This window comes from Myxocyprinus asiaticus, chromosome 4, assembly GCF_019703515.2.
Source record: "Myxocyprinus asiaticus isolate MX2 ecotype Aquarium Trade chromosome 4, UBuf_Myxa_2, whole genome shotgun sequence".
In the NCBI taxonomy this organism is placed as follows: Eukaryota; Metazoa; Chordata; class Actinopteri; order Cypriniformes; family Catostomidae; genus Myxocyprinus; species Myxocyprinus asiaticus.
Genome location: NC_059347.1, coordinates 40,588,121 through 40,707,984, shown reverse-complemented (window position 1 = coordinate 40,707,984; position 119,864 = coordinate 40,588,121). Strand labels below are relative to the sequence as shown.

Sequence of the window (119,864 nt, the reverse complement as noted above, 5' to 3'; positions counted from 1 at the left end):
AGGGCTTACCTTCTTCTGAAAGGCGATGTTTGGAAAGGATAAATCATCAAAACCATATCCATTACTCAGGAGCACCTGCATAAAGACGGAGACTGCACAGTAGTCCTTCAAACGGTTCTCCTGATCCAGATCCTTATTTTGCATCTAGGAGATTGAGAGTGAAACAGAAATCTGAGTGGAAGAGGTCGAGAGTTCTTTAAAAGGAATAGTGAAATGAAAACTAATTTAATGTACCATTCATTTACCCTCATGTTATTCCAAACCCAGGCAGATTTGTTAAGCAGAATGTTAGGGAATGACATTCATTTTAATTTCATCTTTATTCCATACAATGAAAGTGAATGGTGGCAGAGGCTGTCCCTAATATTCTGCCTAATATCACTTATATAAGTCATATAGCTTTGCAACAACAGGAGAGCGAGTAAATGACAAAAGCATTTTCATTTACACAATTTATTTTATTCCTTTTCCTGGAGGAATATTTGAAACTTATTCAATTTAAAAATAGGCTAAAACAATTCCTCTGACAAATGTAAAGATCTGTTGATTCAATTTAGATTCATTTTCTAATTAGTCAAAACACTGCAGAGTGTAAGAATTAAATATCTTCTTTATAGAGAATTAAAAGCAAGTTCTCTTAATCTGAGAATCTGAAAATGTCAATCTTAGGTCCTGTGGTCGATTGCTGAGATATGGGGAAAGTAATGTCAGAATAGTAGGGCTCAAAATTAGATCAGCAGGGTGGTACCTCCTGAAAGCTCATGTTGCAGAGAGTCTTGGCAGCGTCTTCTAATTGTGCTGGGAAAGTGATGGTGATGCCTGTAGCTTTCCGAAGGAAGGAATGAGTGTAGAAGAATGCAGAAAACGCCTGTACCAGAAAGAGGGACAGGTAAATGAGATCCCGATACATAAGAGGACAAAGCCAGTGAAAGAAAGAATTCGCTTAATCATAATTATGACACATGCAAGATTGCATGAGCTTTGAGCTGTCACACTTAACTGCTTACATATCACTTCAACACCCCCTCCCACCCCCACCAGTACAAGACATTAATCAATCCTAAGGCACAAGAGATGACATAAAAAATTTCATATTGATACCACACTATATTTAATAAAAATAATTCAACGGACTTGTTACTGTCTAACTGTTCCACGTACAGTAACGCAATACAGAACTCCTACCATGAAATGTCCGGTAATGTTGGGTTGGAAGACTCCATCAAAAGAGCATTTGGAATAAGAACAGTTTTTAAAAGAGAAGAGACCAGAAACGTTTCCCAGACATTGATTGTAGTTTCCAGTGCCTTTTATTTGCAGGAGGTCATCAGACTTATAGGGCGTTTGTCTTTTGATGCATGGAGTATCAAACACACTGCCTAGTTTTATGGAGACATTGTAACCTGCAGGATAGCAGGGGTGAACTACAGAGCTGTCTGATCCCTGAGTCTGGAACACACACAAAGACAAAACATCAGCTATGGTAGTATGCTCCAAATGTTAATTTTCAAATCTTCAAATAATTCCAAATATTTAAGTTTCACTTAGTTAACACATATAAATATTTTAAGATGTACACTAGCACAGATCATACCAGTCAGTCAGATGAGAAAATCAAGTATTCATGTTTGATATTCAGGAAGCACACTTAACCATAATCAGATGTCCCAGTAGTCTGAGTAAGACCTGGTCTCTCCCATAACACAGAAAGCTCTGAGTGTAAATCTGATAGTCTTGTCCATACAGCCGAAGGTTCATCAGGTTGTCCTTGTTCTCCACTGTTTGTTTAGTCACAAAGGTGATCTGTGTGGAAGCTCCACCAAAGTCTAGTGCACCAACCGTGCCTCTGTCTGGGGACAGCCACTGACCCAAAAAACTACACTAGGAAAATGACAGAAGAAAAGAAGGGAGAGTGGATATAAAAGCGGACATAAAAGCATGCATGGTGGCAAGTAACAGATCATTAAGGCATTCAGATATAAGCTCACTGTAGCTTATTAAGATCAAAAGGCATTGCTTAAATATCTTTAAATTCTCTTTTTATAAATATTCTGTTTTAATATGTATTAAAAAAAAAAAAAAAAAAAAAAAACTCAAGCCCTTACAGTACCTTGATATATTTCTCCAGCAGGTAGTTGACTGTGACCCATCCATACGCCCCCTCCTCTTGTCCACTTAAGATCGTGGCCCCTTTGAAACTGAAGGGGTAGGTCTTCAGTTTGTCTTCCACTTCTTTCAAAACCTCATCTGACTCTTTGGGTTTGGAAATACTGCATGATATGCCATAAATGTATATTTGTTATCTGCACAATTTTTCCATGCCCATGTATCAACAACATGTGATGTAAATTTGTATTTTGACTGTAATTTTCAGCCTTTGTTTATATAGACGTCAAAATAATAGAGTATTGTGAACTCTGTTAAAAAGTGGAGTGTGTCTCGTCAAATGAGACAAGTTATAATAATCATGTCACCAGTAGTTATTAATGCAGCCAGGAGAGGCTGGGTGTTGTTACAGTAGGCGCAAAGCAGTGAGCTTTCTGACTTACTTCAGCAGTCTCATGCCTGCTGTGGCCCCAAGATACAAAGGGGTGAGTTCGTGTCTTGACTTTGGGATAACCTTCATTGCTTTTTCCATACATTCTTCAAGACTACGGGCCGCTCCTCCTCTGTTACCCGCATAACTGGAGATTCCTCCTCCTGGATAGTGAGAGATAGTGAGAGGAAGAGCGAGTGCAAGTAATCAGACAACTGAACTGAAACTTCCACTTATATCTTAAGAAATATGCCCGCAGAGAGTTCATGTAAACTACCAGTTCCTATTTCTTTCCTCAGATGGCACCTCAACTACCAGAAATGCAATCATGCATTTCTTTGGTGCCTATTCCTGGTGTTTCAGAAGAACATTACAAGTCAGCAATATTTGAGGGGCACTAGGAGTGCAGCATCGTTCTGTAATTTTCAGATCCTTAGAGATGTGTTAAACAGAGCCAAACTAAAGTGATTAGGAAACATTGTAATACAGGTGCATCTCAGTAAATTAGAATGTCGTGGAAAAGTTCATTTATTTCAGTAATTCAACTCAAATTGTGAAACTTGTGTATTAAATAAATTCAGTGCACACAGACTGAAGTAGTTTAAGTCTTTGGTTCTTTTAATTGTGATGATTTTGGCTCACATTTAACAAAAACCCACCAATTCACTATCTCAAAAAATTAGAATATGGTGACATGCCAATCAGCTAATCAACTCAAAACACCTGCAAAGGTTTCCTGAGCCTTCAAAATGGTCTCTCAGTCTGGTTCACTAGGCTACACAATCATGGGGAAGACTGCTGATCTTACAGTTGTCCAGAAGACAATCATTGACACCCTTCACAAGGAGGGTAAGCCACAAACATTCATTGCCAAAGAAGCTGGCTGTTCACAGAGTGCTGTATCCAAGCTTGTTAACAGAAAGTTGAGTGGAAGGAAAAAGTGTGGAAGAAAAAGATGCACAACCAACCAAGAGAACTGCAGCCTTATGATTGTCAAGCAAAATCGATTCAAGAATTTGGGTGAACTTCACAAGGAATGGACTGAGGCTGGGGTCAAGGCATCAAGAGCCACCACACACAGATATGTCAAGGAATTTGGCTACAGTTGTCGTATTCCTCTTGTTAAGCCACTCCTGAACCACAGACAATGTCAGACGCGTCTTAACTGGGCTAAGGAGAAGAAGAACTGGACTGTTGCCCAGTGTTCCAAAGTCCTCTTTTCAGATGAGAGCAAGTTTTGTATTTCATTTGGAGACCAAGGTCCTAGAGTCTAGAGGAAGGGTGCAGAAGCTCATAGCACAAGTTGCTTGAAGTCCAGTGTTAAGTTTCCACAGTCTGTGATGATTTGGGGTGCAATGTCATCTGCTGGTGTTGGGTCATTGTGTTTTTTGAAAACCAAAGTCACTGCACCCGTTTACCAAGAAATTTTGGAGCACTTCATGCTTCCTTCTGCTGACCAGCTTTTTAAAGAGGCTGATTTCATTTTCCAGCAGGATTTGGCACCTGCCCACACTGCCAAAAGCACCAAAAGCTGGTTAAATGACCATGGTGTTGGTGTGCTTGACTGGCCAGCAAACTCACCAGACCTGAACCCCATAGAGAATCTATGGGGTATTGTCAAGAGGAAAATGAGAAACAAGAGACCAAAAAATGCAGATGAGCTGAAAGCCACTGTCAAAGAAACCTGGGCTTCCATACCACCTCAGCAGTGCCACAAACTGATCACCTCCATGCCACACCGAATTGAGGCAGTAATTAAAGCAAAAGGAGCCCCTACCTAGTATTGAGTACATATACAGTAAATTAACATACTTTCCAGAAGGCCAACAATTCACTAAAAATGTTTTTTTTATTGGTCTTATGATGTATTCCAATTTTTTGAGATAGTGAATTGGTGGGTTTTTGTTAAATGTGAGCCAAAATCATCACAATTAAAAGAACCAAAGACTTAAACTACTTCAGTCTGTGTGCACTGAATTTATTTAATACACGAGTTTCACAATTTGAGTTGAATTACTGAAATAAATGAACTTTTCCACGACATTCTAATTTATTGAGATGCACCTGTAGGGCACCCTTAGGGCATAACCATAAAACAGGAAGTAGGTTGCAATGTGCAAAGAGTAGCATATTCAGCAGTCTTCATTTTTTCATACCTCTGTTTAAATTATCTGCACCAAAAAGACTCTTTTGGAGAAGAGTGAAACGAAAAAACAATTCATTAAATTAGGAAGTCTTTCATTTTATTTCATGTAAAACTTCTCACTTTGATGTTTGCATTTTGTAATGTCTTTTCTGTAGGTGACTTTTGAGAAGTGTGATACATATTGAAACCAGGACATGGGTGATTTGTTTCTGAAAAAAAAAAAAAACATTCAGATGAAGATAAACTTTGTCCTTTTAGCCTTATCTACTCACCCTTTACATCACACTCACTGTGATGACTGACAATGCCGGTACCGTTCTGCTTGTCTGCGGGCCATTTGTATATGTACATGGCAGTATGGGAGGATCCAGCATCCAGGACTATTCCATACTGAAAATGAACAGAACATAGTGAAAGAACTCATGAAGAAAGACCAAAAAAAAAAAAAAAAACTGTGGCTGGCTACAAGAAAATATTCGCTCCATACCAAACATGTCTTCACCCACAAGTAGTTTACCCAAAAATTACAATTTTGCTTTTATTTACTCACCCACATGTTGTTCAAAACCCTTATGACCTTCTCTACTCCATGAAATACAAAAGCAGAAATTTTGAATAATGTACTTGTTGCTCTTTTCCATTTAGTTACAATGAATGGGGACTAAAGCTGTTTTGCTTTATTATTTACACAAAAGCATAATAAAAGTATTATAAAAGTTATCCATACAACATGTGCTCTATTTTCCAAGTCTTCTGGAGTCATACGATAGCTTTGTGTGATGAACAGGCGGAAATTTAAGCTGCTATTTACCAAACATTTTTAACATCCATCCCAGCTCTCCTTGGTGTTTTCATGATAGTTCATGAGAGAAGTAGCGATATTGCAACAAGTCATGAAGAAGTCCTTCTTTTGTGTTGGGTCTTTTCAAACAGTCAGTTAATGTGGTCCACGAAACCAGTCTGAATGATTTTTTCACAAATCAGACTGATCCATTCAACTCACTGGCTCAATGATCCAGTCGCAGTGGTTGTAGTGTTAAGAGCTCACTGAAGGGGACATTTATCAGTTAATAACGAATTACATTTTGGTCTTTTTATCACACAAAGTTATCACATGCTTTCAAAATACTTGAAATATAGTACATACATTGTATGGACTACATTTATGATACATTTAAGGTGCTTCTGCCCCTATTCTTTGTAATTGCGCAGAAAGAAGCAACCAGTACATTGTGTTCCACAGAAGGAAAAAAAGAGAAGAACAACATGAGCGTTATGTTACTGATAACAGGATTTTCATATTTCATGGAACTAATCCAACTGGAAGCACAAATATTTTGCTTTATGTATGTGTTTATTTTAAATAATAAAGTTTAATAAAAAAATTACTATACAGCAATGAACATTGTGGTTTTTAGTCTTCTTTTGGTTTTCTTTAAACTTAAAACCAATTCAGTCAAAAAATGACATTCAATCATTCTTACACTCAGTGCTTTGGATCTTGTGCTTCTGAAAACAGGGTGTGTCTCTAAGCATTTACAGTACCGTATGAGTATTGCTAAGATCATAAGTAACTACTATAATAACACAAAGTTTTCATTGATGTGCTAAAACAATTCTCTGTATTTTGGTCAGTGTCTACTACTGTTCCTGTGTGATTTGGCTGATTTGGTTTGTGTTGAAATACAGAATCATAACATAACACTGATCTCTTAACATGTTAAATATAGATAATACTTCAGTTTTTTCAAATGCTAATTAGCGTTCTAGTTAACATGACTCACCTTGTGTAGCTGCCTTTGCAAATACGATTATAAATGATTTCAAAGTCAAAAACCTCTTTGATGTGGTGTCACTAGTTTGCCCTCTAGGCCTATTCCGTGAAGTGTTTAACAAACCAAAGATAGAAAAATAACAAGTGACAATACAATGGCATTTCTCTCTAAGTGTTCAACCCTTCCTTTTATCATACACACACACACACCTGCACTGTGGGCTTGATTGTGTATTATGGGCAAGACACTACCTGAACTCTGTTCATTTATGCAAACCATGATTATCTCTACCAGTTCCATGCCTTGTCTACAGAATTTGCATACAGCCCATTTGGCCTAGAATAATAGTACTGTATAGCAGCTCTTAGTCTCAAAGATTTCTGTGTTAGGCAACTCAAAACATGTTAAAGCTTGCTTTACTATGTCAACATAACTCCAATAACTCAAAGTTTGCTCCATTCATCATCACTGTCATTAGCATGTAATTTAAAGGGCTTCTATAAATTATACTACCTTGAAGATTATCTGAAATGTCAAAGTTTGATGTGAAGAATTACAACTGACATGATGGTGTGTATTAGCTAGGCAACTTGTTACAGCACTACACCAAGATGACTTTCAATCTCCAAAACCACATGACTCTCTGTCCCGCTCTATGTTGGGCGAATGAGAAGAAAGCTTCGTAACATACACACAACATAATAATAATAATGACAAATGCTGTTGGCAAAGTCAGAACAAAATAAACCATTTTTTTCTATGGGATTTAGAAATGAAAGAATATATACCATCAGCATTTTGTGGTTTCTAAGAAGGAAAAGGGATTAACGTTTTGAATCAAAACAGCTGGGAAAAACAAATATGGGACCCAGGGGGCCAATATGAACAAAAGATGTGATGTTCTTAAAACTTTGATCAGAGCATGCCAGGCAGGAGAACTAGCTAAAGCTCGCACTGTATATGATACTGCTTCATTTAAAAAATCTTTTTCAATTTCCTGTTTTTGTCATATCTCTTTAAGAGAATCTACCTATTGGATAGCCAGCTGTTTTCAAAGTTATTCATCAGTGAGCAAAACAAGCACTGTGAACCGTGCCAAGGCAACGCTCAATATTGCTCATTTCCAAACAGTTCAAGCAGAGAACGACAAATCTTTTCTGCTGGAAACCACAGAGTGATTTTAAGTGCAGAAAAGTAGCTGCAAACTTTCTCGGTCATCTAATTATTTACGTGATCAGCGAAACGTGACTTTCAAACGTTTTATTCTCAAGGCTTACTTTCAGATTTGTAGCCAGTATATTTCATGCATGAAAAAGAAATATGTTATTACCATGAACTTTGCGTGTTCTTTTATATCTTCGGTGGGAATGACGATCAGAAGAATGCCACCGATCGCCAGGAACAGAGCAGCAGTGGAGGTAATAATTCGGCATTGCTGTTGGTTACCCATGGATACCATGCGCGCGACGCTATCCACCGGAAAAGAAATGACAGCGGCGGCATTCGTAGGCAAGTCAGGTTATATTGTGACGTATGTTCCACAGGCGGCAAACCACAACAAAGTGGGCATGACACTTACTACATTGCTTCTCGTTGTGTCCGTGGTGCAATAGGTTATCAATGTCTTACTGTTATCAGACGCCTGTACTTTATACACAATATTACAAACTTAACTAATTTGTAGCTAACTGCAGAGTCAAACGTGAGCATCATGATATTTGACTGCGTTTTAAAGGGATAGTTCACCCCTAAATGAAAATGTTCTCATTTACTCACCTTCATGCTGTTCCTTCATTGTGTTATTTCTTCTGCTAAACAAACAAAGATTTTATGAAGAATATTTCAGCTCTGTAGGTCCATGTAATGCAGGTGAACGGTGGCCAAAATTTGAAGCTCCAAAAATCACATAAAGGCAGCATAGAAGTAATCAGATTCCATACGACTCTATAGCGATGGTGTGGGTGAGAAACAGATCAATATTTAAGTCCTTTTTTTACTATAAATTCTCCTCCCTGCCCAGTAGGGGGTGATATGCACAAAGACTGCGACTTGCTAAACACAAAATTATCAGAATCAGAATCAGCTTTATTGCCAAGTATGCTTACACATACAAGGAATTTGTCTTGGTGACAGGAGCTTCCAGTGTACAACCATACAAAAACAGCAGCAAGACATAGATAATAATAAAAAATTAAAATAATTATACACATACGTACAGACACACACATACATACATACACACATACACATGGGTAGTGCAAAACTAATACAATCTGTTATGTACAGTGCAATTTTTTTTCTTTTTTCAGAGGAACGAAATGAAGAAGAGGTTGGATGTGTTGGATAAATATAAAAAAGACTGTGTATTGCACATAGTTATTGCTCAGTGGGACAATTTAACTGTTCATGAGATGGCTAGCCTGAGGGAAAAAACTGTTCCTGTGCCTGACGGTTCTGGTGCTCAGACCTTTGAAACGTCGGCCAGAAGGCAACAGTTCAAAAAGGTAGTGGGCAGGGTGAGTGGGGTCCAGAGTGATTTTTCCAGCCTTTTTCCTCACTCTGGAAGTGTATAGTTCTTGAAGGGGGGGCAGGGGGCAACCAATAATCCTCTCAGCAGTCCGAACTGTCCTTTGTAGTCTTCTGATGTCTGATTGTGTAGCTGAACCAAACCAGACAGTTATTGAAGTGCAGAGGACAGACTCAATGACTGCTGAGTAGAACTGCATCAGCAGTGCCTGTGGCAGGTTGAATTTCCTCAGCTGGTGAAGGAAGTACAACCTCTGCTGGGCCTTTTTCACAATGGAGTCAATGTGGGTCTCCCACTTCAGGTCCTGTGAGATGGTAGTGCCCAGGAACCTGAATGACTCCACTGCTGCCACAGTGCTGTTTTGAATGGTGAGGGGGGTCAGTGTTGGGGTGTTCCTCCTAAAGTACACAATCATCTCCACCGTTTTGAGCGTGTTCAGCTCAAGGTTGTTTTGACTGCACCAGACAGCCAGCTGTTTAACCTCCCTTCTGTATGCAGGCTCATCGTCATCTCGGATGAGGCCGATGACATTGGTGTCATCTGCAAACTTCAGGAGCTTGACAGAGGGGTCCTTGGTGATGCAGTCATTGGTGTAGAGGGAGAAGAGTAGTGGGGAGAGCACACATCCCTGGGGGGCACCAGTGCTGATTGTACAGGTGCTAGAAGTGAGTTTCCCCTGTCTCACAAGCTGCTTCCTGTCTGTCAGAAAGCTGGTAATCCACTGACAGATAGACATGGGAACATAGAGTTGGTGTAATTTATTCTGGAGTATAGCTGGGATGATGGTGTTGAAAGCCGAACTGAAGTCCACAAAAAGGATCCTTGCATATGTCCCTGGTCTGTCCAGATGTTGCAGGATATGATGCAATCCCATGTTGACTGCATCATCAGACCTGTTTGCTCGATAAGCAAATTGTAGGGGATCTAGAAAGGGTCCAGTGATGTTCTTCAGGTGGCCAACACCAGTCTCTCAAATGATTTCATGACCACAGACGTCAGGGCGATAGGTCTGTAGTCATTAAGTCCTGTGATTTTTGGTTTCTTTGGGACAGGAATAATGATTGAGCGTTTGAAGCAGCATGGGACTTCACACTGCTCCAGTGATCTATTGAAGATCTGTGTGAAGATGTGGGCCAGCTGGTTAGCACAGGATCTAAGACATGCAGGTGAAACGCCGTCTGGGCCCTGTGCTTTCCTTATCCTTTGTTGTCCAAAGACGTGGCTCACATCATCTTCACAGATCTTAAGTGCAGGTTGAGTAGCAGTAGGGGGGAGGAGGGGGGTTGCAAGAGGTGTTGGTGTTTGTGTGAAGTGAAGGGCAGAGTGGGTGTGGGGTGTGAGATTGGGCCTTTCAAATCTACAGTAGAACACATTCAGGTCATCAGCCAGTTGTTGGTCCACCTCAGGGTTGGGGGCAGGAGTCCTGTAATTCATAAGCTGTTTCATGCCACTCCACACTGATGCAGGGTCGTTAGCTGAAATCTTGTTTTTCAGCTTCTCAGAGTATCTTCTTTTAGCCACTCTGATTCCCTTATTCAGTGTGTTCCTGGCCTGATTGTACAAGACTTTATCCCCAACTCTGTAAGCATCCTCTTTGGCCTGATGAAGCTGCCTGAGTTCCGCTGTAAACCATGGTTTGTCATTGTTGTCTGTGAGCTCATCCAGATTGGTGTCTGCAGCCTCAAAAACACTCCAGTCAGTGCAGTCAAATCAGGCTTGTAGTTCCAGCTCTGATTCGTTGGTCCATCTCTTTACAGTCCTTAATACAGGTTTAGCAGATTTTAATTTCTGTCTGTAGGTTGGAAGAAGATGAACCAGACAGTGATCAGAGAGTCCCAAAGCTGCTCTAGGGACAGAGCGATATGCATCCTTTATTGTTGTGTAGCAATGATCCAGTATATTTCTGTCTCTGGTTGGGCATGTAATGTGCTGTTTGTATTTGGGCAGTTCACGTGTGAGGTTTGCTATGTTAAAATCCCCAAGAATAATAATAACTGAGTCTGGGTTATCCGTGGCGCCATCATGATGTATATAAAAGAAGAAAGTGAAAGTGGAGCTTTATTGTAAAAAAGGGACTGAACTATTGATCTGTTTCTCACCTACATGTATCACATCGCTTCTGAAGACATGGATTTAACCACTGGAGTCTTATGGATTACTTTTATGCTGCCTTTATGTGCTTTTTGGATCTTCAAAGTTCTGGCCACCATGTTTTTTTCATTTACATTTTTTATTTTATTTTATTTTTTTTATTAAGTGCATGGTTATGGCCAAATGTTCTGAAATATTTTGTAACCCAGGCATCATGCACACAGTTTGTAACAACTAGGCTACAAGAGATTTTCTGTACGCTGTTAAAATGGACATAATCTCTAAAAGTCATATTAGTATTAGAGGTTGTACAGAGTAAAATAGGCAGCAGTTCATCATGACATTATATTGGGTTTTTTTATTGTTTGGTTAACATACTGATGTTTAACAGCCAATGTGTGAGATGGTAAAGTTCAGCAGCATATGTGTGAAAAGCTAAACACACAAACATGGCTGTTAAGTTTGTGGTAAACACAGCAGGTTGTGCAGAATCTCACAGGAAAGAGGTTTTTAGATTAGGATCTTGAGAATTCTCCAAGAAAAGGGGGTTACCAGGTTAAACTAATTTAGTTATCAAACAAAGAATTTAAAATGTGTAGCCTAGTCTATGTAACAACTTTGTGATTAGATTATATTTTTACTGTGGTGGCAGGATGTCTTAGAAGCTAAGATGAACAGATCTAGGTCATTCATCACATAACTTCCTCAACCAGTTACAATGCAAGTGACTGTGCTTGCATGGCAAATCTAGCCTACAGTCAAAAAAAAGTGATGCTTTTAGCATGTGTGCACTCAAGAATAGATTTATTTGACATTCAGCAAAACCTGAATTACCCTATATAAAATGATCACACATTCAAACCACAGCAACAACTATTAACACTAAACACCATCAGACTGAACTAATTCCAATTAACAACTATCAACATTTCCACAAGTGCTTATGTCCATCTAAGGCAAGCATATTCAAATGTATGGTGAGAAGAAACTTCTGAATTCCCCCCTTGATGATCAAAATAATATTACATTATCTTTCCAGTATTTTCCCTGACCATTTTCCACATTACATATATATATATATATATATATATATATATATATATATATATATATATATATATATATATATATATATATATATATATATATACACACAATGTATATCCTATATAAGGACAAAGATAAACACAATAGCTCACAAGTATATCTATCTCTTGATTTATTTATTTCCTCTCTCCCTCAGTCTGTTTATGCCCTTCCTTGACATTGGAACAGTAGTCTTTGTAAGCAGCTGTCACATCTTTGGTTCAGGCTGGGCCATATGAAGAAAGCCTCTGCTCATCCATGTCAAACATCACATTCTCAGAACTCTGCTCCAGGTCCTGGCACACTTTGGTGACAATGTAACACTGGTAGTTCCATATGAACAGCAGCACCATTCCACACATGGCCAGGAGTACCAGACTGACCAGCAGGAGGCGCTCTTTGTCCAGGCAGGATGCTTTCTGACAGCTCTCATCAGTGAGATGTGTGTACCTCCAGAGACATCTCTTCAGCAGAGACCACGAACACAGATGTGGATGCAGAGACACAGGGAAATCTTTTGTTTGAGCTGGGCTCTCTGCTGTACACATTATACAGGAAGCACACAGAGACTCATATGAGCTGCAGGCTGAGTGGAAAACAAGTGGTAGGGCAACAAAGGTGAGATGAATATTGCAGAGCTGTGGCTATGGCTTTTATGCTGTTTATTATATATATATATATATATATATATATATATATATATATATATATATATATATGAAAACAAAGATTCAGAATTCATATATCTTGTATTGTATAGAATGAAACATTAAAGTGTTAAAATAGACCATTAATAGAATTTTATAAGATATTATTTTATAATTAGCATGCACAGATCTTTATTGTTCCACAGCTATTGGCTTTTTCATGACTCTTGCAGTGGAGTAGGCTACAGCGCAGTCTACTAGAATCTCAGCTTAATGAAAATTCTGTCATCATTTACTCTCGTGTTGTTCCAAATCCGTTCGACTTTCTTTTGTGGAACACAAAATAAGATGCAAGGCAGTATGCTGTGCTAGTCTCGGTCACCATTCACTTTCATTGCATCTTTTTTTTTCCATACAATGCAAGTGAATGATGATTGAGGTTAACATTCTGCCAAACACCTCCTGTTGTGTTCTATGGAACTTAGAAAGTTATATGGGTTTGGAACAACATGAGGGTGAATAAGTGGACAGAATTTTTATTTTGGGCTGAACTATCCCTTTAACTACATGGACACTACCTGTTCACACAGGTGTGGTACTGGCAAAAGGTCAATGCAAATGCTGCCCAACTGTACACATTGTAACAGCAATATAGAACTACACAAATACAATATTAACTCTTTTACAGTTATAAAAAATCAAATTGCTTGAAATAAGAGAGGGGGACATCTATAGAGAGAGATTACATTTTGGAATACAATTCATTTTAATAACATTAACCTTCCCAATCATAGATAAATGTAATGAAGCCCACCTGCCCACATCACTCGAAAACCTTTTTATTAAGGGATCGAATTTACCTCTAACTAAATCTCTAAATCTGACACTACCTGTTCACACAGGTGTGGTACTGGCAAAAGGTCAATGCAAATGCTGCCCAACTGTACACATTGTAACAGCAATATAGAACTACACAAATACAATATGAACTCTTTTACAGTTATAAAAAATCAAAACTTGAAAGAAGCAGCAGTAACAAAGACTTACCTCCCTCTTACCTCTCTGCCTAGCTATATCAGTTGATGTAGAAGCTATAGGACTGCTTGCTTACAAAGACAAACCAGCATTAGGCTGTAAGATGCCCCAGGGTATGTCCATTCACTGACCTGTGCTCCTGTTAGGATTACTTCTGCTCAAAATGTCAAAACAAACAGATTCAGAGCAGCTCCTCCTCTCTTCTTTCAGCACAACACATTTAAAAAAAAAAAAAAAAAAAAAAAGGTGTGACCATGTCTGTTTAAAGAAGCATACTTTTTTGGAAATTGTACTTTTCCTGGCACTTTGAAGTATGGTCCAAATGCCATGATATTATACATTTATAGAAAGCTTAGGATGTTTGCTACATTTTTTCAGCCAATACTGGTAAAGTGGGACACTTGTATTACATAAAGATTTAAGATTTAAATATTCACTTGTTAAACAAATTCAAGATTTTATGATTAACATTTTTTATTGATTCATCTATAAACAAAATAAAAACAAGCAAACATATACAAACAGAATCAATACTTCACCCCCACTATTACTGATGCCTCATGACCTTTTCCAAAAGCAGTAATCACCACTCCCAGAGTGTCTGCCGCTTTAGGGGGGTGTATGCTACTCCCAAAAATAACACAGAGCAGGTGGCGCAGCTGTAAATACTTATAGAACTGAAATCTGGGAGTCCCAAAATGTTGAACCAAATTTTTAAAGGATGTCAACACTCCACTCTCATATAGGTTACTGAGTGTACTAACCTCCCTCACAATCCACTCTGACCAGCAGAAAGGGGACTTAATACATAATTTTGGGTTCAGCCATATGCTTGAGGCAACATTTAAATAAATGTCAAAATTAAACACTCTGGACACGTCCATACCGACTGCAAATGCGAGATAACGGAGTGTAACTTCTCCGGTTATTTTAATAGAAAGGCTTTGCAATGGCAAAATAGGGGCAAGAACTTCCTGTTCAATACAAAACCAGGGAGGGGCTCTCTCAGGTGGAAGTGACCAATGAGCCAAATGTCTGAGACCGAATGCATAATAATAAAACAAAATCTTGCGTAGGCCTAGCCCACCTTTATCAATTGGCCTATGTAATTTATTGAAATGTAATCTAGGATGTTTACCATTCCAAATGAAGGACTTCGCTATGCTATCAAATTGCTTGAAATAAGAGAGAGGGACATCTATAGAGAATACAATTTGGAATACAATTCATTTTAATAACATTAACCTTCCCAATCATAGATAAATGTAATGAAGCCCACCTGCCCACATCGCTCGAAAACCTTTTTATTAAGGGATCGAAATTACCTCTAACTAAATCTGTTGCTGGGAATAAAATGGCCAAATACTTAATGCCCTGTTTGGGCCACTGGAAGGCGCCGGATGAAAAGCCATTACCGGGCAGTATGCTGTCAAAGCCAAAGCTTCGGATTTAGACCAATTAACTCTGTATCTTGAGAACTTAGAAAAGGAATTAATAATTCTATGGAGGCAAGGCATATATCAAATAGGGTCAGAGACGAATAATAAAATATCATCTGCGTAAAGCAAAAACTTATGCGCCACAACTCCCGGCATCTTCCCTTCTTATCGCCTCATGGTGAACACATTAAATACTAATGGTTTGTATGTAAGCAGTCACAACCCGATTCTAAAAAATGTTTGCATTGTAATGCCCACACATATAGAAATATAGAATGCATTCAGTGTGAAATTTCACATATGAGCAGCCTTCATTATAGAAGAGAGCCAGATGACCTTTGCTCTTAGTCTTAGAGTGAATCCTCATATCTGATTTTCTAAATTTCTGAGATTTCTGAAACACTTGCCACTCACTTCCAGTTCTCCTTTATTAAATAAAATGATATTGATTTGCTGAAACTTGTCTTTTTTCAAAAAGCAGAGAGAGAGAGAGAGAGAGAGAGAGAGAGAGAGAGAGAATGATAAGAATATAACTAAAAACTGTGATCCAATCAAAATGTTATTTTTCCATTTTATATTTATTTTATTCGCACACTGGATTACAGCAATTATACATTTTTTTAAACATATATCTTTGTTTGAATTCAGTTCAGATTGTAGTTTTTTCACAAACAATATTGGAATAATCATTAAAAGTATATTTGGTGGTAGAAAACATGGTGAAAGCAAATTAAATTGGTCATACAACATTTTAAAGCCTTAGAAATAATATATATTTGTATACAACAGTGAACAGGACAGGTTACATTGGTTTGCTTGTCAAAGACATGCTTCCTCTTAAGCCAAGATGTGCATTCCCTTCCTATTTATTATTTATTTTGAGAAGAAAAAAATAATTCTTGACGCTGTTGTTGGTTTTCATCACACTTCGTAAACTGGACTGCATCTGTTCTTTCGAGATTCCAGTAATACAATAGTATGATTAAATATTAGCTGTACATGATGGACACAGCAGTGCAAAGGACAGAATATATTTCTATTTAGGTCATAGTCAATATTCATGAATCTACAGAGAATTTACATATTGTATGTGCTTAATGCATTACGCATTTCGTAACAACTCTTCCTTTAACATGAAATGGTTCACAGATATGTTCACAGTAAAACTGGACGTTTTGCTGAACCCAACCCAGCAAACAGAGCAATATTGGAAAGACCATCAGACCCTGCAAGATCTAACTACATTTTTCTACAAAAGATTTCCCATTTTCTTCTAAAACATATATTTTCCTCATGTTAATGTCTTCATCTTGTAAAATAGCTCCATAACTTACTGTTACAATTACAGTACGCTTAGTTCACATTCAGCATTTTTCACAATAGTTAGAAAAGCCCTCAATTTGTTTAAAACAAAGGTCCTATACAATGTTCTAATACTTTTATTAGACTGTTATTGGTCAGTATACTTTTAAAAGTCCACAGAAAAAGACGACTGACTCATATTTTAAATGATCACTTATGCAGGTAACCATTTAACTAACCCACAGAGCAAAAGCTGATGGGACAACAAACAATGAAAATAGCATCTAGTGTTATTTTTACACACATACAAAATATAATACTGCTCATATATTAGAATCATATAGTGAAATATATATAATGTGAAGAAAGGTCCCTTTGTAGTAGCAAAATGAAGCATGCCACTGTCTTCACGCAATGATACAAAAATTATTACAGGGAATTTCAAGCCAGACACGTCAAACAGAAATGAAGCTCAAAAATCCTGTAATAATATCTGCTTCATTACATCTATGCCACTCTTAAGTGGAACTGGGTTCCTTTCATTTGTTTAAAGTTTGTCGTAAAACCTTTTTGAAGGTTAGATCTGCTACATTTTATATTATCTGCTGATTTTCAGATAATTCACATCCAAAGCAAGAATTCTTTGTTGTACAAAAGATAAAAACATAAATGAATAAATAGAGAAAAAAGATTGTTGTTCAAAAATCCACAGTATTTTTTGGTCCAAAGTGACATGGACCACTTCAGGAGATTGTGTTTTGAAAATGGCAGTGAAGAGAGAGAATATGGTATTAAGAGATGCAGTTTACAGCAAAGTGCAACAATGATCAAAAATGTGCCACTTTTGTACCACCAGCTTTGAATTCTCCAACAGTATTATTTATAGTACTGCATTTTATAACATAACCTACTTTTTCAATCGTCTAATCTAAAAATACAAGTAAAAGATATGTTCTGTGTTTGTTCTAACAAACCTCTTTTCATATGGGAAAACATCAAAACACTACCAAAATCCATCTAAGGTGGAGGTAGAAAGATATGTACTGCATATGTATGTAACATAATTGTGTCTGTATAGTAAAAACGAATGCATTGTTCTATGGTCTAGAACTTTTCTTTTGATAACACTGAATAATGACCTAATGTGGGTGGAGAAACAGAACTCTGTCTATACTGTATATTTACATATTTCACAAAAACTTGCTTAGGTATGTGCAAAAAAATTGTGTGTGTGTTTGGGCCGAGTGTGAACTATGTGGCAGTGTGGGTTTGCTCCATTATGGTTGATTTTGGCACAGTGTGTCCATAAGTGTTTCAAATCCAGTGTGCATATGTCCATGTTGGGTGGGTTTGCACAAATGATGGTGTTGTTGGCTCAGGTGGGTGAAGAAGCAGCAGCAGCTTTAGATCATCAGGTCTGTTTCAGAACCAACCACCTCCTGCTCTTCCAGTCTGCAAAGTCTCTCTCTCTTTTTGCCTGTCAAATTCGCTTTCTCTCTCGTTTGTTCACTTTCACACGACTGTGCTCACAGAGGGGTCAGACAGGTTGAGCTGGCCGGTAATATCCGTGGGATATGGCTATAGATGAGGAAGAAACAAAAAAGGAGACAATATTGCCCTTTATTACTACAGAGTAAGAACTTCTATATAATTACATAATCCTAAACATGTTTGTCCATGGCTGTGTTTGACCAGTATTTAGTTAATATTGTTATGACGGAGGTAATCTCTCCACCCACTGCAGGCCGTGTGTACCTGTCATCTAGAATAATTTGGCCACATTTCAAAAACAGGCAGACACAAAGCTAAGGCCTTCCCGGACTTTGTTGTGAGATAAATAGAGTGAACGAGGTCATGGATTCATCATTTCTAAATTGCTTCACAAGGCTTTATAGCCTACTTACAGGATCATTGCTCGTGCTTAGTCTAAAATTGAATATGCTTCATTAAATGAGCACCATAGATCATGATGTGAAAATCTGTCTCCACAAGAACCCTGTAATAACACAAATGAGAGCGCTCTGTCTCCTGGCCCATGGCTAATAATTTACCTGACCTAGAAGTATTGTCACCATAGTAACTGTCCTGATAAAATCTGAGGGCCGGAGCTGATATGCAGCACAAGGTGCAGTGCATTCCAGTCCACCAGAGGTTTTGACCTTAATATCTCTCAAGGCCATTTGATGTCTCTTAATTACATTTTTTCTACAAAATAATTATACTAAAAGACTGATTTATTGTGATACTCTCTACATAGGAAAATAATATCTGTAGAAATGGCTAATATCTGATTAAATCTCCTGCTATGCTCGCTAATTTTTGACCCATTTAAGTGTTAAAAACAGAAACAAAAACCTAATCTTAATCTTGAATTTGGTCAAAATGCTTTTGGATTTTCCACAACAATGAATAAACAAATGAATATGTTATGATACTTGTTTATATTTATGAAATGTCAGGGTGTTTTGGGTGGTTATTGGGGTGTTGCTAGGTGGTTGCTAGGGCACTACTAAATGTTTGCTTACTGGCCCAACTAAAAAGAGACCATCCCCAAGTCTCTATGATATCCTGATCCCTAGATATGTGTGGGGACCTTTTTGAATGGATGTCTTTGGTTTTTGCCCATTTTTCGTCTGTCAGCCAAACGTTTATGTTTTGAAATAAAAAGCTTTTAGAATATAAATTATGATTGTGTGTTACTTTCAAACAGATACAATGAATAATTGTTCCAATTGACAGTTTTTTTCCACTCAAAATGAAGGCTTTACTGTATTATCTAATGTAAAAGAATAGCACCACCACCGACATGTAGGTGGCGCTCATCCCAGATGAAATGCTATGTATTATGGATGAAAAACAAGTTTATTTAATACTCATGTTTATAAAAGGGAGGTGTGCTGTATATCTACTGTACTCTACCGGGTCTTTTTTGACCCGAACAGGATTTTTTTTTTTTTTTTTTTTACAAAACAGAAAGGTTAAGTTGCTACATCATAGTCTGGTGGCATCTTTGAGGCTTATATTTAGGGTACATAGTTTAGGGAATATAGCCAAAAATGTGCCTTCAGTGGGTGACGTGATACACTCACTCATAACAAAGTTTTTATGGTGTTCCCAGTCAATTCTGAGTCATAACCACAGCGCCCCCTGTCTACAAACAAGTGAACAGCATGACAGAGTTCTATTCTACAACAACCAGAAGGATCATGCTGGTAGAGGAAGAGAGAGGCAGTGTAGCATGTGGTGTGGACACCGACATTTAAAACGCCATTCAAATCCATTTATAAAAAAAACACTGATAGAAAAGAAAAGGATGATTAGGACTGAGATGGGTAAACATCAGTTCAAGGACTGTTTTATTTGATCTTTAATCTGCTCCTATTCTACCTTCATCTTTTGAAAATACATTATAAAATCACATCATTGTTTTGTTTAAAAACTGCATATTTTACCAGCCCCCTCACATCTGTGTGTTGTAAGCCATATTACTGAGGGAAAACCAACTGAGAGTATAGGAAATGTGAACTACATGGATGCAAATGATTTAGGAATTCAGAATGTAATAAGATTAATGTAAACCTTTGAAAAAATGAGCTGCCAATCAGCATAATTTTGTACATGAGAGATTAGTTGTCTTACAACAAAGTCCCAGGTCAATCATTGCCATACCCCAAAACTTTCAAGTGAGCAATTAGAATTCCATCTAAAACATTGAAAGTATTGCAATTAAAAAGCCTTTGTTAAAATAGATGCTGGCAGGTATGTTTATACTGAATCCTCAGAGCACTCCTTATTGAACCTATGGGACCAAGGATAAACAGTGAGCATTAACTCATTTGGGAATATGTGGAATTCAGCTCTGACAGTTCAATACATAGTAAATGTAGACCCAAAACCCATCTGAGGACCATTTCCTGAAAATGAAAGGGAAAATGTTTTTCAATTCATAGCACTGCAAAGAAAACACTGGATGGTTAAAAATAAACATAGGGATCTTGGTGGAGCAACCCTGCTGGGGGAACAGCCCAGGTTATTTTAGCAGCACTTGTTGGTTGTCCTTGGCCATTAACGGAGATACCGTGCATTGTGGGAGGCATACAGGGTGACTTTGTGACACCAACCACATAAAATGGGATGACATAAAGAGGATGAGGTACATGGAAATAATTGGTACAGGACCAAGCAGTGAGAGGAGACACAAAAACACATAAAGAAAGGTGAAAATAAAAGGCGTAAATAGAGCAGAAAGTAAAAGTCACATCGAGGTTAGGCACAAGAGAAAGATCAGCACAGGCGCTTGAAAGGAGAATCTACCTTGCCCCCTCCAGCAAGGTCAAACCCACAACCCCTAAAATAAAAAACCCTAAACCCCCAACCTTTCGTCTGTTCCCTCTCCACACTTTCCCAGCTCCTAGCGGCTACATCCCTGATTGGGCTTTCCCAACAGATGTCTGGATGGAGTATAGATGACTGACTGACAGACATGTGGCCATGACTGTAACTCCATGTGTGAGGGTGGAGATAGTCTGAGATGAGACGTTGTTTTGAGAGGAAAGATGAGGTGACAGGAGAAAGGGAGAGAGTGAAGAAACAGGGCAGGCCAAGGAGAAAGAAAAGGAGAAGGAAAAGAAAGAGAGAGAGAGAGAAAGATAGATAAGAGCGATAGAAGTACAGGCAGGGCATCATTTCTTAATCTCCTTACCGTGTCTTTGGACGACCTACGTCTCTTGATGTTGGAGGCCAGGTTGGTACTGATGGACCTAAAAGAGGCTTTCTTTTTGGGGTCGGGCTCTGCTCTACCACTTTTCCTATCCTAAAATAAATATACAGTATATGTAGAACAATTATTTGTATTCTCTGGAGGAGTGTGTTTGGTTTAAGTCTCCAACCATCACCACCCATGACTATTACTAAATCTACTGTACAGCACTACCTTGCTAATGCTACTAGTGCTTAATTTCTGCATCCAAGTCAGTCAAGCTTATTTCTTTTCTTTTTTCTTTTTTTTTCTTTTTTTCTTAATTAACATGGTGTCTCCTGTCCACTCTCCATCTCCATCCTGGCTTGGAGACAGAATTGTGCTTTCGTGCATCCACAGCGCTCTACAAGGAAAGAGGACACTGGCATAGACGGGGTGAGAATGTGAACAGAAAGTCTTACTCTTTTACAATCCTGACACTCTAGAGAGGGGAGGAGGACTGCTGTGGACAGTGTGATCGAACGACACTCATCCACAGTTCTACGACTCCATAATTGAAAGCAAAAGCATTAGCAAAGGAATAAAAGCAAACTGAAAGTAATCGGATGGAAAAACAAGGCTCCGTTTTTAAAATGATAAGATGTTATAGTGTTTTAGGGGAAATGAACAACTCATCAATAAACAACTGAAACTTAACACAGTCCCTTGGCATTATACCCCAGTGAGAGTATAATGGTCTTACGAAAGAAGGAGGGGTGTGCAGGCTCATAAGAGGGGACGAGAGCATTGGGAGTGGGTAATGAATTCAACCAGAAGAAATGCAATACATGAAATCAAAAAGGGAATGCAAAATGAATGACATGACAGTTGACCTTGGCTGGCACCGTCACTCCTTCACTGACTAGCAGAATTGGACCTGGATTCTGGTTTCTGTTTGGCTGCTTTGTCCACATATTGTTTGATCCCTTCAGTGAGCTCGTTCAGAACTTATTCTGATAAACAGTTAACCAAAATGTGACCATCTGCACAGCACTTTATTATACAACAATCCAATGTATAAATTTACCACAAAGAGGTTAGTGAACCATGTAAGTTAAAAGGATAATTCACCCAAAAATGAAAACACTGTCATAATTTACTGTATTAATTACAACCTGTATTACTTTATTCCATGGAACACAAAAGTAGATTTTTGGCATTATGAGGGATGGGAATTGTGAGGAATTTAGCAATCCTAGCAATACCAGTTCCTTAAAGGAACAGTTCACCCAAAAATTAAAATTCTAATTTTCTCATAATTTACTCACCCTCATGCCATCCCAGATGTGTATGACTTTCTTTCTTCTGCAGAACACAAAAAACACATTTTAGAAGAATATCTCAGCTCTGTGGGTCCATACAATGCAAGTAAATTGTGTAAATACATTTTTAAGTGCTTTTTTATTATAAATCTCCACTTTCACTTTCCTAAGCGCTCTTCTCTCCTAAAAGTTCTTCTTTTTTTGTTTTGGTGATTCGCATTCATCATGCATATCACCACCTATAGGCCAGGGAGGAGAATTTATATTAAAAAAGGACTTAAATACTGATCTGTTTCTCACCCACACCTATCATATCACTTCTGAAGACATGAATTTAACCACTGGAGTCATATGATTACTTTTATGCTGCCTTTATTTGCTTTTTGGAGATTCAAAGTTCTGTCTACCATTCACTTGCATTGTGAGGACCTACAGAGCTGAAATATTCTTCTAAAAATCTTTGTTTGAGTTCTGCAGAAGAATGTCATACACATCTGCATGGCATGAGGATAAATGATGAAAGAATTTTCATTCTTGTTCCACTAATGATACTTTTAGTACTTCTAAAGGAAGAAATATTTGTAAATAAGAAATGCAATTGTTATTGAATTTACTGCTCTCAGTAAACTGGTACAACATGATGAGATCAATATTTTAACAGATTCTTGCTAATGGTATGTTTACACAGACTTTTAAATTAAGATATTTTATTATTTTAATTCTTTCATTTTGATAAAATATCACAAATTAAACAAAACTCATAATGTGTATCTTTAACTACACATTGTCATATCACCAAGCATCCAGTAATTAGCCTGATTAAAGTCTCACAAGCCTTAAGTACACATAACACAGTACCAGTTCTGCTGGTAAGAATAATATATTCAGGAGGAAGTGCTGTACATGTTTTGCCATGTATATTCAAAAGAACTGACTCATAAGAGTCATTAGTTCGAGAATCAGACTACACTGGTCGTGCTGTATATTTCGTTCTGCCGATTTAGTAGCAGTGTTTGAGCACCAATGAATGGTAGTGCAGGGAACGCTCTACCGAGTATTTTAGCACGTGATGCATCTGTAGCAACGGAAGAATTGTTAACGGAACCGAAAATATTTTAGTTTTTTTTTAATGGAACTTGGCTCCCAACCCTAGGCAGATTGTTAGTCTCAGTCGCCATTCACTTTCATTCCATCCTATTTCTGTACAATGAAAGTGAATGGTGAAGGAGGCTGTCATTGTGCCTCACATGTTCTTCTGTGTTCCACATCAGAGACAAATTTGGGTTTGGAACCACAAGAATGTAAGTAAATGATGCCACAAATTAAATTTTTAGGTGAATTATCCCTTTAACATTTCTCTCTAATATAACCTACATAGCCAGCCATACTGCTTCTGTAAAGTGCATTTTACTGTTTTAAATTCTTACAGCATTTGTAAATTATCAGTCACCAGTCGGCTCTCTCAAACAACGTTGCAAAGAAAACAAGACACAAGAAAAGCCCACAGTAAGATTTTTTCATATATTATGTTTGCATGTAATGCATTCTGTTTTCTGTAGGTCATCAGAACAACTGGGGTGCATAGACAGGGTGACCGCACAGGCTCCTTTAACCGTCAGTGCTCTCATCCATTGCATTTCAAAGCCCTGTGTTGAGGTAGTGCCTCTGGAGTGGGCAAAGTGCTCACATAACATGGGCTCCTGATCTGCTCCTGGCATGCTCTGTTTGAAATGCAAATGCATCCGGGGCAGATCTGACTGTTCATGCATTCAGGAAACAGTTGTGTGTATGGCGTGAGATCGTCAGGCTTTTGCATACATTGTATGTGCACCTGGAACGAGCTTGTCAGTTTTTATGCGTAACAATTCATTTTAGATTTTCAGGAAATAATTATTCACAAGTGCACTTGGTTGCCGTTATCACTTGTAAAATGTCCATATTTCCACATTCTTGAAATCTGATGAGGCTTACATGGACAATGGGCTCACTTGCAATTAAATTATATAAACATTATTTTTCTTTTCTCTGATAAACAGTGAAAAAGTGACAAACTGAAAAAGACCTTGTCCGGGGTCAAATATAGTTATGCATTTTTCTCAAATTATGGGCCAGCAAAAACGCCAGACCTTTAACTCAATGTGGGCAGCACGTGTGGGTGTTTTAACCACGCAACATTGTCTTGTGACTCAAGTAGGAGGTAAAGCCTTAAGGTTAAAACAATTAGCTCTTTATCACACAACTGTGTGATTTATGGAAGTCAGTCAGATATCTCTCAGCTTTGATACTGCACCGACACTTAGTCCATTGGATAGTTAATCTACTTTGCTTGTGGCTGAAATGTGCCTACTTAATAATGGGTCTAAAGTAACAAGGCCATGCTTATTGACTTGCATCCCATGCAACACACTTGGTTGCTTTTTAACACACTAACTTTCACAGCAGTTCAGAAGAATGGAGCTGTGGTTATGTGCAGGCCCAGGCAGAATCTGCAGATTTTTTCACATTTTCTGCACTGATTTTGTGGGGAAAGTCTGCACGTGTAATGGATTTAAGAGTTCTGGAGTAATGGAGTTGAGAGCACTACACTTTTACCAATAGCTGCAAGCATAATCAAATTATCCAAAATATTTAACAAACAAAAATTTAAGGGGCAGGGCATGTGTAAAACTTTAAAAGAGATGGTCATTCCAATTGTGTAGATTATTTCAAAGTTCTGGGAACAGATTCCAAGTGGGCCCGCTCATGTGTCATTTGCAAGCTAGCCTGCTCATTCTCATGAGGGTTGCCCTTGTTACTTTCCACCAACATACTGGCATCATGTTGGCCTGTGACCCAGCATGTATGGATACAGTTGGAGGCCAGCAATGGACAGACACTGATCTGTACAGGGCATAAGGACACTCTGATCCCCGCTGGAGCCCCGTAGAGACATTCAGCCGGCCTGCTCAGCATGCATCTTCCTGACTCCACAGCAGCATCGCAGGCTCCTTTAGTATGTGTGTGTGTGTGTGTGAAGATGCTCAGTAAAAGCAATGCCACTGACAGTAATGAGGCTGCAGGAGCTGCTTAATCATGCTGTGCATTTTGATTGGAGTGTTAGAGATGTGCCTTTGCATGGAGAGCCACTGTTGTTATTATTATGTGGAGTTATTTTGGACACGTGTGTGCTATTACATGGCCAAATGTCAAAATGTATGCATAGGCCTGATATTCTCTTTACCTCTAGGCAATATCTTACTACTGTGGCGTTATATTTATTTTGCGGATATATAAATCACAGTCACACTGTATTATAGCCAGAACTTAACTGTGGATCACTTGGTAGAGTTTATTTGCTTTTTTTTTTTTTTTTTTTATGTGCTAACACATGCTCTAATGTAAAGCTCACTGTGATCTTTTAACCCCTTTGTAACCAATATTTATCAGAAACTCTTCAACAAAGTTTACTTTACTGCATGCACCATTTACTGTTCTGTTCAGGGTTCCCACACCTTTTGACAAATTCCATGACATTAGAATATCCATGTCTTTTCTAGTCATGATTAATAGATAAGGATTTTAAAATAAATTTACAGTGATTGGGCTCACAACAAGCAATTTGTAGCCAATGGAATATTTTAGAGCCAAGCTTAACTAAAAAAAACTAATAATCACTATAGAATTGTCTATGACTTTCCCATAACTATTTAGGATTTTATACATTTCCATGACTTTTATAGGCCTGATATTTCCAGGCTTTCCATGACCACAGGAACCCTGTCTGTTTTGACATGCCTTATTGAGCTGTTATTTTTGAGTGCACTGTTTTGGGTGATGTGTAAATATGTGCCTCATCATGACCTCTGAGGCGCACTACAGACTGATGATAGACATGGGACTAGGAAAAACCTATGAGACATCTTCGTTCTGTGGCGGATACCAGTGGCCAGCAGCAGAGCCTGGCCTTTTATTGGCTCAATAGTTTCCTGCAAGAGTTTTGAGGCGGGAGGCGGCTGTACCTGTAGGTTCTTCCTCCAAACGTTAACTGCGGCAAAGGCCAGCTGCATCTGCTTCCTACGAGCATCCTTGTGTCGCTTGTATGCAATCTCAATGAAGATGAGGAAGATCCCGGCAACGATGCCACCAGCCACCAACATAAACACGCCTGTGTAACAAAAAATACACAGTCCAGACAGTCTTCAGAGCAACAGACACTGAATGCCGTTTTCAACAAAAAACAAAAGCATTATAATTCATTTGAGTTCATTTATTTAAAGGCATAGCTCACACAAATTTTTTTATTCTGTCATAATTTACTCACCCTCCCTTTGGAAAAATGCTTCAGTCACCACTCATTTTTATTGTATTGAAAAAAGATGCAAAAAAAAATAGAATAGTGACTGAGGCTAATATTCTGCCTAACATCTCTTTTTTTGCTCCATTAAGAAAGTGAGTCGTGTGCGTTTGGAACAACATGACGGTTAGTAAAGAATGTAAAGAATATAAAATGATATTTTCTCCCTGTAAGAGGTGGACCATACCTGCCATATTCTCGAAAGTGAGTGTAGCTGGTGCATTGCTTCTGGAGTCACACTCCTGATATCGGACCCAGGTTTTATCCAAGTCCTCCATAAAGCCATTCTCATGGGAACTATTTATTTAGAAGCCAGAGTCATCAGTCAAACAATCCGTTATTCCAGAAATAGAACAGCTGACAGATTGCACTAGCCTAGGGATTAGCTCAAAGGAACAGAAAAAAAGATAAAAACAAATGCAAGTATAGTGATGTAGATGATCAGTCTTTGATTGAGATTACCTGAGAATGGCCAATGAGACGTTTTGCTTCCATGGGCTGTCTTTACGCATGCCAATGCCAAATCCAGAGCGGAAGAACAGCTCGCCTGTGGTGACCAGGTCACATTTTTGCGAGGCCTCAAACTCCAACACTGCTGAATCCCATATAAAAGCGTGGAGTTTGCTATGGGGAAAGAACAATTATATGGAACACACAATGAGTATTGATTGTATCTAAGTCAAACTACTGGCTTAAAGATTTAGAATTTAGAACTCCACAGCAGGATGAGTACATATTTAACAAGATACTCTGGACCTTTACAAGATTTTATTTATTTATTTATTTTATTTTATTTTATTTATTTTTTTGACCAACAGTTGAAAACCCATAAGCATATTTTAAGTGGAGATAAGTAGAACTCATCACTGGAGATTTTAAAATTCAGCAAAGGAAAAACACAACTTCAATCTGCCAACTGCTCCTGTCTTACCCTTGTAGAACACAATCGCTTGTGAAGGTTCTTCTATAAAATACAACTCCCTACCCTGCTTTGTATTCAGCAGCAACACTGTACTTAATCAAGATAAGCACAAGTTTAGCCTCACTCTGCTCTTCACACACTTGCTGTGAAGAGAAGAAAGTGTTCACCCATCATACTGACTGGTAATATTTTCTGTTACCAATTTCCTGGTGAGAGCTGCATCAATATCTATGCCAGGCCTATTTGGGTAGTGTTTAAACTCGGAACATTCATTTTATATTGTGATTTTAAAACAACTACTGTTTTTTGTTTTTGCTTTTGTGTGTGTTCTCTCTTCTTCGATTTTTCCTATTTTGTACTGCATACCTCTCTACTCTTTATTGCAATAATAACAAATAAAAATAAAAACTATTATATAAAATAAAGTTAAAAACAAACAATGGGCCCAATTTTAAGTGTGCTAAGCACAGTGCTATGCGATATGTCATAAGCGGCATGTCAAAGGGCATGGCTATTAAGTTTTGGTGTTTTTGTTCAAGCATGTGCTAAGTCCAGGAAAAAGTGGGTTTGGCGAAATTGCGCGCATAAAGCGCTAATGGGCTCGGTTAAGTGCAATTTAATTCTGAGGTTTTTCTCCAGTTATTCCACCATCTGCAACCCTTCCCTGTCAAGCACCAGTGATAAACAAAGACAGCAAATTCATAAAAATTTGCTAGTGTAAATAGGCTGTATACAATGAATTAGAAGAATAGAAATATGGACTTACGTTCTTTTGTGCATTAACTGCATCCTTGCTGAATGTCTGGCATATTTCTAGAGACGTGCTCCTTTTATATGCATGAAAAATGTTTTTTTGTTGTTGTTTTTGCACGCAATTCACTTGCAAAAATTAAACACAAAATACTTAAAACAAAAATTATTTCTACATTCAAATTAGGCTACATTTCAAACTAAACTAAATATAATTAAAACAATGAAGTGGTCAAAATGATCATATATAACCACCTCCCCAAATGCAAATATTTTACTCTCTCCAACTTCTTCCACCAGCCCCTTTTGCAGTGACTTAAAAATCACTGTACGACAACAGATGAAAAAATCCCAATACAAATTAGATAATAAATTCAGTTGTAAATAGAAACATAATAATAATAGAAAAATAAACCATGACCTCTAGAGAGTACAGATTTTTGTTTCATAATATAGCTACAACAGTGATTGTCAGGGACATAATTTGATGTTCCATTATATTTCCAGAGACCTGCTGGTGGAATCTCCATACTGCAAATGCAGAAACTGAGTTTCGACTTTGCGCTGAAATACAGGTGCTTGTGAAACATCTTAGCGCAATGACCTATTTTTTGGAAAATAGCAAATTGCGCTTTGCGCCACTTCATTAACGTACAATACACCAGCGGTTTACACGCCTACAACCACAAATAGTGCAAACACTCTTACCCATGCCCACTTGCACTTTGCGCTGGCACGAAAATTGCCCTTAGAATTAGCGCTCGGTGCACATGGCGCTGCACCTAGCGCATTGATGAAAATAGAGCCCAACAGGTGTTTTTGTCAGTATTATCAATATTTACATGTCAATACACATGTTTTGGCAAACAAAACCTCAATAGTTGGTTCTAAGGGTTTTAAAGGGGTTGTAATGGTAAACTGGTTGACTGACTTGTCTCGCACGGCCTGGATGGCTTCAGCGGCGCTCTCGTAGTTGTGCTTTTCCATGTGGCGGTACATGGTGCTTAGCTCAACTTGACGCCGGAAGTAAATGTCCACAGAGCTCTGCTTCACTGTGGCGTAGATGAACTTGTCTGATGGGTTTCGCAGCTGAAATACAAGGTTACAGTGGAACTGTCTAGATGAACTGTGAGACATACATGCTGTACTGTACACAATAATTCAAGTGACAGTTTATTCCAAACACCCTAAAAAATGAAGTAAACTGATGTTGGTGTCTGCAATTTAATATTTTGGGTATGTTTGTCTCAGCAGTTCCATAAAATATTTCTGAGAAGAAAATACTATGGGAACAGATGCAAACCAAGGTAAGTATGACATAAAAAATGTGATGTCATATTGCTGTACACTCACAAAAGCAAGAATAATACAATTGTAAATCTAGACATTAATGTGTCTTTAAGGTTATCAGAAAATAGCATTCAGAATAAACGTATTATAGACTGTTGATTTGTAATACATTATTACTGTATTTATTTTAATGACCGCAACAAAATTACTTTCTCATTCGTATGTTTACATTTAGGTGAACTATTCCATTTCTAATTTTATTTGTTGACAATTTCAGCTCAGATGATGGAATTAACATAGGTTGTCACAATGAAAAAAATTTAAATACTAACTTTGAAACGAATGACCCCTAATTATGTGTTTTTGACAAGCTAAATTACCCATGGTGTGTTTCTATAGTGTGTGAAATGTGAAATATGCATGCACAGTAATTAATAATCCTGTTTGATATTCTGTTTCATAACATGCAAAGCTGCTTCATATTTTGTGCTCACCCTAGGGTCGTTGATGCCGGTAATGCGCTCCTCAGGCCGATCCAGCACTAGGAAGGCTGCCAAATTGGCAGTATAGGATGCAACTATAATCATAGCAAAACCAGCCCACACCATACCTAAAATCCTTGCTGAAAAGCTCCGTGGGGCACCTGCAGGTATATACAGGAGGTAAGAGAGATAAAGAATTTGTGCATGCTGCAAAATCAGTCCAATGTGGAGTCAGCAATATTTCCACCTCAAAGAAGTGATAGACTGAATAATAATCTCTTTGCCTATGACTACCTTCTCCAATACCGGAGTTCAGAAGTACACCCCAGGAGAACCACATAGCAGAGGATAAGGTGAGAGCATCTTCTTCTTCCTCTTCACTATTCACTTTAAACCTTCCAAATGGGCTGCAAAGCAAAGCGCATATCAGCCAGAGACACATGCTTAAAACTCATAATTCTGCCAAAACTCTACAATGTTCTGCAAACGTTAAAATCAAGATATATTCTTAGACACTCTTAAAAATAAAGATTTCAACTAGAACCAAAAGTTTTCACAGCTTGATGCCAAAGGAGAACCTTTGTAAGTTTTAGAAAGAGTATTTTATTCTCTAGTTCTTTAGAAAACCGTCTTTGTAGTGGTGCATTAAAGAATGCAGAAACCAATACACTAATCTGAAGAACCTATAATGTAATTTCAAGAACTTTTTAAATCCCATAGAAGCATCCATAATAATAATACAAGTATTCTTGTTAATTAGAACAAATATAAATACATATATATATATATATATATATATATATATATATATATATATATATGTATTTATATTTGTTCTAATTAACAAGAATACTTGTATTATTATTATTATGGATGCTTCTATGAAATTTGTGCTATGTTTAATGAGATGTCACTAAGACATCATATACTTTATTAGTTTTGTAATGAGCAAGAGGAGCAATACAGTTTTTTAACCACCGTTCCATATATTGTTGTTGGTATATTAAGAAAAGTTGTTCCTACTTGAAAATTCTAATAAAAAAAAGTAATCAAAAGTAAATCAAAACTTGTTGCTCTTATAAGGATGGTACATTTTCTTGCTTGCATTAGAGTGGCATTAAATAGTACGTTAGTAATAATGGAGTGACTATTTGCACTAGGTGTAAATAGCACCTGCCACACAGAATGGCTATTTTCACTCAAATAGTCTGGTGGAAACTGAGAAATTGAAGACAAACTGCAACCCAGAATGTCGCTTCAATGGCATGGTGTGTATAGACAGTAGGAATATGCTTTTTCGTGCGGCAGGACCTGGGTTTGATTACCCCTTTTGCCCCAGTTTTTCCCATCCAGTTTACTGTCTCCACTCTTAATATTTCCTTGAATACTACTTAAAAAAATACGTTTAAAAAAAAATTATATAAAGTTCAATTGCCTCGCAATGATTTGGTCACGGTGACGGTCCATGAGTTGAGAGAAAATTAACCATGGTTTTAATATAGTAATATTGTAGTAACCATGGTATTACTACAGTATTATGGTGTTAATATTGTAACCATGTTTAATTTTGAGGTTACTATGATTTTACTACAAAATACCATGATGATACTATGGTTACTGTAGTAAAACCATGGTTATTTTTTGTAAGGTTAGGTTAGGGTTAGGTTTAGGGGTAGGGATGAGTGTAGGGTGTCTGTGGGCACTCTAAATAAACACAATAAACAATAAACATGTTTAAAACAACAACAAAAAAATGTGTTTAACAAATTATCACAAGGTTCGAAGCAAATGAATATAGAATTAATAAATATATTCCAAAAAATTATAATTTAAGTGCTACTATATCAAAAAAAATAATGCAGCACAAGCCTATTTGTAAAATTCTTTCATATTTACAATGTTTTCTGATGTTAAAATATTTCACATTGTAAGATTGTACCTTTTAAATATTTATGTATTTACACATTTATTACACTTACAACATTACTACATTTTGTAACATGTTTGTTTATAAACACGTGTGCTATTTACATAGAGCTGACATTGATATGTATAACAGGGGTAAATTGGTACTGTCTCTTTAAGAGAACAAGCATATACGGTTGAGTGAGAGCACATTAAGGAGAGAAGTTGTGCAGTTGTTTGCCCCTCATCCATGCAATGTTTGATTAGAAATATTTTTTTTTTTTTTTTTTTTTTTTTTTTTGATCACCAACTGTCTGTAAATAACAGAAAGGATTTTAAAAGAGACATGAAATGAAAATGGGTGCCTGGGTCTTGTCTGTGGATACAAAATACAAGGAACGAAGCAAAAGGAAACTTTTACTTGTATAATGTGTATGCCTTGCTTGTACAAATATTTATTGTACACGTTCTCAAATTCAAATCTACAAGCTCTCCAGTTTTGCAACACTTTTACCTTCTAACAGACGTCCAACAGGCACGTTACTGGTCTGTAGCCATGCTTTAAAATGGAGAATGTTGTGAAAACAGTACAGGGAAAAGTTTAACCAAAATCTGAGTTGACGTTGTTAAATACAGTGTAAATAGGTGCGTCTCAATCAGCTCCCTAGTTCAGTAGTCAGGGCACTGATCAGGGAAACAGCCATTTTAAGGGCTGTTTTAATCACAAAATCCTTCCAGTGCACTGAAACTTTCACTCCCTAAAAAATCCCACAATGCACCGTAAAATCTAGTAAGCATCGTCGCTCACTATGTTCCCTTACTGGAAATGTCATCATGTCTTCTGAAGTCTCTCAAGTCGTTAGAAGACGGGCACAAGTCCAAGCATTACTTTCTGTTTAAAAGAGATATTTTTTGTAATGTCTTTCATTCATAATTACCATGAAAGGGAAATCTTTTAAAATTTTGAGTTGTTAAAAGAAGGTTTAAAATACACTTTATATTTTTTTTACACTTTTATATATTTTTTTCTTTATTTAATGTAATTTATCCTTTATAATAACACTGTTTCAAATGCTGCTTCAAACGCTCAATCATCATTCATCATCCCAAAGCCACCCAAAATCACAGGACTTAATGACTACAGACCCCGTCGCTCTGACATCTGTGGTCATGAAATAATTTGAGAGACTGGTGTTGGCCCACTGAAGGACATCACTGGACCCTTTCTAGATCCCGTTCAATTTTCTTATCGAGCAAACAGGTCTGTGGATGATGCAGTCAACATGGGATTGCATCATATCCTGCAACATCTGGACAGACCAGGGACATATGCAAGGATCCTTTTTGTGGACTTCAGTTTGGCTTTCAACACCATCATCCCAGCTATTCTCCAGACTAAATTACACCAACTCTCTGTTCCCACGTCTATCTGTCAGTGGATCACCAGCTTTTTTTTTTTTTTTGAGATTGGGGAAATTCACTTCCAGCATGTGTACGATCAGCACTGGTGCCCCCCACGGATATGTGCTCTCTCCACTACTCTTCTCCCTGTATACAAATGACTGCACTGCCAAGGACCCCTCTGTCAAGCTCCTGAAGTTTGCAGATAACACTACTGTCATCGGCCTCATCCAAGATGACGATGAGTCTGTATACAGAAGGGAGGTTGAACGGCTGGCTCACTGGTGTAGTCAAAACAGCCTGGAGCTGAATACACCCATAACAGTGGAGATGATTGTGGACTTTAGGAGGAACACCCCAACATTGACCCCCCTCACCCCCTAAACAGCACTGTGGCAGCAGTGGAGTCATTCAGGTTCCTGGGCACTACCATCTCACAGGACCTGAAGTGGGAGACCCACATTGACTCCATTGTGAAAAAGGCCCAGCAGAGGTTGTGCTTCCTTCGCCAGTTGAGGAAATTCAACCTGCCACAGGCGCTGCTGATACAGTTCTACTCAGCAGTCATTGAGTCTGTCCTCTGCACTTCAATAACTGTCTGGTTTGGTGCAGCTATGAAATCAGATATCAGAAGACTACAAAGGACAGTTCAGACTGCTGAGAGGATTACTGGTTGTCCCCTGCCCTCTCTTCAAAAACTGTACACTTCCAGAGTGAGGTAAAAGGCTGGAAAAATCACTCTGGACCCCACTCACCCTGCCCACTACCTTTTTGTACTGTTGCCTTCTGGCAGGTGCTACAACATTTACATTTATGCATTTGGCAGACACTTTTATCCAAAGCGACTTACAGTGCACTTATTACAGGGACAATCCCCCTGGAGCAACCTGGATTTAAGTGCCTTGCTTAAGGACACAATGGTGATGGCTGTGGGGATTGAACCAGCAACCTGATTACCAGTTATGTGCTTTAGCCCACTACGCCACCACCACTACAAAGCACTGAGCACCAGAACCGTCAGGCACAGGAACAGTTTTTTCCCTTAGGCTATCCATCTCATAAACAGTTAAAATTGCCCCATTGAACAATAATTAATGTTCAATACACAGCTTAGTCTATTTATATTTATCCAACGTACCATACCTCTTCTGACATTACATTCCCTTGTTTCTTTATATATGTATATATATATATATATATATATATATATATATATATATATATATATATATATTGTCCTATTGTGTATTCCTATATATACTTTATTTTCTATTCACTTTTTATTTTTATTCTATTTTTTATTATTATCTCTGTCTTGTTGCTGTATTGTTTGTGCACTGGAAGCTCCTGTCACCAAGACAAATTCCTTGTATGTGTAAGCCTACTTGGCAATAATGCTGATTCTGATGCTGAGTCTACGTTTGAATATTTTCAATGAAAATGAACAATAGTGTCATTTATACAGTAATGTTGTTGATTAATAACAGTTGCGCTTCAATATGCGAGCTCGTTAATGTATCGCAGGTGATCGAGTCATAAGTGTCCCAATGTTCAGTGGATATAGTGCCAGTGCCCGAATTCGTGTTCACCATATAGTATACAAAATTTGGTCGCATATGCAAGTGATTTACTCGCTATGTAGACAGCTGTAGTGTAAACAGCATCTATCACTATTTGCACTTGGTGCAAATAGCCACTGCCAATGTCTTGAAAATGTCTTCCTTTACCTGAAACGGTCTAATAGGTAGAGCATCACCGCCACAACATGGACCGATAGACCCACCAGTAACCACAGAGTGCTCTGAAAGGGCTGCATGAACGAGTCCAGCGTACTGCGTGGTATTTCCTGCAAAACAACAGCTTTATCCAACACCACCCACATTGCCACATGTATCACCATATTGAACATGAAACACAGTCTACATCTAGGCTGATCAGTGGTGTATTAATAGATTTCACTGTACTCCAGAGTCAATTAATTTATCACAGCTTTAATTGAGTATAGAGATAATCCCACTTCAGGGAATTCAATTAAGTGAAGAAAATGTTATGCTATTTCCGGCACAGAAAATCATGTTCTCAGAGGATTTTGTTGTGAAAATTAATTACATTTCAGTAACTTTGTTTTAAACTTGAAGTTAAAACTTTAAATGAAATTGACCCCAAATCTGTTATTTTCTCTTGCATTTATTTTATGATTCATGTAATTCATGTAGTGGTAGTGGGGGCGTGGTTAAGCACCGATTTGAATGGAGAGCAAGATCAGGAGATGGGAACGGTAAAGATCATCACCTGTCATTGATTGTCTCTAACAGCTGTTTGTCATTGTAGTGAGAGTTGGAGATGGATGTAAGAGTGAGCCAGATGCCAGTGAGGCAGAGAGAGAGAGCTATCACACACACCCCGAGACTGTGTTAAGCTGTGTGCGCTGAAAAGCGTGATTATTGAGCGAAGTGATGAAAAGCCAATTTTGTGTTATAAAATAAATACCGTTCGAGTTGGATTCGCCATCTCCCTCTTCCTCCTTGCAACCCCATTACGAACTTTGTTACACATGTCTACTGCTTGGCTTTGTCACACTAAATAATGCAGTTTTCAAGTTTGTACTGTACATTCAAATGATCATCTGTAGGTCATCTGTTGGAATTTTACCTTTTTGACAAGTATTGTGAGCCCCTGGTACTTGAATGGTTTAGAGAACTCTATATACTGGGCTCGTTCATTGTTGATTGTAAGTGGAGCCACAATCATGTCTGCCAAGCCACTCAGGAGTTCTCCCATCATGCCATTCCACTCCTTCTTGTTGCTGTTGTTTACCTGGTATTAGGAAAATAACATTAAGTAATTTGTAAAACTTTACATTGTGAAATGCTGTTGATTCTTAATGGTCAAGGAGGACTTAAAGAAAAAATGGAAGTCTTGTGACTTCCAGTCAATGTTTATTATTTTTGAAGCCTACTATATGTACTCCTTAAAGTTGACAAAATTAACTTTAAGCACATTATCCTTTCAAAATGTACAGTCTTTCTCTTCTGGAAAAACTGAATCATGTTGCACTATACAAAGAATTTTTAGCAAAGTAAAAATTGTAGTACATCATGGCTGTAATATAATTAAACCATATTGGCTATTTTCAAAAAGGGAATGTATGTCCCACACTAAATTCTTGTTTCAATAGGAATACATCAACACAGGACAGAAAAATGATAATGCAATTTCATTAGGTCTTTAAAAATCCCAAATGCTCAGAGATGCAGGCATACTTTTACTCTCCTCAGCTTAGTTGCATGCCCTTGGAAAAGGCATGCAAAGCTTCAGGCAAGGTGTTCCAGGTGAAGAATCAATGAAGTAATCATATTACTCACACGCTCCTGAGTGCCAAATTTACCATCAGCCACTAGATGCACTTCATAGGTAAAGTTCATTGTCATTGCAAGTTTGATCAAGAGGTCAATGCAGAACCCATAACAGCACTGAGGCACTATGGGGCGACCTAAAGAGTTACATAACAGAATAGAATAGAATAGAAAAGACTTAATATTTGTACAAAAACACTCGTGGTACAAAATACAACAGACATACAAACATCATGAGGACAACATGGATTTATGCACAGCAGCATCAGCAACAACCTCCATCACAGAACATACTGTATATAACCCTTGATGTTTTGAAACATCAGCTCCATTCCTGCTTGGTGTCAGACTCCACTGCTACGTGTTGCTGAGTGATGATGACTAACTGCAGCTGGTGCCAGACAGATATCGCTTCAGTCTACTACTATGGACTTAAGAGGATGAACTGATGCCAACTCCAACTGTAAGACATGTTATACTTCATGTCACACTGCCTGAACCTTGGACTTAGGATGGACCTCACTGAACCTCACCGAAATGATCTGCAAGTTGCACTGCGATGCACCTCACTGATATCTGCCTGTATCACCTTGGTCTAATGATGGACTACACTCTTAAAAAGAAATACATAGACTATCAATTAATTGCCAATAAAAGCCTTCATCAGCCAACTAACAAAGGACAGTGCATCTATGTGAACTTATGCAGTTAATCCAGGATGGACCTCAAAGACATTAGTTATTTATCTTACATGTACAGTTCATACAAAAAAATTTTAAACACTGTCCCTTAACACTTACTTAGTTTACTAATTTTAAACCATGACTTGCACTACACACAAAAAAACTAATACTGGCCTTATATTCATGCTTATGTTTAGCTAGAGGGGAACTCAGTGAGCCTGGTTTCTCCCCAGGCTATTTTTCTCCATTAACCAACATCTTATGGAGTTTTGTGTTCCTTGCCACAGTCGCCTTTGGCTTGCTCACTGGGGTTCTAAATACAATTATTATTTACTTATTAACTTAATTATTTATTTTTATACACAATTTACAATAATTAATCAAACTACACAATGGTGACTCTAAGACTTTATAGATATTACAGTTTCATTTTCTGTTAAATCATGATTTTCTGTAAAGCTGCTTTGAAACGATGCATGTTGTGAAAAGTGCTATACAAATAAAAATGACTTGACTTGATCGCCATATAGACAAAGCATTGTGAATACATTAATTTGGCGTCAGTCATCGTACAGTATATCGCACAACTCCTTGGACCCTTATTGAATATTGGTCATAATGTGCAAGATCTTAATGGCCATAGGGTGGAATGAATTTTTGGAATCTGTACAATCTGCACTGGTGAAGCCAGACAAAGAACAGTTTTAATCCACAATGTGCACAACTCCTGAGTCTTGCTTGTGATGGTTACCTGGAATGGTCTCATTGGGGCCAGTGCAGATCACTTTTTTAATCAGGACTCCATTCACAGTGTACTCTTCCTTGCAAGTTCCATCACGTAGAGTTGGTTTCACATAGACAAAGGGCTCTTGATGAATGGTGACAATCTACCACAGAAAATAAGGCCAATGCTTTAATCAGAGCAAACTAATAACTAAATGATGCAATTAAAACCCTACAATGATTTCACTTTTTTAAGTGGTACCTTTAATCTTGTCGACATCTGATAGCCTTTCGGCTTTTCGGTTTCTCCTCCTGGCCAAATGATCTTCCTCTGAGTGTTCATTACAACCTGTAATGCATTGGAGATAAACAAAAGCTAAAAGATGCTAAAACATCTTCAAATTCATTAATGGACACTTTTATAAAATTACAGTGTGTTATTGTATAAATGTCTAAAAGGATTTTCACAGCATGTGATGACGTTTCCACCTTATTTAGCAACATAAATCTAGCAATTTGTTTATATTTGAATTTTCTTTTTTTTATAATTTAGTGTCTATTTTTAACAGTATTCTATTATTTTTGTTATATTACCCTAGGTACTGTATTAATAAAAATGTATTAAATTCAAGACTGCTGTGATAGGGTTTCAAATACAGTTCCATCAGTAATACAGTTTCTTTCTTTCTTACTTCTGACAGCTTTTTCCCCCTCTTTTGTTAAGTCGTGGAAATGTAATAGTGGATTTTTTTTATTTTGCCGTTGGAGCAAATAGGAATGCAAACATAAAATTTGCTGTGGTCTCCCATCCACCTCTATAGAAGTTATAGTTGACTTCCACATTTCAAACCCAGAAATGTCACAAGGGTTCATTATTAAAACAGCACAGCAAATGTTTGCCCTGAGCAGAAGTATAGCTCATTAAAAAGACTCAGCCGATTTCATACTTGCGAGCCGTTGTAGACGCCCACTTGAACCAGTCTGGATTTTTGGTAGTTCAAAATGCTGTAGTGGGCGAACCTCCTGTCTCCGTCATCATTAAACTCCACGCGGCCTGTCAGGCCATCTGGATACTTGGATGACATCAGCACTCTATCACATCAGAGGGGGCATTTTAGAAATGGCACAGAATCTCCATTTAAACACAAAGGAAGACATTGATGATGACTGGAAGAATGACAGTTTACCAGATTCAGAAGATGGGAGATGCAGGTATGTCTAGGAAAGAAATGACGACTGTCTAGGGGACGGATAAGAGGTGTTCTGTGGGGGGTGCAGATAATGTGCAGGCACAGACATAGGAGAACAGATATGACACCTGTAGGGGTCTTTAAAGGGATACAAATTGGTGCCACCAGATTTCACAAAGCCAATGTAATCAACAACTTAACAGGCTTGATATGTCCTTGCACTGAATCATTACTCAATCGGATTTGATTGCATGCCTTTTTTGAAGAGTCAAGGCATGTTTTTAAAAGACTAGACTGTAGCCATATTTTTTCTTGCTACTAAGGCAGTTTGCAATTTCAATATTTGCGGTGTGAAAGCTCCCACTCTTGTCAGTGTCAGTGGTAATGTATGATAATGCATGATAGCAAATGTATGGTTTGTTGGAAATCGAATGCAAGCCAGCACTCATCCCCTGGCCTCACCGTTTGAAGAGTGGGCCAGTCTTCCAGATGTTTGTATTGCCAACACAGCCTCGTGGAGGCTCTGTGATATTCTCCTTCTCAAAGAGCTCCTGGATGGACTGGGCCACCACAGCCACCGCATCGTAGATGTGTGCAGACTCGTTCTTGCCATTGATAAGCTGAAGGCCGAGCAAGCCTACCCAGTTGACAACATTACATGGTGTTGGCCAGTGCCTCACAACACTACTTTCACTTCAACATCACCTCAAGACATACTCATAATAAAGAAATCCAAGAATTACCAAAGAAAGAAAAAAGCGTGCATTGCATATGAAGACCAAATTGTCTAAAGACAGACAGAAGGACTGTGAAAGTCATGAGGGGTTAGGACAGGGTCAGCATTGAGCAGAATGACATGAAGTTTAACATGGATGTGTATAAAGAAGCCAGGAACAAAGAAATGCAATTGCCGCTTACCATCGAATCCACACCTCAATGTGGAGGTAGCAAAGCACCACTTACAATAAAAACTCATGAGAGTCAAACCTTAAAAATGTATGCACATTGAAAGCAATATGGATTACCACAACTCTCTATTGCATCATTTGTTGTCTACTGAAAGAAAGGACAAACACTCAAAAATGAAACAAATTAAACATTAGGCATAAAGCACAGTACAATGAGTAAAGAATCACTGTGTTTTAAAACCTTTAAACATAGAGATGTTTAAATGTTTAAACACGCAAGTACAGCACAGACACTGATCTGTCGGTGGGGACTGCAAATTGTAATCGTATAAAAAGCTTAAGGCAAACATGTTCAGTTTGTTAAACAGCCTGGGAAAGAGAGAGAGGATGAAAATTGAGAGGATAAAAAGTACGTACCATCTGGGGCTTCACTCAGTGCTTTACCAGACATCTCCCTTTCTCCAACCAACCACACGTAACCAGAGCCTGTCATATTGAGCTGGCGTGCCGCCTTATAAATGGCTGCGGCCTCATCTTCGCTGCAATTGGATAAAGATTGCTGGTAGTAACTGCATCTCACGGAGTAAACACCTCCAATTTGAATGTTATGAGTGAGTCATGAAGGGCAGAGAAATTCTGACATTCTGAGGTAACTTCCAACATTTGGCTTGTCAACATATTAGATGCTGACTCATTCAACTAGAAAACTGCTTATAAACTGATTGTACTGCTGGTGGACATTGAAAAAATAATAATTTAGTTCTGTTTAATATTCTGTTCTATAATGTATGCTATTATGTTTAATATTTTTATAGATATACTCTAGAAAATTGTGTATACTTTTGAAATATACAACAGTGTCGGAAATTGGGGGGTTGCAAAACTTTATTTAGAGATTTATTCTAAACATTATTTAGAGGCAAAACATGCTACTATAATGTGAACTATTGCTAAATGCTACTATTTTTATTTTTATTTATTTATGCAATTATTTTTCAATGTACCATAATTATTCAGATGCGAATGTACTGTTTGTTAAGGAACAGACATAAAAGGATGACACTCAGTATGTTGTTATATGGTTAAAAAAGAATCTGCTCTCATTAAGACAGGGGTGTCCAATGTCCGGCCCGCGAGCCATCTGCGGCCCTCCAACTGCTCCAACGTGGCCCGCGAGAGACTTTAGAAATAGAACAGAATTAGGCGCACTATGGAGAAATTATATGAAATTCATATTCTGGGCACTGGATGTCACTATCACATGCAGCCGCTATTCACAGCGCATCGTCTCTGCTAGTGCGTTCTGTTTCGTCACCAGCTTCATCCACTGGCAGAGTTCAACAGGAGTTTGGAATACTCCTTATTTCCAACGATGAAGTGCCCCGCAGAAAGAATTATGCATTTATTAAAAGACTGACATCAGGTTAGATACTTTACTCATGTACTTGTTCTTGTTAAAATGTCCCGATACCTCACATCATACAACTGAGTAGATCTGCTGTTGTGCGAGCGGCTGAACAGAGTTTATTGAGCGCGCACAGAGATGCATGAACTGAGCATACTCTTCCAGAACGTCCTCTGTAGCACTGGGAAGCAGGGCTGTAACAAGGTAATCCGGGCCCCCTGACTGTATATCGCTCTGGGCCCCTTTCCTATTAAAAATTGCAGTTTAGAATTTGTTGTGGGGCCCCCTGGACCTTTGAGCCCCTAGAATCGTTATTACCTTTCACCCCACTAGCTACGGTCCTACTGGGAAGTATACTGTAATTAATTGGTTTGTTCTGATATTTCGTTGAAACAAGAAAAATGATTCACGTGCTTCCCAGTGCCATTTGAGTGAGGACACACTGTAGAAGAGAGCGCTTAGAACACTTGCACATCTGTGCCGCATTCAGTTTGCATGTGCACGTCTACAAAATAAAATGAAGCGTGATAATTTTGATCAAATTAAAATCATATTTGTAATGCAAGTAACAACAGAACAGCAGTTATAATTGTATAGCTATAAAGAGTAATTCCTTGCATTACTTCATAAAGTGACCATATGTAATCTGATTCTGATTATTATAATGGGTCACACCCAACACTCAGTAGCAGATGTATATGTTCTTTGCAGTGCCACTGAATGGACATCAAAAATATAAAAAAGTGAATAAATGAGTATAATATTTTGAATAAGACACATCACTGTTCCATTATAAGAGTTCTTTGTGAGTGAAATACCCTATCCTTTATTTACATGTAGGGCCTACACAAGCATACCATAGAGCACAAATTGTGATTAAAACTTGCATAATATTAAGCGTACAATATAAAGATTATGCACAATGGCAATCTAGTAGCTTGTAGCCATTTTTTAATTATTACAGCGATGCGGCCCACGGCACCTTATTTTTTTCTGCATTTGGCCTTCGACCGAAAAGGTTTGGACACCATATCCAATCCAGGGGTCAGATATTTCCCTTTATAGGAATACTGTAGTTAATTTCTAAAACGGTGCACTAAAATCTTTTCCATCTCTTGCTTTGACTGAGCTACATCAGTTTAATGGCTGGCCACATGTATTATTCAGTGACATCAGTGATTAGCAGTCAGATGGGTTAAGGAGAGAGAGATTAACTCACCTCGCAGACAGGATGATCACTCGGGCCTCCAGCTCTTTGGCCTCCTGAAGCAAAGCCGTCAGATTTGTGTCTTGGCTGAACAGGAGCACTTTCTCTGCCTGGGATTAGGACATAACATTAGTCAAATAGTTGACTCATCCCCACCATGAACCGTGCTCTTTCAGCGCTTGTGTTTTCTTTTTTTCTTTCTCTCTTTTTCTTTTTTGTGGGGTGGGGAGGAGGTTTGAAAAAATTATGTAAAAAAAGTTTCTGAGTTAATCTGCTCAAATGAAAAAAACTTAAGTACGCTTGGAGCAGGAAAAAAGGTTCTGCATTTTCACATGCAAACTGAAGGGAACCAAGATTCCAAGGAAGAACGTGCATGTTAGAGCAACAGGGAGAAGAAGTTTGATGCAACTGCAAAGCAAAAAATAGGTGAAGGAAAAGAAAGGTGGTGGTGGTGGCTTTTGTCCAACCAAAAAAAAAAAAACAACCAAAAGGTACAAATGCTGCAGAAAGGTGGGAGTTACATCTGGATAGTGCCTGTCCCACACGACCAGATCTCCACGCACTGTGTCAAAAGAATAGACTTGCAATCTTGCTGGCTTCAACGCATGCATTCCTTTACATAAAAATAAAATAGTGAGAGGTGGGGGAGCGATTTTTTTGTATACGCTTTAAACAGAAAAAAATAACCCATTCTCGTTTGAAATCATAAAAAGAATCCAAACATAAATAGGCGTGCTGGCAGGATAAGGATCTCTGGAATCGGTTTGTTGATTGTTTGACTGATTTCTAGTGGCTACTTTCAGATAACTTTTGGGCGGCGTGCATTGACCATGCAAATATACCTTGGGTCCTCGCTTGTTGTCAAAGGACAGTTGGTCGAGGTTTTCATAGTTCCTGTTTTTACTCTGATGAATAATGTGCACAGAGAAAATATGCAGACACAGAATATTATAAACAGTTATAAATGGTGCGCAGTAAAGCATTCCAACAAATCTCCACTTTTCTGCTTCAGATTGGGAAACTCTAATCCTGGGGCTTGCAAAACATCAACAAAGACAACACAGAGCAGACAACCTTATCTATCCCTGCAAATGGTTTGAACCTGGGTGATATTTTGATGATTTTCCCTCTTTAACTTTTTGCGTAATCTTTTTTCGTCAGCATTTAATTTAAAATACTTATATAAATGAGCTTTAACTTGCCCTGAGGGTGCTCCTTGCTTTACCACAATTAATAATACATGTAAATGTCTTCATAATGCATTTAATTTAGATGTATACACTAAAAAACACATTGCTGTTTATTAATTGTGCAGCAGATTCCAGGGCATCTTAATCCAGTACATGCCATCCCATCCATCAGTTTAAATTTCGTCAATCTACCATGAAAGAACATTGACTACAGTCCATGAAGCACAGCTTGTTGCTGCCACAAGAAATGCCTGTCCAGACATATGGCCCAAAATAAAGAAAATATTTTAAGTTCTCTATTAAGATAATGCATATTCTTCACTGAATCTGCCCTGCTTTGGAACACACAGGCCTTCTTTCTATGCTTTTCTTTTTCATTTGCCTTTGTCTGTCTTTGCCTTTGTAAAGGGAAAACACAAAAAGCAAAAATCCTCCACGGGTGCTTTGAAAAAAGATTCTGCTAGACTGGATGGATGGACGTGGATTTTTTATAGTTTTCTTCATGAACTCAATAACACTTTCTTTTAGCATGTATTTAATGTAGAACAGAATAAACTCTGACAGTTGACCATATTCCCAGAAAATCTTTGGTGATTATGCGGTAATTAATTTCAAGCCTAGTTATGTTATGTAAATGCCAACCAGCCAGCAAACTTGGACTTCCAAAGCAAAATGGGAAAAACAGTAATTATTTAAAGTCTGTTTCCCTCAAACCACAGCTGCAGTCTAAGACTGAGTCATTAAAGCAGAAAAATCATTGATGTTAATGATGAATTAAAAAGCCTGATTGCGCCCTAAACTCAGAGCAAAAAGAGAAGTGTTGGTGTTTTTCTCATTTATTATAATGTCCTTTGAACAAAGTATTCTAAGACCTGTAGTCAATTTGCAGTCAAAGTTTTGCAGTATTTATAGACACAAAAAATAGACTTTCATCTGTCCTTCTGCTGATGAGTTCTCAGAACCACACAATGTACCCATAAAACCAACTGGCCTTGGGGCTGCCATTACTGGAAGTGACATTGCAATGACATTGCAGTCATTCTAAATATGCAGGGCCATCCAACTGGATTCAGACTTTTACCAAATTACTCATTACAAATCATTGAAATTTGATTTTATGTTCTGAGGCTAGTATAACTAGTTCAATGCTTACACAGTTCGTAACTACCCTTATCTTTGAATATTTGGTGAAATACTTTCATATATGCGCTGGCATATTGTAAAATATTGAGCAGTGTGATAGAGCTACAAACAGATCAACAATGAATTCTAACTACCAGAGAGAACACTCAATATATCAGCCACAGTCTGTTGCTGGGGAAAAATAAAAAGTAAAAATCCTCACAGATCTCCAGCATTAAACCTCAAACCAGCCAAATCCCCTGTCAATGATTTATTTTTATTTATTTATTTATTTTATTTATTTATTTTTTTTTTTTTTGCATAGCCCCAGGTTAAGTCCCTCATTTTGCTCCTGTTGTGGATAGACAAATAGGAGAATCTGACTATGGCAAAAAGCAATGTGAGATGAGTAGAAAATGATAAAGTTTTGCAGATAAACCACTTAAGACGCTGCTGATGCCTCTGGCATAAATAATGTTAGCCAATGGAAAGAAATGTGTTTACACAACAACAACAAAAAAAGAAAGAAAACATTTAACATATACAGAGGACCTCTGAGGTATTGATTAAAGGAACACACACTGACTTACACAAACACACTCATTTACACGCTGGGGCATGTGAGTTGGCAGCTCATGCATCTCACCTTCGTCTCCCTCTCCTCCAACAGAGTTTCCAGTCTTTTCTGTGCTGCTCTGCCCTCATGGTCATCACTCACAATCAGGATGATGTGATTCCACTGGAACTCTCGCATCATGTCAAACCACACCTGGGCTTGGTGGGAATAGGGCGGCACTGTGCGCAGGAAGGAGAGGTGGATACTCTAGAAGGACGTGTTGGGGGGGAAACTGGTGACTCTCGAGAGGCTTCACAAAGGCCCGAAGCAATTTCAATTCATTAGAATTTAATCATTTTTTCTGTATTTAATTTAGAGACAGATCCCAACATCACTCCTTAACATGCCAAGTTGCCATAAGGCATAGACTGAATGTGAATGTTATAGTCTATCTGTTGGTATCTAGACGAGTCCATCAATCATAATGCTATGCATTTATGACAATTTTTAATTAAAAGTTTGAGAAAAGACCACATTAGAACTGAAAATGAGTCAACATATCACATTATTCTGACCAAATGGAGAAACCGAAAACCATCATGGAGGAGGACCACCATTCCCAGTCAGCCACAAGTAAATTATAACATAAATGCAATCAGGTCCTCATAGCCTCCAGAAAAGGTTTGCATACTTAAACTACAGGCAAAGCACATTTAAAAAGGTGACAGTTCGGACAAATGAGAAGGACAGATAACATCTGTGACGAGGGAAGCAAAATGCGAGCAGAATTGGAGCATAGTGAGCTACGGTCCCATGTCAGCTGCTAGTGCCCAGCCACACTCACCTTATCTGAGTAGATAGACATGCGGGTGGTGAGGCCAACCACAGGGATACGGTAAAATCCAGCTGTGTAGGACACAGGTGTGGGGGTCAGATGGTCATTGGACTGGGGTGGGTGGCTCACCAAGATCGCATAGACCTGTGGACATCAGGATCTTAATGAGGAGAGAAACCTGAGAAAGCTTTGATTTCATTACGTCTAGATGTCCTTAACTTCAGGGTGTAGTATATTCATGAATAATTTAAAGCAGTCAGGGCTGTTTTAATCTGTAGACTATTTGTTATTGAAAGCATTTCTAAAATATTCTTCAACATTGCTGGAAGAGCAACAGCCAAATTTAAATGTCAAAAGTGTAGATACAGCATCAGCAATATGCAGTTTGGGTTTTATTAACTGCAGCCATATTACGCATGCGCCTGTGCTCGTGCAAGGCTCTGTTTGGGGGGTAGGCCAATGACACAACTTGGATGGCAATCCGTGTTGCAGCATTAAAGACTATAATCTCTGCCTCCATCGCTGCTGTGTAATTTTCTGCAAGAGCTTTCCTCGCCGGAACAAAGCAGCTGTTATCAATGGGGCCGGCGCCATGTTGGCCTCGTTTTTCATTAAAATCGTCGAGGTAGGCCAGATGTGGTGCCATGCCGCCTTGTGCAGGGGTCAGTGATGATGCCATAAACGTTTTACTTCTGCTGTGATTTGTATTTACGTGACGCATCATGACTCACATAATGTCACATATATATTCTGTCAATTATTTAAGGTTCATTTCAGTTCATATAACCTCTGATCACTGCCTTACAGCCTTTCTTCCACAGCAATTGAAGGCTGCGGATGCTTACTCATCGGTGAGGTCAAAATGGATCCCCGAGCCTGTTGAATGTTTTCATTTGGACAAAGTGCTTTATTGCTGAGATACGCAACAACTTTTAGACTTTGCGAACAAAACGTTTAAAGTTACGGGGTTTAAATACATAAACATCTGTTTGTTGACTGTTCGTTAATAAATTTAGTTTTTTTTTTTTTCTTTCTTTTTTTTTTTCGCGTTTATCAGAAACATTTATATAGTTGGCTGGCTATCAAAAAGAAAATAGAAAAAAATACATTAATTATTTAAAAAAATTAAAGCTTGGTTTCAGTCTCTGGTAAAGCCTACGGGGCTAAATAATTCATTTTATAGCAGAGTCAGAAACGGTAGCCTAATGTTTTAAACATTAATATTATATATATTAATTCTTATTATTTTCTATTATTATTGTGATGATAGATAGATAGATAGATAGATAGATAGACAGACAGACAGTTAGGCTTTTTATAGATAAGAAAAACATTCTTGTTGATTTTAAAAGTGCGTCTTTCTGAGGATCCTCGTGAACCGAACAGACTGTATGGTTTGCGAGTTTTACCTGGTTGGAGATGAGGTCCTCACACACGGAGAGTGCCATCTGGATTGCGTTTGGTTTATGGGTGACTGAAATAGCGTTCATCTTGAACTTATCTTTTCCGTATATAATGTTTGCTTGGGTGACAGCGTCTTTGAACACTTGTTCATATCTCTTCTGGCTCAGGACTGCCCCGATATTTACAGTCTTCGGTTCGCACCCACCTCTCGCACAGGAGCATGAGATGAGAAAGGCGAACAGAACCAGACGCATTTTGCCCTGGATCGCACAGAAGTCCAGCCGAGTGCCTTGTGGAGGATACGTGTCGATGTCAGTTGATTAGTCAGATCCCCTCTCAATGCGTCCTCTCCTAGCACTGGAATTTGATCAACTCAGTCTACTCCGCTGAGGAATGTGCTTGATTTATTGACTTTTTGTGCACTGGCCATAAAACCCGATCATTATCGAGAAATCCATGTCAAAACGCCTTTGTGGAAATTATGTTCGCTCCTGTTGATAGTCGTCTCCTGTTCTTTCTCTTTCTCTCCCAGGAGAACGTGCAAAAAAATTAGTTTTGGAGTATTGCTGAAGTCATCTGCATTCAAAATGTCACTTCTCTCGCTCTAGTCGTGTCTGAATTGTAGTCAAGGTTTTGCACGTACCGTCGCGCGTCCGGGTGACCTGATGCTCTGTGAGAGACGCTGTCCTTGGTGCTGAAAACTGTGCTCGCGCACTAATGCGCGCGCTCACTCGCAGATTACGCCTGGTGATACCACTGAGTTGTCACGGTCGAATAGACTTCAAAACATTTGCGATAATGCGAGGAAAATATCAGGTCAACACAGTATCGTCTTATTTAACCAGCTGAACGGATTTCTTACATAGCGCTGATGTTTGTAAGTCACGCGACATCAGTTAGGCTATATATTAGAAAATATTAGAGTCAGTTTTGAATGAAGTGGCACTATAATGGTACTATAATTGTATAAAATAGATAATTTCTTCATGAAATGCATTTGTTTCGTTTTCGTATTATCAATTGATATAAATTGTCTCAGCCAACCAGTAGCTATTTTATAGACTACAAAGATACAAATTGGTTTATTGTGGAATGAAATCATTTATGTTTTCACAATACACTTAGATTAGTATCTATTATTATATTCCTTTGGTATGGCACATTACAAGTTAATGTAGCCTTGCTTGCGTCTTTGGAAAACAATCCATTTCTGACACGCTGATAAATCCGTAACATCCTTATGTAGCCTATGTATAATTACCATTTGCATGTGGCACTGTCGATGGATTTGTTTTGCTTTCATTTAAAACAGGCATGTTTTTTTTTTTTTTTTTTTTTTTTTAGAAAAATAATCAACGGAAGCCTGTCTCCATCTATCACCCGTAGATAGCTCCAGAACAGGCGCGTTCAAGTGCAATGGATAAATTCTACGAGACCCCCGTTACCAAGGAAACAAGCATCTCCGGCTTTAGGTGCAAGTCGTTTTTTCCCAGACAACTTACAATTATAAAAACTGTGTTTGATTTTTAGGAGATGAATGTAAAATATGAAGATTTGTTCCAAAAGATAAACTGCATTTTTACATCTGCACATTGCTGTAAGGAAAATGAAATAAAATAAATAAAAATATATATTTATGTTCAAGTGCCACTGGAAAGAAATGTTTCATTATGATGTTGCATTTAAATTACATCATTACTGCTGCCTGAGAGGACATCACTCACTGCTACAGATACAAATCTGCAACTTAAGTCAGGCATGGATGGAATTTTGATTTTAAATGTCTTATCAGGTTATCCTGATATTATGTTATATTAAGTTATGCTTAGGGCAACCTTTAAAATTTGCAAGCGCCTTTATGCTCTCTCAAACCCATCCACTCCCAGAGATATGGCTCCACAGACAATGACTACATAACTTGGCACTATTAACACCTTTCTGTTTGCCCGTTTGTTCCGTATAAGAGTTAAATTATATTCATTGATTCACATACCATTATAATTGTTAAACTGACATAGTCATATCTAACCTTTAAACATCTAATAAAATAATTTACAATATGAATAGATTCTATACACCAAAAAAATTACAAATAAACATGAAGCCTGCTTTGTCATATGCACATATAGCTTACATACACTGTGTTTTGCATATTAGTCACACACCCACAAACACATGCAGGGGGGGATTAAAACATGACATCAGTTGGGTGCAGGCACAAACAACAGCAGGGAAGGAAATGCACTGTACATATCAAACAATCATCAGTCTCCTTGCAGGACAAGCCTATTGCATTTTACCCTGTTATCCTGATAGTTTCCCACACACAGTAAAGCTATGTGATCCATGCACTCATTAAAACTATTGGAATCATTAGACAGCAATACACAGTGCATTGTGGTGTGGATCTCTATGAGACATGGGAATGCTGATAAGGGGAGATGGTAGCTGAAAAGCCAATGAGATGCTTCAGGCTCTCAATAAATGATACCAGTTGAGTTAGTCTCAACTGGGTCTCAGCTCTTATAGTGTCACTTTGGATCATGCAGTGGAGATGCGCTCTATAATTCGTGCTGCACTTGTTAAGTGTGATTTCAGTGAGGTACACAAACATGTATACTCTATACAGTATATATATATATATATATATATATATATATATATATATATATATATATATATATATATATATATATACACACACACACACAGTAGTATAGTCAGAACATTACTGATGTAAAAAACAGCACAGATTTCATACAAAGGTGTACACTACAGTCTTCAAAGACAAAGGACAACTGGCTCTAACAAGGATGGAAAGAGATGTGAAAGGCTCAGATGTACAACTAAACATGAAGATAAGTACATCAGAGTCTCTAGTTTGAGACGCCTCACATTTCCTCAGCTGACAACTTCACTGAATTCTACCCGCACAACACCACTTTCATGTACAAAAGAAGACTCAGGAGTGTAGGCCTTATGGGAAGAATTGCAAAGAAAATCCACTTTTGAAACAGAAAAAACAAAAGAAAATGTTAGAGTGGGCAAAGAAACACAGACATTGGACAACAGATAATTGGAAAAGAGTGTTATGGATCTTAACCCCATTGAGCTTTTGTAGGATCAGCTAGACTGTAAGGTGTGTGAGAAGTGCCCGACAAGACAGCCACATCTATGGCATGTGCTACAGGAAGTGTGGGGTGAAATGTCACCTGAGTATCTGGACAAACTGACAGCTAAAATGCCAAGGATCTGCAAAGCTGTCATTGCTGCAAGTGGAGGAATTTTTGATGAGAACTCTTTGAAGTAGTGTGTTACATTAAATTTTTTTCAAATTATAATAGTAATTTTTCATGTTATTAATGTCCTGACTGTACATTGTGATCAGTTGAATGCCACTTTGGTGAATAGAAGTACCAATTTCCTTCCGAAACAGCAAATCTGTACATTATTCCAAACTTTTGGCCACCAGTGTGTATATACTGTATATACACTGGCGGCCAAAAGTTTTTTGGCAATTTCAAGCTTTTATAGCCTTCATTCCTCAAAATAATGATTGACTGATGAGTTTCTAGAGAAAGCTGTTTCTTTTTTGCCACTTTTTACCTAATATTGGCCTTGAGACATGCCAGTATATTGCATAATGTGGTAACTCAAAAACAAACACAAAGACAATGCTAAGCTTCATTTAATGAACCAAATAGCTTTCAGCAGTGTTTGATATAATGGCAAGTGATTTTCTAGTACCAAATTAGCAATTTAGCATGATTACTCAAGGATAAGGTGTTGGAGTGATGGCTGCTGGAAATGGGGCCTGTCTAGATTTGATCAAAAATGACTTTTTTCAAATAGTGATGTTGCTGTTTTTTTACATCAGTAATGTCCTGACTATACTTTGTGATCAGCTGAATGCCACTTTGGTGAATTAAAGTACAAATTTCCTTCCGAAACAGCAAAATCTGTATATTATTCCAAACTGTTGGCTGCCAGTGTGTATCCTGCACAAACTTGTATATTCTTATACAGTATATACAGTTCATTTCATACATACAAACTTGAATATGACCAATATTATACAAGAAAGAATATATACAAAGCACTGCCACTGTGCACCTACTTTGTTACCTACTTTGATTTTCAAACATAGGACTGTTTGAACTTTTGATTTTTAGATTGCAGTCTCTCTCTGGGTTGAAGTGAGACTCGATTTAATGTAGCAGTTATGTTCCAGCCATATTTTATTGTTGTATGCATTATAAACTTTTTTTGGATTCTATTTTGGTGGTCCTTTGCATACATAATTAACACTTTTTGGCCACACACAAAAACTTATCCTAAATGTCTATTTAATTATTCTTAACTGTGCTTAATGAAGAGGCTTTTGCTCATTATTATCCAGTTCAACAAAAACAGATACAGCCTTGTAATTGTGCTATTAGTGCAGAAGGGAATGGGATTCAGCTGAATGTTTTTATCACTTCTGACAGGCACCAGTTTCTATGACTCTAAAAGAGGGTTTAAGGAAATAAAGTGAAAAGTGTAAGCACCATAGAGGACGGGAAGCACATTTTATGTGCATGCAACATTTAAAGCCTTCCAGGTCTTCTTCCACAGAATTTGGGAGAGCTTTCAGGGCAGAGCCATTTCCAACACAATAGAAAATGGCTTGTTTTTGCCTGTGTTTTAATTCTGAATAAAGCAACAGTATTGCCATGTAGTTCTCATTTCGTAAAGAAGAATGCTCTCAGAAATAATGCAAGATCCTATTTCCATTACATTTATGCATAAGGCAGATGCTGATATTCAAGGCAACCTACAGTGCATTCAAGATATATATTTTATCAGTTTGTGTGTTCCCTGGTAATTGAACCCATGAATTTGACATTGGATGCAACATGCTCTACCAGTTTAGCAACAAGAACCCTGCTTGGGGAAAGATGGCACAGATTACAGAGGCAAGGTGGTGGCAGCAAGATTTATTGTGAATATGGAATAAATACAATAAATAAAAACGTTCCTGATCAAGGTCCAAATGATTCATTACTGTAGTCATGCAGTATTTCTTCCTCACGCTGCTGTTTGATTTGTGCTACTGAAATATTGTGGTGTTTTGAACAGATGGAAGGGCAAACAGAGTGGAAAGCTTGGTGGCAGGGAAATGGCTCCACCTGTTGGCCTCACAGTTGGCAGTGGCCTCAGTACAAATCTGACGTACAGCAGCCATCCGACAGAATTTGTAATGTAATTTTACCTTAAGTCTCAGGAGTTCAAATTAAGTTGCTGTTTGAATTTTCCCAGTCCTATGAAAGCATTATACCTTGGAAAAAAACATTTATGCTGTTTTATCCACAACTGGTTTTGACCATTTCTTTTTAATGGAACAACTTAAACAAAATGGAACTACAGGGTCATACACTGTACATGTGCAGTACACTACACAGGATTGGCAAAATTTGAAATAGCATACTATCATCTTACTATATTTCAGCTGTACTAGTGGCGAAAATATGGCAACAGTTTCTTGTCAAGGGCATTCAAGGTACGCACGCTCCCAAGTAGGCTACTGATGTACCGAAAGGTAATCATCTGAGGAAGTGCCAAGGTGTGTAGTGAGGGACATACAATACTGTAAAGCTTCAGAATGGAAAGTCTCTGTCATGCCAACAATGGATCGAGAAATGTAAGTGGACATGCCGAAGAGGTGGATATAAAGTGTGTAACTTTTTCCGTGTTAAACTACTTTATTCTATACCAGCTTAATATGCAGAGACAACAAAATGTAAGCCTTCTGTATGTTGCCTTCCTCAAAAACTGTAAACACTGTCTCTGTGGAGATATAAAAAGTGCTCTGTTTTGTTTGAGCATACCAACTGTCCAACACAGCACCATTGACTCGACCAATGATGTGAGTTTTGAGGCGGAACTTTCTGTTTGTTCGACCAATGGAAGACTGGGGAGTATTCTGGAAATCAGTTTTAAAAAAATAATATTTTTGCAATTCTGTTTGGTGGCACTAGTGATGCATAAATTACACACCAGCTTTGAGTTAACTCATTGTGGAGGTGAGCGATGGCTTCACACAGTGGCGTAACTACTGGCAGTGCAGGGAGTGGAGAGATGGAGGCCCGAAAGCAGAGGTGGACTTACTGGGCCGCAGTATGCCAAAATAGGCCGCGATATAATGAAGTGGGCCCGCGATATGCAGAAGGGGACAGCAAAACATAAACCTTAACCTAGCTTAAAATGTGCAACATTCAAATGAACTGGTTTTATTCAAATAATAAAGAAAATATGATTAAATGTTCAACAACAAAAATAACACCTTAAAGGAATAATTCACCCAAAAGTCATACACATCTGGGATGGCATGAGGGTGAGTAAATGATGAGATAATTTTTATTTTTGGGTGAAATATCCCTTTGACAATTGTAACAACTGCATGTAACAACTTTTTTTCATGGAAGGTGTTTGTACCCCATGGATCACAGTTTCCACCTTATTTCTTATTGGTCTTTTGGTCTTTGCTAGGATTGGGTTGCCAAGAATCAGATATGCATTTGCAACAATCACAACATTAATTAATACCTCTCAACTGACTAATTACACAGTACATTATTAACACAGGAGCTCTGTGAAACATACAGGCTGGTTTGTTTGCGCTTTTAGTTAATGGCAGCAGTAAGATGAGTATGGTGGTTAAATCTGAGATTTGGCTTTTCTGTGTGAATTTCATTGTTTGATATATTCTTTGGTAATAAATGTTCTGCAGCAAAATATCAATATGTAAGCTATGCTATTATTATAGTTAGCATTAGCAACATATCACAGTCATACCTCTGTTTGACCCGTCACCTGCTATTATGAGAGCCACGGGATTACCAGGCAGATCCAGGAAACATCAACTTTTACAGAGTTTATTTGTATTTATGTTCTATCAGATATAAAAAGTAATGGACTGATGAAAAAGAAGTCCCCATCTTCATTTTGTGAAATTATAGTGTACATTATGCTCACTACAAAGTCACAGACAGCTCGTAAGACCTCTTCTTCATCATAAACTTCTGCTCAGTGAACTTGCTCTTATCTCATGAGTCATGACTGTATTTGTTTGAAACATCTAGACATTGTCTATGAAATTGTCAATCTGTTATCAACATTTATCAGTACAATATTATTAGCAAAGAATGTAAATTTGTGTGCACAGTGAAAATACTGTTTTGGGATCACCCAACTGAAGCTAACTGTCCTGACAGCAATTCATTGTAATATGATCAGCTTATTGCCTTAAAGCATGACAAGCAAATTTGTAGCACTTTAATGTCTTGGCAAGTAGGGGACTTTCATTCCGACAAATCGAATCACCTAACACTTCACTTAAGAGAAGCATCTTTGAAAGACACAAGTGTTATTAAGACACTGCACCGTGAATATAATTCATTATGGTAATCCTAGATTGTTAGTTACTGGTAACATACAGGAAGCCCTTGAATATGCTGCACTGTTTGCTTTGGTGTTACCTGTCTCTACACTCTACAGAATGTTTCAGTAGATGTTTATGTTTGTCCAGTTGCAAAAAGTGTGAGAAAAAAACAATCTGGTTTATTTTTATTTCTGTAATATGTTTAGTATGATAACCAAAATGACGGTGTCTAAAACAGCTGCATAACTCAGTTTAATGAGTTTAATGTTTTTAGTTTTAAGGAAGAAAATTAATTAATTAATAAATACAAACAGCAACAAAACTGTTAAAACATTCTTACTGTTATTCTCCTTATTATTATTATTATTATTATTATTATTATTATTATCTATAAACGATACATTTTAGCATGTAACTGTATAAATAAACAATTAAATAATAATTTAAATAATATATACAGTATATATATATATATATATATATATATATATATATATATATATATATATATATATATATACTCACACACACACGCACACACACATATATATAAATTATATATACTGTATATGTATGAGAAATGTTTCTGGTTCCGGCAGACCTAACTAAAGCAGCCTCATTGTGAGTTGATGGATAAATTAGGTGTATGCCTGGCTAAATAGATGAGTCTTTAGTCTTGACTTAAACTGAGTGAGTTTGTCTGCAACCCGAACAGTGTTAGGGAGACTATTCCATAGTTTAGGAGCCAAACAGAAAAAGGATCTACCTCCTTTTGTGGATTTTGATATTCTAGGAACTATTAACAAGCCAGAATTTTGTGATCATAATGAACGTGATGGAATAAAGTGTGTCAGAAGGTCACTTAAGTACTGTTTAAGTTTATTTACTGAACTTGCTGGACATCCTCCCAGTAATGCATTACAATAATCTAGTCTGGAGGTCATGAATGTATAAATTAGTTTTTCGGCATCAGCAACAGAGAGCATATGTTGTAACTTAGCAATATTTCTGAGGTGGAAGAATGCTGTTCTACAATCACTGGAATTTGATTTTCAAAGGACAGGTTGGTATAAAAAATAACACCCAATTTCTTCGCTGTAGAAGACGACGTAACAGTACATCCATTGAGAGTGAAATTATATTTTAGCGGCTTATTTTTTGAAGTTTTTGGTCCAATAATTAGTACCTCTGTTTTGCCGGAATTGAGTAGAAGGAAATTTCTGGCCATCCAATCTTTGATTTCGTTGATACACTCTGCTAATTTGGATTATTGTGAATTTTCATTGGGTTTAGAAGAAATATAAAGTTGGGTATCGTCGGCATAACAGTGGAAACTTATTCCATGATTCCTGATAATATCTCCCAGGGGAAGTGTGTATAAGGATGTAACAGGGTTAGGATGGGCAAAGAGGAGGCTGGAACCAGACGAACCATTAAAGTAATATTTTAATGAGAAATTAAAACAAAAAGACACAACAACATAAACACACACGTGGCAGCTGCATGTGGCTCTCTCTCTCCCGAACTGCCACATCCGGCTGCATTTATCCCTCTCCTTGGCTGATTAGCATGATTGGGGGCCGGGTGTGCATAGTCATGGCGCGGCCCCGCCCTCCTCCTCATCACAAAGGAGAAAAGCAGAGGCCCTAAAACTGATCCCTGTGGCACTCCATACTTTTGTTTGATTTGACAATTCAAAAAAAAAAAAAATTTTTTACACATACAAAGTGGTAGCAATCTGATAAATAGGACCTAAACCATGCAAATGCAAGTCCACTAATGCCAACATAATTCTCCAGCCTATTCAAGAGAATGTCGTGATCTATGGTGTCAAAGGCAGCACTAAGATCTAAAAGCACTAGAGGAGAAATGCAGCTGCGATCAGATGATAAGAGTAAATAATTTGTAACTCTGATAAGTGCAGTCTCTGTACTGTGATGGGACCTAAATCCTGACTTAAATTGTTCATATATACCATTTCTCTGTAGAAATGAACATAGATGGGAGGACACTACAATTTGTAGTATTTTTGACATTAATGGTACATTTGAAATCGGTCTGCAATTAGCCAATTCTCCAGGATCAAGCTGTGGCTTCTTAGTAAGCGGTTTGATAACTGCCATTTTAAAGTTTCTGGGGACATGTCCTAAGGATAGCGAGAAGTTAATAATATTAAGAAGAGGTTCTAAGATTACAGGGAATACCTCTTTTAAGAGCTTAGTTGGTATTGGATCTAATATAGATGTTGTGGCTTTTGATATTTTGATAAGTTTTGTTGGCTCTTCATGACCTATGACAGCAAAGGATTAAAATTGCTCGTGAGGAAAATTATGAGAGACTGTTTTCTGAGGTGCTGTGACAGTTGATTGCATAGTTATTTCTGATTATTTCAATTTTATCAGTAAAGAAATTCATGAAGTTATTACTATTGTGCTGCAACGGAATATGTGGTTCAGTCGATGCTTTATTCTTAACCAATTTAGCCACAGTACTGAATAAACACCTAGGATTGTTGTGGTTATTTTCTATGAGTTTGCTAAAATATGCAGACCTGGCAGCTTTTAATGCCTGTCTGTAGCTACAGACACTATCCTTCCATGCACCGCAAAATACATCTAATTTTGTATTTTTCCACTTGTGCTCCCGAGCTGCTCTCTTGAGAGCATGAGTGTGATCATTGTACCATGCTGCAGGGTTTTTTCTAGAATTTTCTTTAATCGAAGGGGGGCGACACTATCAAGAGTGCTAGAGAAGACTGTATTTATATTTTCTGTTATTACATCAAGTTCTTCTAGACTTTTTGGCTTACTGAGTATGTGAGACATTTCTGAAAGATTATTAGTGAAGCTATCTTTAGTGGTCGAAAGAATAGTTCTACTTGAATGATAGCGTGGTGTAGATTGAGTGACATTAGCTGATCAAAGCAAACAAGAGACGAGGTAATGATCTGAGATGTCATAGCTCTGCAGTAGAATTTCTATAGTATCAACATCACCTCCATATGACGGAATTAAATCTAGCGTATGACTATGGCGATGAGTTGGTCCTGTCACATTTTGTCTGAGTCGAAGAGAGTTGAGAATATTGATAAATGCTAATCCCAATGTGTAATTTTCATTATCTATGTGAATGTTGAAGTCACCAACAATTAAATCTCTATCTACATAAACTACTATATCTGATAGGAAATCTGAGTATGGCCCGGGTGATCTATATACTGTAGCAAGGTCAAAAGATGTTTTTATTTATATCTGACAGTGTCACATTAAGCATTATTAGTTCAAAAGACTTAAATTTATATCCTGACCTCTGAGTAACACCAAAAATTTCACTGTAAATTGTAGCAACCCCTCTTCCTCGACCCTTCAGATGAGGCTCATGTTTATAACAATAACCTAAGGGAGTAGATTCATTTAAACGAATATATTCATCCGGTTTAAGCCAGGTTTCAGTCAAACAGTGCGCATCAGTTAAGAAATTAGCAATATAACAGATAAAAAAAGAGAAATATACAATAGTGCAATAATGTTGTTAGAATATTTTATATACAGATACAGTTACAGTATGTGCAGTTGATGTAATGTATTGAAGAAGAGGCAGGATATGTTAAAGAATATAAATGAAATATGGATATAAGTAGGAATGGATATTGAATATTGCACATGGTTGTATTGACCAAAGGAAAGTATTTGGGGGCAGTTTTATCTGTTCATGAGGTGGATGGCCTGAGGGAAAAAACTGTTCCTGTGCCTGGCTGTTCTGGAGTGCTCTGTGCTCTGTAGTGCCGGCCAGAGGGCAACAGTTCGAAGAGGAAGTGTGTTGGGTGAATGGGGTGAAGAGTGATTTTACCAGCCCTTTTCATCACTTTGGATGTGTACAGTTCTAGCAGGGTGAGTAGGGGAGTGGCAATAATCCTCTTAGCAGTCCAAACTATCCTTTGAATCTTCTGATGTCTGACTTGGTAGCTGAACCAAACCAGATAGTTATAGAAGTACAGAGGACAGACTCAATGGCTGTGGCCAAAATCACTCACTTGTTCCCTCATTCACCATTTCCTATATAGTGTCTATCAGGCAAGGAGTGAATGAAATGAGTGAGTGAATTCGGACGCTGACGTATACAAGGAGCATCGGAGAGAGCGCTGGAGATGACACAGAAACAACTTCATCACATATGAACTTTTATCTTACATGTAGGATAATAATAAAAATCATAATAATCATAATAACAACAAACATAATACTTTTTATTCTTATAAAATGGTATATACAATAAACCTTCATTCTGTTTGTCACGTTTAACCCATTAATATATATTTTCATAATGATAAAAATATTAATAAAAAATATCAACAAGAATATATAACAATAAATACAAAAACAAAATTGTTTTAACCATCTCTCAAACTGCAACATTTCTAAGCGCGAGAAGAGCTGACATGTGCGCATAGCGCCCTCATGCGACTGTAATACAGTACTATCCATTGAATATTAAACAAATACCTATGTGATAACTGAATGTTTGAATAATTTCCACTGCAATCTTTTTTTTTTTTTTTTTTTTTTTTCCAATTTGGAATGCCCAATTCCCAATGTGTTTTTTGGTCCTCGTGGTGGCGTAGTGATTCACCTCACGTGGCTTGTTGAGCGCGTTGCCACGGAGACATAGCGCGTATGGAAGCTTCACGCCATCCACCAAGGCAACCATGCTCAAGCCACCACGTGCACCACCCAGAAGGAAACACATTATAAGGTGACGGGCCAATTTGGTTGCTTAGCTGGATTCACCTGGGTTTCGAGCTAGCGAGCTCCGGGGGTGGTAGTCAGCATCTTCAACCACTGAGCTACCCAGGCCCCCCACTTTGCAGTCTTCTGAGTTAACAATAGTATCATCTCAGTGAATTAGTGAAGAAAGAAATCACTTTGCATTTTAATGGCAAAATAAAAATGTATTTATGATTTTGGATCGCTATATTTTATTGTGTCATTTTTAATAAAGTATTGATATGTTTAAAAGAAAGAAAGAAAAAAAAAAACACTACAGCCAGCAAAAACATAGCAGGAATGAAATTAAGCCATTAACTAGTGTCTCTCCCGCTTGCGCACTCTCCCTGCACGTCAGCCCTCCGCGCTGGATTATTGGCAAGATGGTGCCGGTGAGTACACATCGGTTGTACACTCGAAATCCGGATGCATTGTGGGTTAGAAGGAGTGAACAAATGTAGGGAATGAATTCGGACACTACTACAAAATGGTCGACACCCAAAATAGTGCACTATATAGTGGATAGGGGGCTTTTCCAGACACTGGCAATGACTGCTGAGTAGAACTGTATCAGCAGCACCTGTGGCAGGTTGAACTTCCTCAACTACTGAAGGAAGCACAACCTCTGCTGGGCCTTTTTAATAAACCATGCATTGGACCGTCGTGAAAACAGATGGTGGGAGACATTATGCTGAGACCTGTGCCAAGCATTTTATCAATGTAGCAAAGCAGGGGAACATTTAGGATGAAGTAAGCACACAAAAAAACACAGTTAAATATTGCTCGTAACATGATTGCAGCAGCCATTTGAACACCTGCCTTGCACTGTGCACCAGAGTTTTAGTGCTGGCCAACGTGTCCAGGAATGATAAAGTTTGCCAGATAAATTGGAAAAAAAAATATGCTCATCTCATCTCTCTGCATGCACATTTGAAGCTCTCTTAATTCAGGTATTACAGTAAATTACTTTGAATTCTGCTCGTAATATCATGTTTGTGCTTAGATTAAATGCTAGTATACTTATGAGAAACGGTGCATGTTTTAAAACACTTTCTTTTTCTTCTTTTACTTTTGCGCAATAATACACCGACATAGACCTGATGATTAATGTATCATTATACCAAAATCTCTCCTGTGAAATCCAAACACAAGTGGTCAATAAAGGAAGCATAATACGACCAGTCTTGCTTGTCCACTTCTGACTGAATCACCCCAAACGGTTGCGAGCCATTCTTTTATGTTGTTGTTGTTTTTGTTGTTTTACATGTTATAATGAATTAACTCTACCGTTGAGTTAGTGCATGAATTTCGGGGTCTACTCACCTGTTAATCAACTGATGCACTAAGGGAAGTGTTTTAAACTGGCACGCGAGATGGGAATAACGCAGGCTGCTTTTGAACTTCGCAAACTGTAGGAAAAGTCCTCCGTGGCAGCGCAAATAATTCCCCAAGTCTCAAAGTTTCTGTCACCAGGGGATGAGCAAGTAGCCCCCCCCCAATGGTCAATGGAAACATGTAAATGCTTCACACTACATATGAATGAAGCATATTTTGTCCACTCATGAGATATTGCAATTAATTGCGATTAACTACTAGAAAACATGCGATTAATCGCGATTAAAAATTTGAATTGATTGACAGCCCTAATATATATATATATATATATATATATATATATATATATATATATATACAATTATTATTATTATTACATTTTTCATGTTTAAATTAGTCCACTAAATGTATAAATATATAACTAAATAATTAAATCATAATATAAATGAAGTAGTAAGTGAAATAGTAAATTAAATAATATATTCATATGATTTAAATTCTTATTTAATTATTTAGTTATAGATTTTATAGATTTTAATGGACTACTTATTTAAATATACATAAGCGATATAAGTAATTTGAGAGAGAGAGAGAGAGAATAAATGAGTTATATATGTTTAATTTGTTTAAATAAGTAGTCTATAAAATGTAGGTTGTAGAATTACACGAATATATGATATTATGAACTGGAAACTACTACTTGTGAGTAATTTGTACGTTTAACCCCTTAATGTAATTAATGTATTTCAGTACAAGTCCACCTACCTCCAGCAAATAAACATGTTTGTACTTTAAAGCCCCGCGCATGCGCTGTGAGCTCCTGTCATGCTGAAGCCACCTACATGCTTAGCTAGCTCTCAATGTACTGCACGTCACCCCTTTCTGTCACTCATGCCGTGATCTTGTGACATCGAGGCAGAAGAGTCGGTCAGTATCCTCTCTTTAAATTAACATCAGCTCATTAGCCCTCATCTCTGGATTGCACGAAGTCTGTTCCCCCTATGTTTCCCAGGTTTGTGTTCCCCTTAGTGCCGTTAAACATTAAACATTTCATGTTTAACGGCGCTGTCGAAGTCCGTTCCCCCTATTTTACCCTTAGGTTAGTGTCCAAGTCTGTTCCCCCCTAAGTTTAATGTTTAACGGTAATACGGGGAACACTAACCGGGGAAACATAGGGAGTTGTGTCGAAGTCTGTTCCCCCTATGTTTCCCCTTTGTCGAAGTATGTTCACCTAATGTTTTATGTTTAACGGCGTTACGGGGAACAATAACCGGGGAAACATAGGACTAACCGGGGAAACATAGGGGGGAACAGACTTCGACATTGCGGATATTGAGTTTTTCATCTGCGCAAACAACTCAGCAGTGTGAAAGGTCGTAAGCTGTTCAAGATGGCGACTGTTAGAAGTTCACTCTCTCTGTACGGTAATAAAATAAACTGCTAAAGAGGCCCCTGATACATGTTTTAGTGAGGCACATTTGTCCTAGAGTAGATTGGGTCATAGTAAAAATAGATATCAAAAGATGTCATGATCGTTAGTCAGTGTTAGAGCCGTCGCTGCACAGCTCTGTTTGCAGTGATTAATGTGCTGCTGTCATGTAATACAGGGCGGTTTAAATTACTACTTCAGAGTTTTGGTTTACTGTATACGTTTAACAGTTACTGTGAGATTGAGGGAAGCTATGAAAGGGCCTTAGATGCATAGCAGATTTAGGTGTCGTGAAGTGTGGAGTGTGCCTTCAGTTCAGTCTTAATAAACACTCGCAGCTCAGCTTTTTTCCGGAAAATACTTTGAATTCAGCATGACAGGCTACAGTTGTTTTCATAAATGGCTGTGTTACAAGAGCTAGTGAACTGCCTACATAGACAGCATATTTGGGTATCACAGACGTGTAGCATTTTTGCTAATCACACCCTTACAAAATACTGTGACGGTTCCATTGTGCAATGATGGTATCAGATGGCAATAACACGAAACTGGATTATTACCATATTCATGTATCATGGTATTTACATGGTACTCCGTTGTGCTTTAAAAAATAAAATTGTACATGTTCATTAAAAGCATGGTATTGCCATGGTATGCACAAAAACATGGCATTGCCATGGTACATGTCCAGATGCATGGCATTGCCATGGTACATGCACAAAAACATGGCATTGCCATGGTACATGCACAAAACATGACATTGCCATGGTACTTGTCCAAATGCATGGCATTGTCATGGTACATGCACAAAACATGACATTGCCATGGTACTTGTCCAAATGCATGGTATTGTCATGGTACATGCACAAAAACATGGCATTGCCATTGTACATGCTCAAAAACATGGCATTGCCATGGTACATGCACACAAACATGGCACTGCCATGGTACATGCACAAAAACATGGCATTGCATGGTACATGCACAAAACATGGCATTGCATGGTACATGCACAGAAACATGGTATTGCCATTGTACATGCTCAAAAACATGGCATTGCCATGGTACATGCACACAAACATGGCACTGCCATGGTACATGCACAAAAACATGGCATTGCCATGGTACATGCACAAAAAAATGGCATTGCATGGTACATGCACAAAACATGGCATTGCATGGTACATGCACAGAAACATGGTATTGCCATGGTACTGCCGTGGTACATGTCCAAATGCATGGTATTGCAAAAGCAGATGTCTATCAAACCATGGTATATCCATGACTTGTGTTGACAAATCATGGTAGCCTATTATTATGGTACAATGTCCAAAAAATCATATGAGTGCCAAGGTACTCTTTGGTACTTTTGTCAGTTATGCTTCTGCAGCATTTTGGCCATAGTTCAGCAAATGTGTTTTTAGTAGCAAGTTTGTCTTTAGTAACATTATTGTCTTAACATTTTAACCTTGTTGTGGTGTTTTGTCACTTTTGTCAATAGTTCCTGCATAGGAACCCCATGCTGAGACCACAGGGCATCAGTTTACACTGTGACAAAGGCACCAGTCTTGTCCACTGTCCTGCACAGCTATGGCCAAAGACCAGCCAAATGTGTTCGACCTCCTTCCTCTTCTGGGGTCCACTGACTTGCAGGAGCTGGAGCAGATCAAAAACCTGCTGCAGGAGACCCTCCGCACAGGTCAGTCGGCTCTTGTATTTACAGCATTTCTCATACCCAATCAGCTTATAAGACTGGAACTAAATGTTGTAAAAAGAATAGATACATTTGTCACATTGTAAATAGTTTGTCTTTTGATCTGTAACTGCTAGATAAAGGGACCATGTTGCTGAATAGCCTTGTGGACTACTACCTGGAGACAAACTCATCTCAAGCTATGGACATCCTGTCTTCTGTCAGGGAGCCCCATGATAAGGTCAGAGCAAGCGGTTACCAAGCAAGGTGTACAATGATTTCAGTATACACTGGATTACAGAACATCTGACTTATCAGTGAATTGATGAATAACAATCTCATCTGGATGTATTTCTTTGTAGTATCTTTTAGATAAGATGAATGAATGCATGGGCAAGCAGAGCTGCCGACTTTCTACCATCACTCTCCTTGGCCATGTTGTTCGCAAGCAGCCGCCATGGATCCATAAGATTGCACGCTTCCCTCTGTTTGCCTTGCTGCTCAAATGCCTCAAGGTAACAAACTAAAAGCCGGTCAAGAATGACAGGGAGTTTTGAACATGGATAATGTTCTACATAAGGAGGGCTGTTCGGTCGGTAGTTGGCTGAACATGAATGACAACCAAAGAAATGATTACTATGGTGGAAGATGTCTTAAAGGAATAGTTCACCTAAAAATTGTCAACATTTGCTTAATCTTGTGTTGCTCCAAACCAGGGCTGGTACTAACATGTGGGCATTTAGATATTTAGGGTGGGCAAGTGTTTGTCTCTGTATTGGACCGGAAAGGGGGTGTCTGAAGTTTCTGGGGGGCACAAGGAAAATTTAGGGTGGCAATACCTAGATGCCTAGACCTAGACTTATTTTACATAAGTTATCCATATGACCCTTATGCTATTTTCCAAGTTGTCTGAAGCCATACAATATGTGAGAGAAAAGACTAAAATTGAATGAATTTGCTGAAAATCTTCCCCTCCACCTTAGCTTTCAAATCTCATTGAATTCAAATATTGCAGGTTAAGATACGTGCGATAATATAAATGTTAGTTATTTCTGCACTCAAAGCTATTGTATGTCTTCAGATGTCTTGGAAAATAGTGCATAAGTCACATGGACATTCATGGTGCTGTTTTTAAAGGTATAGTTCACCCAAAATGAAAATTCTCTCATCATTTACTCACCCTCATCCCATCCCAGATGTGTATGACTTTCTTCTGCAGAACAGAAACAAATATTTTTAGAAGAATATTTCAGCTTTGTAGGTCCATCCCATGCAAGTGAATGGTGGCCAGAACTGTGAATCACCATAAATCACATAAAGGCAGCATAAAAGTAATCCATAGGACTCCAGAGCTTAAAACTATGTCTTCTGAAGTGATATGACAGATGAAGTTAAGAGGTTGTAAGGGGGTTCAGTGGAAAGGAGGAGGCGAGAACCGGCTTAAGAATATAAATAATAATTTAATAAACAACTTAAAACACACAACTATAAACACACAGTACAGCTGCCTGTCATTCTCTCTCTCAAACTGTCGTCCCTGGCCCCTTTATCCCTCACGCGCCCCATCAGGCTGATTGGGGACCGGGCGTGCGTCATTCCAACCCGGCCCCGCCCTCCTCGGCTCTACACACCACTCCAGCCACTCCTCCCCGGGCGGACCGGAGTCAGACCTCCGACCCCCAGAGGACAGAACGCCCCTCCGCGTTCCCGGTGTCCCGTGGGGACACTCCTCCGCCCCTGGCAGTGGCCCTACCACTCCAGGCAATCGGGGAGTCGCTTCCCTCCTCCCCCCGCGGACGGCGGTCTTCTCTCGACCCCTCCGCGTTCCCGGGGGACTGCAGGGCACTCCTCCGCCCCTGGCAGCGGCTCCCTCGCTCCAGGCGGTCGGGGAGTCCCGTCCCCACTCGCCTCGCGGACGGCGGCCGTTCCCCGCGTCCGGGTGGTCGGGCTACTCCGTCCCCTCTCGGATGGCAGCGGCGCTCCCCTGGGTGGACGGCAGTGTCGAGGACTCTGCGACGGGAATCCCTCCTCCTTCCCGGGTTTCGGCACCAGTGTAAGGGGGTTCAGTGGAAAGGAGGAGGCGAGAACCGGCTTAAGAATATAAATAATAATTTAATAAACAACTTAAACAAAACACACAACTATAAACACACAGTACAGCTGCCTGTCATTCTCTCTCTCAAACTGTCGTCCCCGGCCGCCTTTATCCCTCACGCGCCCCATCAGGCTGATTGGGGACCGGGCGTGCATCATTCCAACCCGGCCCCGCCCTCCTCGGCTCTACAGAGGTATTCAGTCCTTTTCTTCTATAAATCTGTGCTTTCACTTTCACATTTGACTTTTGTTTTTTGTTGATTCGCATTCTTTGGGAATATCGCCACCTACTGGATGGGACTGGTCAAAGGTGAAGATTTATAATAAATAAAATGTCTTAAATATTGATCTGTTTCTCACCCACATCTATCATATCGCTTCTGAAGACATGGATTTAACCACTGGAGTCTTAAGGATTACTTTTATGCTGACTTTTTGTGATTTTTGTAGATTCTAAGTTCTGGTCACCATTTACTTGTATTTATGGACCTACAAAGCTGAGATATTCTTCTAAAAATCTTTGTGTAGAGCAGAAGAAAGAAAGTCATACACATCTGGGATGGCGTGAGGGTGAGTAAAATAATTTTCATTTTTGTGTGAACTATCCCTTTAATAGACTTGGAGCTTGACAGCCCCAATACCCTTTATAGAAGAAAGCACTTCAGACATTCTTCATTATATTTTCCTTTGTGTTTCATGGAAGACAGAAAGTCATATGGGGTTTGAACAGCATTAGGGTGAGTAAATGATGACAATTTTTAAAATATTTTTAATACAATCTATTTTTGAGCATAGTATTTTATATAGTGTGTAATGTACATCTAATATATATTGCAAAGTGGTTTACCTTAACCTGCATATATTTTTATCATTTCACATTTTTCTTCTACCATTTCTAATTTCAGAATGACTCGGATATAGTAGTTCTCGTTACTGGTGTTCTGGTGTTGATCACTCTCCTGCCCATGATTCCTCAGACCAACAAACATCTTCTTTGTGAATTCTTTGACATCTTTGGACGGCTTGCTGCTTGGAACCAAAGGCACCCAGGTAGTCTGTCATTTACATTTCCAATATCCTTTTTTGGTAAGTTGAGGTGTTTGTTAAACTTAAGTTACTGTAAGTTCTTATCCTAGCTGGAAATGGAAGATATAAACACTTTTTTTTGGCTGTACGTGTCATGTAGGTCATGCTCAAGGAGTGTACGCGATCCATCTTCATGCCAGTGTGTACTCGCTCTTTCACCGGCTCTACGGCATGTACCCCTGCAACTTTGTTTCTTACCTGCGTGCCCACTACAGCATGAAGGAAAATGTTGACACCTTCGAGGAAGTGGTTAAGGTGAGACTGTATTTCTCATGCCACACAATTTAAAACATTTAAATTGTCGGTATTTACTCACCCTCATGTTGTTCCAAACCTGTATGACACAAAATATATTAGGCAGAATGTTAGCCTTAGTCATCATTCACTTTCATTCTATGGGGAAAAAAATGCAGTGAAAGTGAATATGTGTTCCATGGAGGAAAAAAGACTTGTTCCAGGTTTGGAACAACATAAAGGTGAGTAAATGATAACAGAATTTTCATTTTAGGGTTAATTTGCTCCTTTTAGGTCCAATTAATTTCCTATATATAGTTCTGTTTGTTGCAATCACTTCATGATAATACAGTGTTTTATTGAGTGGCAAAATTGTATGTCTTTTCTAACACTTGCTCTGGAATTTCTTTCTGTTTTATATCAGCCAATGTTAGAACATGTACGGATTCATCCTGAACTCATCACTGGAACCAAAGACTACGAGGTTGATCCTATTAGGTATGTAAAATAAAGCATTACCCATTCCGTTGGATCAGAGATTATGTGATTATTTTCATACATCATTTGTTTTTATTTTTTGCAGATGGAAGCGATTTGAGCCCCATGACATTGTGATTGAATGTGCCAAAGTTTCTCTGGATCCCAAGGAGGCATCATGTGAAGAGGGCTACTCTTCTCTGTCTGATCACATGCCACGGTGCCCTGTAGACCATAGCCGGTCATCCTCGGAGCTCAGTATCCATGGTAAAATGACCTTTTAATGGATTGTGGATGTAACATATTTCTCTGGATCCTTCGTCAATAGTTTTCTGTTATCAATAAAATGTTGCTGCCATTCTTTGTTGTACTTTCCAGCGAATCTTACCTGCTTGTCTTCTAACAGAAATCACCTCTGTCACACCAATGGCCACTGTTCGCCAGTCTCTCTCTTTGTCACTACCTTATCTCACTGTAAGCCAGGACTCAGGTTCCAGCACACAGACACCCACCCATCAAGTAAGGCATCCTTCACAAATTGATCATGCCAATTAGATCAGGGTTCCCAAGGTCATAGAATACTGTGTTAAATTGTGTAAAACTTTTGAACAGGATGATTTGTTTAAATTAATAGGCCATATTTTGTTTTGTGGGATGTATGTAAATATCTGTATTGAAGGGCAGTTCTAAATAAATGCAAAATAATAACTGGATTTACACAACTGATCCTGTTCAAAAGTTAACATCACCTTGGTTCTTGATATGGTGTGTTGCTTTCTTGAGCATCAATTAATGTTTGCATATTTTGCAATAGTATGTGTCCCTCAATTGTCAAGTGTCAAAAGCTGGTTCTCAACATCATGTAGCCACTGTTGGGAAGTATGTCAGATGAGCAGAAGATGCTAGGAAACCAAAGAATGCAGTTCTTAGAGGACTTTTTCTGAGGCATAGTGGGTCGCTTCACTGCTCAGGACAAAACAGGGACTGAACTGTCACAAAACATACAAACAGTCATTGATCATCGAGGAAGCAACACACCACATTAAGAACCAATCTTTGGTGTAACTTCAGTTATTATTTTGTCCCTTGGAATTATTGTGTTGTGTAAAAAAGCTTAATCGGGGCAGTACTAAATGAAAAATAAAATGAAATTATGATCCCTCTTATTTTTTAAATGATGAACATCTGTTAGATTCTGCAAAGGGGATAAAAACTTGTGCACTCGATTGTAGTTATCCATATTGTTTATAAGGTCTGCTACTCTGGACAGTAAAACAGTCTATGCAGAAGCACCCCCATAAACTGCTTAAAACAAGGCTATAAGTTTGCTTATAAATGGAGATTAAATACAATTGTGTGTTCTGTTACTGAATGAATGTCTGTTTGATGTGATACATCTGAAGAGTGATGAGATGAACTCCTCAAGGATAAAGGAGGAGATGTGGAGTCCTTCCTCAGTTTGTGGGATGAGCACCCCTCCCAGCTCTAGAGGAATGTCCCCCACTACTGGTTCTGAAGTCTCACACAGTGCCTCCCACCTCAACACTCCAGGTCAGCCAAACGTTTTCCGATCTGATCCAGTGTTTCTCAGCATATTCTGTACCTCCACAGCCTAATCAGTAAGGCTGTAGTACCTCTTTATCAGCACCAAACCTTCAGCATTATCATTAATATTACTCATTACAATGATTCACTTTTATATCAAAAGCAATCAGTGCTGTGGTTAGAAAACAGACTCCTCATGGTTCTTCTACCTTTAAAGGAATAGTTCACCCAAAAATGAAAATTCTCCTCATTTACTCACCCTCATGACATCCCAGATGTGTTTGACTTTCTATCTTCTGCAGAACACAAACATATTTTTTTAGAAGAATATCTCTGCGCTGTTGTTTGATGTAACTGCGGTTATCTCAAATAAGATTGGCATTTTTTGAATTATTGGGCATTCCAATCACATATTAATCCCCAAAAAGGGGAATTTTAATCAAATATACTGTATAAATGCCATGCACGGTGCGTTTGTGTGTCATTCAGTTGAACTCCAAGTCCAAGCGTCACTGAGCTGCACTGCGGACGTCAACCAGCTCCTGTCCGGAAGAGCGTGTGAAGAGCCTCAAGTGTGCTCTCTCAGCAGAGGCTCATGCCAAACTTTAATTAACAAGTATACAAACTGTGATAGTGAACGCAAAGTGCTCCGGATTCTATTTAAACGATTGTGTAATGGCAGATGTTCCTGGTTCATACACACAGTGTTAATGACGCAGTGATGCAGAGGAGACGCACACTTGCTCTATTTCTGTGGAGTGATAAAATGATGAAATGAAATCTCAAAGGTTTTGCTTCATGACAAATAAGGGATCGTGGGTTTAAACAGAGCATTAAAATAATGTGCGAGGGGGGCCTGGGTAGCTCAGTGAGTAAAGACGCTGAGTACCAACCCTGGAGTCACGAGTTCGAATCCAGGGCGTGCTGAGTGACTCCAGCCAGTTTTCCTAAGCAACCAAATTGGCCTGGTTGCTAGGGAGGGTAGAGTCACATGGGGTAACCTCCTCGTGGTCGCTGTAATGTGGTTCTCGCTCTCAGTGGGGCGCGTGGTGAGTTGTGCGTGGATGCTGCGGAGAATAGCATGAAGCCTCCACACGCGCTATGTCTCCACGGTAACGTGCTCAACAAGCCACGTGGATTGACGGTCTCAGACACGGAGGCAACTGGGATTCGTCCTCCGCCACCCGGTTTGAGGTGAGTCACTACGCCACCACGAGGACTTGGAGTGCATTGGAATTGGGCATGCCAAATTGGGGAGAAAAAAATAATAATAATGTGCAAAAGTGAAGAAATTAGGACAGAAATGTTTTACTATTGTATAATATAATAAATATTAGATAAATATAATAAAATGTATATACAAATTTAAGGGTGCACCAGTTGATCGGCCACCAATCTAAATCGGCCGATTTTCGTTTTAAATCCATGATCGGCCGATCGTGCCTAGATTCAGGGCCAATCTTTTTTGCAGCACGCATATATTGCTACTTTAATGAATGAGTGGTTGCTCTGCCCTAGAAGCACACAGTGTGGCCAGTGGAGCGTGAGTTGGTGGCAATTCTAAGCGTTCACTAATTTGAACTTTCAGACATGCTGTAATTTAGCTGAATATGCCAGTTTGTTTTAAAACATGTAAGAATAACGTGGATGAATATTAAGCTGCCCATGTTCTAGAGTCAATTCGCTGGACAGTGCACAGGATAAAGAGACTGCAAACGGGCTTAAAAACAAATTAAACAACAAATAAACATGCGAATACAAATCTGAGTATACATGATGTAACGTGAGTCATGACAGTCAGACGGGGTGTGGAGCGATAGAGACTGTTCGAGTCATGAGCGCTATTAGCTTCTACTCCTTCAACATGAGTGCTCTCCAGGTGCTCTCAATATCTCATCAATCACTCATCTCAGCACTATTCCCAATTCCTCACAGGAGCAGTTTTGGAGCTAGTAATGACTTTCTTATTTTTGAATGTATCTCTTCTGTGTGTGATGCTCTCATGGTTTTTACTGGTTGCTAGTATGTCACAATGACTATTCATATCTGTTTTCAATGCAAATAAATGTTAGCAATTCACAATTAATGCAATTTTACTGTGTGGGGCATAAACATAACTGCAGAATATAACTTGCAAAAGTGTGGCTGAGGGTACTTTTTAAAAAATCAGTATCAACCGATCTTAGTATTAAAAAAATCGGCGATTGGTATCGGCCTCTAATTTCCTGATCAGTGCACCGCTATAAAAATATGTATATATATGTATATATAAATCTATAATATAAAATATATGAGTTCAAAAACAACAGTGTAAATGTAAAATTGACCAAAACTAAAGTTGACCAAAAAGAGAGACATATTTTAAGAATTCAGAAATATTTTGATATTTAAAACATTATTTTTCATGTCGTTCATACGTTATTAAAGCTTAAAAAGAAATCATATATCCCTATTTTATCATTTGATTTATATATTTCAAGTTAAATTAAAATTACTTCTTAAAGTGTATAAAGCAGAAAAAAGCACACCTTAAAAAATATGACAATTTATATGACAATTAATCGTGAAAGCCCTTAACAAGGCAGTTAATCGTCATAGTCCTAAAACAGACAATTAATTGTCATAATAGCAATTATTTGTTTGACAATTCATTGTCAGCCAAATTTCATAATTGTGACAGCCCTATTCTAAAGTATCCCCTGGAACCTGGTTCTGTTTGTGTGATGCTCTTGTATGTGCAATGTATGTGATGTTTTTTTGTTGTTGTTTTTTGCAGTGGATGGAAAAAGGACTCTATCTCCCTCTACCCCCACAGGGTCATCTCCTTTCCCATCACTCTCAGAGGAACTAGGGCAGCCTGCCCAAAACACCAGCAGTACTCAGGCTAAGGTACATAACGTATAAAGCATTTGCGCTGTCACTTATTAAACCTGTACAGAAAATGTTTGTGTGTGCATGTGTTCATGAAAACGCTTCTGTTTGATTGGCCAAATCTGCTCAGGTGAATCAGACGGGTCAAGAGCAGAAAAAAGTCATGCCCAGAAGTGTTAACAACAATGGTAAGAATATCCTCTGAGACCTTGTAGAGTATCATTCTATTGAGAATTTGACTTCTGCTGCTCAGAGAAACGGACACACTGATAAAAGTGTTTTGCTTTTGCTACTTTTTAGGAGGCGCTGTTGATGCAAAGAGTTCAGTGTCATTGGCGCAGCTCTCTGACCTTGTCAGGAGGACAGACAGGGAGAGAGAGGATGGTGAGAGTGGAGACATCATTCAGAACAATGCATCTCTCAGTTTTCAAATATAGAAACTGTGTTTTCAGCCATGTTTTTGTTTTTAGTGACCTCTGATCTCACCATTGTCTCCAACGTATTCTTTCCAGATGCCATCACGCAGGAGATTTTGAGCTTGACCCATGGGAGACTGGACTTCGGAACAAAGCCAGGCCTGGATTCCTCTTTTTCCAGCTCCTCAGACACCCTCCTTTCGTCTCACCTCAGCAAAGAACAGAATTTGGTCTCCACACCAAACAGGAGTGAAAGCTCTGCCAAAGGAAGAGACCAGCAACCTCCATGGTGCCTCTGGCCTGCTTTCACCCCCATAGAGAACGGAAAGGGCAGCCTGAATTCCCTGTCTGATCTGGCGAAGGAATCCATGATTTACGAGCCGCTGTTTGACCTTGCGTTGCCTAAGGTGGCTTTTCTTTTTTTGGAGAGGAGGACCACGGAGGCCTTGCGGAGGGCTGCAGGAGAGAGGGAGCACCGAGAGGAGCTGGAGGGGGAGGATCTTTCTGCTACTTCCCCTCTGGAGGTGTTGGACCGTGTTATTCAGCAGGGCTACAAAACCCATGCGAAAGTGCTGAAGAGGTAAGTTTTGTTTTTTGATTAAAGAATATTCTTTGATTAGTCAAATGAGAAATTACGGCCCGGCACACTTCATACGAAATCATTTAGAACATGTGATGTCATTTAGAACAATATCTGGCCAAAACTAAGGTGTTTTTGAGTTTGTTTCTGTGGTTCGTAGCAGCTTTGTACCTGCTGCTAAACACCTTCATACTGCCATTGGTCCATGTCATTGGTAGGTGTGTGACCTGGAGCTCCACCTACTTTGAGGCCGACAGCTAATTCCCATTAAGTTCAGTCAACATGAACACAACAGTGTGCAGAGTTATTAGCAAGCTGGTGCAAATTTACATACAACTGTACGATCGTTCGCGTAGAGACATTTTCCTAAAACATGTCGTGCGTTTTTTGTTTTGTTTTCTTATCAGTCAATAAAAGGAATCTAATCTCCTTAATACTCTTTAAGTGCCCATTCACTGTTGTTTGATATGCTGTTTCACCCATGTGCCATCTCCAGCCGAAAGCCATTCATACATCTGCCCAAAGTAAGACCTGCCTAACATCATTCTTTTGTCTGTATTATTCACATTAACACTCTTTTATACATCCATCTTTGCAGTAGAATGAGTGTCAGCATTAGCGCCATGAATGCAAAAGGTAAACATTACAAATTACACATTATCTACTGCATATTTATTACTTTAAATCACCATCTCCTGTGAATTATACTCATAGAATGAGGCATGAAGTCATTGATAACACATTTTAATGTCATATTTGATATTTTGCATGTAGTCTTGAGCGTCCTCATATTTATATGCACCTCGAAACACCTCCCACAGTAGCATGGCAGGTGTCTGAATGTTTGCAAACAGTATATCTTTTCTCAGCTGTTTGGAACTTCTTTTTGGCTCTGAGCGAAGAACGAAGAGTTACTTTGCCGTGAGTGTGCCGTGGCCTTTAGTGAGGAAATGTGACCAAAGGGTTTGTGTTTGCTCTATTACAGAACTCTGTCTTCTCAAAGCCAATCAGCAGACCCACACTCTGGAGGTAAACACCATAGCAATAAAGGAAAAGGTATTTAGTCATTTTACTAATTCATTGGCTCTCCTTGCTCAAGAAGATTGTGTCCTGCAGCCTTTCTTCTCCAACTAATACTTTGTTGGTTTCCATTTTCCTGTCTCTTTCCTCTAAATACAAGTTGGTAATTTTCCAAGACTCTCTTACTGTCTTCTAGGTAGTTAATTGTCAAATCCTCAGTTTGTCAAATTAATACAGCTCTTATTGCATTGGTATTTCTCATCCTGTAATCAGTCATAATCTGAGAATTCGAATTCCTGCAGATTCAAAGTCATGAATTTGTTTCCATTTCCTGTATCTTTCCTCTAAATACAAACAGATTATTTTGTCAGTTTACCATTTTGTATATAGTTCAACAAGTCTTCTTTTTTTCAAAAGGATACAGCTTTGTGTTGGTCTTCATCCTGTAATAAGTAATAATCTGTGCCTCTAAACTACAAACGAATTCAGTGCCATGTTGCATTTGAATTGACTGCAGTGTATTTTTGCAGGTTCTGTGTCTCCAGCATCAGATGAGCTGGGGATATTGCGTAGTCAGCTGCTGTTGCTGCATAACCAGCTTCTGTATGAAAGACATAAGAGAGAACAGCATGCGCTTCGGAACCGTCGTCTGTTTGGCCGTATTGTCAACGCTACTGCATTGGAAGAGCAGAACAACTCCATGGTAATGAATGAAAAGGGTTTAGCCGATTGACCATAACCAGGCTGGCACCGAATCTATTTACCCAGAATTCCTCAGGCAGCTCCAGAGATTTTCAAAGAATTTCAAGGCCTGTCATTCACAAAGTTCTACACATCCCTCATCCTTTGCCTGTTCGTTAATTAAATATTGTGGCTAGTGTGACAATGCTTTCAGCTACCAATAAAAATGCAGTACTCTCGGCTCCATTTAACACATCTGACTATATTTAAACACATTTTGAGGAATTCTACAGATTTCTCACAAGAACATTTCTCACAAGAAAATGTGAAAAATTGAGCAGATTCCTTGTACTGTAGATCTAGCCTTAACTGTCAACTTTTCAGTGTTAAAATCCCTCAAGTCATGTCAGGTTCCACAAGTTTTGTAAGCACATACACTCACTCTGAAGTTTTTTCAGGTTGTTGCTTACAACTTTACAAAGCAGTATGGTCCAGAATGGTGTTTGTTTGTGGCAGAAAACCCAACTGAAGCTTCAGGATATTGAGATGCAGACTATGAAGGTAAGTCTGCAGGAGGAGCAGCGGCGCTTCAAGTGTCTACAAGACGACAGAGAGGCTCTAGAGAACCAACTGCAGACTCAAATCCAACAACTGCAGCAGGAGCGGAATGACTATTACTCCAAGATGCAGGAGCTGCAGGTGATCATAGGCCTAATAGGAATAGGGAATGTAAACCATGTTGCATAAAACTCCCATTCAAGACACAATACACCAACAAAAATGGTCCAAACTAAGATGCAGTTTGGTTGCCGGAATGTAGAGGAGAATATGTGACATCCATGTTAAATGCTAATGTTTTGTGTGGCGTCCTTTACAGAGTGATTTGAATGAGAATCGGAAGAAGGTAGGAGAAATGGAGGCAGAGCTACAGAGAGCCAATAACAAAGTGTGTAATACAGGACACCTGCTCAGCCAGATGTCTATCAAGGTAATATATGTTTGTGACAGAAATCCTCTTTGTTCAACTCTATCACTATCTATATTTCAAGCTTCTGCATTTGAAAGCACATTCTAGAAATGACCCATATTTATTAATATGGTTACATTTGTATTTGTGTGCTTGACTTCTACCTCAGCTCGACAATAGTGAAAGTATGGAGCAGCAGATGGCTTTTCTGAACAAACAACTACTGCTTTTAGGTGAAGCCAACAAGTTTTGTGTGGAGGAAATCGAACGTTTAGGACCTGAGGCAAGCAAGGTAGGCATGACACTCTTCAACAGAAAAATATTTATGACTTTGATCATTGCATAATCATTATTGCATAATGGCTTAAAATCCAGCAGACATCAAATTTATCTATAATTTTGTATCACAATAGGTGAGTTCACACTCACAGCATTTTCCAGTACAGAGGTCATGTGTGAACAGGGACCGATGGTAAAATCCAGCACATCAGCTTCACCAATTCCCTGGCTTAAGAAGTTGAAATGTTGCCAGAAATATTAAATATTGATGATATGTGTTCACAAAGCTGTAACACTACTGGTTAGAGCATGTTCAAGGTTATGACTCTGACATGAAATATGAATTTGAGCCAATCACAAACTTCTAACGGAGGTAGGCCTATGCAAGGCAGGAGTGGAAAATCTGCTTCGTTGTTTGGTCACGAGCAACAACATCAATGTAGACATTTGCTATAAAAATACAGCAAAAAAATAAAATAGCAGAGATTGCGGAGAGAGGGGTTACATCGGAGGAATTGTCTAATGTAAACCGTTCTGCTATTGATCTCAAGGCACCTACTTTTTACCGAATGCGGAGAGCTTTATACCTCTTAACCTGAAGAATGTTACTTGGTCTTCTCAGATCTACTCATTCTTAGTCTCCTTTGTGACTGTTAGGAGCTTAAAATGCTGCAAGTGTCTTCACTGCGGGAGGTGGAGCGTTTGAGGCAGAGCTCTCTCCAGCAGAGCCAGAGACTCGAGGCAGCCCAACAGCGCATCACAGACCTGGAGATGCAACTCACCAAGAAAGAGCAAGTCATCCTAGAGCAGAAGAAACTGCTGGAGAATGTCAAAAGCCAAGCCATGTATGAGCTTCTCTCTCACACCTTCCCTAACATTCTTCCTAAACATCTCATTTTGTGTTTCACAGAAGAAAGTCTTACAATTGTAGTTCCTTTAATGTTATGAAACACTTTTATATATATTCATGTTTGACTGTGCATCAACTTGATGTGTCAAGCATGATATCATGTTTGCAAATTATTTATTAATGGTAGTTGTTGTAAAGTGCCATAAAGTACCATATTACTTTGTATAGGTCTGTGGAATATTGATCATTGTGTTTTCATCATATGCATCTTAATGTAAGACTTTGTAGTTTATTCATGGTCTGCACTGGTTTGTGGTTTCCTATAGGGAGCAGCTGCAGGCTTCAGAGAACAGGTATTTTGCCCAGAAGCACATCACACGGGCATTACAATCCGAGCTGCTTGAACTCTATAGCAAGATAGAGCTCAAAAATCTGAACACCAATTCACCAGCTGAGCTCCCTTCTGAGGCTGGCTGTCCCACCAACCAGAGGTATGTTCCAAACCAATATGTCCTGCCCAGGTGTATTTCTCCTCCACGGATTGATATACTGTGCATTCATTAAGTATTCAGACCCCTTCAACGTTTTTCAAATTTTTTATGTTGCAGCCTTATGATAAAATGCTTTAAATTATTTAAAAAAAAATTCACATCAATCTACACTCCATACCCCCATAATGACAAAGCAAAAACCAGATTTTTTGATAACTTTGCAAATGTATTAATAATAAAAAAAACTGAAATATCACATTGACAAGTAGGGGTGGGCGATACCAGTAGACATGACAAACTGGGTGAAATTTTGCAGCTGGTATACATTTTGGATTATCGTCTGTATCGCAGTAATGCAAAATCGTCACCACATGTCAAGAAATGTGCAATTAATTCTGTTCATGTAACATACATTCTGTCTGAGAAATAGAGAAGGAAGGTGGGGCGGCTTCATGTGAGACTGAGAGAATTGAAGAAACAGGGTTTTTCAGGTACTGACAATATTTCAGCGACCGCCCAGGTGAAATTTCGGGCTGCCGAAGCAAATTCAATGACATTATTCTCGCGTTCTAAATATGCTTCTCATCTCACACGCAGCAGTGTTTCACGTGATTGATCTCTGAAGCATGAACGTGTGCGCGAGTCCAGCAGGATTCAAGATTGTGGAGAACGCAGAGCGAGTGATTACTGGTGCTACTCAATCCGGTTTCTATCGCGGCACAAACTTCAAAACTTGCGTGACCCATTTAAATTCTACTGAGATTTGAGTTTTTACCTTAAAGCACAATGGAGGAAGTCAAACATCTCAAACCGCAAAAGAATCTGACATTCTAACAAACACTGACGAGGAAAACAGCTAAAACAATGTGTCATGCGCCAACAATTATGTGTCATCTGTCATGCAGATTTTTTAAATTACGCCTCATCACCCTTAATAAAATTCAGTTCGAATGATGTTAGATATTAGAAAACAAACCAGCTTTGCTTTCAGATATTCAAATATTGTCCACAGAGATGACTTAAAAGAGCTTAATGAAGGTGAGGTTTTTTTTTTTTTTATCAAGGATAAAAGGATATTTTTTACTCATGAAATATTTCCTTTGTTGCATTGCTTTCAGAAGATGTCAAATTTCTTGAGTAAATTTTTATAATAATAATACTGGTCAACAACATGAGAAAGAAATGTGAAATTTAACATTGTAGTAAGGTTGATTACCAATTTTGATTAACCTACAATTGATTTCTTTTTTTTACTCTGACTATATTTGTCAAGTTCCAAATAAAGAGAAAATTATAAAATAGAAAGTAGTTTTCATTTATGAAGTATTTAATTAAATGACAGGATTTTTCAAAAATAGGCATTACAATATGGTTATTTAATATATAAACCAATTTGTATTAATTTTTTTGAAAAATGTAACTCGTGATATATATCGTTATCATGATATAAAATGAGTGATATCATGATATAAGATTTTGGTCATATCGCCCATTTGAAATTGAGCTCAGGTGCATCCCATTTCTCTGGATCATCTTTGAGATGTTTCTACACTTTGATTGGAGTCCACCTGTGGCAAATTCAATTGATTGGACATGATTTGGAAAGGCGCACACCTGTCTATATAAGGTCTCACAGCTGAAAATTCATATCAGAGCAAAAACCAAGCCATGAGGACAAAAGAACTGCCTGCAGAGCTCAGAGACAGGATTGTGTCGATGCACAGATCTGGTGAAGGCCACAAAGACATTTCGGCTGCATTGAAGGTTCCCAAGAGCACAGTGGCCTCCATAATTCTTAAATGGAAGAAGTTTGGAACAATCAGGACTCTTCCTAGATCTGGGCGCCCAGCCAAACTGAGCAATCAGGGGAGAAGAGCCTTGGTAAGAGAGGTGTCCAAGGACCCATTGGTCACTCTGATTGAGCTCCAGAGATCATGTGTGGAGATGGGAAAACTTGCAGAAGGACAAACATCACCGCAACACTCCACCGATCTGGGCTTTATGGCAGAGTGGCCAGACGGAAGCCTCTCCTCAGTGCAAGAAACATGAAAACCTGCTTGAAATTTGCAAAAAGCACCTAAAGGAATCTCAGACTATGAGAAACAAGATTCTCTGGTCTGATGAAACAAAGATTGAACTGTTTGGCCTCAGTTCCAAGCGTCATGTCTGGAGGAAACCAGGCACCGCTCATCACCTGCGTAATACCATCCCAACAGTGAAGTATGGTGGTGGTAGCATGATGCTTTAGGGGTATTTTTCAGCGGCAGGGACTGGTCAGAGTTGAAGGAAAACTGAACGCAGCCAAATACAGAGATATCCTTAATGAAATCCTGGTCCAGAGTGCTCAGGACTTCAGACTGGGTTGAAGGTTCACCTTCCAACAGGAAAATAACCTTAAGCACACAGTCAAGACAACGCAAGCGTGGCTTAGGGACAACTCTGTGAATGTCCTTGAGTGGCCCAGACAGAGCCCGGACTTGAACCCAATTGAACATCTCTGGAGAGACCTGACAGAGCTTGAGAGGATCTGCAGAGAAGAATGGCAGAAAATCCCCAAATTCAGGTGTGTAAAGCTTGTCGCATCATACCCAGAAAGACTGCCAAAGGTGCTTCAACTAAGTTAAGGGTCTGAATACTTATGTCAGTGTGATATTTCAGTTTTTTCTTTTTAATAAATTTGTAAAGTTATCAAAAATCTAGTTTTTGCTTTGTCATTATGGGGTATGGAGTGTTGACTGATGTGAAAAAATATTTAAAGCATTTTAGCATAAGGCTGCAACATAAAATGTGAAGAAAAAAAATGAAGGGGTCTGAATACTTTATGAATGCACTGTACTAATGTAAATAATGTGTCCTGTAATACATTTTAGATTTTTCAGGACAACATATAGGGTTCCCAAAGTCATTTCCAAATTAAAATCTTAAAAGTCATGGAAACACCTATAATGAAAATACATTTTTCTGCTTATGCTCTTCTCTAAAATATTTTTTAGAAAATTATTCATTAAAATTATTTATTTATTGGGTAAGTATTGCTCTTGTGTAGATTAAAACTTGTTTGCAAGCCTTAGTTATGTCTGATTCAATGAATCTGTTGAACCAGTTCACAAATCGGTCAGCAAGATTCATTAGCGAATTTTTGTGAAAATGTAAAAATTCTTGTTGTAAACTTTTTACCTTAAATTCTATCAGTTCTTAAATGTCTGGAAAGGTAATGGAGGTCATGGAAATTAATTGGTCCAAAGTGTGTTATATTGTATGACACAAGGAATGTGATGGGTTGCTTAATTTGTAGCTGAACTTATATTTTCATTTGTGTTTCAGGCCAAATGGCAACAGCACTGGCCCATCTGTTCCATCTCTGTCAGCTGATCCAATGAAAAGAGAGGAAGGCACACACATGTGTGTCAATGGGGATGTTTCTGCAGGGACTCCTCAAACACCCACTGCTGCATTCATTAATGGCAGTCAGGAAGAAAATCTTTCCGCCCTCACCCATTCATTATCCTCCCTCCCCTGCAACTCTCCGCTGGCTGTTGGCTCTTACCCCAGTACCAGAAGCTTCTTGGGCAAGCGAGCGAGAGAGCTATTCCGCAATAAAAGCGATAGTCACTATGAGGTAGAGCCAGCGGCACTCCCCAGCCTCTCCCCAGATCATAAGGTTGAGCCCGGGACAGAACCCTCAGAGAACAAGCAGCTTGAAGGGGCCACTGACCAGGCTGACCTGCAGCCCATGGACAGACCCCAGGCATATAATATTCAGCAGAGGAGGCAGCAGGATCTGCGGATTATGGACTACAATGAGACCCACCATGAGCATTGATTGTATATTTCTGATTATGTACAATTAGAAGAGGATATTTTGGACCCAGTATTAGACTGCACTACTCTTTTTGTTAGAGTGGTTTGCAAAGTTTTAGTTCATTTTAAAAGCTCTGTTTTACAACGGAACAACCATAAACAAATTGTCATATGACAGGGCTGAAATAATCCAGCCGCAACAATTGCAAGAGAAATCGAACATCTTGTCATCACAAAATGGTTCACACATCTCCGGTCTAATTCTATCAAGTTAAGTATGAATTAATTGTAATTTAGTTTATTTTTATTATCACCGTTCAGCAAGCAGCTGCAGTGACTCTATTGTGTGGTGGTTGGATTATACTCAGTCCTCACTGTACTTTACAGAAAATGTATTGCCTTAATCACTGTATTTGCTCTTGTAATTGTCCCATTCATGTGTTTGTTTGTTTTTTTAATCCTGAATTCATCCAAGCAAAACTGTCCCTTTTAGTCACACTGCAAGATGTGTCTCAGAAATTGCACAATACTGAGTGTGATCATTACATCACTTCCCTCATGGAGCACTGTTAAATAGTTCATGCCGCAGAGAAATCAATCAGTCTGATAAAAATGTGAAAAAAGAAGCAATGTGGGATAGGTAAAGTAGAATAAGAGATCACGTTTCATTGCTAAGGCTAGCTATGTGTGTATACTCCATAGCAATGCTTTGCGTGCTTTGCCTAAAGAGAAAATGAGAAAGCTAGTGTTGTGTTGTAGCTCTAGTGATATATTTTATTTTTATGCATTAACGTTCTTTGCTGGGATTGGAGAGCCCAGTCACCAGTGCAATAATTCTTAGCATAAAACTTCATGCCTGCTCATGGGAGAAAAAAAAACATATTTTTGCTGCTTTGCAGGACCGTCAGAGCCTTACAGAACACAGGCTACGCTGCTGTAGGTTTCATGTAGTGCGTTTGTCCTCGTAAATCGAGAAATTGGAAAATCATTGTAGCTTAAAGGAATAGTTCACCCCAAAATGAAAATTCTCTCATCATTTACCCACCCTCATGCCATTCTAGATGTGTATGACTTTCTTTCTTCTACAGAACACAAATGAAGATTTTTTGAAGAATAGCTCTTTTGGCCCATAAAATAAAAGTGAATGGGTGCCAAAATTTTGAAGCTCAAAAAAAAAATCACATAAATCTGCATAAAAGTAATCCATAAGACTCTAGTGGTTAAATAAATGTCTTCAGAAGAGATATGGTAGGTGTGGGTAAGAAACAGATCACTTTTACATTCTTCTTGTGTTTTAGGTGATTCACATTCTTCATGCATACCGCCCCCCCACTGGGCAGGGAGAAGAATTTCTAGCAAAAAATGACTGATCTGTTTCTTAGCCCACACCTCATATCACTTCTAAAGATGTGGATTAAAACACTGAAGTCATATGGATTACTTTTATGATGCCTTTATGTCCTTTTTGAGCACCAAAAGTTTGGCACCCATTCACTTGTATCATATGGACCTACAGAGCAGAGATGTTCTTCTAAAAATCTTCATTTGTGTTCTGCAGAAGAATGAAAATCATACACATCTAGGATAGCATGAGGGTGAGTAAACGATGAGAGAATTTTCATTTTTGGGTGAACTATCCCTTTAAGATGTATTTGATGGGCAAATGCATATAGTGTACACAATACGACCAATGCAATACTTTGACACACTAAACTTGGAAAAGAAGCTGCTCGTTATAAGCCTGTTCTCCAAAAGGCTTTTTTTCCTCTGCTATTTTCTTTTATTTCTGTCTTACACAGGTCAGACCCCATCTACAAAAGAAAAATGCTTTATAATGGGCTGCAAATGCCTGAAGTAAAAGCACATTTTTTTTTTTTTTAATTCAGGGCCTAAGATTGCTGAACCCTAGCTGAGAAATAGACTTGTCTCTTTTTAAGAACATGCCCTTTGGTGTTGTTTTCAGTGTGAGATGAAGTATGTGAAGCACTGCTGCAAAGAGTTCTGGCTTCAGCCTCAGAGTTTACAATGAAAATAGAAATAAATGGAAATCACTGCTGTTTTACTTTCTATTCAGACTATCCTTATCACAGTTCACCATTTCTGTTTCACTCAAACATAACTTTCCCTTTTTATACCAAAAGCCCTCTCAAAACATTTTGTTCTCACAAAATGCCTTATTAAAAAGTAGGAAGCCTGTCCCTCACCTGAAGCCATTTGTCAATAGTTTTTTGAACTATGGTACAATCAGACAATGACTGGTGTTACAGGTAACAAGGGGCTTTCTGTTCAGAAGTACTATTTTGAATTCAAGAAACAGATGTGTTCTCCTACTTTTTAAGCTATGATCAACAGAAATAAAATATATGTTTTGCAAATCTTTGTCATAGTCTTCTCAATTATAAAATGTTAATTTTATATTTTATAATACTTTGTATGAAAATGCTCAGAAAATCAACTCCTGAATTTTATATTGGGTATGAACGTGAAGTGTTTTATCGCCTTGTCTGGCCTGGTGGCTTCCCAGCTGGTTTTCCAGCATTCCATCCACCTGTGCCTTTCTTAGATCTAGAGCTGTAAATGTTGGCCCCCATATCAAGGTCGGCAGACATCCCCACGTTCTTTGCCTCCGTTTGCTGGGGAGATGTTTCTGTAGCTGTAGGAGTGACAGGTTGAGCTCCTTTAAAATAAGCAGTGAGGAGGTCTAGAGCCATTGGAATTACGCTCACAATTCCACCATAGAAATTCCTTGCTTCGTAACAGCTCAGGCAGTTTATCTCACTGTGTGGGTATCTGTAAGGAAAAATGGTGCTGAGATTTTCAGCTGCATGTTACCATGTTATTTAATATATCAACCAATTAAGACACGATTATGCTCTAGCAATCTTATGTTAAATCTCCAGTAATTTAGACATCAATCTAAATGTATCTACTTAAATTATGGATTAAAAACATGTAACTTGTTTGTTACTTAACTGTGCTCTTAGCTCACTAATGTTATTACTGGGGCAGAGGAGCCCCTTGCATGTTTCAAGGGTCTTGGCAAAAGTGTTTTGGCTGGACAGTGAGGACTCCAGAAGTTTTAAAACACCGCCAAGATCTGAAATTATTTCCAAAAAGAGCGAGAAGATGAGACTATCTGTGACATTGATGCAGTGATGTTCCATGTACCTTTGTACCTACAATAGAAAAGTACATGAACATTTACTGATAAGGTCACACTCTCATCATTTACTCACCCTCATGCCATCCCAGATGTGTATGACGTTCTTCTGCAGAACACAAATGAAGATTTGAAGAAGAATATTTCAGCTCTTTTGGTCCTCACAATGCAAGTGAATGGTGGCCAGAACTCTGAAGGTCCAAAAAAGCACATAAAGGCATCATAAAAGTAATCCATGTCTTCTGAAGCAATATGATCATTGTGGGTGAAAAACATATAAATATTTAAGTCAATTTTTGGCCCCGGCCACTTGGCTGTGATATGCACAAAGAATACAAATCAACAGAAAAAAAAAATGAATTTGAAAGTAAAAGTGGAGATTTATAGTAGAAAAGGACTTAAATATTGATCTGTTTCTCACCCACACCTATCGTATCACTTCAGAAGACATGTATTTAACCACTGGAGTATTATGGGTTACTTTTTAGCTGCCTTAATATGCTTTTTGGACCTTCAGAGTTTAGTCCACTATTCACTTGTATTGTATGGACCAACAGAACTGAGATATTCTTCTAAAAATCTTTGTTTATATATATATTATATATTATATATATATATATATATATATGTAATTTATTTATTATTATATATTTATTAATTTAATAATAAAAAAAATAAAAAAATCATGTTTGTATAATGTATTTATTTGATTAGCCACTAGAAACTGCCCTGCCCATGGTAGCTGTGGTATGTGGATCCGGGTCGCGCTGGGTGGGGAAGGCCAAGTCATTAAACACAATGTCAACGTGACTAGACTGTACACTCCCTAATAAACCAGCTCCCTCCTCAGGGTTTGGTTCAATTTAATAACATTAAAATAAAAATACTGCTGTCTTGGCTGACCTTACCCTGCTGAGCTGCTCTGGGACCCCCCTAATGGTGAGCTGATCTTATGCTGCTCTGGTGCTGGTGGCTCGGGGCAGACACATGGACATACTGCCAGTGACCTCCTAGCGCCCTCCCTGTTGCTATACATAGGCCATATATACAGGTGCATCTCAATAAATTAGAATGTCGTGGAAAAGTTCATTTATTTCAGTAACTCAACTCAAATTGTGAAACTCGTGTATTAAATAAATTCAATGCACACAGACTGAAGTAGTTTAAGTCTTTGGTTCTTTTAATTGTGATGATTTTGGCTCACATTTAACAAAAACCCACCAATTCACTATCTCAAAAAATTAGAATACATCATAAGACCAATTAAAAAAAACATTTTTAGTGAATTGTTGGCCTTCTGGAAAGTATGTTCATGTACTGTATATGTACTCAATACTTGGTAGGGGCTCCTTTTGCTTTAATTACTGCCTCAATTCGGCGTGGCATGGAGGTGATCAGTTTGTGGCACTGCTGAGGTGGTATGGAAGCCCAGGTTTCTTTGACAGTGGCCTTCAGCTTATCTGCATTTTTTGGTCTCTTGTTTCTCATTTTCCTCTTGACAATACCCCATAGATTCTCTATGGGGTTCAGGTCTGGTGAGTTTGCTGGCCAGTCAAGCACACCAACACCATGGTCATTTAACCAACTTTTGGTGCTTTTGGCAGTGTGGGCAGGTGCCAAATCCTGCTGGAAAATGAAATCAGCATTTTTAAAAAGCTGGTCAGCAGAAGGAAGCATGAAGTGCTCCAAAATGTCTTGGTAAACGGGTGCAGTGACTTTGGTTTTCAAAAAACACAATGGACCAACACCAGCAGATGACATTGCACCCCAAATCATCACAGACTGTGGAAACTTAACACTGGACTTCAAGCAACTTGGGCTATGAGCTTCTCCACCCTTCCTCCAGACTCTAGGACCTTGGTTTCCAAATGAAATACAAAACTTGCTCTGATCTGAAAAGAGGACTTTGGAACACTGGGCAACAGTCCAGTTCTTCTTCTCCTTAGCCCAGGTAAGACGCCTCTGACGTTGTCTGTGGTTCAGGAGTGGCTTAACAAGAGGAATATGACAACTGTAGCCAAATTCCTTGACACGTCTGTGTGTGGTGGCTCTTGATGCCTTGACCCCAGCCTCAGTCCATTCCTTGTGAAGTTCACCCAAATTCTTGAATCGATTTTGCTTGACAATCCTCATAAGGCTGCGGTTCTCTCAGTTGGTTGTGCATCTTTTTCTTCCACACTTTTTCCTTCCACTCAACTTTCTGTTAACATGCTTGGATACAGCACTCTGTGAACAGCCAGCTTCTTTGGCAATGAATGTTTGTGGCTTACCCTCCTTGTGAAGGGTGTCAATGATTGTCTTCTGGACAACTGTCAGATCAGCAGTCTTCCCCATGATTGTGTAGCCTAGTGAACCAAACTGAGAGACCATTTTGAAGGCTCAGGAAACCTTTGCAGGTGTTTTGAGTTGATTAGCTGATTGGCATGTCACCATATTCTAATTTTTTGAGATAGTGAATTGGTGGGTTTTTGTTAAATGTGAGCCAAAATCATCACAATTAAAAGAACCAAAGACTTAAACTACTTCAGTCTGTGTGCACTGAATTTATTTAATACACGAGTTTCACAATTTGAGTTGAATTACTGAAATAAATGAACTTTTCCACGACATTCTAATTTATTGAGATGCACCTGTATATATATATATATATATATATATATATATATATATATATAATCTTGTATTCAGCAAAAGAAAGAAAGTCATACACATCTGGGATGGCACGAGGGTGAGTAAATGATGAGAGAATTTTCATTTTTGGGTGAACTATCCCTTTTAAGTTATACAGAGTTCATGTTACAGTGTAATTATGTTAGGAAATACTGGGTAACATTAATGAAAAACACTTTTAAGTATGTCTGTGGAACTAACTGTAAAACACTGTAGTTAAATGACACTGCATGGTAAAATGTTACCATAGATAACTAGGGAAATGTAATTAAATAAATAAACTAATAACCTGTGTTACTGTGGAGACGGGCTCAGTTTTGTCCCTGGCGTGCTCCTTGACCGCTCAAGAGCTGTTATGAATACGAATTGCTGCTGTTTGAAACGCTTATACTTTTCTTCATTGGAATGCAGTTGCTCTCTTACGTCAGTCTTCTCAATTGGAGTACTCGTCCTGTTTATAATGGAGGAAATAGTCATGTTAGAGTGCCGTTTAAATAACAGTATTAACACACTAACAGTCTAATGTTGGAGACTACCAGTTGAATAAACCAGTTTACGTGGAATTAAACTATTAAGTTTTGACGTTTGAGCTAACTGGACATGCAAAACATTCACAAATGATAGACAAACAAGGTATTGTTGTCTACCTGTACTAGTCCTTGTTTCGGTGAATTAAAAAAGCGTTGATTAGCAACAAGAGGCTACCCAGTATGCACTTGACAAGTGTGCGTCTGACGATGTTGATTGGCTGAGTTGGTAACCACTGGCAACGAGTAACAAATATGCAGCGCGTGCGCGCAGCCAACTAGCAACGTCAACGAAATTTCAAGGTAACATTAAATAGATTCCTTAATTTTGACTCTCAGTTACAGATGAAATCAGCATCGTGCTCTTTGTAAATAAATGTGCAGTTAGAAAGTAAAGTTAAGTGTTGAGTAACTCCGCTTGAGTAGCATGCAAGCTAATACATTACATTTACGGACGTTATCAAAACATGTTATCAAAACAAATATGGTCAAAAACAAGTTTTCGTTACAAGTTTTATTTGACCGGTCATTTCGAAAACGGGTCGCCCAACTGAAGATTCATTTTCAGTATTGTGTTTGTTCCTTTTGTTGTTTTCTTAAAAAAAGAAAAGAAAAGTCACTTATTAATTCCTTCAAAAATTCATCCCATTCATCTCCTTCTTCCATAAACACAAGCGCTTCATTTTTTGTTACTTTAAAGACTCTTGGAGACACTTTCATGTGTTTTATATATTCAAAATTCAGATTTTCTAGCATTTGGCGACCTCTCATTGTCTTGTGGTGTACTGCAGAGATGGATGCAACAGCAAGGCCCCTCAGAATTCCTCCTCAGATGGCCATTTATGCAGAAAAACATGAAATATTTGACTTGGTCCAGGTACTGGAATGTCACTAGACAATGTTTAGTAAGTCTTTGTCAACTCTTAAGGCAACTTTGTCCAAATAAAAGACACATTTTGCAGACACTATTGAGAAATTTGATGGTGGACAAACCAGAGGACCCCATTCAATACCTGATTAACATCCTGAAAAGGGACAGTGTCGATGGTAAGTTTTCTGCAGTTATGCTCCTGTTAAAATACATGCTTTGCACTGCTTACTTTATTATTTTTTTCTTACCACAAGATGGCAGTCTTTTACATAAGATCATGTAAGAGGAGTCTTTACAATGTAAAGTTGGACGAGCTGCAAATATCAAAGTTATTTAGTAAAAATGCAGAAATAATTTTCCCATTCTCACCTTTTATTCGCTGTCAGCCTTGATATCAACTAGAAATATATTAGTAGGTTTCAATAACTGAAAGGTTGCGTTGTTCAATGATAAATTGTTAACAACAAATTAATGTTAAGAAAATAAATCAGTTCCAGCACCAGTAATCATATTGCTATAAAACATTGTCATTAATATGAATTGCTGCTCTTTGAAACACATATATTTTCAGTGCCAAGAATTATATTGCTGGGTCCTCCGGCATCTGGGAAAAGAACCATAGTAAGTGTATTATTTTCATTCTAAGTACATTATTGAGTAGCTTATTTAATGTCTGCTCTTTAAAATTTGTTTAAAGATTAAGCTGTTCTGGTGTTTTATTTCTATTGTTTACTGTATGTCTTCTGATGGGATATTAAGTTATACAGTATGCCGTGCAATGCTTTACAGTGTATTGTGCTCCCTGTAAATAATTCTACATATATTTGTTTATTCTGCATCTTTTTTTTTCTGTAATTCTGATCTAAATTTCCTCAGACTTGAAACATGTTTCAACTACTATTTTCATTTTTCATGCCTAGATAAATCAAATCAGATACACAACATACAGTGCAGTGTCAGGCCTCTGAAATCCCAGAGGTTCTTTAGTCATCTGAACAGTGTTACCTGTTCTGTAGAACAGCATGCACAACTCTGAATCCTCGGTGTTTTTACACTTTACATGCCGTTTCAAATTGTCTTCTTTTTGTCTTGCCCCAGGCTAAAAAGTTGTGTGAGCACACTCAGGCTATTCACATAACTCTAAGCAATATTTTAAAGGGTGATACTGACCTGACAAGAGCTGTACATCAATACCAAGAGAAAAATCAGGTGAGGTCTCTCTTTCTCTTTTTCTCAATTTTTGCCTCTTTCTCTTTGATAACAGATATACGTCTTTAAGGTCTGCCATCAGTATTCTTGAAACAGTATTCATGAGTACCTCAATCATGAAATTCAGGGCTGCAGTAAGAAATTATTTTCCATTCTTACAATAATGGAATAGCCTTTTTGTGCCCCCCCCCCCCCACCCAGCCCTGGCCCGGGGAAAAAGTCCAGTTGTACCCCTTATTGGCGGACTTGATGATATGATTTTTAGATATATAAGTGGAAAAGTTGATAGCATTTGCTATATTCTGTGGATGCCAGTAATTTTCGTCTCTGTGGTATTGTTAAGACATACTGTAGAACTGATTTTGTCTGAAGTCTGATCATGCAAATGTAATGCAGGCTAGTTAATTGATAAATCAGGAGAGCTGAATAGAATTAGGGAGAATTGTGCTTAGAAAAAGTGAGTCCCAATGGTTTAATTATTCTAATTATCCTCTTACTTAAACTCACCATGGCCTTGAGTTTAAAATAAAACAATCCAAAAGATTCCAATTATTATCATTTTCATGAAATTCACAAAGGAGAGTGTGATGAAAGGAGCAGAGGATGTCTTAAATAATTAGAGATTCAACAACATATCTGAACGTACCGCTTTAATAATAATTGGATTGTTTTCATGGACATTTGTTTACTAGTGAAAAGATACCCCACAGATATGTTTTGTTATTGGGCTGAGCTGCTAAACTAATGACAGTGAACACAAATGACAAGTATCAGATTTTCTATATTTCATCCATGCCTTTCCTTTTTGCTAATACCTTGTCTATATGATATGACCATAAACCTTAAAGGAATATTCTGGGTTCATTATAAGTTATACAATACAATTAAGTGGCATAATGTTGATTAACACAAAAATAATTTTGAATTGTCCCTCTTTTTCTTTAAAAAACAAAAAACAAAAAGGCAAACATTTAGGTAACAGTGAGGCACTTACAATGGAAGTGAATGGGGCAAATTTTTCGGAGGGTTTAAATTTTATAAAAGCACTTACATTAATTCTTCTTTTAAAACTTTTAGCCCTAAATTTGTTTAAATGGTTGTTTTTATGGTCGATTTTTAGGAGTACAGTGTTATGTCGTCATTGCAACAAAGTTGTCAAATTTGATATAACTTTACACAGAAAAGGTTAGTAAGCTATTTTATCACATGTTTTACATCTTGTGGCTATACTTTTGAAACAGTGAGGGTTTTTAACATTTACGGACTGGCCCCATTCACTTCCATTGGAAGGGCCTCACTGGAAACCATATATATATATATATATATATATATATATATATATATATATATATATATATATATATATATATATATATATATATATATATATATATATAAAATTATTATTATTATTATTATTATTAATTTTATTTTATTTTATTATTTTTTGTTTAAGAAGAGGGACAAGTCGAAATTAATTTTTGTGGTAATCAACATTATGCCACAAATGCTGTTAATTGAGCTTAACTTGTATTGAACCTGAAAAATTAATTTAACTACTATTCTCCAAGGAGGTCTTGAAAAGCAATTTAAGCAAATGTTTTTTTTTTTTTTTTTTTTTTAAATTGTTATTTTAAAGATTTGATTAAAAGATTTACTCAGTGCTATTAAACTCTCAGATTATTGATTGTTGTTATTTATTGTCTGATAGGAGATCCCCAAAGAGCTTTGGATCAAGTTGATTCAACAACGTCTGTCAAAAATCGATTGCGTTAGACGGGTAAGGACTTATTTATTTTTTTATCTCTTTTGTAATTCACTTAAACCATATGATATTTTTATTTTATTTTCCTTAACCTGCCTTCAATTCTAAAGTGGTGAACAAAAAAAAAAAACTATCGAATGAGACACTTTATTTCCAGCTTAAAATCGACATACGCAGCCATCTGCGTGTATTTAAAAAAAGATGATGCCCAAATAATGCATTGTATTTTTTCTTTATTTACACTCAACCCTATGATAAATAATTAGGTGTGCTTGCGTCTCTGCCTCTCTTAAGGAATGCTGGGTTAGGTCTCAGGGAATGTAAGACTTCTGACTGCTGTTGAGAGTTCTCTGAGAAAACCTTTCATCAGCAGGCCCCTCACTGGCTGCCAGTTACATGTGATCTCAGAACTAATGCCACTTAAGAGCCTCACCACTGAGGTGTCCATTCAGATCTCACACACCTTTTCATTCCTGCTTTCATCTTTCCATCAAATCACACAATTTATCACGATCTCCCTGATCATCTTTTTCTCTGAAGTGTCAGTTTCTCCTGTACAACCGCATAGAGGAATATGCAAATCGGTCAATTCCAAAGGGCATATCATTTTATACCTCGCTAAACTCCACAAATGGCTATACTTAATCAAGATTCCCATTGCTAAACTTTTTTCGCATGGCATCCTTTAACTTTCCCCTTTTAATCTCAGTACTTTGTGATTAGCGACTCCTTTTAATCTAGTAATGGATGTTTATCCCTTCAGGCAAACTGTCTGATAGTATTTATCAGGTTATTTGATTATTTTCTTGCCGGACTGATCTGCATATAGCAGAGGATTGAGGTAGAATTTTTCCTCTGTAGATTTAGACACCTGACAAAGCGTCTCTGGGAACCTTCATCTCATGGTCTTCTGCTTCTCACATGCTTAAATGGGCCAGAGTGCAGAATGATTGACATGTCACATCACCACTGGAGCCTAGAAAGCAAGGCTTAATTGCTTTGCCACTGATGCCTGCGTGTGTGCGCTTGTCTACCTGTTTTTCCAAATTAAGCCACATTGAATGTTAATCATGCCTAATCTAGGTCATCTAGTTCATCTCTGCCTGTCACCGCTTCTCAGGCTGTCTTAATTCGTTCTTGCTCACTCTCTCGTTCCCTCTCTCTTTCTCTTGAGGCTGCTGTTTGTAAAACTTTAGACTTGTACTCCTGTGTAAAATGAAGACAGGGAGCATAGGTAATGAATAGTGATATATAATAATGATATATATAGTGATATATAAGTAAAATATCAATTTAATGAGTGCCTTTCAGTCCTGGAAAAAAAAAGATGGACCCTAAAGTAAATGGAAAAAAGAAGGAGGGAAAGAAAGAAAGATCATGGGGCACATGTCTCAGTCATCCAGATCCCTAATGACGCTTCCAAATAAAGTTATGCTGTTTGAATTTGCATGGTGTCTGTTATTCTGTTTCCAGGGAGACAGGAAAAATCTGAAGAAAAGTTTGCAAATGAAATGATATTGCAACTTTTTTAAAGCACACAATGCAAGTAATGGTTTACAGTTAGATTTATCTGAAATGTTATTTTAGAATGACTTATGATTTAGGAGCAGTTAAAGTTCTCAGACATTTTTATGTGAATCTGAGTGTGCTCATTTGTTGTGCGATTAGAGAATACACTTTTCCTGGTATTAATAAGAATTAGAGAAAAAACAAAGTAAATTAGAGCACTGAGTCAATGTTTAATTGGTTAGTAGACAACCAATTGAGATCCAACTGTAAAAGTGAAATGTAATATTCAGTTTAGCAGATGTTAAACATTTGTAGTAAATCTGAATGTTCTTACAGTATACTTTGTACATGGTTTTAATAGTCTCATAATTTTACAAAATAAAACTAATATACATTTCTAAAGAATTAGAGCAGAGGTTAAATATTTTTGACAATTTTATGCAAATCTGAGTGTGTGCTTTCAGTGTACTCTGTACAAATATTAATATTATATTATATTACAGAAAATTAGAGCAAAAAATCAATTAAAGCACAGAGCCAGTGCTTAGATAAGTGGACAAATAATTGAGATCTAATTGAAAAAGTCAAGTGGAGTGTTTTGCAGCCGCTCCTGCTGCCATATTGTTCGTCTATTGAGTGTGGGAGCAGTGTGTTTAGATCTGTGAGTGGCATGTCAGGACGTCGCTTCTGCTCCCCTGCCTTGCCTGCTGTCGAGCTGGCTGGTGACATCTGATCCATGCATGTCCCCCCTGTGATAACTGGCGTCACTGCAGATGTTTCTGTGCTGGGGTCTCTGTCTGAGCCCACTGCTACAGCACCATGGCCCCTTTTGATGTGAGGATAAAACGGAATGGAGCAGTGGGGCTCTGTGTTCGGGTGTACGTGTGTGTGTGTGTGTGTGTGTGTGTGTGTGTGTGTGTGTGTGTGTGTGAGTTAATGTGTGCAGAAAGTTGTGGAGAGTGGATGTGTGTGTGTGTGTGTTGGGAATATTGAGAAATGGGTCTAAGGCTTTGAAACCTGTTTGACTGAAGTTGGTTTGGACCTTACCTAAGTCTCCCTGTCAGTCTAATACCTCTGGCTCTCTATAGATGCATGTGAACTCTGATGTGTTGTGTGTATAATCTCCTCTTCACCTGATTTCTCTCTTCTTATGAATATTATTTTCATCACCATGCATTCTTAGAAATGCTGCTAGTTAACTAAAGGGATAGTTAACCCAAAGCTCTAAGTTCTATCATCATTTACTCAACATCTTGTTGTTCCAGACGTTAAATGTGATATGATTGCAGAGGTTAAATATTTCAGAAAGGTTTGTGTAAATCTGAGTGCACATATTTGTAACATGCTTACAGTATACTCTGAAACTTGTACCAGTAGCCTTCTAATTTTCCAAATGTTAATTTCTATTCTGTTCTATTAAAAGAAAAACTAGAAAAAAGTAGAGCCTGAGCACAGAACCAGTAGACAACTAATTAAGGACAATTAAAATAAATTCTGAAAGTGAAATGTAAAATGATTCATTTTAGCAGAGGTTAAATATTTCAGACAGTTTTATTTAAATTCGAGGAATGTAAACACAAAAAGTAGTTGTTAACAGCCTCAGTCACCATTCACTTTCACTGTATGAAAAAAAAAAGATACAGTTAAAGTGAATGATGACTGAGGCTGTCAGTCCCTAACATTCCACCTAACAATTCCCTTTGTGTTCCATGAAAGAAAGAAAGTCAGATTGGCTTGGAACAGCATGAGGTTAAGTAAATGATGACAGAATTATAATTTTTGGTTGAACCACCCTTCAACCCACTACACCGTTTACTGCGGAATCACCAAAGCGATGCGATTGCAAAGATAAAACACTATCAATCAGGTACAACACAACTGACCCTTGTAAACTTTGAAGTGGTTGTAAGTTTGCTGAAGGACTAGCTTGTATTTTCCCTATATCCATGCCTGTATGTATTCCTGATTCTGGAGACTAGAGACCTTTCAGACAGTCTGCGAATCAGGCCCAGGTCATGGGCTTCCCAGCCACAGAGGCAATCAAATGCTTAATGGGAAAGTAAGTGGGAGGAAACTTACACGCAGCGATCAGGTGAAGCAAAGGATAGGTTTGCAGTTAAAGATCAAAGCCTGAAAAAACAAAGGCTGATATCAAACAGACACTAGAAACTCGGCAGCAAAAACCTACAGTTCCTCTGATAATACTTAGATCTATAAATGTTTGTTGCATATATTTATTTATTTTAAGATTATTTGCTGCAGTAATAAGTTGGCCCCTAACAAGCACTTTTGGGAGATGGTTTCTTTGACTGTTCTTTATTTTACCGCACCATTGCACAGCAAGCCTAGGGATTTAGGAGACTATTAGAGAGGAGGATTTTTTTTATGGATTTGTAGCTAATGAATGATATGCATGTGATTTCCTTTCTTCTTGTGTTATTTTTATGGCTAAGTGAGAAGTGTGGAGAGGCACTGGAGAATTAGGCACATTTTCAAGGTTTTTATGGGTTTAACCCACCATTTGCCTCCCTGCATAAGACCCCATATGGGCCAGTTTTACTCCTTATTCATACAACAGTTTATACATTCATTATTTCGACTTGTACAGGGCAGCAAACTATATAAATTATTCATTCAAAGCCTATTACTGTTTTTAAAGTATTTTTCCAGGCAGGAGATTATTTTTGCTTATATGAAAACATTTTTAAACAACAATTTAAAGACAATAGCTTACCATGGGGAAAAGTAACTGAAAGTATACTCATAGAAATGTAAACAGGAAAATCGTGTGTGTGTGTGTGTGTGTGTGTGTGTGTGTTCAAGGAAAAATGAGAGTTTTCATCAGTGTTAAAGGGGTTCACACCCCAAAAAATAAAAATTCTGTCATAATTTACTCACCATCATGTTGTTCCAAACCTGTATGACTTTCTGGCTTCCGTGGAACACAAAAGGAGATGGTAGGCAGAATGTTAGCCTCAGCCACCATTCACTTTCATTGTATAAAAAAAAAAAAAAGCAATGAAATTGAATGCTGACTGAGGCTAACATTCTGCCAAGCATTCCATGATCCACGAAAGAAAGAGAGTCGGATTTGGAACCACTAAAACTGTTTGGCTTGATGGTGAAAAAGCAGTTAATGTCATTAGCAGAGTTGTACTCTATATCACTATAGACTAGGATTAGCATATTGTTAAGGTACATTGTTTGTTTCTTTCTTCTCAAGAGAAATTTGGGAGTGTAAGTGTACATAACATGCATTTGTTTCTACAGGGCTGGGTTTTGGAAGCAATTCCCAAGACACAAGCAGAGGCACTATGTCTACAAGAAGCAGGCATTACCCCAGATCATGTTGGTTAGTGACATGTTGTCCAAACACTTTGCTTTACATAGCTGAAAAACAAGAGAGTTGAAATTAGGACTCGATAATGAGACTGGCCAAATGTCTTACTCGCTATCAGTCCCCAGAGAATGTGTCAAACTCTAGCACCTCTTTTAACTCTTTCCTTACAGTGATGCTGGAAGCTCCTGATGTCGTTTTGATTGAAAGAAGCTTGGGCAAGAAGATAGACCCTGTCACAGCAGGTAAAGTCTGTATGATCATTACACTTTCCTTAGTTCAAAGAGTGAGACTGTGAGACAGGCAGGCAACATGCACTTTTGTTAGAATGTATTTCATTATCTGTGGACCTTGACAGCACTCAACCTGTTTGCTGAATCCCAATCGGGCCCCTTGTCCTCAGGGTTTTGGAAAGCCCAACTGTAATGAAGAAAAGCCAGTGCTCCCCACAGATTTACTGTATGATTGTGTGGATGCACCATTTCCACATAATTGCCATTTTCCCTTTTGTTTATTTATGATTGCTGTTTATTTTTAGGTACATTGACTGTCAAAATAAATGCTATAACGGATGTTTTTTTATAATATACTTGACATACATTCTGTTACAATAGTGCAGTGGTTCTCAACTGGTTTTGCTTCAGGACCCAGATTTTATATTGGACATCAAGTGGTGAAAAATACCAAAATTATTTAGCATACAAAAGTAAACAAACGTGTCTTTAAAATCAAATATTGAAAAGTAAATAATATAAAATAATAATAATAATCTCTGCAGAAAATAATTCACTGCACAAAATACATTGTGGTCAGAACAATCCACGTTTATCCTTGTTACAAGATAACCCATGTTACCGATACCAAAGCAGAAAATCACTATTGTCAGTTAGCCATGGTTAATTTCATCCATTAGTGAAAGTGTAACAGGGCAGTTACTGAAATTAAGTGAGTAGTATTCAGCTGGTCCTGATATACTTACATGGCAGCCCCCATGAGGGGACCCTCTCCATGTAGAACAAAACAGCTTTTATAAGCTTACTGATAAGTCTGAAGTCTTTATCTCATGTTAGTACTCATGATTTTATACATATGTTTTAAAATCACTAGATATCTCTTAAGGAGTAAAACTTTTTTCATGAAGAAAATTAAAATTAAAGTGCACCTTTAAAGGGATGGTTCACCCAAAAATGAAAATTCTCTCATCATTTACTCACCCTCATGCCATCCCCGATGTGTATGATTTTCTTTTTTCTGCAGAACACAAACGAAGATTTTTAGAAGAATATTTCAGCTCTGTAGGTCCTCACAATGCAAGTGAATGGTGACCAGAACTCAGAAGGTCCAAAAAGGACATAAAGGCAGCATCAAAGTAATCCAAATGACTCAAGTGGTTAAATACATGTCTTCAGAAGAAATATGATAGGTGTGGGTGAGAAACAGATCAATATATAAAGTCCTTTTTTCTATAAATCTCCATCTTTGATTAGCCCCAACCAGTAGATGGCTGAATGTGAAAGAGAAAGTCAATTCCACACCAGAATGTAGAAGTGAAAGTGTAGATTTACAGTAAAAAAAGACTTAAATATTTAACTGTTTCTCACCTACACCTATGATATCTCTTCTGAAAACATGGATTTAATAACTTGAATCATATGGATTACTTTTATGCTTCACAATTCACTTGCATTGTTTGCACTTGACCTACAGAGCAGAAATATTCTTTTAAAATCTTCGTTTGACATACACATCTGGGATGGCTTGAGGGTGAGTAAATGATGAGAGAATTTTCATTTTTGAGTGAACTATACCTTAAATGGATAATGTCATACTGGACATACAGTGCATATATTGGAGTATCATGTTTTCTTTCCATGTTTCAGATGTGTATCATGTGACCTTTATGTGGCCTGAAAGTGCAGAGGTTGCTAAGCGTTTAGAAAGTCCAAAGACACTAATGTCAGTGGAACTGATAGCTAAAAAGCTGCAGGAGTACCACACAGAAGCCCATTCTCTGAAGCGCATCTACCACGGCTGCCTGAAGACCATCAATGCTGACCAGCCCCACATAGATGTTTTCTCACAAGGTAAAATCCTTGTACGCTCTGGTTCCAATGCTTACCACCTGCATTTTCCACTTAATTAGTGTTTACAGATATTCTTGTCAAGCCACATATTATGACTGGCTTTGGATTAGGTAGAATTTTATCTTACATGGGATTTCCCATACATTTGTAAATACTATCAACTGTGTCAAATTAAACTAATTTGTTGATATTAGCTTATTTTTTTTACACATGTTTTTTAAACATTAATTCTTAAGTTCAGTCAAGTTGAACTTGAAGTTACTGTTATTTCCACAAGAATTCCTATAGTCCACTTTACTTGAGCTAAGTAAGTATGTACTTTTTATTAGGCAACTGGTTTGCATGATTTTTTTAAAGGAATAGTTCACCTACAAATGAAACATCTCATAATTTACTCACCCTCGTGTCACCCAGATGTGTACGACTTTCTTTCTTCTGCAGAACACAAAGAAAGTTATTTAGAAGAATATCTCAGCTCTGTAGGTCCATACAAAGCAGTGAATGGTGACCAAAATTCGAAGCTTCAAAATGCACATAAAGGTGGCGTAAAGGTAATCCATAAGACTCCAGTGGTTTAATCCATGTCTTCTGAAGAGATCCAATTGATTTTGGATGAGAACAGACCAAAATATAACTCCTTTTTCACTATAAATCATCACATCAGTAGTGTCCTTGGCGATCATGATTTCAAGCTCAATTACATTTCTTAGCCCCATCTAGCGCTCTCCACATGCATCAAGCACTAAGAAGTGCAATCAAGCTTAAAATCATGATCGTCCCTAGAGACTGCATTGACATGATGTACAGTCAAAAAGGAGTTTTGGTCTGTTCTCACCCAAAACCAATTCAGAAGACATAAATTAAACTAGTGGAGTCTTGTGGATTACTTTAATGCTGTTTGTATGTGCTTTTTGGTGCTTCAAAGTTTTTGGTTCTCATTCACTTGTGTTGTATGGACCTACAGAGCTGAGATATTCTTCTAAAAATGTTCTTTTGTGTTTTACAGAAGAAAGAAAGTCATACATCTGGGTAAATGATGAGAGAATTTTCATTTTTGGGTGAACTATTCCTTTAAGGTCAGCTACTTAGATTTCACAATATTGGGTGCTATGCTATGAATTGAAAACCTTGGGCATATCTATAAAAAATGTCTTGCGATGGTACAGGTTAGGTTCAGATAGGTCACAAAATTCCATTTAGACTTTTCCAAACATTCCTTCTAATTTAATTTACTCATCTCTTTGCACCACTGACAATTATGTTGAACTAAGATCTACTACCCCTATTGTTTGGAGGTCAGTAGTGCAGCAGCTGCATTCAGAGGCCGTGATTGAACTGCTTGTCAGGCACTCTGCCAGTTGAGGAGGTTGCCTCAGGCGGCTCTGCAGGCACAGACTATCCCATGAGAATCTGGGCAGGGATGAGCGATCTTCACCAATTACATTAAGGGCCTCTGAATACAACCTGTCGAAATATTATACCACTCAACTTGACAAAATAATTCTGTCACTTTCCTTCCTTTAGTTGTGAGATAAGGATAAAGCTGAGTGGTGAATATTTAAACACTCTTTTGCATACATCACTTTGACTGTAGCTTTAGGCAGGTTTGAAGTATTTTGTGAAATTCATATCACAGTTTTTTATTTTAATACAGATGCATATTTATCATAGGAATGAATGTCCATGGAACTGATATCCAGTCATTCAAGATTACTGATAGCATTTTTAGAGATGTCATAAAATCCAACCTCTGTCTTTCGCTACTTTATCACTATTTATATAAAAGTATTTTGCCAGCTGCTTTTTTCCTCTTCAAATTTAGATTATTTACACTGTTATTTCCTCTCCCATAGCAGCAAAGGTTCTCTTTCTCAATGAAATTGGGCTTATCTGCTGGGAAATTAAGGAACATTTAGTCTCATGACACATTAGTATTAACATCAAAATGCTTTGTTGAGTACCTATTAAGAAAACAACTCTGTAGCATAATGGCTTTGTGCTGTGGGCTTCATTTATACATTGTAAATTGTAGATTTAGCACAGCATGCCACTATGCCTTAAATCTTTGTTTACCCGCACCTGTTTTTCTTGATAAATATAAATGGAGGACATTAAATAAATATTTGCAAAAAACTCTGCTATAAAACATTCATAAACCCAGACTGAGGAGCAAAGAGCAATAAGGCTGTCATGTTAAATCGTGATTAGCATTAATTCAGCATGCGGTTTGATTGTAACATCACTAGTTTCCCCTGACTTAGCCTTTTAGAACATTAACATGTTTTGCATATTAAGCATTTATCATGTTGTTGTATAACAATTAGCAGTGTAAAGGGTTGGATGAGAGGGACTCATTAGTTATGATTAGGTTGTTGTTAATCATCCTGCATTAGAAAGGAGGCCCAGCACAGGTTCCAGACAAACAGCATTGTTGTGAGTGAGACCCAACTGCAAACAGATGGCTTCGTTGTGGATGTCACACTACAAGCAAATGCCCCTGTGGACATGAAAGGAAGACTCTAATGATTAATTAATCAAGTGGCTTTATATTCAGTTAGTGATAATCTCTGTTTATGATGTGAGCTTTAAGAGGAGGCTGTCACTAGCCTTGCAAATGCGCTCTATTACCTTACTCCATTAAACATTCAATAGAGTATATCTGTGTCTGTGTTGTGTACTGTCACTGAACAATTACCATAGGCTTAGAGAAAATTATATTTCAACTGGAAATATATGTTTCTTTAAACATTTGACACACATTTTACACTAAGAGTGGAAGTGAACATTTTTACATACAGAGTTGGGTGTAATTGGATTTTCAAAGTAATTAGTTACTGTAATCTAATTACTTTTAGGAACAGTGTGATGCATGACATTTTAAATTATTGTAATCAAATCACAGTTACTGACTTTCAATTAAAGTAATTACTTTTAAGTACAATACTTGGGTTACAAATATTTCTAAAAAAATATTATTTATGCGAAAAACAATCCAAATGTGAATTCATATGTTCATATGTACGTCTGTTTGCGTTTCTGTGACAGCTGAAGAGTGTTCAACAATGAACAAGGAGAAAACAGACATACTTTTGAATTTGTTGAAAAAACAAAAATTTGTGAGAAGTGTTTTAGAAAGTAACTTAAAATTAAAGTAATTACGGTAGTAATGTGTTACTTTTCCAATTAAGTAATCAATAATGTAATCTGATTATAATTTTTAGAGAAGTAGTTAGTAATTTTAATGGATTACTTTTTTAGTAACTTACCTAACACTGGTTACATATAATATGGATGTTTCCATTTATTTCATATGTAACATAACATATGGTTATGTTGTATCTATACTACAGCTCTAAACTACGTTCTTTCTCGACATCGCTCTGCCTCGCCCTACACTCCCAGAATTCTTCTGTTTGGAAACCCAGGTTCAGGGAAGAGTCTTCAGGCCAAACTAATTGCTCAGAAATATGGTGTTGTCAATAGTAAGTTCCTCAATTGTAAACCTACTGTTAATTCTTGTTTGTCACTATTTCTGATAAAGCAAAAAGACAATGTCCATCAGCTGTCAACATTGCAAGGTTATACAATTTCAAAGTTAAATTATATATTGTTTATTTAAAACTGAAAAAGTTACTTTCCTCTGTTCTGTCCCAAATCTTTCTGTCATTGTAGTTTGTTGTGGTGAGCTTCTGAAGGCTGTGTCAGCTGATGAGAGCCATATGGGGGAGCTCATTAAACCCTACCTGGAGTCAGAACAGCAAGGTATGCCTCCTCAACGCCACTATACCTACTGCCAAATGGGTCAATCACACAGAACAAGTGAAACCTCAGCCTGTAAGCTGACTGTGGAGTTCTGTTTCCTGCTTTTGACCAAATAATTGGACCCCCTATAGCCAGCATTGTCTAGTCAGTAAACATGTTACTAAACACGATGTGTTATATTGAGATCAAAATTGGTTTCAGGTAATTGTAGTCTGAATAATTATGTAATTAATTTAAAGCTGAAGTGTGTAACTCTTTATATTAAAATACTTTCTCTTATCCCAGCTTAATGCAGAGACAACTATAAGGAAACCATTTGTAGGTTGATTGCCCCCAAAGGTGCAAAACTGTTGCTCTGTGGCACTGTCAAATCATGTCTTTGTGTGTTTGAGCATCCCGAACAGCCCGATACAGCAGCATTGACTCAATCAATGGCGTGATATTGTGACAGGGCCATCTGTTTATTGACTATTGGTAGACAGGGAAGTGTTCTGGAAACTTGTTTGAATCCAATCATTATTTTTGCAATTCGGTTTGATGACGCTATTTTAGAAATGACACACTTTAGCTGTAATTCTGCAAACATGTCTGGATTCTGTAACTGACCAAGTGAGTCTATACAAAATAAAAGTACTTGCTGCCCTCCTCCCTATAGCTTTCATCTTTACTGCAAAACAACCTTTACTTTGATGGTCTGAATACACCAGAAATGCTCTTTTTATCTTTACTCCCTATGACCATTCATTCATTCTCATCATTGTTATTCTCTTACTGTCTCACACCCTCTGTGTCTGCCCAACACCTCTCTGTTCTGAATCCCTCAGAGACCATAAGCAAATACATATAGTCCCGCCCCTCAGAGAATGCATTCAGCCACTGGGACTGCCAATCACTGCCTTTATCACAGCTCTGGCCTGAGCCACTTGCCTTGAGCAAGTTTTCATTAATTTAATAAAGATTCTCAAGGGATGCAAAGCATAGAATGTAAGCGTGCATGTGTCTTTTTGTTTTCACTTTTTACACTTTGTTCATAGAGATAGTAGAGAGAAGATTAGAAATGATAGGGAGAAGAATTGCATCACCAGCATGAGCACCGCAGCTCAACATGTCATAACTCATTCATGTTCAAAAAGATAGTTAACCCAAAAGGAATATTATGTAATCAATTACTCACCCTCATGTTGTTCCAAACCTGTATGACTTTCTTCTACACTGTAAACCCTAAAGTTGTACTGGAAATGTCAAGTTGTCTTAAGTATAACTTGAAATGTCAAGTTTTGTGCTCATAACTCAAATAAATTAATTGAACTTATTTATCTTCAAAAAAATATATAGACTTAAGAATTTAAGTGTCATTAACTCAAACTTTTGAGTACAGAATTGAGGCTATGGGAAACCCACAATTGTTTGCTGCTTGAATTATTTATGTTTCCTTGGTCAGAGGGAACATATGGGACCATTTAATTATTTGTTATTAATACATTCAGATGTTTTAGCACTTTTGTTCCATTATGTTGTTTTGTTGCAAATAGTTGTGTGATGTCACCACTAGGGTGATCTGTGTCCCCTTTGGTCAAGTTGGACCCATTTAACACTGTATCAGTTCTCCTTGTGCATTTACAGCTGTAGTGCAGGTATATATGCATTTCTGTTGAGAATAAAGTTTATTTAATGACTGATCTAGAATCAGTTATCATCTTTATTTGAGCTGTGCTATTGTTTGATCTAAAATTGAATTAATTGAATACAAATTATTAACAATAGTTGAAACCACAATATTTAAATAGTTAAATGTCTACTTGCATCTAGTTAACTCACCTTAAATAGTTAAATTCACTCTACTTGAACACCAAGTTAATTGAACTTAAATACTCAAGTTTTTGGAGACCCCATAACTCAATGGAATTGAGTTAAATTAACTTATTAGGGTTTTCAGTGCATGGAACACAAAAGCAGATGTTAAACAGTTTGTTAGTCTTAGTTACCATTCACTTTCATTGTATTCTTTCCCCCATACATTATAAGTGAACCTTGACTGTGACAGTCATTCTGCCTAACATCTTTTGTGTTACACAGAAGAAAAGAAGTCAAAGTTTGGAACAACATGAGGGACTTAATTTATATTAAAAAAAAATGTTTTACTGCACTTAAAGCTTAGGTAACACTTAATGATGACTTATTGAAAATGGCAATGGCATATTACATTATATTATGCTTACCAGATCTTTAGTTAATGCACATTCAGGTATGTTCAAATGTCATGAAACTTTGATCCATATCTTTCTTATATATTCATATTTGAAAGCACACAAATTTTGATATCTAAAACATCATATAGTGTTTGTTAATGATTTATTAATGAAAGTTATAAAGTGTTACTAAATCTTACTGGATCTCTTTATATATGAGATGCTGTAAAGATGAAAGCTATTATGGCTCATATAGAAGACTTAATTATTTGAGTGGACTCAACTGAACTTGGGTTTACTTGGGGTTTATATGATCCATCCATGTCCATTCCACATTTACACACTCTTTGCCAACATGTTTTTCAGATCTGTCAAATATGTTTAGTATCTTTTTAGCTCTAGCTGTGTTTGTCACATGCAACATATGTTCATAAATTCATGCTGCATGTTTGTTGAAATAGCAATGTGTGCATACGAAATGCTATGTAAATGTTTTGTTAGCTCGTATTCCATTGCCTTGTTTAACAGGGCTGTGGTATCCAGGGAGATAAATTTTGTGCCATCTAAAAACCTCTCCCTCTCTCTCTTCCCCCTCATCCCCTCCTTACCTCTCTCCCTCTTTCTTAGTGACAGTGAGGTTTTGAGGCAGAGCACTTGCCTAAATAATTTACGAGTTGATTAATGCCCTCACAGGGGTATAATTAGGCGATGGAGAGATTGTGGCTAGTGTAACCGGTACAGTGCTTTGGGGATTTGGGAAGTCGGATTATTAAGCAAACCAAAAACTACTCTTATGAGAAGTGAAGGAGGAGAGGAAGGAAAGAAGAGGAACCCTCTCCAGGCTGCCTGATGTTTGAAGCAGGGCTGCAGAGATATGCAGGAGGCTGTGTGCGTTTGATGTGGAAATTGGACAGTTTGAAACCGTCGACTTTAATTTTTCACCAGCTGGGGGGACCCCCCTGGGTGCCAGCATGCTTTCCTTAAAGAATTCTGTTCTATTTTTTCCTTCTCCCTCATTATTTGTTTGTCCTCCGCTGCTCTCGTTATCTTCCACTTTCCCTCAGCATTACGAGCGCCACCTTCATCTCTTGCACTTTCTATTGGTTTTAAGAGGTGCCATCATCCCCTTAAACAATTCAATCATGTTGCCTGCCATGCAGCTGCAGACTGCTTTTGTACTCTGAAAGGGACCTGTGAAATATCTTCAAAGGACAAAATGTACATACATGAATTTAAATGACACTATGCTTGCTAATTATTTATCACCTCACATCTGAATAAAGCCCCTTGATTTGATACAGATGCAAACAAAAGGCATGTCCTTGATAATACTGGTTGATGGTGAGATCACTGATTTTTTTGCATGGAGATTGTTTTTTTTTTCTTCTGTTATTCTTAATGCATCTCTTTTAATTCAATCCTCTTGATGGTGAGCTCCATTGTCCTTAGCTGATCACAATGCTCTTGTGTAGGTACATCCCCTGCACCTCTGTTTAAACGAAACATTAACTTTGTTTTCTGTCTCTTCTTATGTTTTCTTATCAGATCAAATTGGACTGTTAATTTTTTTATTCGGCTGAATTACTTGAATGTCTGTTGAAACACTTAGGAGCGCATTCTATATCTAAATGTGCCATATCTCAAAAAGTTATCCTATTGTTTTTCTTTTTTATAAAGTGCTCTTTTTCCTTAGTATCTGGAATGAAGTAAACAAATGAAAGAGACCTTTCTCTGGTCCGTTAGATCTGTAACACTGTGATCTGACATCCTGCAGGGAGGAACATATACAGTATTTCAAATAAAATGCAAAGCAGGTGTGTTTGTGTGTGCGTCTCACAGGATAATCCCTACTGAATGCCATGTTTATGATATATAGGACCAATGTCATTCAAAGGACAATGCAAGTTGAGTCTGAGGAGTCTGAACCTCTTGCATCAACATTTTTGAGATTCTCAAAGTTTGACTTAATGAGATTCCTCTTCTACTCTTCTCATTGTTGTACTTCTATCATGTAATTAGGAAAATGCACAACAAATATATATATATATATATAGAAGATAACTGAATAGTCTCGCTGTATTTATGTATGTTTTAATCGTTACAGTGCCTTGCAGTATATTGCTGCAGATCCTGACGGAGAGACTGAGCAGGATGGACTGCACCACTCTGGGCTGGGTGCTCCATGGCTTTCCTCAAGATGTGGAGCAGGCGGAGAAACTCCATGAGTCCTGCTTTATACCAAACAGGTAATCACCAGTAACTCTATAAACAGAGAGTGCTGTTTAAAAGAAATACTGCCAGTTAAATACAAGTTAAGCTCTATCAACAGCATGCTGACTACCAAAGAAAATAATTTAGACACGTATCTCAGTTAGTAAACTCAAACAGAAAATTGTGTTGATTGTTATGCACTTACAGTGAAAGTTTATAGAGCAAGCGTTGCCACAGCCTGCTGCAGATGACTATTAACTTCTAAAATCTGCAAGTTAACTGCCACACCATGACTTTGCGATAGGAATATGACTGCACAGGGAACTTGTCATATTGGTTTATATATTAATTTCTATTGTCCATTTCTGTATTTTCCCAATCCCAACCAATGGATATCCATTGCATTCTCATTGTATTCATCGACTGGACAAACACTGTAGGAGTGTCACGGTGATAGATTTAGAGATGTAAACAACAGAAATGTGTAGAAGGAAAACAAATCTGAAAAAGTGCAATATATGAACTGCATTATCAGTCAGGTTAATATGTGTGATTTATGTCTCCTCAGTTATCCTTAATAGTGAGTGTAACCGTAAGGCTCAGATTGCCCTCTCAGATTACTCTTAACTCAGCTGCCCTAAGGGATCCGATAGCACAGATTATACAACCTGTCTTCTGTGTGTGTCCCCTCATCAGAGTGCTCACATTAAGGTTAGGTCATCAGTGAAAATAACCTTGTCCTAATTCTGTCTCCTTTGATAGATAGATCTGTGATGTGTTCCTAGATTTAAATTAGGATAACAAGAACATTACCATTCTCATCAGCTTGAATTCTCTTGGACCTGTTTTAGATTATTGCACCCTGTCTTGCTGTTTTTCTCTTTATGATTTCTCTCTTTGATCTGATTGAACCATTTTATGTACCCTCTTAAAAGATTAGTTCATCCAAAAATGAAAATGTTGTTGTCATTTACTCACCTTCATGTCATTCCAAACCCCTATGGTTTTCTTCGATGGAACACGAGAGATTTTGAAGAAAGTTGATGCAACTCTTTTTTCCATACAATGAAAGTGAATGGTGACTGAGACTGTCAGTCCCTAACATTCTTCCTGATATCTCCTTTTGTGTTTCAAAGAAGTCAGATGGGTTTGGAATAACATGAGGGTGAATAAATGATGACAGAATGTTCATTTTTGTGTAAACTATCCTTTTAAGATTTGATTACAGATGTCAACAATCAGCTATGGTGTCTGTTTCCCTCTCCGCTTCTGCATAGCAAGTCCTTATTTCCTCCATTTACAGCCCTTGTTGTTTGGGCTAATGGCAGGAGCCCTCATTTACATAGCATTAGCGTAATTGATTCGAAGGCCTGTAGTTAGTCTGGCCCTGAAACAATGGGGAGATAATGTTTCCGATGGGCCGATGATGGCCCGATGGCGGCGCTGTATCTGACAGCTTTATTAATTAACAGCTCTCTGGTAACCAGGGCTTTAGTGTGGATGAATAAGTCAGGTTCTTCTGGAACAGTGCCAGGGCATGGGCATTTAATAGGTGTCACTGGCAGAAGGGAGAGGGGACAGAGTGCAGCACTGTTGGCATACTGGCTAGATTGGAGGGATCTCTTTACCCATTTCCTGAAAGGGCTCCATTAACAGAGCTCATTTGAGTCAGTGCCTGTGTAAAGTGCCAAGACAATGTTCTTCTTGTGGTACCAGAGTTTTTAGCTTGTATTTGCAATCCTAGGATCAGATACTTTGGGTTGGCAAAACTGTGGTAAAGTGCTTTAATACTCAGTGTTTAGTCATACAGAACCAATGAAATAAAAATTGGAGTTATTACCATTAGCCGATTTTCACCATCAGACCAAATGGTTCTAAGCACAGTGAGGAACGGTTCCAGTAGCATTTCCACTTGAGCATGGCTCGGCATGGCACAATTACAAACCGTTCTCAGCACAGATTTCTTGGCACGTTGCTTAATTGTGCTCAACCGTGCTGGTGGAATGGCTTTAGTACATGGCAACTCATGATTGTCAATTTTCCAACAACAAGGTAACTCAATTGTTTATAGATATCTGGCAAAGTTTACTATGGTGAGGTTAAGAAAATGTAATAAAGAAGGGTCATGTGACGCCATGCAAGAAGCAGACGTGTGAGTGACAAGCTCTGCGCACTTTGCTAAATTTTTTATTATTTTCATGTTATAATCTGGTGAAATTTGATACACCCAGTTACACATTTGCTCTTTGAGGCAAAACAAGGCAAAGAAGTCAAAATCCTCGGGCTCTGGAGACATTAAAAGACACTTATATGTTCAGGATGAAAGCCCCGACAGGCCTACAGACCGGGGACTCGATTTGGATGGCGTGGCAGGAGAGGTGATCCAGCGTCAGTTGTCCAACATGTCGGTGATGCTGACGAAGGTTCTTGCTGACTTGGAGGATCTCGCTGTAATACGTCGAACGATTACGGCGATGGAAATAAAATTCTCGGAGTTAGTTACAAGAGTGACTGATGTTGAGAGACGAATCGATTGTCTGGAGTCTTCGGAGAGGGAAATAATCGCTAATCTGCCCGCGACCAAAGTTGATTTGGAACATCTCCTTGAAAAGCTTGAAGATCTTAAGAATTTTCGTTTGAATTGTTGGAATTCCTGAGCATGAGGAGGGCAGAGATATGGTGAAATTCCTAGATGAGCTTTTCCCGTGTCTGCTCGACATAACAGGCCATAAACTGGAAATCGAGCGAGCTCACAGATTTGCTGAGGGAGAAAGGCCCTGATCAATCCTGGCCAAATTTCTGAGATCATCTGATAAAGATCTTGTGTTGCACCAGGCGAGGTGCAAAGGGAAGCTTTCTTGGAAGAACCATAATATTTTCTTGTTCCCGGACTTTGCGAGTTCGACAAGAGAGAAACGCGATCGGTTCAAGGAATGTAAGAAACTCTTACATCAGCGAAAGATCACTTTTGCTCTGATGTTTCCGGCCAAACTGAGAATAGAAACGAAGGACGGTTGCAAAGTATTTACATGTCCCAATCAGGCAATGTCTTTTATAGAATCAATGGGTGAGTAAACCATTGGGTGTTTCTCATGTGAGTGGGTCGACTCGCTGTACTCACTCTGGCTTTTGAGGAAGCTGGGCGTAATTTTGGTTTCTTTTTTCTTTTTGCGTTGGCTCTGCCGAGCGGCTGGAGTTTGTTTTGTGAATAACACTTTTCCTTAAAGAAACTTTTGCATTGACGAAATATTACTTTTGTCATTAAAGTTCCCGGCCAGTTTGAGAGTGGATACTACGGATGACCATAAAATATCTACATGCTCACACAAAGGATGTCTTTTATAAAGTTGACGGATTGTGAAAGTTATGGTATATACTTTTATGCGGCCTCTGAGTGACCATCTGGGGAACCGGGATGCCGGTTTTGTTTCTTTTTGTATTGGTTCCGCCTAGCGGCTGGAGCTTGTTCTATTGAATAACACTCCTTTGGAACAGATGTGGATTAATCTGTTCGTTCTTCATGCTTATTCCTCCTGCTGGCTGGAGTTTGTTTTGTTGAGTATTTTTACGGGACATTGGAATGATTACGTCATCCACTGAACTCATAACAGCTGGCTCACTGAACATTCGTTTGTCTGTCTGAGGAATCTGAACGGTTTTATATCAGCTGGAATTTGTTTTGTGGAAGATCACACCTTTGAGACAGTTCTGTGAATGAATCTACATGTCATTTGTATTCATTCTTCCTATTGGCTGGGGTTTATTTTACAAAGTATTTTCTGTTATGTAATTTTGCCTCACAAATTTGTGAGGCAGAATTGAGCAATCCGATGGCAAAGTTGTCGTGGGGGCTCATGGGCGTTCATGGACCTTTTGAGTTTAGAGGGATTGTCGCAGGTTGGCGCTTTCGTGCACGGGGTTAATGCGCACTTTTTTCTTTTTTCTGTTTGTTTTGTTCGGGGGGGAAGTTCGGGGTTTTTGATTGTTTCACTAATGGGGAATATGGTCTGTATAATTTTGTTTTTGACACACAATTTATTTTTTCTACTATATCAAAATGTCAAATGTTAATGAGTGTACTATCTCTCTACACATGGAATGTAAATGGGTTGGGGCACCCCATAAAAAGGAAGGTTATGACTTAAACGTAAGAAATATGATATAGTGTTTCTTCAAGAAACACATTTCTCCCCGCAGGAAGCTGAAAAATTTGGGAAGAAATGGGGTGGACATGTTTTCTTTAGTGCTGGCTCAAGTAAGAGCAAGGGAGTCAATATATTGATTAATAAACATCTACCATTCAAATGTCTCAAACAGACTAAAGATAAATTAGGCAGAGTCATTATTGTTTTAACTGAAATTCAAAGGCAAAGGTTGATTTTGGCTAATATTTACACATCTAACACTGATGATCAGGGCTTTTTTATAGATCTTTAAGGGATGCTGCAAACCGCTGGCACCCCTCATGATATAATATTTGTTTTGGTTATTCAGGGCAAGACAGTCATACTTTGAGTTGGGGGACAAAGCAGGAAAACTTTTGGCTAGATATATAAAGCAGAGAGAGTCTTTTTCTACCAATCCCTCAGTGAAATCTGCAGGAGGTGAAATATTTACCTCGGCCACTGATATTAATAATGCTTTTAAAGAATTCTACTTTGATTTCTATAGTTCCACGTCTTTGTCTACTGATGAAGATATTAGGAACTTTGTGGAACCATTAGATCTTCCTAAACTGACGACTGAGCAAAAAAATTCTCTTGATTCTGAGATAACCTTGGAGGAGCTTGATGAGGTAATTAAGGCCTTGCCTATAGGTAAGGCTCCGGGGCCTGATGGCTTTTCCTCTGAGTTTTTCAAATCTTATGCTACAGAACTGTGGTGATTGCTGCTTTTGGGAAGGGTCATGTGGCATCAGTGTATTACTCCCTGCTAATTCAGAGTCTGGGGGACGGAACTTTGAATTCTCTCAAAAAATTATGGGAGAAAGATCTAAACTTGCCATTGGAGGAGGGGGTGTGGCTAGGATCCTGAAAAATGTCAAGTCTGCATCTAGAGATGCAAGGGTTCGCCTGATGCAATTTAAGATTTTACATTGATTTTATTGGACCCCCTCCAGATTGTATAGGCTTGGTCTTAAAGACACACCCACCTGCTGGCAATGTCAATCAGAGGTTGGAGACATAACTCATGTCTTTTGGGGGTGTGTTGAGATCCAGGAGTTCTGGTTGAAAGTTCAGGGTCTTATATGTGATGTATTGGGCACTTGGCTTTCACTTTGCCCCAGACTCTGTATTTTTGGCGATGGGGTGGTCATCAATGTTGAGAATCGGCACATAAAGATTTTGGGCCTAACGAGCGTCATGATCGCCAGACAGGTTATTTTAAGGGTTTGGAGGTCAGTTGGAGCGCCCTCATTTCATGAGTGGTGCTCAGAGATGGGGAGGGTGGTGGCCTTTGAGGAAGGGATGTATAGAAGGCTGGTAAATCTGGGGTTATTTGATAGGAAATGGGGCAGATATTTGGCCTTTTTGGAAGGCTTTCGGGGAGGGGTAGTGGAGAGGGATCTCTAGTTTTAAATATGTGTGTGCAATTTGATAGTTTTTTGAAAATATGCTTTTTATTTATTTATTTGTGTGTGCGCGTGTTGTGTTTTTTTTGTTTTTTTTCAAATATTTATGACCACTGGGGTGAGTGTTTGTGTCAGGTGGGGGTGTTCGGGGGGAAAGGTTTAATTGTACATAATTTGATTCTGCATTTTCTGTGATGTTTGTTTAATTTGTTGAATGGAATCAATAAAAAATTTTAATATCAGAAAGAAAATTTTATATAAACAAATAAAGTAGATTTTGCCTACTGTATCTTCATGATTTTATGATGATGGTTTAACTAGTACATTTTTAATAACAATCAGGTAAGAAGATTATGCTAGCTAGCTCATTAAAACGCAAATAATATATCATTAGATTACTAGTATAATATTTTGTCAATAAATTTCCCTTTTAGCTATTCTGGGAACTTCTATCTTTCTGTGTGCTTGTGTCATGCACAACCCCTCAGCAAATAATGGTAAACCTCTCACTGTTTTCACTGTTTTCTCTTTGTTTTCCATTTTGCGAATGGGTCATGTCTTTCCTGTGCTTTAGCAGAGTAAAAACCAGGGGGAAAAACTGAAATATGTGTTCATCCTCCATAGCACACTCACTCCAATGTTTACCTCTCACACTGTCACCAACTGACGCATTTGTTACGTTCATTCAAGCACAACGGGGGGAAAATGCAACCGTGCCAACTGGCCTGGATCAGCAAGGAACGGTTTCTCAATGAGAACTGTTCAGCCCAATGGGGTAGCTTTTGACATCATCTATATGCTAGTTTACTCCCAAAAGTAAAAAAAAAAAAATTATTATTTTAACAGATTATAATTTACAGTCTTTCTCTTCTGGGAATACGGACCAAAAATATTGATGACTCATCCTGCACTATACCGATTTTTGCCCAATCAAATGCTCTTTAGAATGAGAATGTCCCTCCCCCTAACACTACCTGCAACCATCTAGCAATACATTCATGCAAAGACATGGGTGTGATGTAACAAAAGCCTATTGATTATAAAAAATTAAAACAAAAGGTGCGGTCATACTACACTTCGCGATCCATTCACTCACATTCAAACACATCAGAACCCTGGAGACCAGAAGTGCAATCTCATGTGAAGAAATTTTGCATTCTGCTGCAGACAAAAGTTCAAGTTTGGGGAACTCTGACCTGTGAATGCGGATGACAAGAAGACGTGTGATCAACAGAACATCGAAACATCACACACTGACCTCAATACAAGAAATACATATTTCAAAGCTAAAAATATTATTATATAACAAATTATTTGTTATATGTAATATATTATTTATTAAACCATATCCTCTCTGTTGCACTGTCCAAAATAATTTTGCATGCTTAAAGTGTAGTGTGAACACCCCTTAAGCCCTTTGATATGCCCCACCCAAACTTCCTGTTTCAATAGGAAATATGTCAACACCGGACAGAAAACTGCACTCATCAATTAATTTCATTAGGTCTTTAAGAGCTTTATCCCAAAAAAAAAAAAAAAAAAAAGGATAACATTTTTCTTTTTTTAAATTATGCTTTTGTAGACAGCTTATGTTTTGGACTTTGGCTTTGTGTGGTTGAAATGCAGTATATTTGCAGTAATGACCGATAGCTGCAAGTGATCCAGAGTAATGACTGTCATTTCCAGTCAGTGCTCCATCTATTGTTATGTAAAGGAAGTTACCTGATCCATGAAAGAAGATGAGAGAGGGAGAAAAGGAAAAAGGACGCTCACTGATGAACCTCGCTCATCAGATAATTGAGGATGCCTTTGCTCTGGTTTCTCTCATGGTGCAAGTGTCTGGTCCTCTTTCAAAAAGCTGATCAGTCACAGTTTGCCCTGAACTCAATGAGAAGGCAATCAAAAATGACTGAAATGCCTGTCCCATTGTCATGTATAAACCACAGATCATTATTATGAATGAGAGAGCATCACAAAATGCCCCTAAAGACCCATGTCCAAACCCCTCTTGTATGATCATTGTCTGACTATATTCCAGGTCATTGTTACTTCTACTGTTTCACTGGTCTCACTCCCACCTCCTCCTACCAGTCTTTAACTACTCTCCAGTTTGGCTAGTCATCAGCCTCTTACAGCCTTGACACGCTCACAAACAATCAGAGTCTTTGGAAGCTCTGAAATATGCATAGCTACCCGTGACAGGTAGATAAAGAGCAATTAGCCATGTAATCTAAGAATTTGGCCCAATTGCCTGCTCTCGTCTCTCTCTTACTCTCTCTCTCTCACTCTGTCAGCCCCTGCTTTCCACCTGCAGCGTGCTCTTGCTTTATATTAGTTAGATGTATTTCATATGTCCGCTCCCCATCAAATCAAGCAACACTTTTTCTGATTGGCTTATTAATTATACAGCAGGGGCAGCATTACAATTTAATCAGTGGTAAACATTGCTGGGGCTACCTGTAAAGAATCTTTCCCTCATTAATTTCTTAATTTGGAGAGATAGAAAGGGAGGCAGCGCAGTGAGAGATCGGATGGATCGAGGCCTTCTTGGATCACCTCAGCTGAGTGAGTAAACTAAAGAACAATAGGGTCAAAGGTGACCATCTACTTATACCATATACTAGTGGAAGAAAATACACACACACACACACACACACACACACGGCAGGGTATAGCAATACTTGTCTCCTGTGCAGTTTGGGATCATTTGTTAGCAGCTGAGGACTGTCAAGCTCTTGTTATCTGCCTTGTTTTAGTCAGTCATTTGTTAGAGGATCCCAAGCTGTCATGTATAAAACATCTAATGTAAATCAGTGCATCTTGGGGGGGGGGGGGGGAGTATTGCAAGCCGAATGCAAGCCCACACCCTCCCATACTCCAGCCGCAGACACAATGCACCATCCTTGCACTCCTCCACATTTATAAATATTTCATGAGGAAGCATAAATATTAATTCTAATAGCTTTGCGGAGTAGTTAGTATTTCTTTTTTAAGACAAATATTCATAAAAAATTGAGTGAAGCCTTTTTCTAAAATAATTAAGCCTACACACACACACACACATATTATCATGCTTCTTAAACACATCAAATATCTTGCCTTTTCAGTCCAGGGTATTAGTCAGTTAAGGCACCATGTCTCCTTTGTCCATTTCAGAGGGCCCAGTGGTTCACAGTGGTACTGAGAGCCAGGAGCACAAAGACATTTAAATATTTTATCAAAAGCACCGGCTCAGATCTCTCTCTCCCATTTTTCCTTCCTTTTGTCACCTCTTATGTGAAGCAGAAGGCTTCATATTTGACAATTTCTGTTGATCTTTCTCCACTGCTGAAGTGATCCAAATCACACCTTGCTACAATCTCTGCTTGCATAAAAAGTTTGTAGAGCATTTATAACCTCTTTTTCTCTGGAGGCTCAGATGAAATCAGTTGGGATGAGACTGGCATTTGAACCCCCCACCTGACCACACCATTAGGCCCACTTTGTGTCTGGACAATATCAAAACAGAATGACCCCTGGGTAGAGACCCCAACATTCCTCTGTTGAAGTCCTGGCTCTTTCCCAGGAGAGTATCCCTGTTTTCCATTATTTTCTTCATTTATTTAGTTCTACTACCAACGCATTATGATTATTCCTTGCTGAACACTAGATTTTGTCTACATATAATGGAACAATGGATTGATATGGTTTTCGCATGACCTCCTATGATTTCCTGAGGCTCTGTGACAATTGTGGGGGTTTTGTCTTTCATGGTAGTTGAATGATGAAGCTTTTGTTAGATTTGATTAGCCTTTATTAGACCATGATGCCTTTTGCTTCTTTGGCATGTAATTTTTTTTAAACAGCTGTATATATGACTTATTTTAGGTGATTTGAGGGGCTCAAAGGTATCAGTTCAGACTTCTTTATGATATTTGCCTTTATAACCTCTAGGGTCTTTTTTCTGGAGATGACTGATGACATTGCAGTTGAGAGGGTAACACTGAAGGGTGTGGATCCTGTGACTGGAGAATGGTGAGGAATAACCTAACACATACGCACAATTCTTTCTGTAAATGCTTTTTTTATGGAGGCCATTTACAGTATATGCTTGTGTACTTCTAAACTTTTACAAAAGTCACTTTTAGCAGATTTAAAGCACTTTTTGCAGTTTTTCTCTTCCAGGTAAAAGGGCCAAAAAATATTGATGACTCATATTGGGCTACACAGATTTCCAATCAAATGCTCTTTAGAATGAGAATGCCCTTCCCCCTGCAACCAGTCAGCAAGTAGCAAATCATGGTTTATAGCTAAGATGTTATTAAAGCATACTGGCTATTTAAACCTATTTACTATTTAAAAAGAAAAAGGCACGAGCCCTTCAATATGTCCCATTCTTCGTGTTTAGGAAATTTAGGGACATGAAAGTAACATATTTATTCAAAAAATGCATTAAGACTTCCAGCTAAAATACAGTTGTAGGCATGGCCTATCATTTAGGGCATGTTCTCTGACACGTCGAGAGGTGGTACTCATTTGGGGCATTGTGAGTTTGCATAATTTCCCGATCCAATTCCTGTCCTCCTCTCCATATTATTTCCTGTACTCTTTCTACTGTGACTGTCAATAAAAGCTGCAAAAAAGGCAACATTTAAAAAAAATATATTTTAGTTCATAATGGTTCCAATTAATCATTTGAATGTTGCATTTGAACTTTGCAGGTACCATAGTCTGTATAAGCCTGCACCCAGTTCAGAAGTGCAGGCCCGGCTTCGGTTTAACCCACATGATTCAGAGGCTCAGCTGCTAAAGAGGCTTAAGGAGTACTGGTTCCATGCAGTGGGCCTACGGGCCTTTTACCCACAGGCAGTGAACATCAATGCTGACCAGGACCCACACACAGTGTTTGAGTCACTTGAGAGTCGAATAGTGGGTCGACTGCCCAAAGTACTGTCTAACAAAGAAACAAATGTGGGCTGATGAGCCATCCCTGATTAAACATTGTTAAACATACACATACTGTAGATCAGTCTTTATACAATGCAATATCTAGATCTTCCCATTGTAATTTTCTTGTTATCCCACCTTGTTCATTTCATAAGTCTGATACTTAATAAATTGCTTATGAATTTGACATTGGTTGTCCTTTTGTGGTCTTCATTTTGACATTTATGATATTGTCTCCATCCTCCGATTGGCATCGCCAGCTGGTGACCAAGCCTATACAATCTAGAGGGGGTCCAATAAAATCTATGTGAAATCTTGAATTGCATAAGGTGCACCCTTGCATCTCTAGATGCAGACCTGACGTTTTTTTAGAATCTTAGTCCACACTCCCTCCTCCAATACCAAATTTAAATCTCTCTCCCATAATCTCTTGAGAGAAATTGAAGCTCCATCCCCCAGACTCTGAATTAGCAGGGAGTAATACACTGATGCCTCATGACCTTTTCCAAAAGCATTAATCACCACACCCAGAGTATCTGCCGCTTTAGGGGGCATATGCTACTCCCAAAAATAGTACAGAGCAGGTGTTGCAGTTGTAAATACCTATAAAACTGAGATCTGGGGATCCCAAAATGTTGAACCAAATTTTCAAAAGATCTCAACACTCCACTCTCATATAGGTCACAGAGCACATTAACCTCACTCACAATCCACTCTGACCAGCAGAAAGGGGACTTAATACATAATTTTGGGTTCTGCCATATGCTCGAGGCAACATTTAAATAAATGTCAAAATTAAACACTCTGGACACTTTTGTCCATACCGTGTGCAAATGCGAGATAACGGGGTGTAACTTAACTTCTCCGATTAGTTTGATAGAAAGGCTTTGCAATGGCAAAATAGGGGCAAGAACTTCCTGTTCAATACCAAATCAGGGAGGGGCTCTCTCAGGTGGAAGCGACCAATGAGCCAAATGTCTGAGACCAAATGCATAATAATTAAACAAATTCTTGGGTAGGCCTAGCCCACCTTTATCAATTGGCCTATGTAACTTATTAAAATGCAATCTAGGACGCTTACCATTCCAAATGAAGGACTTCGCTGTGCTTTCAAATTGCTTGAAATAAGAGAGGCGGACATCTACAGGGAGAGATTGTAGCAGGTAGTTAAATTTTGGAATACAATTCATTTTAATAAAATTAACCTTCCCAATCATAGATAAATGTAATGAAGCCCACATCGCTCGAAAAACTTTTATTAAGGGATCAAAATTAACTAACTAAATCATTTGCTGACACATTTGCTGGGAATAAAATGCCCAAATACTTATTGCCCTGTTTGGGCAACTTGAATGCACCTGGTTGGAAAGCCATTACTGGGCAGTACACTGTCACAGCCAAAACTTCGGATTTAGACAAATTAATTCTGTATCCTGAGAACAGAAAATAAATTAATAATTCTGTGGAGGCAAGGCATAGATCTAGTGGGGTCAGGGACTAATAATAAATTATCATCTGCGTAAAGCAAAAGCTTATGCGCCATACCTCCTGCCACCACCCCTGGAAAATCATCTTCCCTTCTTACTGCCGCTGCTAATGGTTCCAGGGCAAGACAGAACAATAATGGGGAAAGAGTGCAACCCTGCCGGGTGCTCCTATCCAGAGCAAAATAATCTGAAATTAATCCATTTGTTTATACCGCCACTACCAGGTGTCTATAAAGTAACTTAATCCATCCAATAAAAGTATTCCCAAACCCGTATATTTCCAAAATCTTAAAAAGATAATCCCATT

General features: G+C 38.2%; 4 protein-coding genes and 1 pseudogene across 12 annotated transcripts in view; 2 read left to right on the top strand and 3 right to left on the bottom strand.

Annotated features, from left to right (window-relative positions):
- Window positions 1-8,302, bottom strand: part of entpd2a.1 (ectonucleoside triphosphate diphosphohydrolase 2a, tandem duplicate 1) — a 10,958-nt gene extending 2,656 nt beyond the window's left edge. The window contains exons 1-8 of one of the 2 annotated variants that reach the window (XM_051696064.1): window positions 7,788-8,302; window positions 4,955-5,072; window positions 2,550-2,700; window positions 2,111-2,270; window positions 1,654-1,881; window positions 1,186-1,449; window positions 749-868; window positions 10-144 (exon numbers count right to left, since the gene is read on the bottom strand). In XM_051696064.1, coding sequence (XP_051552024.1) covers window positions 10-144; window positions 749-868; window positions 1,186-1,449; window positions 1,654-1,881; window positions 2,111-2,270; window positions 2,550-2,700; window positions 4,955-5,072; window positions 7,788-7,916 — 1,305 coding nt within the window. In that variant the 5' untranslated portion in view covers window positions 7,917-8,302. Of the gene's footprint in view, window positions 1-9; window positions 145-748; window positions 869-1,185; window positions 1,450-1,653; window positions 1,882-2,110; window positions 2,271-2,549; window positions 2,701-4,802; window positions 5,073-7,787 lie in introns of both variants that reach the window. The other variant, XM_051696065.1, reaches the window with a different exon arrangement.
- A 7,539-nt stretch (window positions 8,303-15,841) lies between these two features.
- On the bottom strand, window positions 15,842-48,925 carry LOC127439936 (glutamate receptor ionotropic, NMDA 1). Of its 4 annotated transcripts, XM_051696237.1 has the most exons (21): window positions 48,252-48,925; window positions 46,852-46,986; window positions 46,098-46,274; window positions 43,982-44,044; window positions 43,152-43,249; window positions 40,945-41,066; window positions 40,082-40,256; window positions 39,377-39,521; window positions 38,692-38,778; window positions 38,458-38,593; window positions 37,033-37,160; window positions 36,320-36,484; window positions 35,395-35,513; window positions 30,656-30,768; window positions 30,374-30,522; window positions 29,521-29,678; window positions 27,380-27,541; window positions 27,105-27,214; window positions 26,583-26,728; window positions 21,287-21,397; window positions 15,842-18,162 (listed from the first exon to the last, which is right to left on the bottom strand). In XM_051696237.1, exons 1-21 carry the CDS (start codon window positions 48,498-48,500, stop codon window positions 18,097-18,099), a joined length of 2,814 nt encoding a protein of 937 aa, XP_051552197.1. In that variant the 5' UTR covers window positions 48,501-48,925; the 3' UTR covers window positions 15,842-18,096. The 4 variants fall into 4 exon arrangements, with proteins under 4 accessions (XP_051552197.1, XP_051552198.1, XP_051552199.1 ...); XM_051696238.1 differs by lacking the exon at window positions 43,982-44,044 and having other exon boundaries at window positions 48,252-48,924; XM_051696239.1 differs by lacking the exon at window positions 21,287-21,397 and having other exon boundaries at window positions 48,252-48,919.
- Window positions 48,926-62,566: 13,641 nt separating this feature from the next.
- On the top strand, window positions 62,567-84,653 carry LOC127439107 (hamartin-like). 5 transcript variants are annotated; one of them, XM_051695177.1, is made up of 22 exons: window positions 62,567-62,691; window positions 64,695-64,892; window positions 65,024-65,127; window positions 65,249-65,401; window positions 67,886-68,030; window positions 68,167-68,321; window positions 68,725-68,798; window positions 68,884-69,044; window positions 69,184-69,296; window positions 70,181-70,328; window positions 73,099-73,211; window positions 73,324-73,381; window positions 73,494-73,577; window positions 73,706-74,189; window positions 75,175-75,245; window positions 75,740-75,912; window positions 76,407-76,589; window positions 76,768-76,878; window positions 77,027-77,149; window positions 77,794-77,981; window positions 78,313-78,477; window positions 81,802-84,653. In XM_051695177.1, exons 2-22 carry the CDS (start codon window positions 64,784-64,786, stop codon window positions 82,298-82,300), a joined length of 3,414 nt encoding a protein of 1,137 aa, XP_051551137.1. In that variant the 5' UTR covers window positions 62,567-62,691; window positions 64,695-64,783; the 3' UTR covers window positions 82,301-84,653. The 5 variants fall into 5 exon arrangements, with proteins under 5 accessions (XP_051551137.1, XP_051551155.1, XP_051551146.1 ...); XM_051695195.1 differs by having other exon boundaries at window positions 62,683-62,776; XM_051695186.1 differs by lacking the exon at window positions 62,567-62,691 and adding an exon at window positions 63,046-63,183.
- LOC127439754 (sperm acrosome-associated protein 9-like) lies at window positions 82,724-88,585 on the bottom strand (annotated as a pseudogene).
- An 825-nt stretch (window positions 88,586-89,410) lies between these two features.
- On the top strand, window positions 89,411-118,200 carry LOC127439665 (adenylate kinase 8-like). The gene is made up of 13 exons (XM_051695906.1): window positions 89,411-89,512; window positions 89,598-89,682; window positions 90,078-90,127; window positions 90,605-90,715; window positions 92,427-92,495; window positions 97,260-97,341; window positions 97,500-97,571; window positions 99,207-99,410; window positions 102,761-102,892; window positions 103,083-103,172; window positions 107,466-107,607; window positions 117,078-117,158; window positions 117,845-118,200. Exons 1-13 carry the CDS (start codon window positions 89,429-89,431, stop codon window positions 118,101-118,103), a joined length of 1,461 nt encoding a protein of 486 aa, XP_051551866.1. The 5' UTR covers window positions 89,411-89,428; the 3' UTR covers window positions 118,104-118,200.
- The last annotated feature ends 1,664 nt before the right edge of the window (window positions 118,201-119,864 follow it).

Bases quoted from the DNA above. Each gene is read 5' to 3' on its own strand.
- LOC127439936 (XM_051696237.1), bottom strand. From the start codon at position 48,500: ATGCGTCTGGTTCTGTTCGCCTTTCTCATCTCATGCTCCTGTGCGAGA. The intron at 44,045-46,097 runs GTGAGATGCATG...ATTATTCATCAG, and splicing joins TGGAGGAGAGGGAGACGAAG to AGTAAAAACAGGAACTATGA. The intron at 36,485-37,032 runs GTGAGTAATATG...TCCTAATACCAG, and splicing joins AATTTGGCACTCAGGAGCGT to GTAAACAACAGCAACAAGAA.
- LOC127439107 (XM_051695177.1), top strand. From the start codon at position 64,784: ATGGCCAAAGACCAGCCAAATGTGTTCGACCTCCTTCCTCTTCTGGGG. The intron at 76,879-77,026 runs GTAATATATGTT...CTTCTACCTCAG, and splicing joins TCAGCCAGATGTCTATCAAG to CTCGACAATAGTGAAAGTAT. The intron at 78,478-81,801 runs GTATGTTCCAAA...TTTGTGTTTCAG, and splicing joins GGCTGTCCCACCAACCAGAG to GCCAAATGGCAACAGCACTG.
- LOC127439665 (XM_051695906.1), top strand. From the start codon at position 89,429: ATGGATGCAACAGCAAGGCCCCTCAGAATTCCTCCTCAGATGGCCATT. The intron at 90,716-92,426 runs GTGAGGTCTCTC...ATTGTCTGATAG, and splicing joins AATACCAAGAGAAAAATCAG to GAGATCCCCAAAGAGCTTTG. The intron at 99,411-102,760 runs GTAAAATCCTTG...TCTATACTACAG, and splicing joins CATAGATGTTTTCTCACAAG to CTCTAAACTACGTTCTTTCT.